This window comes from Eumetopias jubatus, unplaced genomic scaffold, assembly GCF_037043125.1.
Source record: "Eumetopias jubatus isolate StellerSeaLion01/CBP00866 unplaced genomic scaffold, mEumJub1_p1.0 scaffold_11, whole genome shotgun sequence".
In the NCBI taxonomy this organism is placed as follows: Eukaryota; Metazoa; Chordata; class Mammalia; order Carnivora; family Otariidae; genus Eumetopias; species Eumetopias jubatus.
In genome coordinates, this window is record NW_028274817.1 from 82,963,834 (window position 1) to 83,065,720 (window position 101,887).

Below are 101,887 nucleotides of genomic sequence, written 5' to 3' on the forward strand. Positions count from 1 at the left end.
TTGTCTGTAGTAACAGCTTTTCCTTGAAGTCTGTTTTGTCTGATATTAATATAACCACTCTGGTTCTCTATTTTTACTGTTTGCATAGTATATAATTTTCTATCCATTTACTTTCAACGAATTTGTGTCTTTGAATCTAAATGTGTCTCTTGACAGCATAAGTTGGATCATGTTTTTTTTTTTAATTCATTCTGCCAGTCTCTGCATTTTAATTGCTTTTTGGACTCCATTTACACTTAGTATTATTATTAATAAATAGGATATATGCATGCTATTCTTCTGTATATGTCTTATGTCTTTTTTTATTTCTCTGTTCCTTCATTAATCCTGTATTTTATGTTAAATGGATATTTTTTAGTGTACCATATTAATTCATGTGCTTTTTTTCTTTTAGTATGCTTTTGAATTATTTTACTAGTGTTTTCAGTGTTGATTACAATTAGCATCTTAATTTAAAACAATGTTATTCAGATTAATATTAATTTAATTTCAATAGTATATAAAATATTTTCTCCAATACCTCTCTGTTTCCTACCCTCTACTTTGGGTTACTTATTTCAAACAAATTACATATTTATGCATTACAGACCCATTGACACAGTTTTATAATTATTGCTTTATGTGGTTGTGTTTTACATTCATAGAATAAAAATGTTATAAACAAAAATACATTTGCACTGTCTTGTACACTTACCTATGCCATTATCTTTAATGTTCCCCTTTATTTCTTCATGTGAATTTGAGTTAGTGTCTAGTGTTTTGTTGTTTTTCTTTTTTTTTAATTTCAGCCTGATAGACTCCCTTCAGTATTTTTTGCAGGACATATCTGATAGCAACAAATTCTCAGTTTTTGTTTACCTGAAAGTGTCTTAATTTGTCTTTCATTTATGAAAGATGGTTTTGCTGGATATAGAATTCTTCATTGACAGTCTTTCTTTAACTACTTTAAATATGTCACCCCACTGTCTTCTGGCCTCCATGGTTCTTAATGGGAAGTCAGTGTTAATCTTGAGGCTCTTTCACAAGAGATGAGCCATTTTTCTCTTTCTTTTTAAAGTTTTCCTTTTTTCAAATTAACATATAATGTATTATTTGTTTCAGGGGTACAAGTCTGATTCACCAGTCTTACACAATTCACAGCACTCACCATAGCACATACCCTCCTCAATGTCCATCACCCAACCACCCCATCCCTCCCACTCCCTCCACTCCAGCAACCCTCAGTTTGATTCCTAAGATTAAGAGTCTCTTATGGTTTGTCTCCCTCTCTGGTTTCATCTTGTTTCATTTTTTTCCTCCCTTCCCCTATGATCCTCTGTCTTGTTTCTCAAATTCCTCATATCATATGATACTTGTCTTTCCCTGATTGACTTATTTCACTTAGCATAATACCCTCTAGTTGCATCCACATCATTGCAAATGGCAAGATTTCATTTTTTGATGACTGCATAATATTCCATTGTAGATATATACCACATCATCTTTATCCATTCATCTGTTGATGGACAGCTAGGCTCTTTCCATAGTTTGACTATTGTGGACATTGCTGCTATAAACATTGGGGTGAAGGTGCCCCTTCAGATCATTACATTTGTATTTTTGGGGTAAATACCCAGTAGTGCAATTGCTGGGTCATAGGGTAGCTCTATTTTCAACTTCCTGAGGAACATCCATACTGTTTTCCAGAGTGGCTGCACCAGCTTGCATTCCCACCAACAGTGTAGGAGGGTTCCCCTGTCTCTGCACGCCCGCCAACATCTGTCACTTCCTGACTTGTTAACTTCAGCCATTCTGACTGGTGTGAGGTGGTATCTCATTGAGGTTTTGATTTGTATTTCCCTGATGCCGAGTGATGTTGAGCACTTTTTCATGTGTCTGTTGGCCATTTGGATGTCTTCTTTGGGAAAATATCTGTTCGTGTCTTCTGACCATTTCTTGATTGGATCATTTGTTCTTTGGGTGTTGAGTTTGATAAGTTCTTTGTAGATTTTGGATACTAGCCCTTTATCTGATATGTCATTTGCAAATATCTTCTCCCATTCTGTCGGTTGTCTTTTGATTTTGTTGACTGTTTATTTTGCTGTGCAAAAGCTTTTTATCTTGATGAAGTCCCAGTAGTTCATTTTTGCCCTTGCTTTCCTTGCCTTTGTTGATGTTTCTAGGAAGAAGTTGCTGCGGCTGAGGTTGAAGAGGTTGCTGCCTGTGTTCTCCTCAAGGACTTTGATGGACTCCTGTCTCACATTTAGGTCTTTCAACCATTTTGAGTCTATTTTTGTGTGTGGTGTAAGGAAATGGTCCAGTTTCATTCTTCTGCATGTGGCTGTCCAATATTCCCAACACCATTTGTTGAAGAGACTGTCTTTTTTCTAATGGACAATCTTTCCTGCTTTGTCGAAGATTAGTTGACCATAGAGTTGAGGGTCCATTTCTGGTCTCTCTATTCTGTTCCATTGATCTATGTGTCAGTTTTTGTGCCAGTACCAAACTGTCTTGATGATGACAGCTTTGTAATAGAGCTTGAAGTCCGGAATTGTGATGCCACCAGCTTTGCTTTTCTTTTTCAACATTCCTCTGGCTATTTGGGGTCTTCTCTGGTTCCATACAAATTTTAGGATTATTTTTTCCAATTCTTTGAAAAAAAATGGATGGTATTTTGATAGAGATTGCATTAAATGTTTAGATTGCTCTAGGTAGTGTTGACATCTTCACAATATTTGTTCTTCCAATCTATGAGCATGGAACGTTTTTCCATTTCTTTGTGTCTTCCTCAATTTCTTTCATGTGTATTTTATAGTTTTCTGAGTACAGATTCTTAGCTTCTTTGGTTAGATTTATTCCTAGGTATCTTGTGGTTTTGGGTGCAATTGTAAATGGAATTGACTCCTTAATTTCTCTTTCTTCTGTCTTGTTGTTGGTGTATAGGAATGCCACTGATTTCTGTGCATTGATTTTATATCCAGCCACTTTACTGAATTCCTGTATGAATTCTAGCAGTTTTGGGGTGGAGTCTTTTGGGTTTTCCACATAAAGTATCATATCATCTGCAAACAGTGAGAGTTTGACTTCTTCTTTGCTGATTCAGTTGCCTTTTATATTTTTAGTTGTCTGATTGCTGTGGCTAGGACTTCTAATACTATGTTGAATAGCAGTGGTGACAGTGGACATCCCTGCTGTGTTCCTGACCTTAGGGGGAGAGCTCTCAGTTTTTCCCCATTGAGACTGATATTCGCTGTAGGTTTTTCATAGATGGCTTTTATGAAATTGAGGTTGTGCCCTCTATCCCTATACTCTGAAGAGTTTTGATCAAGAAAGGATGCTGTACTTTGTCAAATGCTTTTTCTGCATCTATTGACAGGATCATATGGTTCTTGTTCTTTTATTAATGTATTGCATCACATTGATTAATTTGCGGATGTTGAACCAACCCCACAGCCCAGGGATAAATCCCACTTGGTTGTGGTGAATAATCCTTTTAATGTACTGTAGGATCCTGTTGGCTAGTATTTTGGTGAGAATTTTTGCATCCATGTTCATAAAGGGTATTGGTCTGTAATTCTCCTTTTTGATGGGGTCTTTTTCTGGTTTGGGGATCAAGGTAATGGTGGCCTCATAAAATGAGTTTGGAAGTTTTCCTTCCATTTCTATTTTTTGGAACAATTTCAGAAGAATAGGTATTAATTCTTCTTTAAATGTTTGGTAGAATTCCCCTGGGAAGCCATCTGGCCCTGGGCTCTTTTTTGTTGGGAGATTTTTGATTACTGATTCTATTTCCTTACTGGTTATGGGTCTTTTCAGGTTTTTTATTTCTTCCAGGTTCAGTTTTGGTAGTTATAAATCTCTAGGAATGCATCCATTTCTTCCAGATTATCTAATTTGCTGGCATATAGTTGCTCATAATATGTTCTTATAATTGTTTGTATTTCTTTGGTGTTGGTTGTGATCTCTCCTCTTTCATTCATGATTTTATTTATTTGGGCCATTTCTCTTTTCTTTTTGTCTGGCCAGGGGGTATCAATCTTTTTAATTCATTCAAAGAACCAGCTCTTAGGTTCATTGATCTGTTCTACTGTTCTTTTGGTTTCTATTTCATTGATTTCCGCTCTGATCTTTATTATCTCTCTTCTCCTGATGGGTTTAGGCTTTATTTACTCTTCTTTCTCAAGTTCCTTTAGGTGTAGGGTTAGGTTGTGTATTTGAGACCTTTCTTGTTTCTTGAGAAAGGCTTGTATTGTTATATACTTTCCTCTTAGGATCGCCTTTGCTGCATCCCAAAGATTTTGGACAGTTGTGTTTTCATTTTCATTTGTTTCCATGAATTTTTTAATCTGGTTTACCCATTCATTCTTTAGTAGGATGCTCTTTAGCATCCATGTATTTGAGTTCTTTCGGACTTTCCTCTTGTGATTGAGTTCTAGTTTCAAAGCATTGTGTCTGAAAATATGCAGGGAATGATCCCAGTCTTTTGGTACTGCTTGAGACCTGATTTGTGACCTAGGATGTGATCTATTCTGGAGAATGTTCCATGGGTACTAGAGAAGAATGTGTATTCTGTTGCTTTGGGATGGAATGTTCTGAATAGATCTGTGAAGTCCGTCTGGTCCACTGTGTCCTTTAAAGCCTTTATTTCCTTGTTGATCTTTTGCTTAGACGATCTGTCCATTTCAGTGAGGGGGGTGTTAACGTCCCCTACTATTATTGTATTGTTGTTGATGTGTTTCTTTGCTTTTGTTATTAATTAGCTTATATAATTGGCTGCTCCCATGTTAGGGGCATAGATATTTACAATTGTTAGATCTTCTTGTTGGATAGACCCTTTAAATATGATGCATTGTCCTTCCTCATCTCTTATTATAGTTTTAGGTTTAAAACCTAATTTGTCTAATATAAGATTGCCACCTCAGATTTCTTTTTATTTCCATTAGCATGGCAAATTGTTTTGCACCCCATCACTTTAAATTTGGATGTGTCTTTGCATCTAAAATGAGTCTCTTGCAGACAACATATCAATGGGTCTTTTTTTTTTTTTATCCAATGATACTCTGTGTCTTTTGATTTTGGCATTTAGCCCATTTATATTCAGGGTAACTATTGAAAGATATGAATTTAGTACCATTGTATTGCCTGTAAGGTGACTGTTACTGTATATTGTCTCTGTTCCTTTCTGGTCTATGTTACTTTGAGGCTCTTTCTTTGCTTAGAGGTACCCTTTCAATATTTCTTGTAGGGCTGGTTTGGTGTTCACAAATTCTTTTAGTTTCTCTTTGTCCTGGAAGCTTTTTATCTCTCCATTTTTTTTAAAGATTTTATTTATTTATTTGAGAGAGAGAACATGTGAGAGAGAGCACAGGCAGGGGAAACAGCAGGCAGAGGGAGAAGCAGGCTTCCCGCTGAGTAGGGAGTCCGATGCAGGGCTCAATCCCAGGATCCTGGGATCATGGCCTGACCCGAAGGCAGATGCCTAATGACTGAGCCACACAGCTACCTCTCTCCTTATATTTTCAATGACAGCCTAATTGGATATAGTATTCTTGGCTGCATATTTTTCTCATTTAGTGCTCTGAATATATCATTTCAGTCCTTTCTGGCCTGCCAGGTCTCTGTGAATAGGTCTGCTGCCAATCTAATGTTTCTATGGTTGTAGGTTACAGACTGCTTGTCCTGATCTGTTTTCAGGATTTCCTCTTTGTTTCTGAGACTTCTGAGTGTTACTGTTAGATATCGGGGTATTGACCTATTTTTATTGATTTTGAGGGGGGTTCCTAGTGCCTCCTGGATTTTGATGCCTGTTTCCTTCCCCAAATTAGGGAAGTTCTCTGCTATAATTTGCTCCCATATACCTTCTGCCCCTCTCTCTCTTTCTTCTTCTTCTGGGATACCAATTATTCTAATATTGTTTCATCTTATGGTATCACTTACCTCTCAATTTCTTCCCTTGTGGTCCAGTAGTTGTTTATCTCTCTTTTTCTCAGCTTCTTTATTGTCTGTCATTTAGGCTTCTTTATCACTAATTCTCTCTTCTGCCTTATTTATCCTAGCAGTTAGGGCCTCCATTTTTTATTGCATCTCATTAAAAGCCTTTTTGATTTCGACTTAGTTAGATTATAGTTCTTTTATTTCTCCAGAAGGGGATTCTCTAGTATCTTCAATGCTTTTTTCAAGCCCAGCTAGTATCTTTATAATCGTCATTCTGAACTCTGGTTCTGATATCTTACTAATGTCTGTGCTGATTAGGTCCCTGGCAGTCGGTACTGCCTCTTTTTCTTTTTTTTAGAGGTGAGTTTTTCCATCTTGTCATTTTGGCCAGAGAAGAATAGATGAATGAGAGAACCAATGCTAAAAGGGTAACAACGACCCCAGAAAAATATACACTAAACAACTCAGAAGAGACCTGAAACTGGGGAGAAAAGAAAAGAAAAGAATATGCTTAGTCTGGTGAATAGAACAGAGCCACACATGACATTTTGTGCATATTTTGGTCTGTTAGAAGAAATTGCCTCCCCAAATTTTATTTATTTATTTATTTTTTAAAGATTTTATTATGTTATGTTAGTTACCATACAATACATCATTAGTTTTTGCTGTAGTGATCCATAATCCATTGTTTTCCTATAACACCCAGTGCTCCATGCAGTACATGCCCTCCTTAATACCCATCACCGGGCTAACCAATCCCCCCTCCCCCCTCCCTTCTAAATCAAAGAACAACTTATATATATATACACAAAATTAAGGGTAAATACGATGAAGGGATGGAATATGACTGTAAAGATGAAAATTAATAAAGATTTTTAAAAAGGAATTGATAAGAAGTTGGTTGAAAAAAGAATGAAAAAAACTGAAAAAAGGACAGAATGTGATTAGGCGGGAGACTAGGACAAAGTCATACACTAGTTTTAGGGTATATTTTGGTCTGTTAGATGAAAATGTATCCCAAAAATTTAAAGATATATATATATATATATATATATATATATATATATATGTAATAAGGTTAAATACAATGAAGTGATAGAATGTAAAAATGAAAATTAAAAAAGATTTTAAAAAAGGAATTGATAAGATGTTGGTTGAAAAAGGAAAGAAGAAAAAGTCAACTGAAAAAAATAGAAAAAGAAAAAATAAAGAAAGTTTTAAAAATTAACTTCAAAAGACTAAAGCATCATGGGAAAAAAGCCATGAATTCTATGTGCTGTATTCCCCTAGCACTGGCGTTTTGTGGTTCTCATTGATCGGTAAACTTGGTGTTGCCTGGATGTTCTTGCTGATGTTCTGGGGGAGGGGCCTGTTGCAGTGATTCTCAAATGTCTTTGCCCCAGGCAAGTTGCACCAAACTTGCCAGCGGGCCAGGCTATGTAATCTGGTCTAGTTTGCTCTATGTGGGTTTTGTTACCTGAAGGCTTTCCACACAGCTTTAGGGGATGAGAATGAAAATGGCAGCCTCCCATTCTCCACCCCAGAGGAGCCAAGAACTCGGGGCCCCACTCCTCAGTGAGCCCCCAGAGAAAAGCAGTCAATCACTCCTGTCTCCCTGGTCTCCGGCCGCACTCTGTGCTCACCGGCCTGTGACTGAGTGCTTCTATCTCTGGCACAGGACCCCGTTTGGTGTCTCCAAACCCAGCAGATTCCTGTCGTGCACTCCTGTGCCGCTCCTCCCGGGGGAGGAAGGGGGAGTCTCCCTGGATCTACCGCTTGTTGGGTCCCTGCTGGAAGAGCAGTGGCCTGACTGTTCCTTGGATCACAGTTTATGTCAACCCCGAGCTGAGAGCCCACTCCTCGGCTCCATCTTTTTGGCAGCTTCCCTGCTCTGATACCTGGGAGCTCTGCCACACTCAGGCCCCCCCTCTTGGTCTTTCTGTGACCCCGAGGGTCCTGAGACCAAATTGTCCCAGCGAGGGTTCCATCCCCCCCCTTAGCCACTGGATCGACATCCCTCAGTGGAGCAGACTTCTAAAAGTTCTGATTTTGTGCTTCTCGGCTCTGTCACTTGCCGGTAGCTGGCTGACGGAGGATCCCTCCCCCTGCGGTCTAGCTTTCCGTATATTGCCTCGGATTCACTTCTCCGCACATCTTACCTTCCAGAAAGTGGTTGCTTTTCTGTTCATAGAATCGCTGCTCTTCTTTTCTTTGATCTCCTGTTGAATTTGTAGGTGTTCTGAATGGTTTGATAACTATCTAGCTGAATTCCTGGGACCAGATGAAATTTAAGTCTCCTACTCCTCCACCATCTTGCTCCAACCCTTTTTTCAAGTTTTTCTCATTGTCTTTGGCATTCTGCAGTTTGACAATGATTTGGCTAGATTTGCATCTCTTTGTCTTTATCCTATTTTGATTTGATTGAGCTTTGTAGGCGTACAAATTAATGTTTTGCATAAAATTTGGGGAGTTTTTGGTAATTATTTCTTTAAATATTCTTTCTTCCTTATTCTTTCTCTTCCCTTTCTTGGACTTCCATTATGTATGTGTTGGTATACTTGATGATGTCCCACAAGTTCCTGAGGCTCTGTTTATTATTCTTTTTTTAAAGAAGATTTATTTATTTTTTTGAGAAAGAGAGATAGAGAGTGCAAGTTCAAGTGTGGAGGGACATAGGGAGAGGGAGAAGGAGAGAAGCAGACTTCCTACTGAGCCTGGAGCCTGACATAGGGCACAATCTCACAACTCTGAGATCATGACCTGAGCCAAAATCAAGAGTTGGATGCTTAACTGACTGAGCCACCCAGGCACCCCTGTTTATTATTCTTAATTTTTTTCTTTTCCTGATGGCTCACAATTGACCTCTCTTCAAATTTGCTGATTCTTTTTTCTGCCAGCTAAAATCTGGTATTGAGCCTTCCAGTGAATTTTTTGTTTAATTTATTGTACTTTTCACCACCAGCATTTATATTTATTTGAACCTTTTAAAATTATTTTTTGTCTCTCTATTATTATTCACTATTTTGGTGAGACATAGTTATCATACTTTCTTTGAATTTTTCAACCATATGTTCTTTGAACATATTAATAATAAATGATTCAAAGTTTTTGTCTAATTCATTGAAAATATACAGTGTACAAAAAAAATAAAGTCTTTATGTACTAAATTCAACATCTGGTCCCCCTCAGGGAGATTTTCAGTTGTTTTCCTCCCTGTGTATATGGTGTATGTTTTGTTTCTTTACCTTTCATATAATTTTTTGTTGAACACTGGATGCTATTTTTTTTAAAGATTTATTTATTTATTTGAAAGAGAGAGAAAGGGCACAGTGGGGGAGGGGCAGAGGGAGAGAGAACCCTTAACCAGACTCCCACTGAGTGCAGCGCCGGCAGGGCCGGAGGCGGGGCTCAATCCCAGGACCCTGAGATCATGACCTGAACCAAAATCAAGAGATTAACTGATTGAGCAATCCAGGTGCCCTGAAGACTCAACACTTTAGAGAACATATTGTAACAGCTCTGGTGTCAGACCCCTGCTTTTCAGTTTTTAAAAAATGTTTATTTTTATCTTTCTGCTGTTTATTTGTTTAGCGAATTTCCTGAGCTGCAAAGAGAGAGGATATGGGAATAGCCTCAAGTTAAAACACCACAGTTCCTACTATCTTACTGAGGTTCAGTAATTTCTTTGGATGATTGTTTGTTCTGAGGGGTTGGCTAATTTCTAGAGTTCTAAAATTATTGATTTTTGGGCGCCTGGGTGGCTCAGTTGGTTAAAATTATTGATTTTAGCTATTTTTGCAGGAATTTGTTTTTGTGGAAGGATGGGTTCGTTGTGCTCCTTACTTAACCATGAAGGATGTTGCTCTACCATCAATACATCTTTTAAAAAATTAAAATATAATGGAATAGAACAGTATTTGTGCATTGCCTGTAGTAAAGTTAGGTATTGTTTTATGAAGTTTTTAATTCTAAATGTGTATATTTAATGCTCTGCAATGTAAAATGTACTTTTTACTGTAGGTCCTAATTTTTAAAAAGCCAGTATAAAATGTATATTATATAAACCTAAGCATGCATCAGAATCACTTGGAGGGATAGTTATAATACATGTTTCTGAACTCCATTTCATTGTTTCTGATTCAGTAGGTTGGGGGGGGTGAGAATTTGCATTTGTAAATCAAGGTCCCATATGATACTGATGCTGCTGCTCTGAGAACCACACTTTGAGAACCACTGCATAAGACCAATTGTTTTCAGTCTTGGTTGAAAATTAGAATTACCGGCACACCTGGGTGGCTCAGTTGGTTAAGCATCTGCCTTCAGCTCAGGTCATGATCCTGGAGTCCCAAGATCGAGTCCCGCATTGGGCTCCCTGCTCAGCAGGGAGTCTGCTTCTCCCTCTGACCCTTCCCCCTCTTATGCTCTCTCTCTCTCTCATTCTCTCTCTTTCAAATAGATAAATAAAAATTTTTTAAAAAGGGGGGGCAAAATACTACAAAATATTAAAAGAAAATTAGTATTACCTATGAAAGTTTTAAAATATGAGGATGTCTAATCCCTACCCCAGACTAATTGATTCTGATCTCTAGAAGTGAGGCACAACATTTCTGATGTACATAAGGAGTTGATCTCTGTACTAGATTGTGACTTTTTTTTAGGGCAGGACTGAGTCTTTTGTCTTCTGTCCTTGGTTTGACCTTATATAGGTATTTAATATATGTTGAATGAATTGTCATAAAATGGTTCTAGGTTTTTCTAACAGTGGAGAACAGATTACTCTTAGATGAGACAAGGTTTTAAAGATAAAAAGGGGCAGACAGGCCTAGTGCTTTTCCAAATGAAGAATGCTGGTTCTACCCCTTCCTATATCTCACATACAAAGAGGGGCTTCAGGATTGTGCAGGACTTCTATCTATAAGAAATTATTACCCAGTGCAGGAGGAGTAAAGGAAACTTAAGTTGGTGATATCTTTTCAACACAGGCATGAAGAAGAGCCCATCCTGGATTTTCCTGCCATGGAACTTTAGAGAAGGGCTGATTTTTTCCATGCCTTGTTTTTATCTACCTCAGCATTTCCTATTCTTCAGTTTCCTTCTTCTGAAAGGAGTGCTGGTAATGGCAAAGGCTGCAGAGCTCCTAAAACCAGACACCAGGTAAGCAAATTTTCCCTCTGCCTTTCCTCATATTCAGCCTTGGAACCTGAATTTGCCCTCAACTATTTTCTGTAGCCTGTTTTTCCTATAGAGGCCCCATGGCACAGTTCTGTCTCTCAGGTACGTAGTCTCATCCTGTTACATAGTCACTATTTATGTGTTATTCTCTAGATGCCTGCCTAACGGTGATGTTACTATGTTAGTCAAGTACATTCACTGTTTTTAGCTCTAACATATCCTCATGACATAGCTGGGAAGACGAACACTACAAAGAAAGCCTGACAGAGCAGTATGCTTTTCCCACTATATAGCCTCTACTTTTTTTTTTAAATTTAATTTTATTATGTTATTCACCATACACTACATGATTAGTTTTTGAGTTGGTGATCCATGATTCATTGTTTTCGTATAACACCCAGTGCTCCATGCAGTACATGGCCTCCTTAATACCCATCACCAGGCTAACCCATACCCCCACTCCCATTTGTACGCCTTCTTTGGAGAAGTGTCTGTTCATAACTCCTGCCCATTTTTTGACTTGATTATTTGTCTTTTGGGTGTTGAGTTTGAGAAGTTCTTTATAAATCTTGGATACCAGCCCTTTATCTGTAGTGTCATTTGTAAATATCTTCTCCCATTCTGGGGGTTGCCACTTTGTTTTGTTGACTGTTTCCTTTGCTGTGCAGAAGCTTTTTATCTTGATGAAGTCCCCAAAGTTCATTTTTGCTTTCGTTTCACTAGCCTTTGGAGATGTCTCTTGAAAGAAGTTGCTGTGGCGATGTCAAAGAGGTTATTGCCTATGTTCTCCTCTAGGATTTTGATGGATTCCTGTCTCACATTGAGGTCTTTCATCCATTTTGAGTTTATTTTTGTGTATGGTGTTAGAGAATGGTCGAGTTTCATTCTTCTGCATGTGGCTGTCCAATTTTCCCAGCACCATTTATTGAAGAGACTGTCTTTTTTCCATTGCATGTTTTTTCCTGCTTTGTCGAAGATTATTTGACCATAGAGTTGAGGGTCCATATCTGGGCTCTCTATTCTGTTCCATTGGTCTATATGTCTGTTTTTTGTGCCAGTACCCTGCTGTCTTGGTGATCACTGCTTTGTAATATAGCTTGATATCGGGCAACGTGATGCCCCCAACTTTGTTTTTCTTTTTCAACATTTCCTTGGCAATTCGGGGTCTTTTCTGACTCCATACAAATTTTAGGATTGTTTTTCTCCAGTGCTTTGAAAAATGTCATTGGAATTTTGATCGGGATGGCATTGAAGGTATAGATTGCTCTGGGTAGCATAGACATTTTAACAATGTTTATTCTTCTGATCCATGAGCATGAAATGTTTTTCCATCTTTTTGTGTCTTCTTCAATTTCTTTCATGAGTGCTCTGTAGTTCCTAGAGTATAGATCCTTTACCTCTTTGGTTTGGTTTATTCCGAGATATATTAACATTTTTTGGTGCTATTGTAATGGAATCATTTCTCTAATTTCTCTTTCTACAGTTGCATTGTTAGTGTATAAGAAAGCAACTGATTTCTGTGCATTGATTTTGTATCCTGCCCCATTATGGAATTGCTGTATGAGTTCTAGTAATTTGGGAGAGGAGTCTTTTGGGTTTTCCACATAAAGTGTCATGTCATCTGTGAAAAGAGAGAGTTTGACTTCTTTGCCAATTTGAATACGTTTTATTTCTTTTTGTTGTCTGATTGCTGTTGCTAGGACTTCTAGTACTATGTTGAACAAGAGTGGCAAGAGTGGGCATCCTTGACGTGTTCCTGATCTTAAGGGAAAGCCTCTCAGGTTTTCCCCATTGAGGATGATATTCGCTGTGGGTTTTCCATGGATGGATTTTATGAACTTGAGGAATGTTCCCTCTATCCCTATACTCTGAAGAGTTTTAATCAGGAAAGGATGTTGTATTTTGTCAAATGCTTTTCCTGCATCAATTGAGAGGACTATATGGCTCTTCTCTCTCCTCTTATTAATGTGTTCTACCACATTGATGGATTTGCAAATGTTGAACCACCTTGCATCCCAGGGATAAATCCCACTTGGTCGTGGTGGATGATCCTTTTAATGTATTGTTGGATCCTATTATCTAGGATTTTGTTGAGGATTTTGGAATCCATATTCATCAGAGGTATCAGTCTGAAATTCTCCTTTTTGATGGGGTCCTTGCCTGGTTTGGGGATCAAGGTAATGCTGGCCTCATAGAATGAGTCTGGAAGCTTCCCTTCTGTTTCTAGTTTTTGAAACAGCTTCAGGAGAATAGGTATTATTTCTTCTTTGAATGTTTTGTAGAATTCCCCAGGGACTCCCTCAGGCCCTGGACTCTTGTTTTTTGGGAGGTTATTGATCACTGCTTCAGTCTTGTTACTGGTTATTGGCCTATTCAGGTTGTCAATTTCTTCCTGTTTCAGTCTTGGGAGTTTATAGGCTTCCAGGAAGGCATCCATTTCATCCAGGTTGCTCAGTTTATTGACATATGGTTGTTGATGATAATTTCTAATAATTGTTTCTATTTCCTTGGTGTTAGTCGTGATCTCTCCCCTTTCATTCATAATTTTATTAATTTGGTCCTTTCTCTTTTCTTTTGGATAAGCTTGGCCAGTGGTTTATCGATCTTATTAATTCTTTCAAAGAACCAACTTCTAGTTTTGTTGATCTGATCTACTGTGTTTCTAGTTTCTAATTCATTTATCTCTGCTCTAATCTTAATTATTTCTCTTCTAATGCGTGGCTTAAGTATCATTGGTTGCTTTTTCTCTAGTTCTTTAAGGTGTAGAGTTGGTGAATTCGGGATTTTTCTCTTTTTTTGTGAGGCATGGATGGCTATGTATTTCCCCCTTAGGACTGCCTTTGCAATATCCCATAGGTGTTGGACCGATGTGTTTTCGTTCTCATTGGTTTCCATGAATTGTTTAAGTTCTTCTTTGGTTTCCTGGTTGACCCAAACATTCTTGAGCAAAGTGGTCTTTAGCTTCCAAGTGTTTGAATTTCTACCAAATTTTTTGTTGTGATTGAATTCCAGTTTTAAAGCATTATGGTCTGAGAATATGCAAGGAATAGTCTCAGTCTTTTGGTATCGGTTGAGACCTGATTTGTGACCCAGTATGTGGTCTATTCTGGAGAAAGTTCCATGTGCGCTTGAGATGAATGAGTATTCTGTTGTTTTAGGGTGGAATGCTCTGTATATATCTATGAGGTCCATCTGGTCCAGTGTGTCATTCAAAGCTCTTGTTTCTTTGTTGATTTTCTGCTTAGATGATCTGTCTATTGCTGAGAGTGGAGTATTGAGGTCTCCTACAATTAACATATTGTTATCAATATGACTCTTTATTTTGGTTAACAGTTGGCTTATGTAGATGGCTGCTCCCATGTTAGGGGCATAGATATTTACAATTGTTAGATCTTCTTGTTGGATAGACCCTTTAAGAATGAAATAGTGTCCTTCTGTGTCTCTAACTTCACTCTTTAGTTTAAAATCTAATTTGTCTGATATAAGAATTGCTACCCCAGCTTTCTTTTGAGGTCCGCTGGCATGGAAGATGGATCTCCATCCCTTCACTTTCAATCTGGATGTATCTTTAGGTTCAAAATGAGTCTCTTATAGACAGCATATGGATGGGTCCTGTCTTTTTACCCAATCTGCAACCCTGTGCCATTTTATGGGAGCATTTAGGCCGTTCACGTTGAGAGTGATTATTGAAAGATATGAATTTATTGTCATCATGTTACCTGTGAAGATCTTGTTTTTATAGATTGTCCCTGTAAATTTCTCTTGTATATCACTCTTGGGGTCTTTCTCCTTTTATAGAACCCCCCTTAATATTTCTTGCAGGGCCAGCTTAGTGGTCACATATTCTTTCAGTTTCTGCCGGTCGTGGAAGCTCTGCATCTCTCCATCCATTCTAAATGACAGCCTTGCCAGATAAAGTACTCTTGGCTGCATGTTCTTCTCGTTTAGTTCCCTGAATATATCTTGCAAGGCCTTTCTGGCTTTCCAGGTCTCTGTGGATAGGTCTGACGTTATTCTGATGTTTCTCCCTCTTTACATAAGGAATCTATTCCCCCTAACTGCCCTTAAGATGGTTTCCTTGGTTCTAAGGTTTGCAAGTTTTACTATTATATGCTGGGGTGTTGGTCTGTTTTTCATGATCTTGGGAGGGATCGTCTCTGCCTCTAGGACGCGAATGTTTGTTTCATTCCCCTGATTAGGGAAGTTCTCAGCTACGATTTGCTCAAATATATCTTCTAGTCCTCTCTCTCTCTCTCCACCCCTTCCGGGATTCCAATAATTCTGACATTGGAATGTTTCATGGTGTCACGTATTTCTCTAATTCTATTTTCATGGATTCTGAGTTGTTTTTCCCTGGCCTCCTCTTTTCCCTTTTTATCTATTAAATTGTCTTCCAGGTCATTAGTTCATTCTTCTGCCTCACTTACCCTAGCTGTTAGATTATCTAGGTTAGATTGGATCTCATAGATAGCATTTTTAAGTTCTGCCAATTCAGCTTTCCTTTCTGCCCTTAGAGACTCTATGTTGCCATTAATTGATTTCTCCATTCTAGCCATTGTCTTCACAATTGCTAGCCTGAATTCCATCTCCAACATCTTGGTTATATCTGAATCCATTTGTAAATCTGCGGCATAAGTCATAATCTCTGCACTTTTCCTATTTTGGGGGGGTTCCTCCTCCTAGTCATTATGTTGAGGGGTGGTTGAAGGAATGTATAGAGTCCAAATTATTGACCACAACCCAAGCAAGATGCACCTGTTTTCTAGGGACCTCAGGATTGTTGGCCTCTTGTTTTCCCAGCCTGCCTTCTGGGGGAGGGGCCTGCTGCACTGTTACTCAGGCAACCATGTTTGGGCAGAGTTGCCCTGCCCCCTGTGGCAGGGGATGGGCTCAGTGAAAACCGGTTTTTTGGGGTTTTGTTCTCTGGTGGCTTTCCCTGGTGGCTTTCCGCATCTCTTCTGAGAGTCAGAGCAGAAGAGACCATTTCCAACCCTCTGCCTCAGAGCAGAGATATCGTAGTCTGTTCTTCAGTGAGCTCTCCAGGCCACACCTTCTCTGTTTCTGTCTGTGCTGCTATAAACTGCAGCGTCCTTGGTTGTGGGCCCCTTTGCAACCCTCCCAGTCCTCCTCCCCAGGTTGGGGCATGTCTCTGCCCTTTGTGCTTCTGAAACCACCAGCCGCCCCCAGTTCGCTCGCGTGGTCCCGCCACTCCAGTTTCCCTCGGGCGGGGGGGTTGCCCTAAAGTCCTTTCCCGCCGCTACCGGTCTGCAAGTCTGCGCCCCGTTCCCAGTGCGGGAGGTTCTCACTCACCGGCGGTGTAGGATCCCCATGGCCAGGCTCCCTCCCGCTGCCGTTTATCCTCCGATATCTGACCGTAGTAGAATCATGGCTCCCTGCTTTGTACCTTGAAACCAACCACCTGTGATATTCTGTTTGTAGAGATCCAGATCTATCTTCTCACATCTCAGGCTGATTTTGTGGGTGTTCAGAGTGGTCTGGTAGATGTCCAGCTCAATTCGGGGGACCAGTTGGAATAGGATCCACTACTCCTCCACCATCTTTGCCCCTCCCTATGTAGTCTCTTCTTATAGACTTTTCCCTTTGTGAATGAGGCACATTAAGAGACTGTAACCCCTTTCCTGCCCATGCACTGCTCATTAATACAGAAAATTTGTCTTTCATTATGTAATCAAGCAATGGGGTTGTCCCTATTGTTTTAGGACAGGGTGAAGCTCTGCATCTGCATCTCAGGGAGGAGGAAAGGAGTCAACTTGACTCCTCCCAGAGGACTCTTGGGGACGTGATGCTGGAGAATTATGAAAACATAGTGTCACTTGATAAAACTTCCCTGTGTTGTATTTTAAGATTTGGGATAGTCTTCCTTTTTCCATATTTTATTTCTTTTCCCTTACCTATCTTTCGTTATTAATTCACTCATTCAATACATATTGAGTGCCTACCATATGCAAAACACTGTTTCAGAGATATTAATCACTCTATCTGAAATAGCATCCCCATAATTCTCTGCTTCCTTACCCAGGTTCATTTTTTCTTCATCGGGTATTGCTGCTCTACATTTGTTTGTTCATTCGTTATTGTCTGTCTCCCATACTAAAATAAGTACCATGAAGGTAGAGGCTGTCTAACCGATGTGTCCCAGATACATAGAATAATACTTGGGACACAGTAGATCCTCAAAAAAATGTTGACTGAATTCTGAGATAAAAGGCCTTGTCCTTGCTGTTGATATATTTGTCCTCAGGAAGCTCATAGTCTATAGGGGAGACAGAGGCAACAATCACTGAAATAGTTGTACTTTCCTTAGTACACTAGGCTCTCTCATACCAGCTGTCTTGCTCCTTTCTACCCGTCCTTCAAGGTTTAACATTTTATGTCTGCCTCCTTTCCATACATTCAACTAACGTTTCCTGACTGCCTGCACTCTTCCAGGCACTGTCATATTTGCTAGGGGACTGGAGAATGCTAAAAAGAATAAAAACATTCTGATCTCTGCCCCACAGGAGCTTAGTTTAGAGAGGAATATAGACAAGGATAGTATTATGTGATTTTTATGTGATATATACTGTGATAAAGGGAAGTACACAGTCCTGTGAAAGCCACTGCATGAATCTCATCCTATGGAATAGCAGGGAGACTACCTGGACAATGAATGTTTGAGCTAACTTTTAAAGGGATGGATTCATTAATTCAAGCTTATCTATTAAATAATGATTGAACACTTACAGTGTGCCAAACACAATTCTAGGTACTGAAAATGCAGTATTAAAACATATACAAATCTTATCCTCCCAAAGCATATTTTCTAGTGAAAGATGAAATGGAATTAGCAAGATCAGGGAAGAAAATTAGTTCCAGCAGAAGGAACAACGTGATTAAACATCTGAAAGCTGACAAAAACAAGGTTTGTTCAAGAAGCTTCAAGTATCAAGTAGTTTAGTGTGGCTGGAATAGTGAGGAGAGATCCAGAGTGGTGAGAGTTAGTGCTTTAGAGGGCACTAGAGACAGATCATGCATGGTCATCTGTGCTTTCTAAAGAGTCTTTATCCCAAGTGTAAGGGAAGGTCAGTAAGTGTTTTAAGTAGAAAAAATGACATTTTTATGTAGGAAGGCTTCCCTAACCATATCTCTTCTTTTGTCTGCAATCTGAGTTAGATCTTCTCTTTGGTTCTCAATGCCTCCCTGTGATCACCCCATCATAGCATCATAAGCATTAAATATAACTTTTTACTATAATGTATATACAGGAAAAAATATGAAAGATAATATATATGGTCTAATGGATAATTATAAAATAAATATCAAAATAACCACCATCTAGTCAAGGATATAATATTGCCAGTATCTCAGGAGTCCCTAATGTGCTTCTTGCTTGTCAAAATCCTCTGAGTTCCCTCCAAAGGTAATGATTATCCAAAAAGGGAGAATTGATCCTTTTATCATATGATAATTTTTGACTTAAACTCAATTTTGTCTGATATTAGTATAGCTACTCCTATTCTCTTCTAATTATCATTTGAAAGGAGTATCTTTTTCCACCTCTTCACTTTCAGCCTGTGTATATCCTTAAATCTAGAGTGAGTGTCTTAGAAAATCGGGAAATGACAGTTAAGTCAGAGTTAGCCACAAATATTGGGCAGTTATAATAAGCAAGCTTAAAAGGAAGTTAGGCTGAGTTAATAAGAAGGACTAGAACATCTTATGATGCTATGTGTGGTAAGCTGAATAATGGCCTCCCAAAGATAGCTACATCCTAACTCTGGAACCTGTGACTGTTACCTTATATGGCAAAAGAGACTGAAGATTTGATTCAGTTAAGGTTCTAAAGATGGGGAGATTATCCTAGATTATCCAGGTGGGATTGATGTAATCACAAAGATTCTTAAAAGATACAGGCAGGAGATCAGAGTGAGTAGTTGGAAATGTGACAACAGAAGCAAACTGTTGGGGTAATATAAGGAAGAACCCACAGCCAGGATATGCAGGCAACCTCTGGAAGGTGGAAAAGGCAAGGAGATGGATTTTCTCCCCTGAAAGCCTCCAGAAAGAATCAATCCTGCCCACACTTTGATTTATTCCAGTGAGACTGATTTTAGTTCTTCTAACCTCCAGACTGTAAGAGAATAACTTTGTGTTGTTTTAAGCTCCTAAAAAAATAAAGTGAGTCTCTTATAGACAACACAAAGTTGGATCTTTTTTCTTTATCCATCCAGCTAATACATGTTTTGATTGGTTAGTTTAATCCATTTACTTTTAAAGTAATTATTGATAGGTAAGAACTTAGTGCCATTTTATTGTTTTCTGTTTTGTGGTTCTTTTATTCTTCTCTTCATCTCTTGCTGTCTTCCTTTGTAATTTGATTATTTTTTTTAAAGTGGTATACTTTGATTCTTTTCATCTTTTTATATCTACTATAGGTCTTTTTTTTTGAGGTTACCAAGAGACTTACATAAAACTTTTTATAGTTATAACAGCATATCTTAAGGTGATAACTTCAATTGCATGCAAAAATTCTATGCTTTTACTCCCTCCCCACACCTTGTTATTGATGTCAGAATTTACTTCTTAAATTTTGTATCCATCAATAAATTTTTGTGGTTATAGTCATTTGTTATATTTTTGTCTTTAAACTTTTGTTCTAGGGTTAAAAAGTGATTTATATACCACAATTACAATATTAAATTATTCTGTACTTGTCTTTATATTAACCTTTATCAGTGAGATTTATACTTTTATATGATTTCATGTTGCTCTTTAGGGTCCTTTTGATTAAACTTGAAGAATTTCGTTTAGTACTCTTGTAAGGCCAGAGTGAAAAGGTAACACACTGAAGAGGAGAAAATATTTGCAAAGCATATATCTGCTAAGAGTTAATATTTAGAATATATAAAGAATTCCTATAACTCAACAATAACAAAAAATCCAAACAAACAAGTTAAAAAATGGGCAAAGCACTTGTATAGACATTTCTCCAAAGAAGATATACAGATGGCCAATTAGTACAGGAATAATGGTCAATATCACTAATCATACTAAATGTAAATCAAAACCACAATGAGATAGAATGTCATAAAGAGTAAGGTGGCTATTAACAAATAAATAAATAAAAACAAAAGAAAAACAAAATAAATTTTGTTGAGGATGTGGAGAGATTAGAGCCCTGTGTTGTGCCATTGAGAATGCACAACTGTGCAGCTGCTATGGAAAACACTATGATAGTTGCTCGAAAAAATTAGAATTACCTTATGATACAGCAATTCCAGTAGTGAATGCAGGGACTTGAACAGATATTTGAACACCAATGTTCATAGCAGCTTTATACACAATAGCCAAAAGGTGGAAACAACTCAAATGTACATAAACAGATATATGGATAAACATACTGTGATGTAGTTATACAAAAAGAAATGAAATCTGAAAAATGCTACAACATGATGAGCCTTGAAGACATTACGGTAGGTGAAAGAAGCCAGATACAAAAGGACACATATTATAGGATTTCACTTATTCATGAGGTATCTAGAGTAGTCATACTCAAAAAGACAGAGTGGTGGTTGCCAGGGCCAAATGCAGGAAAGGAGGGTTTTGTTTTGTTTTGTTTTTAACAGATACACAGTTTCAGTTTCAGATGATAAAACAGTTCTGGAAATGGATGGTGGTGATGGATGCACAGCATTGGAAATGTATTTAATGCCACTGAACTGTATACTAGAAGTGGTTTAAATGATTATATATCGATAGATCTATATCTAATCTATGTAATATTTCACATGACCGACATGTCTAATCACAGCTCCTTCTCCGGAGGCAATAATGTTTTCCTTAGTCTTTTTAACCATTCCCAGTATTCCATAGTGTGCTTATACCATGTTTTATTTTAAAATTCCTTAATGATAATTTTTTTATTCTTTATTTAAATTCAATTTAATTAACATATACTATATTATTAGTTTCAGGGGTAGAATATAGTGATTCATCATTTGCATATCACACCCAGTGCTCATTACATCAAGTTCCCTCTTAATGCCCATCACCCAATTATCCCTTCTCCCTGCCACCTCCCCTCTAGCAACCCTGTCTGTTTCCTAGAGTTCAGCATCTCTTATGGTTTGCCTCCCTATTTTCATCTTATTTTATTTTTCCTTCCCTTCCCCTGTGTTCATCTGTTTTGTTTCTTAAATTCCACTAGAGTCAAATCATATGGCATTTGTCATTCTCTGACTGAATTACTTCACTTAGCATAATACCTTCTAGTTAAATCCACATCATTGCAAATGGCAAGATTTCATCGTTTTTGATGGCTGAGTAATATTCCATTGTATATATATATACACCACCTATTCTTTATCCACTCATCTGTCAATGGACATCTGGGCTCTTTCCATATTTTGGCTATTGTGGACATTGCTGCTATAAACATTGGGGTGCATGTGCCCCTTCAAATCACTGTGTGTGTATCCTTTGGATAAATACCTAGTAATCCAATTGCTGGATGGTAGGGCAGCTCTATTTTTAACTTTTTGAGGAACCTCCATGCTGTTTTCCAGAGCTACTACACCAGTTTGCAATCCCACCAACAGTGTAAGAGGGTTCCTCTTTCTCCACATCCTCGCCAACATGTTGTTTCCTGAGTTTTTAATTTTAGCCATTCTGACCAGTGTGAGGTGGTAACTCATTGTGCTTTTGATTTGTATCTCCCTGATGATGAGTGATATTGAGCATTTTTTCATGTGTTTGTTAGCCATTTTTTGTCTTCTTTGGAGAAATGCCTGTTCATGTCTTCTGCCCATTTCTTAACTGGATTATTTATTTTTTGGGTGTTGAGTTTGATAAGTTCTTTATAGATCTTGGATACTAGCCCTTTATCTGATATGTCATTTGAAAATATCTTCTCCCATTCTGTAGGTTGTCTTTTAGTTTTGTTGACTGTTGCCTTTGCTGTGCAGAAGCTTTTAATTTTGATGAAGTCCTAATAGTTCATTTTTGCTAGCAAGAAGTATCTAGCAAGAAGTTGCTCTGGCCAAGATCAAAGAGGTTGCTGCCTGTGTTCTCCTCTAGGATTTTGATGGACTCCTGTCTCACATTTAGGTCTTTCACCATTTTCAGTTTAACTTTGTGTATGGTATAAGAAAATGGTCCAATTCCGTTCTTCTGCATGTGACTGTTCAATTTTCCCAACACCATTTGTTGAAGAGACCATCCTTTTTCCATTGGGTATTCTTTCCTGCTTTGTGGAAGATTAGTTGACTATAGAGTTGAGGTTCCATTTCCAGGTTCTCTATTCTGTTCCATTGATCTATGTGTCTGATTTTGTGCTGGTACCATACTGTCTTGATGATTACAGCTTTGTAATAGAGCTTGAAGTCCGGAATTGTGATACCTCCAGCTTTGGTTTCCTTTTTCAACATTCCTCTGGGTATTTGGAGTCTTTTCTGGTTCCATACAAATTTTAGGATTATTTGTTCCATCTCTGTGAAAAATGTTCATAGTATTTTGATAGGGATTGCATTAAATGTGTAGATTGCTCTGGGTAGCTAAACATTTTAACAATATTTATTCTTCCAATCCATGAGCATGGAATGTTTTTCCATTTCTTTGTGTCTCCCTCAATTCCTTTCGTAAATGTTCTGTGGTTTTCAGAGTGTAGATCTTTTACCTCTTTGGCTAGGTTTATTCCTAGGTATCTTATTGTTTTGGGTGCAGTTGTAAATGGGGTCGATTTCTTAATTTCTCTTTCTTTCTCATTGTTAGTGTAGAAATGCAACTGATTTCTGTGCATTGATTTTATATCCTGCCATGTTGTTGAATTCCTGTATGAGTTCTGGCAATTTTGGGGTGGAGTCTTTTAGGTTTTCCACATAAAGTATCATGTCATGTGCAAAGAGTGAGAGTTTGACTTTTTTTTGCCAATTTGAATGCCTTTTATTTCTTTTTGTTGTCTGATTGCTGAGGCTAGGACTTCTGTTGAAGTCCTGCACTGTTGAACAGCAGTGGTGATAGTGGACATCCCTGCTGTGTTCCTGACCTTAGGGGAAAAGCTCTCAGTTTTTCCCCATTGAGAATGATATTTGCTGTGGGCTTTTCTTTTCTTATTTTTTTAAATTTTTTTATTGTTATGTTAATCACCATATATTACATCATTAGTTTTTGATGTAGTGTTCCATGATTCATTGTTTGTGCATAAGACCCAGTGCTCCATGCAGAATGTGCCCTCTTTAATACCCATCACCAGGCTAACCCATCCCCCTACCCTCCTCCCCTCTAGAACCCTCAGTTTGTTTTTCAGAGTCCATCGTCTCTCATGGTTCGTCTCCCCCGCTGACTTACTCCCCTTCATTCTTCCCCTCCTGCTATCTTCTTCTTTTTCTTTTTCTTAACATATGTTGCATTCTTTGTTTCAGAAGTACAGATCTGTGATTCAACAGTCTTGCACAATTAACAGCGCTCACCATAGCACATACCCTACCCAATGTCTATTACCCAGCCACCCCATCCCTCCCACCCCCCACCACTCCAGCAACACTCAGTTTGTTTCCTGAGATTAAGAATTCCTCATATCAGTGAGGTCATATGATACATGTCTTTCTCTGATTGACTTATTTCATTCAGCATAACACCCTCCAGTTCCATCCACGTCGTTGCAAATGGCAAGATCTCATTCCTTTTGATGGCTGCATAATATTCCATTGTGTATATATACCAGATCTTCTTTATCCATTCATCTGTCGATGGACATCTTGGCTCTTTCCACAGTTTGGCTATTGTGGACATTGCTGCTATAAACATTGGGGTGCACGTACCCCTTCGGATCCCTACATTTGTATCTTTGTGGTAAATACCCAGTAGTGCAATTGCTGGATCGTATGGTAGCTCTATTTTCAACTTTTTGAGGAACCTCCATACTGTTTTCCAGAGGGGTTGCATCAGCTTGCATTCCCACCAACAGTGTAGGAGGGTTCCCCTTTCTCCACATCCCCGCCAACATCTATTGTTTCCTGACTTGTTAATTTTAGCCATTCTGACTGGTGTGAGGTTGTATCTCATTGAGGTTTTGATTTGGATTTCCCTGATGCCGAGTGATGTTGAGCACTTTTTCATGTGTCTGTTGGCCATTTGGATGTCTTCTTTGGAAAAATGTCTGGTTCATGTCTTCTGCCCATTTGTTGATTGGATTATTTGTTCTTTGGGTGTTGAGTTTGATAAGTTCTTTATAGATTTTGGATACTAGCCCTTTATCTGATATGTCATTTGCAAATATTTTCTCCCATTCTGTCAGTTGTCTTTTTGGTTTTGTGGACTGTTTCTTTTGCTGTGCAAAAGCTTTTTATCTTGATGAAATCCCAATAGTTCATTTTTGCCCTTGCTTCCCTTGCCTTTGGCGATGTTTCTAGGAAGAAGTTGCTGCGGCTGAGGTCGAAGAGGTTGCTACCTGTGTTCTCCTTTAGGATTTTGATGGACTCCTGTCTCACGTTTAGGTCTTTCAACCATTTGGAGTCTATTTTTGTGTGTGGTGTAAGGAAATGGTCCAGTTTCATTCTTCTGCATGTGGCTGTCCAATTTTCCCAACACCATTTGTTGAAGAGACTGTCTTTTTTCCATTGGACATTCTTTCCTGCTTTGTCAAAGATGAGTTGACCATAGAGTTGAGGGTCCATTTCTGGGCTCTCGATTCTGTTCCATTGAACTATGTGTCTGTTTTTGTGCCAGTACCATAATGTTTTGATGATGACAGCTTTGTAATAGAGCTGGAAGTCCGGAATTGTGATGCCGCCAGCTTTGCTTTTCTTTTTCAAGATTCCTCTGGCTATTCGGGGTCTCTTCTGGTTCTATACAAATTTCAGGATTATTTCTTCCATTTCTTTGAAAAAAGTGGATGGTATTTTGATGGGGATTGCACTGAATGTGTAGATTGCCCTAGGTAGCATTGACATCTTCACTATGTTGGTTCTCACAATCCATGAGCATGGAACGTTTTTCCATTTCTTTCTGTCTTCTTCAATTTCTTTCATGAGTATTTTATAGTTTTCTGAGTACAGATCCTTTGCCTCTTTGGTTAAATTTATTCCTAGGTATCTTAATGGTTTTGGGTGCAATTGTAAATGGGATCGACTCCTTGATTTGTCTCTCTTCTGTCTTGTTGTTGGTGTATAGGAATGCCACTGATTTCTGTGCATTGATTTTATGTCCTGCCACTTTACTGAATTCCTGTATGAGTTCTAGCAGTTTTGGGGTGGAGTCTTTTGGGTTTTCCACATACAGTATCATATCATCTGCAAAGAGTGAGAGTTTGACTTCCTCTTTGCCGATTTGGATGCCTTTGATTTCTTTTGTTGTCTGATTGCTGTGGCTAGGACTTCTAATACTATGTTGAATAGCAGTGGTGATAGTGGACATCCCTGCCGCATTCCTGACCTTAGAGGAAAAGCTCTCAGCTTTTCCCCATTGAGAATGATATTGGCTGTAGGTTTTTCATAGATGGCTTTTGTGATATTGAGGTATGTACCCTCTATCCCTATACTCTGAAGAGTTTTGATCAAGAAAGGATGCTGTACTTTGTCAAATGCTTTTTCTGCATCTATTGAGAGGATCATATGATTCTTGTTCTTTCTTTTGTTAATGTATCATGTTGATTGATTTGCAGATGTTGAACCATCCTTGAAGCCCAGGAATAAATCCCACTTGGTCGTGGTGAATAATCCTTTTAATGTACTTTTGGATCCTATTAGCTAGTATTTTGGTGAGAATTTTTGCATCCATGTTCATCAAGAATATTGGTCTGTAATTCTCCTTTTTGATGGGGTCTTTGGTTTTGGGATCAAGGAAATGGTGGCCTCATAAAAGGAGTTTGGAAGTTTTCCTTCCATTTCTATTTTTTGGAACAGTTTCAGGAGAATAGGTATTAATTCTTCTTTAAATGTCTGATAGAATTCCCCTGGGAAGCCATCTGGCCCTGGGCTTTTGTTTGTTGGGAGATTTTTTGATGACTGCTTCAATTTCCTTAGTGGCTACAGGTCTGTTCAGGTTTTCTATTTCTTCCTGGTTCGATTTTGGTAGTTGATACATCTCTAGGAATGCTCCCATTTCTTCCAGGCTATCTAATTTGCTGGCATAGAGTTGCTCATAATATGTTCTTATAATTGTTTGTATTTCCTTGGTGTTGGTTGTGATCTCTCCTCTTTCATTCATGATTTTGTGGATTTGGGTCATTTCTCTTTTCTTTTTGATAAGTCTGGCCAGGGGTTTATCAATCTTGTTAATTCTTTCAAAGAACCACCTCCTAGTTTCGTGGATCTGTTCTACTGTTCTTTTGGTTTCTAGTTTATTGATTTCTGCTCTGATCTTTGTTATTTCTCTTCTGCTGGGTTTAGGCTTTATTTGCTGTTCTTTCTCCAGCTCCTTTAGGTGTAGGGTTAGGTTGTGGATTGGAGACCTTTCTTGTTTCTTGAGAAAGGCTTGTATTGCTATACACTTTCCTCTCAGGACTGCCTTGGCTGTATCCCAAAGATTTTGAACAGTTGTGTTTTCATTTTCATTGGTTTCCATGAATTTTTTAAATTCTTCTTTAATTTCCTGGTTGACCCATTCATTCTTTAGTAGGATGCTCTTTAGCCTCCATGTATTTGAGTTCTTTCCGACTTTCCTCTTATGACTGAGTTCTAGTTTCAAAGCATTGTGGTCTGAAAATATGCAGGGAATAATCCCAATCTTTTGGTACCGGTTGAGACCTGATTTGTGACCTAGGATGTGATCAATTCTAGAGAATGTTCCATGGGCACTAGAGAAGAATGCGTATTCCGTTGCTTTGGGATGGAATGTTCTGAATATGTCTGTGAAGTCCATTTGGTCCAGTGTGTCATTTAAAGTCTTTATGTCCTTGTTGATCTTTTGCTTAGATGATCTGTCCATTTCAGTCAGGGGGGTGTTAACGTCCCCCACTATTATTGTATTGTTGTCAATGTGTTCCTTCGCTATTGTTATTAATTGCCTTATATAATTGGCTGCTCCCATGTTAGGGGCATAGATATTTACAATTGTTAGATCTTCTTGTTGGATAGACCCTTTAAGTAGGATATAGTGTCCTTCCTCATCCCTTATTACAGTCTTTGGTTTAAAATCTAATTTGTCTGATATAAGGATTGACACCCCAGCTTTCTTTTGGTGTCCATTAGCATGGTAAATGGTTTTCCACCCCCTCACTTTCAATCTGGGGGTGTCTTTGAGTCTAAAATGAGTCTCTTGCAGACAGCATATTGATGGGTCTTGTTTTTTAATCCAATCTGATAGCCTGTGTCTTTTGATTGGGGCATTTAGCCCATTTACATTCAGGGTAACTATTGAAAGGTATGAATTTAGTGCCATTGTATGGCCTGTAAGGTGACTGTTACTGTATATTGTCTGTGTTCCTTTATGGTCTATGCTGCTTTTAGGCTCTCTCTTTGCTTAGAGGACCCCTTTCAATATTTCTTGTAGGGCTGGTTTCGTGTTTGTAAATTCCTTTAGTTTTTGTTTGTCCTGGAAGCTTTTTATCTCTCCTTCTATTTTCAATGACAGCCTAGCTGGATATAGTATTCTTGGCTGCATATTTTTCTCGTTTAGTGCTCTGAAGATCTCATGCCAGTCCTTTCTGGCCTGCCAGGTCTCTGTGGATAGGTGTGTTGCCAATCTAATATTTCTACCATTGTAGGTTACATATCTCTTCTCCCGAGCTGCTTTCAGGATTTTCTCTTTGTCTCTGAGACTCGTAAGTTTTACTATTCGATGTCGGGGTGTTGACCTATTAGTATTGATTTTGAGAGGGGTTCTCTGTGCCTCCTGCATTTTGATGCCTGTTTCCTTCCTCACATTGGGGAAGTTCTCTGGTATTATTTGCTCCAATATACCTTCTGCCCCTCTCTCTCTTTCTTCTTCTTCTGGGATCCCAATTATTCCAATGTTGTTTCGTCTTATCATATCACTTATCTCTCGAATTCTGCCCTCGTGATCCTGTAGTTGTTTCTCTCTCTTTTTCTCAGCCTCTTTATTTTCCATCATTTGGTCTTCTGTATTGCTGATTCTCTCTTCTGCCTCATTTATCCTAGCAGTTAGTGCCCCCATTTTTGATTGCCCCTCATTAATAGCCTTTTTGATTTCGACTTGGTTAGATTTTAGTTCTTTTATTTCTCCAGAAAGGGTTTCTCTAATAACTTCCACGCTTTTTTCAAGCCCAGCTAGTATCTTTAAAGTCATGTTTCTGAACTCTAGGTCCGACATCGTACTAATGTCGGTATTGAGTAGGTCCCTGGCTGACGGTACTACCTCTTGTTCTTTTTGCTGAGGTGATTTTTTTCGTCTTGTCATTTTGTCCAGAGGAGAATAGATGAATGAGAGAACAAAATGCTAACGGGTTAACAACGTCCCCAGCAAATATACTGTATACAAATCAGAAAAGACCTAAAACCAGGGGAAAAGAAAGGGAAAGAAAAAAAAAGAAAGAGAAGAAAAAAGAAAAAAAGATAAAAACAAAAACAGAACAATACAAAAAGAGCAGAGTATGATCAACTATGATCAGGCTAGTGCATAGATCAGTGCCACACACTAGATTTTGGGCGTATTTTCGTCTGTTAGAAAAAAGTGCCTCCTAAAATTTTAAAGGAAGAAAGACATATATGTACAAAATAAGGGTTGATACAATGAAGGGATGGAAGATGACTGTAAAGATGAAAATTATAAAAGATTTTATAAAAGGAATTGATAAGGTAAGGTGTTTGAAAAAAGAAAGAAGAAGATTTAAAAAAAAAGAGAGAAAAGGGAGAGAATGTGATCAGGCAGGAGACTAGAACAAAGCCATACACTAGTGATTTAGGGTATATTTTGATCTGTTAGAAGAAACTGTATCTCAAAATTTTAAAGAGAGAACAACTTATATATATATATATATATATATGCCAAAAATAAGGGTAACTACTATGAAGGGATAAAGTATGACTCTAAAAATGAAAAATAAAAAATGTTTTTTTTCAAAAAGGGATTGATAAGATGTTGGTTGAAAGAGGGAAAAAGAAAAATTAAAAAAAACAGTTAAAAAATTAACTTTGATCAAGTAATGAATCATGGTAAAAAAAAGCCATGAATTCTATGTGCAGTATTCCCCTAGCGCTGGAGTTCTCCCATTCTCCTTGATCGGTAAACTTGGTCTTGGCTTGCTGGCTGTTTGTGCTGATCTTCTGGGGGAGGGGCCTGTTGCCGTGGTTTCCAAATGTCTTTGCCGGAGGCGGAATTGCCCAGCCCTTGTCAGTCCGGGCTAAGCAAGCTGCTGGGGTTTGCTCTCAGGAGCTTTTGCTCCCTGCAAGCTCTTGGTACAGCTTTGGAGGACCAGGGCGAAAATGGTGGCCTCCCAATCTCCCCCCGGAGGAACTGAGAACTCGGGGCCCTGCTCCTCAGTGCACCCCCAGAGAAAAGCAGTCACTCCCGTCTCCCCGGTCTCCGGCCGCACTCTGTGCTCACCTGGCCTGTGACCGAGCATTTGTACCTCTGGCACCCGACCCCGTGTGGAGTCTCCAAACCCAGCAGATCCCTGCGGTGCGCTCCCGCGCCGCTGCTCCCCGGGGAGAAAGGGGAGTCTCCCCGGATCTGCTGCTTGTTGGGTCCCTGCTGGAGGAGCAGTGGCCCGACTGGGCCGCGGATCACAGTTTATGGCAACCCCGAGCTGAGACCCCGGGCCTCGGCTCCGTCTTTGCAGCCGGCTTCTCCGCTCCGATACCTGGGAGCTCTGCTGCACTCAGGCAACCCCGGTCTTTCCGTGACCCCGAGGGTCCTGAGACCACACTGTCCCACGAAGTTTCCATCCCCCGCTTAGCCACTGGAGCGACGTCCCTCAGTGGAGCCGGCTTCTAAAAGTTCTGATTTTTTGCTCCGCGGCTCTATCACTTGCCAGAAGCGGCCGACGGAGGCCCCCTCCCCCACCGTCTATCCTCCCGAATATCGCTTCGGATTCACTTCTCCGCACGTCCTACCTTCCAGTAAGTGGTTGCTTCTTTGTTCAGAGAGTTGTTGTTACTCTCCTCTTCAATCTCCTGTTGAGTTCGTAGGTGTTCAGAATGGTTTGATCCCTATTCAGCTGAATTCCTGAGACCAGACGAAATCTAGGTCTCCTACTCCTCCACCATCTTGCCTGGCTTCCGTCTTCTGTGGGCTTTTCATAGATGGCTTTTGTGATATTGAAGTATGTTCCCTCTGTCCCTGCACTGTGGAGAGTTTTAATCAGGAAAGGATGCTGTATTTTGTCAAATGCTTTTTCTGCATCACTTGAGAGGATTATATGGTTCTTGTTCTTTTATTAATGTGGTGTATCACGTTGATTGATTTGCAAATGTTGAACCACCCTTGCAGCCCAGGAATAAATCCCACTTGGTCGTGGTGATTAATCCTTTTAATGTACTGTTGGATCCTATTAGCTAGTATCTTGGTGAGAATTTTGGCATCCATGGTTCATCAGAGATATTGGTTTGTAATTCTCCTTTTTGGTGGGGTTTTTGTCTGGTTTTGGGATCAAGGTAATGCTGGCCTCATAGAACAAGTTTGGAAAATTTCCTTCCCTTTCTATTTTTTGAAATAGCTTTCAGAAGAATAGGTATTAGTTCTTTAAATGTTTGGTAGAATTCCCCTGGGAAGCCATCCGGCCCTGGACTCTTGTTTGTTGGGATATTTTTTTATTACTTCTGCAATTTCCTTGCTGATTATGAGTCTGTTCAGGTTTTCTATTTCTTCCTGTTTCAGGTTTGGTAGGTTATAAGTTTCTAGGAATGCATCCATTTCTTCCAGATGATCTAATTTGTTGGCATGTAGTTGCTCATAATATGTTTTTAAAATTGTTTGTATTTCCTCGGTGTTGGTTGTGATCTCTCCTCTTTCATTCATGATTTTATTAATTTGGGTCCTTTCTCTTTCTTTTGGATAAGTCTGGCTAGGGTTTATCGATCTTATTAATTCTTTCAGAGAACCAGCTTCTAGGTTTGTTGGTATGTTCTACTGTTCTTTTGTTTTCTATGTCATTGATTTCTGCTCTAATCTTTATTATTTCTCTTCTCCTGCTTGGTTTAGGCTTTATTGATGTTCTTTCTTCAGGTCTTTTAGGTGTAAGGTTAGCTTGTGTATTTGAGACTTTTCTAATTTTTGAGAAAGGCTTGTATTGCTATGTACTTTCCTCTTAGGACCACCTTTGCTGCATCCCAAAGGTTTTGAACAGTTGTGTTTTCATTTTCATTTGTTTCCATGAATTTTAAAAGTCCTTCTTTAACTTCCTGGTTGACTCATTCATTCTTTAGTAGGATGCTCTTTTTTGCTTGAGTTCCTTCCAAATTTCCTCTTGTGATTGAGTTCAAGTTTCAAAGCATTGTGGTCTGAAGATAGGCAGGGAGTAATCTCAATTTTTTGGTACTGTTTGAGACTGATTTGTGACCCAGTATATGATCTATTCTACAGAATGTTCCATGTGCATTGGAGAAGAATGTGTATCCTGTTATTTACTATGGAATGCCTTGTATATTTGTCTATGAAGTCCATCTGATCCAGTGTGTCATTCAAAGCGCTTGTTTCCTTGTTGATCTTCTGCTTAGATGATCTCTCCATTGCTGTGAGTGGGGTGTTGAAGTCCCCTACTATAATTGTATTATTATCAATGTGTTTCTTTAATTTGGTTATTAATTGGTTTATTAATTAATTGGCTACTCCCAAGTTAGGAGCATAAATATCTACAATTGTTGGGTCTTCTTGTTGGATAGACCCTTTAAGTATGATATAGTGTCCTTCCTTATCTTTTTTACAGTCTTTGCTTTAAAATCTAATTTGTCTGATATAAGGATTGCTTTCCATGTAACTTAATATATTAAATAAGCCTAGTTATTCAAAAAGACTTCATTTAGGATTTGAATTTCCAGGACTTTTGTTTTTAAGAAAGCCTCAGAATATTTTAAAGCATATGGCTACATAAGATCATTGATTATTCTAAAACCTAATATTTAATTATCTGTTTAACCAAGGTTTCCATAAGAGATTTTACAGAAAGTTGTATAGTTGTTAGCAAATCTTAACTACTTTCAAATTGAGAAGATTTAGTTTTCTTAAGTAATGAAAGACCTGAAAAAAAATATAGAAAACTTGTTTATAATTTCTCATCAAGAGCAGATCAATAATCCAAGAAAGCCTTTTTTTTTAACAGAAAGAAAGCCAAATTTTTAATTTTATATCCGTGTAATTTTAAGGCTCAATTATTTCAATCTTATTCCTGAGTACACATAAAATCCTTTTGCAAAGATTTCCCCTCACAGACCTTCTACAACTTTCTTTTGCATTTAAATTTTGTGCTAATTTTTCCCTCTCTACCTAACCAGTCTCCTTTCAGGATAGCTTATTTCCTTTTCTGTCATCAAAAATGTACTCTCATTCCTTATAGTTTTCTTACATATCTCCTACATTCCTACATACAGAGTTACTTTCTTTATCATTTTCCAGACATCTCAATCATACTTACCAGAATTTTAATTCTTAGAAACCTTAGTCCCCTCTAAAAACTAACATGTAAGAAATTGTGAATTATTACACCAGAATTCTTTAGATTGGCAAATTTGTGAATATATTTCAAAATGTCTAGAAATGTCTTTTTTTAATAGTACAGTCTTTCAGTAAGGCACAAATCATGTTCACCAAGAAACCCAAATATCTTTAGTTTCTCTGCAACAAGAAGCCAAAAGCAGACAAGGCTATGTTCAGTAATTGATGCTTAAGTATTTTAGCCTATTTGGAAAAGACTTAGATATCCACTGAATTTAACCTAATTTATCGTTTAACATCGCAGAACTTCAAAGTTTTAGGTTAACAGTGATTTTTTAAAGCCATTGAAAGGTTTATCTATAAACGTTTTTATTTATTTAACTTACTTGTTCCTAACAAATTTTCATGAAAACTTAATGAGACAAAATCAACCATCAAGTCCCTTCTGCTGACAGGTTGCAACAATGATAAAATGAATTTAACTAATAAATTCGGGTAGAACAAAAGTTGGTTATCTGTATTATATTTGAAGTTGATAACACTAAAGAGAAGTTGATTTTAATCAAATCAACAATTTAAACACTATTAAATTAGCTTTAATATCAACTATGTTGTACCTGTATCCACTAAAAAAAATCAACCTGTTCCCCACTGGTCCATTTTATTTGGGGCTCCCGTGGGGAGGTCTGAAGAGAGTGGTTGAAGTCCAGGGGCGCCCTTGGGCTCCTTCATGTTGACTTGGGAGGTGCTTCAGTTTGACTTCATAAGGAGGGGGCCCGAAAGCTTGGGTGCCTTTTGCTCCTTGATAGTGAAGGTCAGGGCAACAGGATCCGATGGCGCTAGAGGCACCAAAAGTGATACATGAGCTGGCTGTGTGAGCAGCTCAGGTGGTGGTGCAGGAATAGGGGGAGGCAGAGGCAAAGGCAGCAGGGGTGCCCCCCTGGCAAGGTTGGAGGCAGATTTAGAATTATGGACTCACAATTTTTCAAATCTCCGTCTCCTGTCTGGTTGGCTTTCCGCGCCCCCTGGAAGAGGCAGGGGAGCAGGCAGTGGGTTGGGCCTCAGTTCTGGTGCTTGTGCATGGGGAGCGGGGATGGTTTTAGGACTTCTAGTGTCTGCCTGCCTGCCTCCTCCTCTTCCTCATTGTTCTGACCACTGGGAAGGGGACCCAGTGCCTTAAATTTTGTTCGTCTTCATCTCTTGGGGCCCTCAAGCAGTCCCTTACTGTGATGCATCTTTAGTATGGAGTAACATAGAAGTCTGAATGTAGGGAAGGTTATCTCAGATCATGGGAACTTGAAAAACACTTGGACTAGCTTTTATCCTCTTGAGTCTTAGAACGCCCAGTTTTTACAAGCACTTGCCTTTAAACCGATTAAATAGAGCTCTTTTACAAATTAATTTTAGCAATGCCATCTGGAGGTAGAGAAAATATCTCATGTTTATAACACGGATGGACACACACACACGGTCAGGATGCAAACAAAATTGAGTCTATGTTTCATTAATATTTGTGGAGAGGACGTTGAAGACCCAATTTCCAAATATCCCCCCTCTACTGACACAAATCTAATTGTAAGACAGCATTATAATTCATGGATCCATTAATTGGTGGTTGTCCATTTCCAGTTAGAACACGGCCGGTTTTGGGCAAAGATACCAAAAGCTGCAGCAACAAACAAACTAGAGGAAGCCCGAGTAGCTCTGTGATCGTAGGTTCCTCGCCAAAAGCCAGGGCCTTCACTGACTGAACCAAATGGCTTGCTAGTTTCTGGCTACTTAGTCTTGTAGCTGGCTTTCTCTAATTGTGTGCCCGAGAAATGAATTCGGACATGTCAGAAGAACCCATTTGGGCCATCTGAGACTCAGGCTATCCTGAAATTTTCCCATCTCAGTAGGCACTTGCAAGTCTAGGCTCCGATGTACTCTGCACACAGCCTCGCAGGGTTTCCTGTGGGTGGTTGTTGGTGTTCCAGGGGTTGTTCCATCCTTTGAAGCGCATGGGGGACCTGAAAACCTGAAAACTGATTCGGTTTCAGTTTTATTTTTAGAGTAAGGCTTGAATAAGATCCTAGGATGTAAATTTTGGTGGATCGAGAGGGTGCTGCTTGTGAGTGTCCCTGCCAAATGGCCGTGATAAAGTCTCTTATGTGTCTTGGTTTCTCCCAGTGGGGTCTCAGAGCACCGAGGGGGCTCGGAGCACTCGCAGGGATGATCAGTGCTTATGTGTGCGTCCCGGGAGGAGCCAGTTGTTAATTACCTCATGAGATGGGAAATTCCTCTGGGACCGCTACAGGGCTTGAGGAATAGTGGTCACACACTTCCGCTAGCCTTTCAGTCACCTGAGAGCCGTTTGGCCAGAAGGAGCGAGGGTCCCTTCTCTTTGGAGCTGAGCGATTCAGCCTCTCATAATTCTAGCCAGGAAATTTATTCAAGCCTTATATTAATAACTTCAACTAGTATAATGCCAAATTAAAACAACCGTCCCATCAACTGCCCCCTCTAGGTTATTCCCACTGGTGACCTTTAACGTCTTGAATACGAGTCAGGACTGTCAACTTAAACGGAGGAGGTCCCGATAGCAGGAGAACTCACCAGATGCACCTGTGAGGTGCTGAGAAGTCAGACGGGCCCAAAGCGCCCACGCTGGTATGGAGGGCTGAGTTTCTGAGGATCCCCCGGTGTTCTCAGGCAAGTTGCTCTGCTATCCTGTGGACTATACCAAGAACTGTCAACAAAAAATGAACAAACCTTGTAGAATTTCTTTGAAAAGCGATAGAGGAAGAGAATTTTGTTGTTGTTGTTGTTGTTGTTGTTGTTTTGGAGACCAAGTTGAGGACAGCTGCCTGGGATATACAGTCTCCACAAAGAAGATCTTTTATCTGTGGTTTGAAATGTTTCTTTTAGGTTATTTGTAAATGAAGCCGATGTACGGTGTGTGCTGGGGGCAGAAATAGAGCCCGTGCTTTGAAGTCATTCCGACCTCGTAAAAGTTAAAGTATACCTCTCCTGGGGGCCCAGGAGCAGGGCCCACAAGCATTAAAAGTTGAAAATTTCCTTTATCGCTATAATGGGTTACTTTCTATTGTATCTTTGATCCTTTGGCCTTTACCATAGGAGTCTCTGGAGCCTATGTAAATATTTTATTTTAGAAGGGAGCCAGGCTGTTTGGGTGTAGCAGCTTCTGACCTCCACTCTGAGGCTCTAGTTCCTATGAAAATATAATTCTCAGCGCCTTTGTGGTGCTACTTTTGTCTGCTTGGTTTATCTGGTGCCCCTGGGGCCCCCTTGCTGGTGGTACCTGAGAGGCAGAAAAGCTGAAGTCTCTGTTTTATTCTTAAGTTTTGTCTCATGTTCTTTCTCTGTGATGAGAGCTCATCCAGCCCTATCATATGACATTTTGTTGTCATGTCACTTTAGGCCTCTCTTGGCTGTGACAGTTTCTCAGACTTCCCTTGGTTTGGATGACCTTGACAATTGAGAGGATTACAGGTAAGATATTGGCGTAGACTATCCTTCAGTTGGGGTTTGTCTGATGTTTCCCTCATGATTAAACTGGTGTTGTGAGTTACGGCAGAAAACCACAGAATGCCATTTTTATCAAGTCAAATCAAGAGTACATAATATGAACGTTAAGTTATGATCGGTGAAGCAGGCCGTAATCTCCTGGTTGTAGTCGTGTTTCTTGGGTTTCTCCAAGCGTAAAATTATTCTTTTTACCCCTTTCCACACTCTGAGCTCTGGAAGTCATTAGGAACAGATCACTCTTAACTGATGGAGAGGTATGCATACTTTCCATGAGGGGAGAGTATATGTAAAAATTGTTTGGAATTCGTCAGCATGGAACATCTATTTATGCTCCTATCTATCTGTCTGTCTATCTATCTATCTATCATCTATCTCATCATGTTCTCCTGGATTTCTAAATAATATTTGGATGAGAAGCCAATATTTTCTTTCTTTCTTCTTCTTTTTTTCTTAAATTGTTCCAGTTTTGGCCTTTGGGAGCACTGTCAGTTGGCGCCCAGGTCCCTTTGGTTTACTCCCATTGTATGGGATTTGCTCTTTTAACAATTCCTGCTTTCAGGCTCATCTTGCACATTTCCATGTTGCATGTATTCCAGCCTCATCTTGCCTATGTCCACTTCTAATCCTAGAAGCGGCCAATTCTCCAAGGAACACTGTTTCCTTTTGTTAGGAGAAGGTATTAGAAACCAGTATCTGTGTACCAGGTGTCCACGTTGCTGTTTGGATGAAGTGGCTGCTAGGCCCTCTCAGCTGACAAAACAAAGAAATATATGTGTGCATATTAACTCATATGTATGTGCACACTTCTATACAAATGTCTATACGTAAGCATCCATCTCGATATTAACCCTAATATGAATACATGCTGATGCCTCCAACTCTAATTTGTTATTGCGTGGATCATTTTCGCCTCTGTCCCTCATTATCTGCAAACTCCCACTCTAGTAGGGAGAAATCTGGCCCCCATTATCCACCATCCATTCAATGAATTGTCCGGTTCCGGTACACATGCATAATGGTATCAGTTTTCTTACGCTGTACATCCATAGGCAACAAATTTCTCCACTAGAGTGCATTGCATGTGTAATTTTTTTCTTTTTAGCATTATAGACTTCCTTCATTTCCAAAGGTACTTAGGTCAGCCCCGTTTCCCTCCCTGTCTTAGTGTAGTTTTTCTATACGTGATTGTGGTGAGATTCCCTAATTACATTCTGCATTTCGTCCTGATATCCCCTGACATCCTTAATAATATGTGTCGATTGTGCATACATGAAGTCTCAGTTTTTGTGCAGTAAATTACTGTGGATAATGACAAACGCATAGTGTCAAGTAAGCACCATTACATTATCGCACGGCGCTAAAATAGCACCTGTCCTTTACCTATTCAAGGTATTTACCTATTTACCACTTCACTCTCTCTACTTTTGCCTTTTCCGCAATTTTTTTTTAGTAATTGGATCACACAGAGAATACACACACACACGTGTGTATGTGTGTGTATATATATGTGTGTGTGTGTATCTATATCTATATCTATATAGATTTGGATATATATATAGCCATTCCGGACTGGCTTCTTAAACTTAGCAATAGGAATTTAGGATTCATCCATATCTCTCCGTGGCTTGAAAGATCATTCCTTTCTTTTGTCAAATAGTATTCCATGGTATGGATGCACCAAGGTCATTTATTCATCCATCTGTTGATGCACATCTTGGTTGCTCCCTGTTTTGCAATTATGAATAAAGGTGCTATAGACATTGGTGTGTAGGACTGTGTGCGGACTGACGATGTTGGACTTTGCTGCCGCCCCGTGATCCTGGAAAACAATGAAGGTTAAGAGATCTCCCCCGTCTGTGTTCTAGGAAAGTGCTTACCGCGAGGAGTCTTCCTTCGCCATATGACTCAGGTGAGATTCACAGGCGCCCCCTTGTTTGCTGTGACAAAACCAGACACGGTACCTCCGAACTCCCATTCCTCAGCTCATAAATGATCGGCTGAACTACTTGCGTTTACTGAACACCTGGAGCAAAATACTTGTTAATCAGACTCTGCTTAAGGTTCTGTCCTTTCCCTGGGTTCCTGAACTTTGACCCCCCAGCAGTCGGAGCCAGCGCACAGCCCTTCTGAGAGTAGGCTGGCTTCAGGGTGAAGCATTCCTTGATTCGCTGCCTGTTCACACCACCCTTTCATTCCATTCCTCCACCCTGGGTTCTCTGTGTCCTCTCTATAAAGGAAAGAGCCTTTCGGCCTAACTCTTGGGATGCTTGCTGATCTTATGGTCAGAGTATTCTCTCTGTTATAAGAGTGCCTCTCCCCACCCCTTTTCCTTACCACCATCCCTTGAAGAGTGTTCTCCTTACTAATTCTGGATTTGTACTTTATTTGACTGGAGATAAGTTTCCATTTATATTTTCCAATTCTGAAAATATCTTGCCTTTTTTTATTAATTATGTCATCTGACACCAATTAAAGCAACAAATATGTGACTACTATATAAAATAAGACCCCAGGATTAACACTTTGTTGCATGCACAGTTATCTCGCAGAATATGTGTTTGGAGGGCCAGGGACAGGAGTTTATATTTGCTTTTGCTTTCCTTAAAAAAAGAACCCCACAGCAGTGCAAGTAGGGTCAGGAAGGGAAGGGAGGAAAGGATTCTTTAGGACAAAATGTCCAAGGCTCACTAATCACAATCAAATCAACGGATAGTGGGTTTAGGGGGGAAAAAAGATGAAGGGGATGCTGCTCAGGCCCATTTGTCATCAGTCGCAAAAAGACTTCCTTTGCAAAAGCCCCAAATGGTGACGTATGAAGGTCAGGCTAACTTACACAAGCGGTCATAACGTGTGTCCCTCAAGCTTTTGACCATGTTTGCCACTTCAATATACGTACAGGAGTTGGGCTCCTCTTCTCATTCCTGTCCTTTCAGATCTCCACCGTGTGGTCAAACTGTATGGGCTCTCCCTATCTTCTGCCACATTTGGCCTCCAACATTCGAACAGCGTTTTCACCACCTCCAGATGCTGCTTCTGCTTGCCTGGCTGGCCTTAGCTGTCGGCCTTTGCTTTACACGTTCTGGGGCTCTGTTTTTTTTATTTTATTTTTTTTACTTGGTAACATCTTTTTTTATTATGTTATGTTAATCACCATACACTACATCATGTAGTGTTCCATGATTCATTGTTTGCGTATAACACCCAGTGCTCCATGCAGAACGTGCCCTCTTTAATACCCATCACCAGGCTAACCCCTCCCCTCCAGAACCCTCAGTTTGTTTTTCAGAGTCCATCGTCTCTCACGGTTTGTCTCCCCCTCCGATTTCCCCCCCTTCATTCTTCCCCTCCTGCTATCTTCTTCTTCTTCTTCTTCCTTTTTTTTAAACATATAATGTATTATTTGTTTCAGAGGTATGGATCCGTGATTCAACAGTCTTGCACACTCTGGTTTTTTTAAGTTTCTAAAAATATTTATTTATTTATTTCAGAGAGAGAGAGCAGGAGCCAGCCAGCAGGGGGAGGGGCAGAGAGAGAGGGAACAGGGGAGAAGCAGACTCCCCATTGAGTGGTGCTCCTTTATATTTTAAATTAAAGATGGTATGTATTTGAGAGAGAGCAGAGAGAGAGAGAGAGAGAGAGAGAGAGGGAGAGAGAGAGAGGAAGAGCACAGGCAGGGAGGAGGGGCAGAGGGCAAGGGAGAAGCAGACTCCCCGCTGAGCAGGGAGCCTGATGCGGGGCTGGATCCCAGGATCCTGGGATCATGACCTGAGCTGAAATCAAGCGTCTGGAGCTTAACTAACTGAGCCACCCAGGCGCCCCTCTCAGGTTCTGTTTTTAGCTGCATAGAAGTTTATAATTGCTGTAACTTCCCTATGACTGACCTTTCTTCATTATAAAACATTTTCCTTTATTTGTGGTATTATTTTTTTGTTTAAAAGTCCTTTTTCCTGGGGCGCCTGGGTGGCTGAGTCCCTTAAGCTTCTGCCTTCGGCTCGGATCATGATCCCAGGGCTCTGGGATCGAGCCCCACATTGGGCTTGTCTGCTCAGCGGGGAGCCTGCTTCTCCCTCTCCCTCTGCCTGTGCTCCCCCTGCTTGTGCTCTCTCTCTCTCTCTTTCTCTGTCAAATAAATAGATAAAATCTATTAAAAGAAAAAAGTCTTTTTTCCTGGTATTAGCATAGCCACCATAGCTTTTTAGGATTGCTGCTTGCATGATATAGGTTTTTTCCATCCTTTTTCTTTTAACCTGTTTGTACCATCAAATCTAAACTGTCTCTTGTAGATAGCATATGGCTGGATCTCTCTTTTTTTTAATCCAATCTGACAATCTCTGAGGCTTGCTTGGATTGTTTAGTCCACTCACATCTGATGTTATTATTGATGTGGACGAACGTCTGCATTTTGCCTTTGGTTTCCTGTATGTCTCAAGACCTTTTTGTTTCTTTATTCCTGCTTTAATATTGCTGCTTAATTCCTGTTTCTTTATTCCTGCTTGGTTTTTCCTTAAGCAAATATTTTCTAGTGTTATTTCCTTATTTTTAAAGTTATTTATCAGTGCTCTCTTTAGGCCATACCATAGCGTTTTAACTTATCAGAATCTACTCCAGGTTTATATTAATTCCTGGGATATATTGAAATGTTACTTTTATGAAGCTCTATTCCCTCCTTCACCTTTTCGTGATATTATTGTTGCACATATTTAATACATGCTTGTTACAAACCCAACCATTTATTGTTATAGTAATTTATATAGGCAATGTATGAATGTATGTCTACTAAAAGAAGTTGAGAACAGAGAGCAAGTACATATTTACAGTTATTAAACCCTGTGTAGTTCTGTTCATTTCTTCCTGTGGGTTTGAACTACCATCTCATGTCATTTCTTTACAAATACAGCTCTGCTCCCACTGACCTCCTTTGTGCTGTTATTGTCAAATGTATCACATTTCTGATATTAGATGCCCAGCCAGCCGATTATATACATATTGACTTATAAAACCGCTTTTTTATATTTTTTTAATTAAAATATTTTTTAAGGATTTTATTTATTTATTTGCGAGAGAGAGAGAGAGAGAGAGAGCACGCATGATTGGCGAGAGGGAGAAGCAGTCTCCCTGCTGAGCAGGGAGCCCTACACAGGGCTGGATCCCAGGAGTCCAGGATCATGACCTGGGCTGAACACAGACACTTAACCCGCTGAGCCACCCCGGCGCCCCTAAAACCGCTTTTTAAAACAGAGAGGGAAACATGTGCATTTATACTTTGTTTAAAAAGTACATAATTACCTTTAACAGTGTTTTTTGTTTTTTTAAAATGGGTATTTAAATTTACATCTAGGTTTGCTTCCTTTTGGCCTGAAGAAATTCTTTTCCTATTCCTTACAAATAGGTCTCCAGCAGTTGAATTCTCTCAGCTTTTGTTTATCTGGGAGTTGTTATTTTGCTGTTGTTTTTGACAGGTAGTTTTGCAGGATAGAAGACTTTTAGTTGACTTTTTTTTTTTCTCTCCCGTTCAGCACTTTGAATATATCACCCCCCTGTTTCTGGACTCCATTTTAATTTTTTTTCCTAATAAGACATCTGCTGTTAATCTTAATGGGTTTACCGTGTAAGTGATCATTTCCCTTGCTGCTCTCAAGGTTTTCTCTTTGACTTTGGCCCTCAGCATTGTTACTATGATGTGTCAGGGCATGGATCTCTTCATATGTATAGTACGTGGAATTCTCTGACCTTCCTGCCTGTGTAGATTAACATTTTTAGAAAATTTTCGTCATTATTTCTTTTTTTTTGTTTTTTGGCCTGATGAACTGGAACCCCACTCTGCCTGTAGGATAATTACATTTGCACAGAGCTTTACGGATGTCGAAGCACTTCCGTATGCATGACTTGATCCTCACAAATACCCTCTTAGCTTATTTTTTAGTTATCACTTATTTTTTATTTTTTATTTTATTATGTTATGTTAATCACCATACATTACACCATTAGTTTTTGATATAGTGTTCCATGATTCATTGTTTGCCTATAACACCCAGTGCTCCATGCAGTACGTGCCCTCTTTAATACCCATCACTGGGCTAACCCATCCCCCCACCCCCTCCCCTCTAGAACCCTCAGTTTTTTCTCAGAGTCCATAGTCTCTCATGGTTCATCTCCCCTTCCGATTCCCTCCCCTTCATTATTCCCTTCCTACTATCTTCTTTTTTTTTTTAATGTATAATGTATTATTTGTTTCAGAGGTACTAGGTCTGTGATTCATTTTTTTCTACTCCTTTTTTTGGCCTCTTTTGGTAATCTTATTACTTGTAGGTTGCTGCCTTTAAAGGTATCTCACATTTTTGGGCACTCTGTTCCTTTTACTTCATTCTTTTTTCCTCTCTGTTCTTAGCATTGTGTAATCTCTGTTTTCCATTTTGTGTTTTCTTCTGCCAACTCCCATCTATAATTGAGCCCCTGTAGTAAACCTTTCGTTTGGTCAATGTCATTTTTAACTCCAAATTATCCACTGGGTTCTTTTTATAACTTGTATCTCTTTAATGGCTGGTCTCTGTTTCATGAGAAATGTCATGGTAGCTTCTTTTACTTCTTGAAGCATGATTTCCTTTAATTCTCAGAACATATTAATATTGGCAGATTTGAAGACTTTTTTCTATTAAATCCAGCATACCTGCCCTTTCGCAGGCAGTTTCTATTGCTTGTCTTAGTTTCTGTAAATGAGTCACACGTTCCTGCTTCTCTGAGTAGCCCCATTTTTTTTTTTTAATTGGGCAGTTAGGTAGTATATTGTAGCACTCTGGATTCAGGTCGAGTTTCCACCCCCCCCCCCCCACTTCCCAGGGGTTTGACTTTGTTGTTATTTGCTTATTTAATTGTCTAGTGATGTGGCTATTTTAGTTAAGTCTGTTTACCCCAAAGTATGAAGCCTTCGTTGTTACTCCCCAGTCAGTGCAGACTTGGGTGTACACACAGTCACTCGCAATGACGGGAGTTTTCGCAGGGCTCTCTTTGTCTCCTCCTCTGATCTCTCTGCTAAGCTGTCTACCTCATTTGTTGTGACACTCACCTGTTAGGCTCCACTAATTGCCAATTTATTTTTTAATTGTTTTCAACAATGCCCTGGTGGCATAAATTGTGCCACACTCTGATCTGATTCACTTCAGGTGGGAATATCCTTTAGCTGCCTCTGAGTTGTTTTCTTTTAAGATTTTATTTATTTGAGAGGGAGAGAGAGAATGAGAGATAGAGAGCACGAGAGGGAAGAGGGTCAGAGGGAGAAGCAGACTCCCTGCTGAGCAGGGAGCCCGATATGGGACTTGATCCTGGGATTCCAGGGTCATGTCATAACCTGAGCCGAAGGCAGTCGCTTAACCAACTGAGCCACCCAGGCGCCTCCGAGAGGCCTCTTCTTAGCTGCCTCTATCCCTGGTTGTCTCTGGTGAAATAGTTGGCCTATGGTTTTGTTCCTTGTTCTTCATTTGGAGGAGCCGTTATTTTCAAGAACTCTCTTAGGCTTCAATTTTCCCACACTCTGTTTCAAATAAACAGAGAGCTTGGGGGGAGAGCTTAGGAGCTCTCTTTCTTCTGGGCTGCTTCTCCTCCTTGGGAAAGATTTTTGAGCCACTCTTCTGGCCTCTGGGTGAGGCAGTAGCGGGTGGGGGGGGGTCTTCTAGGCTTACTGCTTATATTTGGAACCTCTGTCCTGTGGTCAGACTGGGGCAAGGGCAACCAGGACTGCAGTATTCTCAGCCTGCTGTGGCTGGTGTAACCTCTCAATCGTCTGAGTGGGGACTGATTGGAGAAAGAAAGCCCCTGACCTCTCGGCCTCACTCATTAAGAATTTAACCTCTTCAGTTTGGAATGGGAGGATGGCAAATACTGGTGGCCTGCCCTTACTGGTGAGCTATGGGTAACTAATAGTTGGGAGCTGAGGGGAGAGGGAGCCCCGCCTTCCTGGCGATACCTATCTGGAGGGGTCTAACATCAAACTGAGCTGGAGAGGTAGGAGGGCGGGAACAGATCATGGTTCGAATGCCAGGCTCTCACTGTTTTTACCTAGGTTAGTAGATTTTGGTTTTTTGAGGAAGTGTTTCCTTATTTGCCGTATGTTCTTAGGACAATTTGCAGAGACATTTAATAGTTGTTTTTAAGATAGTTCTTACCTTTCGCTTGTTTCTCTGGCGAGTGTGTCTGTGAAGTTTCTTAAGCTGTCATCTTCTAGGTGGAACTCTGTTTCCTATTACCTTTGATCATGGTTTCTTTTATCATACAGATAGTCCAGCCTGAATAGTTTTACATGTTCCACATTTTGTATTGTTTGAAGAAGGCCTTTCCTACCCAGTATTATAAAAACAACCTGAATTTTCCTTCTAACGCCCTTAAGGTTTTCTTTTTCATGGTAAGCACATTTAATCAATTGGGATGTTTTTGTCTGTGCGTGAATGTTTTGTTACAAGATAGATAGATAGATAGATAGATAGATAGATTTGTTTTTTCTTTTAGAGAGGGAGGGTGGGGTGGGGTGGGGTGGGGCAGGGAGAGAGAATCTTAAGCAGGCTCCACACCCAGCGTGGAACCCGACATGGGGCTTGATCTCACAACCCTGTTATCATGACCTGAGCTGAAATCTAGAGTTGGACGCTTAACCAACTGATAGAAATATAAAGAACGTTTATATTTTTCCCAATGGATAGCCACAGATGTCTCAATTGCAGCCTGTCTCCATGGACTTGAAATGGCAGCCTTATTATGAATTAAATTCTCATATACGCATGGAAGATTCGGTTACATTGACCTATTGGTCTATTTCTGCATCAGTATCCCCCTGTTTTAATGACTGTGCCATCCATTTTCTAAATTGAGACTTACTCTTGTCAGGTTTTGGCATCAGGGTTATGCTAAACTAGGAAAATAATTTAGGTGGCCTTCACATTTTTTAGTGCAATGAGACAATTTATATAATGTGGTAATTATCTGTATAATAATCAGCTGTACTATAGTTAGCTGGTAATATCTAGTATAGTTTCTTTTTAGGAGTCTTTGTTTTCTTTACTAATTTCAGTCTATTGATTACTGCTGTATTCGGGTTTCTTTTCCTTAGGCCAATTGCAATAATTATGTTACTAGAATTTACTGGTATCAATTTGTACAAACGTTCTTAAAATTTTTTAAGGAACTGCAAAATCTCCCTTCTAATTCCTGATAGTGGTTCAGTTATATCTCTGCTCTTATTTTTCATCACGTTTGCCAGACGTGTTTCTATTTGGTTGTCTTTTCAAGGAACCAGATACTGGTTGAATAGATTGCTATTTTATTTTTATTAATTTCTGCTTTATGTGTCTTAATGCCCTCTGTAGTTATTTTGTTGGTATCCGTCGAGCTTCCTAATTGGAATGTTTTCACGTATATTCAGTCTTTCTTTGGAGTGAATGTGTTTCAGGCTGCAAAGTTTACTCTGAGTCGTCTTGGTATTAACTTGCACAGGATTTGTTGGTTGTGTTTTACTATGGTTTATGTACTTTTATATTTAAAAAAATTTGAGTATAATCGAGACACAGATATTACATTAGTTTCAGGTGTACAACATAGCGACTCAACAAGTTTAAACCTCATGTTGTGCTCGCCACACGTGTAGCTCCCACCTGTCACCATACAACGCTATTGCGATATCATTGACGAGATTCCCAATGCTGTATCTTTTATTCCCGTGACTTATGCATTCCATAACTGGAAGCCTGTGGTGTATTTTTAGTGTGTAACTGCTGCTTTGGATTTCTCCTGACCTGAGAATTTTCTTGGAAAGGCATTTGCATCTGTTCAGGTAGATAGCCCTTCTTCTTGCAATTAAATCTATCTTTTGTTGTTGGTTTTTTATTGTACTGTAATGTATGGAATGCCTGCTTTTTGACATCCATTAAGATTTATGGTCTGATACATATTTAGTTTGTATTTTCTTCTCTATTTGAATAAGAAGCATATTAATTTTCTTATTCAAATTTCCTGCATTTGAATTTTGTTTCTGCCTGACCTGTCACTTTCTGAGACCTCTGTTAAAGGTTCCACTGGGAGAGTGGATCGAATTCATCTCTCAGCTGACTAAATTTTATGTGCAGATGCATGTCGATTGATTGATTTTTTTTTTTTTAATCTGACAGTTGGAAGTATTTGGCTTCGGGAAATGGGAGAAATGTATTCAGTGGTAGCGTGAGAGAGGTAATTTTCCAAATTCCTTTTATGATTCTACTTCTGACAGCTTGTATTGAATGTAATACGATACACATATACCTATGAAAACATACTAGCAGATTGCTACCCCTGATAAGTAGGGCTGGGGGATGACCTTTGCTTCCTTTTATATAAAAGCACTCTATTTGAATTCTTTTAAAACAATGCATGTTTATAAGAATAACATAATAATATATATGATAATAATGTAATATAATGTAATAATAAAAATAATATTTAAAAAGTAATGGAAAAGAGAAGCAATTCCTGAATGATGTGAGGAACTCCACAGATGATTTGCCAGAGGGAAAAAAATATCAAACTTGCGAACATTATAAAACAATCATTTAAAGTCTCTAGCAACTGTTCAAAGAGTATATAGCAAGTGGAGAAACATTAGTTCATGCAAATGTACTAAATCTCGGTAAGAACCATGAGAGACTGTGGCATTTGAGCCACACATTGTCTCTTCACCTCCTCCCCCTGGCTCAGTATGATGGAAGCTCTACTCTGGGTAGCTACAGCTCAGAAGGTGGAGCTCCTTCTCCTGCCCACCCCCTCCCGTGCCCCGCCCCCCAACTCCAGAGCTACCGCTTCTCTGAGGGAGAGGCCGGCTGCCAGAATTTCTTCTCCTCATTCTCAGCGCTACGTTTCAGAAATTCTATTCCAGGCAAGCGCGGGTGAGAGATCTGCTGCCCCCTTACCCCACCTGGCCCGATTCATAGGACAAAGATAGACTCCAGGTGTGACAGGCTGAGACTACGGGGCCCTAATCACCCTTGCCCCAGCTCGCTTATAAGACAATTGCCACACCAGGAAAGTAAAGCTGACAAGATCGAGAGCTACTAGACTGGCCCAGAGTGTTGTTTGTACAGCAGGGGTATCACTCTGAGGGAAGAGAGCCACCGTCCCCACTACTAGTTCTGGAGCAGCAGGCAGGGCTGCCCAAGGGGAAAGGCAGGCTGTAACTCCAGAGACCTCCGTAGCTCTCTCTAAGGGAGACTGTCCTGAAGGGAACTGAGTTTATTTGGAAAAGCATGGGAAAGTGCAGGCCTAAGGGTACTGTTGATAAGAATGGAGATCTTGGTAGTGAGCTTTTTAAGAGGGGGCTGGTAGCTCTGAATGTAACAAGCCAAACGGTAGGGCATTTGGAATTTTGACAGAGCGAAGGAGGGAAAGAGATACCTAAGAAGAGTCTTCCTAGAGTTGGAGCAGGCATCAAAGAGTGACCTGAAAGATTACCCCTGCAAAGGGTCCCAAAGTTAAGAGGAACTGACTGTGGATCCGTTCATTGCCCAGGGAGGGCATTGTCAATAAAAGGAAAGCAATCAGCTGGAAATTAATGGAGGCTAAGAGCTGGAATTGAGACCAGTCGAGGCAGTCTATCCAGAAGCTTAATGAAACTATCAGGAAAAGAGACTGTGAAAAGCCTCCTGGCCCAAACCACAGTTACCCATGAGGGAGAAGGGGAGTCAGGGAGACTGTGTGCCTGCCCAAGGTCGTGCCCTTTCAGTGGTGACATCGGAAGCTGCACGTTGCAGGGAAATAGACTTCACTAATCTGGTCCAGCCACATCACTACACAAATAAATGGGCAAAACAGCAGGTCCAGAGCAACTACTATATTGTAGCAACACCAGAGCTGCTACAATATAGTACCCAAATCCCCCAGTTTTCAACAAAAATTGTAAGACCCAGAAAGAAATAGGGAAGTGTGACCTATGCACTGGGCAAAAGACAAATCAGGCAACAAAAACTGCTTGTGGGAGGACCCAGAAATGGATCTAGCAGAAAGGGACCTCAAAGCACGTATAACAAATTTGGCCCAATAACTAAGGGAAACTATGCTGAAAGGAATAAAGGAAGGCGTGATGACAATGTCGCCAAATAGAGACTATCCAGAAAGATAAATGATAAAATGAAACCAAATGGGGGAACTTCTGGATTTGAAAAGGATAATGACTGAAATGAAAAAGTCGCCAGAGGGCCTCAAGAGTAAATTTGTTTTGGCAGAAGTAAGAAAGTGAACTTGAAGAGAGATTGGTAGAGATCAGGCAATCCTAAAATCAGAGAAAAACAAGTATAAAGAAAAATTAATAGAGCCTTAGGGAAATGCGCATTCAACATTACATGTCCATCAAACATATGAACATACATGCAATGGGGTATACTAGAAGAGAGTAGACCAATAAAGGAGCATAAAAAATATTCAAAGAACGCGTGGCTGAAAATTGCCTAAATTTGGTGAAAACTAACATGGGCATCTAAGAAGGTAAATGTATTCAATAAGGGATTCATACCCAGATTATGTACCACATCAGAGTAACGTTTTTGAAAACCAAACACAAACTCTTGAAAGCAGCAAGACAAAAATTGCAGGTCCTACACAGGACCTGCAATAAGATTAGCCGATTAGCAGAATATTCCTCATCAGAAATAGTGGAGGGCAGAAGGCGTTGTGCTGATATATTCAAAGTGCTGAAAGGAAAAACCAATCTTGAACCAAGAAACATACATATATATTTTATATATACACAAATATATATATTTATAAAGAGAGAGAGAGCGAGGGCTACTTTTTGCGAATGAAGCTTAAGTATATTCCAGATAAATAAAAATTGAGAGAATTTGTTGCTAGCCGAGCCACCTTACAAAAAATGCTAAAGGAAGTCCTTCAGGTGGAAAGCAAGTGACGCTAGAGAGTAACTTGAATTTGCGTGACGAGAAGTGTCGGTAAAGGTAATGGCGTAGGCAATAATAAATGATAGTATAAATTAAATATATCTTCCTGCTCTGTAAAGACTTTTAAAAAGAATTGCATGAAAGAATCTATATAAAATTTTATTTGTAGGCTAATAGCATACAGATATGTAATTGACAATAAAAACACGAAGGAGGCGGGTGAGAGCAAAGCTATATGGGAGTAAGATAATAACACCAGATGTTAACCTGAATCCAGAGGAGCGAGCAAAGAGAACCAGAAATGGAAAATAAAACAAACTCTATAAACATAGACTCACGCTCCTTCTCTCAGCTTTTAAAAAGTACATTTATTTAAGTTTATTGAAATATATTTGACATATAACATGATGTAAGTTTACGGTGGACAACATGTGGATTTTATACATTTATATCTAGCCATATGATTGCCATTGTAGTGTTAGTTAATACCTGTAGTGTTAGTTAATACCTGTTGGCTATCATGTCACATAATCTTTTTTTAAAAAATCTTTTTTTTTAAAGTCATAAAATTATATAAGTAATGATTATACATGGGCAGAAAGGCACTCCCAGTGACTGGTCCCTCTGGCTCAGTAGAGTGAGTAGGCACAAACACCCAGCTCTCAGTTTTTCCCTGTTAAGGGCCGGACTGTGTATCTAACATCCTAACTTTCCCGGCTGTACCCTTAAGGTCAAGTCTTCCAGTTAGCCTGCATTAGGCATCTGAAGAGACAAAACTCTGTTAGAACTAATAAATTCAGCAAAGTTTGTAGGATACAGAAATCAATATGCAAAAATCAGTTATGTTTCTATACACTAACAATGAAGTATGAGAGCAAGAATTTAAGAAAACAGTCCCATTTACAATATCACCAAATTATATACAATTATATCCTTCGGAATAAATGTAACCAAGGAGGTGAAAGAGCTGTATGCTGAAAAATATGAAACATTGATGAAAAACTTGAAGAAGACACAAATAAATGGAAAGATGTCTTTGTTTTGCGTGGCCCTGGTGAACTTGTGAATGCCGATAAAGATTCCCAGCCCCCACTCTTGACCTATGAAATAGGATTTCTGCTGATGGGCCCAGAAAAGTGTTTTTAGAAGCTCCACATGAGTCCTAACGCAGCTTGTCCAAGGGCTTGCATTTGAGAACCACTGGACTTTTTTCTCATTTTTGCCAGTCTGTGTGTTGTCTCTGGCTTAGATTATAGCACTTGTAACACTCGATTATATCTGTTTACTACGTTGTATTTCCAGTATTATTCTGACAAGCTTCTTGCCTGGAGACATAGTAGGAACCTAAACGTTCTCACATGGTGTCTGCCTTTCCTTTGGTCTTTCTCGTTGAATATTTTCTCTTCTTCCTATCTTGTTTCTGCTTACCCACTGGGTGGGACTAATCTGGCAGTACTTTGTTCCCAGCCTAACCAACTATATATTTTCTTTCTCCTTACAGGATTTCCCATTTCTAACCCTCAGCTGATCTGCCTGCAAGGAAGAGGGGAAATGCCATGGGTTCCAGATTTAAGGGAAATTCAGGATGAAGAAGACCAAAGCACTTGACCGAGTGAGTGAACAAATTATGAAACAGGACATTTTCCAGGGTAGTTTTTGGTGTGGATCCCTTTTTATTAACCCTGGTGCTTATCTGGGGGACTCCTTTTGGTTTTGTTGTTGTGGTGGTGGTGGTGGTGGTGGTTTTACAAAAGCTGAAGTATTTCTTCAGTTTTGGAAATATTGCTTATATCATAAATGTCTCATCTTCATTTTTTCTCTCCTGTTCTTCTGAACCATCTTAAAATTTCTTGCCTTTATGTTTCTCATTTTATTTTCTTCCTCAGCTGTATGTTGTGAGACCCTTCGGTTCAACATCATGAGCCTCAGCTACTTCCTGACTGCTATCCATTCCATCTATTGAGGTTTCTTTTTCTGCAGAGAGAGAGAGAGAGAAAAAAAAAAGGGAGGCTGGATGACTTAATGGGAGGAGAAAGAGATGAACAAAGGTTATGTGGAGAAGAGCAACTGATGTGTCAAATGCTATCGCCCAGGTTTGGAATGTCAAGGAAAGGCAGAGGAAGGTGGCAGGTGCTGTGTCAAGAAATGGTTTAAAGCTTCAGGGAATATGGTATATCGACTGGGTCTTAGCAATGAGTCGGATTTCCGCAGATGAAGGTGGGAGAGGAAGAGCATGACACATGACAGCAACTGCATAAGCTGTGGCCCTGTGACCAAGCAGTGAGGCATGGGGGCATGAGGTGGCGGAGCCAGGGGGGGATATCTACAGTGTTGACTAGATCTATGACTGGGAGAAGCATTCCGGGCCAAGTCCTAGATCAGGCTAAGTAGGAATGGGGAGGCTGACGCTTCAAAGATGCTGCCAAACTGAAGGGATTTCTGGGAACGTATTACCGAAAATCTCCATTCATCTTACATTCCCTTTCTTTTTCTAGGCCTTTTTGTGTTTGGGCTTACTTCCTTGTGAGGTGGGACATGCCAGCACACTCTGGGATGGAAGTGAGTATTATGTCAATATGACAAACAGCTCAGTGTTCTTTTAATTAAGAGACTTTGTTTTTTAGAATAGTTTTAAATTTACAGAAATATTGAGCAGATAGCATAGAGGATTCTCATAGCCCCCATCACAGTTCCCCCTGTTATTAAGATCTTGCGTTAGTGTGATACATTTGTTATAATTAATAAACCAGTACTAACACATAATTATTAACGAAGTCCGTAGTTTACATTGACATTCAGTCTTTGTGTTGTACATTCAGTGGGTTTTGAAAATGCAAAAAGTCATGTAGCCACCATTGCAGTATCAAACAGAATAGTTTCATCATCCTAAAATTCCTCTGTGCTTCACTTATTCACCCTCCGCTTCCAACTCCCGCTACATTGGACCACTGCTAGCCACTGCTAGTTTTGCCTTTTCCAGAATAGCATATAGGTGGAATCAGGCAGTTGTAGCCTTTTCAGACTGGCTTCCTTTCCTTACCAAAATGCATTAATGCTTCCTTCGTGTCTTTTCATGTCTTGATAGCTCATGACTTTTTATCCCTGAATAATATTCCATTGCATGGAATAGCACACTTCGTTTATCCACTCATCTAGAGAAGGGCATCTTAATCGCTGACCAGTTTTGACAGAAAGCTGCACATTTGTGTGTAGGTTTTTGTGTTGACATAGGTTTTCTTTTTTTTTTTAACTGCTTTGTTGAGGTTATGACTGACATACAGAAAGCTGTGCTACTTAATGCATACAACTTGATGTGTTTGGAGGTAAGTATACACCTCTGAAACCATTATTACAGTCAGTGCCATAAAATCATCCATCACCTTCAAAAATTTCCTCTTGCCCCTGGAACCCAGGTTTGACTCCAAAGGTTGAATTCTTTTTCTTTTTTCTTTTTAAATTTTTATTTAAATTCTAGTTAGTGAACATACACTGTAATATGGTTTCAGGAGTGGAATTCAGTGATTCATCACTTACATACAACACCCAGTGCTCATCACAACAAGTGCCCTCCTTAATCCCCATCACCTATTTCACCCATCCCCCTCCCACCTCCGTTCACCAACCCGCAGTTCTTTTCTCAATCCTTAGGAGTCTCTTATGGCTTGTCCCCACCCGTCCACCTCCTGTTTCCCCCATCCCATATGTTCCTCTGTTTTGTTTCTTAAATTCCACATGTGAGTGAAATCACATGGTATTTGTCTTTCTGTGACTGCCTTATTTTGCTGAGCATAATACACTCTAGCTCCATCCACATCGCTGCAAATGGCAAGATTTTATTGACACAAGTTTTCAATCAGTTTGGCATATACCTAGGAATGTGATTTCTGTATCGTATGATAAAACTGTGTTTAAATTTGTAAGGAAATGCCAAAATGACTTCCAAAGTGGCTGTGCCATTTTGCACGTCTTCCCGCAATGAATGAGGGTTCCTGTTGCTCCGCACCCCTATCAGCATTTTGTACATCAGGTTTGTTTTTGTGTTTTGTTTTGTTTTTTTATTTTAGTCACTCTAGTAGATGTATAGGGGTATGTCATTGTTTTAAATTTCAGTCCCCTTACGACATAGATGATGTTGCCTATTCATATGCTTGTTTGCCTTTTCTGTATCTTCTTTGGTGACGTATATTTTCAGCTCTTTTCCCCATTTTTAAATTGCATTCTTTTTTTCTTAATGTTTAGTTTTGAAAGGCCTTTGTGTATTTGGAAATAAGGTCCTTTGTCACATATGTTTTGTAAGGATGTTTTACCATTCTGTGGCTTGTCTTTATGTTGTCTTAACAGGGTCCTTCACAAAACAGAACTTTTTAATTTTACTAAAGTCCAACTTCTCAAATTTTTATTTCATTGTGTCATACTCAAGTGTCATCACCAAACCCAGGGATTTCTAGATTTTCTCCTGTGCTATCTTTTATAAGTTTTCCAGTTTTGGTTCTACATATAGGTCTATGATCCATACTGGGTTAATTTTTATGAAAGATACAAGGTCTGTGTCTAGATCCTTTTTTTTTCCTTTTCTTTCTTCTTCTTTTTTTTTTTTTTTTTTTTGCCTATGGACATCCAGTTCCTACAGTGCCATTTGTTGAAAGACTGTTCTTTTTCCACTGAATTGTCATTTGACTTTATTTTTTTTAATTTTATTTTATTATATTATGTTAGTCACCATACAATACATCATTAGTTTTTGATGTAGTGATCCAGGATTCATTGTTTTCATATAACACCCAGTGCTCCATGCAGTACGTGCCTTCCTTAATAGCCATCACTGGGCTAACCAATCCCCCCTCCCCCTCCCCTCCAAATCCCTGTTTATTTCTCAGACTCCATAGTCCCTCATGGTTCATCTCTCCCTCTGATTCCGCCCCCCCCACCTTCATTTTTCCCTTCGTTCTCCTAAGGTCCTCCATGCTATACCTTATGTTCCCCAAATAAGTGAAACCAGATGATAATCGACTTTCTCTGCTTGACTTATTTCACTTAGCATAATCTCCTCCAGTCCGAATCCATGTTGATGCAAACGTTGGGTATTCATCTTTCTGATGGCTGAGTAATATTCCACTGTATATGTGGACCACATCTTCTTTATCCATTCATCTGTTGAAGGACACCGGGGCTCTTTCCCCAGTTTGGCTATTGCGGACATTGCTGCTATGAACGTTGGGGTGCATATGGCCCTTCTTTGCACTACATCTGTGTTTTGGGGTGCAAATACCCAGGAGTGCAATTGCTGGGCCATAGGGTAGCTCTATATTTAATTTTTTGAGGCACCTCCACACTGTTTTCCAAAGTGGCTGTACCAACGTGCATTCCCACCAACAGTGTAAGAGGGTCCCCCTTTCTCCACAGCCTCTCCAGCATTTGTTGTTTCTTGCCCTGTCCATTTTTGCCATTCTAACTGGTGTAAGGTGGTATCTCAATGTGGTTTTGATTTGAATTTTCCTGATGGCTAATGATGATGAACATTTTTTCATGTGTCTGGTAGCCATTTGTATGTCTTCTTTGGAGAAGTGTCTGTTCATGTCTTCTGCCCATTTCTTGACTTGATTATTTGCTTTTTGGGTGCTGAGTTTGAGAAGTTCTTTATTGATCTTGGATACCAGCCCTTTATCTGTACTGTCATTTGCAAATATCTTCTCCCATTCTGTGGGGTCCCTCTTTGTTTTGTGTGGGGTTTTTCTTTTTAAGATTTTATTTTTTATTTATTTGACAGAGAGTGACACAGCGAGAGAGGGAACACAAGCAGGGGGAGTGGGAGAGGGAGAAGCAGGCTTCCCGTAGAGCAGGGAGCCCGAGGCGGGGCTCTATCCCAGGACCCTGGGATCATGACCTGAGCCGAAGGCAGACGCTTAACGACTAAGCTACCCACGCGCCCCTGCCTCTCTGTTTTGTTGACTGTTTCCCCTGCTGTGCAGAAGCTTTTGATCTTGATGAAGTCCCAAAAGTTCATTTTTGCTTTGGTTTCACTAACCTTTGGAGATGTATCTTGAGAGAAGTTGCTGTGGCCGATGTCAAAGAGGATACTGCCTATGTTCTCCTCTAGGATTTTGATGGATTTCTGTCTCACATTGAGGTCTTTCATCCATTTTGAGTTTATCTTTGTGTATGGTGTTTGAGAATGGTCGGGTTTCATTCTTGTGCATGTGGCTGTCCGATTTTCCCAGCACCATTTATTGAAGAGACTGTCTTTTTTCCATTGCATGTTTTTTCCTGCTTTGCCGAAGATTATTTGACCGTAGAGTTGAGTTTCCATATCTGGGCTCTCTGTTCTGTTCCATCGGTCTACATGTCTGTTTATTGTGTCAGTACCATGCTGTGTTGGTGATCACTGCTTTGTAATATAGCTTGAAATTGGGCAGCGTGATGCCCCCAACTTTGTTTTTCTTTTTCAACACTTCCTTGGCGATTCGGGGTCTTTTCTGAGTCCATACAAATTTTAGGATTGTTTGTTCCAGTACTTTGAATAATGTCATAGGAGTTTTGATCGGGACGCCATCGAAGGTATAGATTGCTCTGGGTAGCATAGACATTTTAACAATGTTTATTCTTCTGATCCATGAGCGTGGAATGTTTTTCCATCCCTTGGTGTCTTCTTCAATTACTTTCATGAGTGTTCTGTAGTTCCTAGAGTAGAGATCCTTTACCACTTTGGTTAGGTTTATGCCGAGGTGTATCTTATGGTTTTTGGTGCTATTGTAAATGGAATCGTTTCTCTAATTTCTCTTTCTACAGTTGCGTTGTTAGTGTATAAGAAAGCAACTGATTTCTGTGCATTGATTTTGTATCCTGCCTCATTACTGAATTGCTGTATGAGTTCTAGCAATTTGGGGGTGGAGTCTTTTGGGATTTTCCACATAAAGTATCATGTCATTTGCGAAGAGAGAGGGTTTGACTTCTTCTTTGCCAATTTGCATACCTTTTATTTCTTTTTGTTGTCTGATTGCTGTTGCTAGGACTTCTAGTACTATGTTGAACAAAGGTGGCGAGAGACACAGTAGATCAGAGCAACGAAAACTAGAATCCGGTTCTTTGAAAGAATTAATACGTTCGATAACCCACTGGCCAGACGTGACCAAAAGAAAAGAGAAAGGACCCAAATTAATAAAATTATGAATGAAAGGGGAGAGATCACGACTAACACCAAGGAAATAGAGTCAATTATTAGAAACTATTATCAACAACCGTATGCCAATAAACTGAGCAACCTGGATGAAATGGATGCCTTCCTGGGAACCTATAAACTGCCAAGACTGAAACAGGAAGAAATTGACAACCTGAATAGGCCAATAACCAGTAACGAGATTGAAGCAGTGATCAAAAACTTCCCAAAAAAACTAGAGTCCAGGGCCTGATGGAGTCCCTGGGGAATTCTACCGAACATTCAAAGAAGAAATAACACCTATTCTCCTGAAGCTGTTTCAAAAACTAGAAACAGAAGGGAAGCTTCCAGACTCATTCTATGAGGGCAGCATTACCTTAATCCCCAAAGCAGGCAAGGACCCCAGCAAAAAGGAGAATTTCAGACCGATATCTCTGATGAATGTGGATTCCAAACTCCTCAACAGAATCCTAGGTAATAGGATCCAACAATACATTAAAAGGATCATCCACCCCGACCAAGTGGGATTTAGCCCCGGGATGCAAGGGTGGTTCAACATTCGCAAATCCATCAGTGTGATAGAACACATTAATAAGAGGAGAGAGAAGAGCCCTATGATCCTCTCAATTGATGCAGAAAAAGCATTGGACAAAATACAGCATCCTTTCCTGATTAAAACTCTTCAGGGTATAGGGATAGAGGGAACATTCCTCATGTTCATAAAATCCATCTATGAAAAACCCACAGCGAATATCGTCCTCAATGGGGAAAAGCTGAGAGCCTTTCCCTTAAGATCAGGGACACATCAAGGATGCCCACTCTCGCATAAGTATTGTTCGACAGTCATTTGACTTTAAATGGGTGGGTCTGTTTCTAGGCTCTCTTCTGTTCCATTGATCTGTTTATCTCTTCTTTTGCTAAAACCACAATCTTGATTAGTGTGGCTTTATAGGAAATCCTGAAGTCATATAGTATCAGTCCTCGACTTGGTTCTTTTTTACTATTATGTTGCTTATTCTGGATCTTTTGCCTTTCCTTACAAAGTTTATTTTTTTTAAAGATTTATTTATTTATTTGAGACAGAGAGAGAGCGCGAGCGAGTTGGGGGAGGAGCGTAAGGAGAGGGAGAGCAAGAATCTCAAGCCGACTCCCCACTGAGCATGGAGTCCAATGTGGGGCTCGCTCTCATGACCCTGAGATCATGACCTGAGGCGAAATCCGGAGTCGGACGGCTAACCGACCGAGCCACCCAGGTGCCCCTCCCTATAAACTTTAGAATCAGATTTTCAATATCCATAAAATAATTTGCTACAATTTTAATTGGGATTGCATTAAATCTGTAGATCAAGTTGGGAAGAAATGATATCTTAACAATATTGAGTCTTCCAATCCATGAACACGGAAGATCCCTCAATAAAGATTTACTTATTTATTTTTCTCTGTCAGACCTTTGTACTTTTCCCTATATATCCTGTACATATTTTATTAGATAAGTATGTCTTTGGGGGGTGGACTGCTAATGTAAATGGCATTGTGTTTTTAATTCCAATTCCAATTGTTAATTGCTGGTTTATAAGAAAAAAATTGACTTTTGTGTATTACCCTTATATTCTACAACCTTGCTGTAGTTGCTGATCAGTTCCAGGAGTTTATTTATTTTTTTGTCCATTCTTTGGAATTTTCCTTCTTTATTGAAGAAGGGTCGACATACAGTGTTGCATTAGATTCAGGTGTAGAACATAGTGATCTGACAACTCTATATGTTATTCTATGCTTACCACAAGTGATAACACTATTACAATACCAGTGACTATATCCCCTATGCTGTACCTTTCATCCCTGTGACTTATTCACTCCATAACTGGATGCCTGTACCTTCCACTCCCCTGTACCCATTTTGTGCATCCTCCCTGTCTCACCACACAGCAACCATCAGTGTTTTCTCTGTATTTATGGGTATGTTTCTGCTTTTTTGTTTCTTTGTTCATCTGTTTTGTTTTTTAGATTCCACACGTAAGTGAAATAATATCATATTTGTCTTTCTCTGTCTGACTTATTTCACTTAGCATAATACCCTCTAGGTTCATCCATGTGGTCACAGATGGCAAGATCTGATCCTTTTTATGGCTGAGTAACATTCCATCCTGTATGTATTTTCATCTATCTACCTATCTACACCACATCTTCTTTATCCATTTATCAATCTGTGGACATTTAGGTTGCTTCCATAGCTTAGCTATGATAAGTAACACTGCACTACATATAGGGGTGCTTATATCTTTTCAATTTGGTATTTTCGTTTTCGTTGGATAAATACCCAGGAGTAGAATTATTGGATCATATGGCCTCCCTCCCTCCCTCCCTTCCTCCTTCCCTCCCTTTCTCCCTTCCTCACTTCCTCCCTTCCTCCCTTCCTCCCTTACTGCTTTCCTTCCTTCCTGCCTTCCTTCTTTCCTTCATTCCTTCCTTCCTTTCCTTCCTTCCTTCCTTCCTTCCTTCCTTCCTTCCTTCCTTCCTTCCTTCCTTCTTTCTGGTATAGTTGCCATACGATGTTGTATTAGTTTCAGGTGTACAACCTAGTGATTCAACAAGTTTATGCATTATGCTGTGCTCACAACAAGCATACCTATCATCTATTACCGTACAAGGATATTACAATATCATTGACTACATTCCTTATGCTGTGCCTCTTATTCCCATGACTTACTCATTCCATAAATGGACGTCTGTGTCTGCCATACCCCTTTACAAAATTTTGCCCATTTCCACACCTGCCCTCCCCTCTGGCTCTATTTTTAAGTTTTTGTGGAACCTTCATACTGTTTTTCACAGTGGCTGCACCAATTTACATTCCCACCAGCAGTGCATGGGGGTTCCTTTTTCTCCACATCCTCGCCAGCACTTGTTAGCTCTTGTCTTTTGGTTCTAGCCATTCTGACAGTTTTGTGGTTTTGATTTGCGTTTTCCTGATGATTAGTGATATTGAGCATCTTTTCATGTGTCTGTTGGCCATCTGTATGTCTTCTTTGGAAAAATGTTTATTCAGGTCCTCTGCCCATTTTTTAATTGGATTATTTGTGTTTTTTTGCTGTTGAGTTGTAGAAATCCTTTATATATTTGGATATTAACCTGTTATGGCATATACCCTTTGCAAATATCTTCTCCCATTTGGTAGGTTGCCTTTTCCTTTTATTGATGGTTTTCTTTGTTGTGCAAAAGCTCTTAATTTTGATAGAATGCCAATAGTTTATTTTTGCTTTTGTTTCCCCTGCCCGAGGGGACATACTTAGAAAAATGTTGGTAAGGCTGATGTCAAAGAGATTACTGCCTGTGTTTTCTTCTAGGAGTTTTATGGTTTCAGGTCTCACGTTTAGGTCTTCAATCCATTCTGACTTTATTTTTGTGGACAGTGTAAGTGGTCCAGTTTCATTCTTCTGCAAATAGCTGTCTTGTTCTCCCGACACCATTTATTAAAGAAACTATCTTTTCCCCCGTTGTATATCCTTGCCTCCTTTGTCAGAGATTAATGGACCATATAAGTGTGGGTTTATTTCTGGGTTCTCTGTTCTGTTCTCTTGATCTGTGTGTCTCTTTTTGTGCCAGTACCATGCTGTTTTGATTACTACAGCTTTGTAGCACGTCTTGCAATCTAGGGTTGTGATACCTCCAGCTTTGTTCTTCTTTATCAAGATGGCCTTTGCTATTTGGGGTCCTTTGTGGTTCCATACAAGTCTTAGGATTATTTGTTGTCGTTCTGTGAAAAATGCTGTTGGTATTCTGATAGGCATTGCACTGAATCTCTAGATCGCCTGGGTAGTATGGACATTTTAACAATATTAATTCTTCCAGTCCATAAGCATGGTATACATTTCCAATTGTTTGTGTTGTCTTCAATTTCTTTCATCGGTGTTTTTTAGTTTTCAGGCTACTGATCTTTTACACCCTTGGTTGAGTTTATGCCTAGGTATTTTATTTTTTGGTTCGGTTGTAAATGGGATTGTTTGCTTAATTTCTCTTCCTGCTACTTCATTATTAGTGTGTAGAAATGCAACAGACTTCAGTGTATGAATTTTGTATCCTGCGACTTTACTGAATTCATCTATTACTTCTAACAGTTTTTTGGTGACGTCTTTAGAGTTTGCTTAGCATCGTGTCATCTGCAAATAGTGTCAGTTTTCTTCTTCATTACCACTTTGGATGCCTTCTATTTCTTTTTGTTGTCTGATTGCTGTGGCCAGGACTTCCAGTATTATGTTGTGTAAAAGTGGTGAGAGTGGACATCCTTGTCTTGTTCCTGATCTTAGAGGAGAAGCTCTCAGTTTTTCGCCATTGAGTATGATGTTAGCTGTGGGTTTGTCACATACAGCCTTTATCGTGGTGAGGTATGTTCCCTCTAAACCTGCTTTGTTGAGGGTTTTTATCAGAAACAGATTTTGAATTTTGCCAAATGCTTTTTCTGCATCTATTGAGATGATCGTATGATTTCTAGCCTTCATTTTGTTAATGTGGGTGTATCATATTGATTGATTTGTGCATATCGAGCCCCCCCCTTGCATCCCTGGAATAAATCCCCCTTGTTTATGGTAAATTATTATTTAATGTATTGTTGAGAGCAGTTTGTTAATATATGCTTGAGGAATTTGCATCTATGTTCTTCAAGGGTATTGGCCTGTTGTTTGTTTTAGTTTTTGTTTTCCTGGAGTGTCTTTGTCCAGTTTAGTATGAGGGTGGTATTGGCCTTATAGGATGTATTTGAAAGCTGTCCTTCCTCTTCTATTTTTTGGAAGAGTATGAGAAGAATAGGTATCAACTCTTCTTTATCTCTTTGGCAGAATTTACCTGTGAATCCATTTGGTCCTGGACTTTTGGTTGTTGAGAGGTTTTTAATTGTTTTTTTGTTTTTGTTTTTGAGAGTCTTTTGATTACCAATTCAATTTCTCTACTAGTAATTCATCTGTACAGATTTTCTATTTCTTCTTCATTCAGTTTTGGAAGATGATATGTTTCTAGGAATTTATCCATTTGTTTTAGGCTGTCCAATTTGTTGGCATGTAAATTTTCACAGTAGTCTGTTAAAATCCCTTGTATTTCCGTGCTACATCAGTTGTTACTTCTCCTCTTTCATTTTTAAAAATTTTAGTTAAATTTGGGTTAGTTAACATATAGTGTAGTTTTGGGAGTAGAATTAAGTGACTCATCACTTACATATACACCCAGTGCTCATTCCAGCAAGTGCCCTCCTTAATACCCATCACCCATTTAGCCCATCCCCCCACCTACCTCCCCTCCCGCAACCCTTACTTTGTTCTCTTAACTATAGAGTGTCTTATGGTTTGCCTCCATCTCTGCTTCTATCTCTTTTTACTTTGCCTTCCCTTTGCGTATGTTCATCTATTTTGTTTCTTAAATTCCACATATGAGTCAAATCATATGATATTTGTCTTTCTCTGATGGACTTATTTTGCTTAGCATACTACCTTGTAATTCCATCCACGACATTGCAAATGGCAAGATTTCATTCTTTTTGATGTCTGAGTAATATTCGAGTGTGTGTGTGTGTGTATGTGTGTGTGTGTGTGTGTGTGTGTGTGTGTGTATGTACATATCTATATCTATATCATCTATCTATCTATATCTTCTTTATCCATTCATCATGCGATAAACACTTGGGCTTTTCCCATAATTTGGCTATTGTTGATAGTGCTGCTATAAACATTGGGGTGCACGAGCCCCTTCAAATCAGCACTTTTGTATCCCTTGGATAAATACCTTGTAGTGCAATTTGCTGGGTTATAGGGTAGTTCTATTTTTAACTTTTTGAGGAAACTCCATACTGTTTTCCAGAGTGGTTATACCAGTTTGCATTCTCACCAACAGTGCAAGAGGGTTCCCTTTTCTCCACATCCTCGCCAACATCTGTCGTTTCCTGAGTTGTTTATTTTAGCCATTCTGACAGGTGTGAGGTGGAATCTCCTTGTGCTTTTGAGTTGTATTTTCCTGATGATGAGTGATGTTCAGTACTTTTTCACGTGTCTGTTAGCCATTTGCATGTGTTCTTTGGAGAAATGTCTGTTCATGTCTTCTGCCCATTTCTTAAGCGCATTATTTGTTTTTTGGGTGTTGATCTTTATAGATTCTGGATACTAGCCCTTTATCTGATATGGCATTTGAAAATATCTTCTCCCATTCCGCCAGTTGCCTTTTGGTTTTGTTGATTATTTCCTTTGCTGTGCAGAAGCTTTTTGTCCTGAAGGGGTCCCATTAGTTCATTTTTGCTTTTGTTTCCCTTGCCTCCAGAGACGTGTCTAGTAGGAAGTTACTGCGGCTGAGGTCGAGGAGGTTGCTTCCTGTGTTCTCCTCTAGGATTTTGATGGTTTCCTGTCTTACATTTAGGTGTGTCATCCATATTGAATTTATTTTTGTGTGTGGTGTAAGAAAGTGGTCCAGTTTCTTTCTCCAGCATGTCGCTGTCCCGGTTTCCCAACACCATTTGTTGAAGAGACTGTATTCTATTGGATATTCTTTCCTGCTTTGTGGCCGATTAGTTGACCATAGAGTTGTGGGTCCATTTCTGGGTCTCTCTGTTCTGTTCCATTGATCTATGTGTCTGTTTACTTACCTGGGTGTTCTCTTTTTTTCTTGATGAGTTTGGCTAAAGGCCTATCAGTTTTGGTTATCTCTTCAAAGAACCAGCTCTTGGTTTCTTTGATCTTTTTACTGAGTTTGTTTGTTTGTTTGTTTGTTTCTTTTTAGTCTCGATTGCTCCTCTGATCTTATTATTTCCTTTCTTCTCTTCACTTTGGGTTTGTTTGTTCTTCTTTTTCTAGTTCCTTTAGGTGTAAAGTTTGATTGTTTATTTGAGACTTTTCTTGTGTCTTGAGGCCGGCCTGCATCACTCTAAATTTCCCTCTTGGAAATGCGGTCGCCGTGTCCTAGTGATTGTGTTTTCATTTTCATTTGTACCCATGTATTTCTTTCATTTCCTCTTTGATGTCTTTGTTGACCCATTGGTTGTTTAGTAACATGTTGTTTAGCTTCCACATGTTTGTGTTTTTCCCAATACTTTCTTAAAATTGATCTCTAGTTTCATACTGTTGTGGTTGGAAAAGATGCATGATAGAATTTCAATCTTCTTAGATTTATTTGAGACATATTTTGTGGCCTAACGTGTGACCTGTTCTGGAAAATGATGCATGGGCTCTTGAATGTGTATTCTGTCGTTTGTGGATGGCGTGTTCTGTAGATATCTTTTGAGTCCACCTGGCCTGTTGGGTCGTTCAAAGACACTGTTTCCTTATGGATTTTATGCCTGGTTGATCTATCCATTGATGTAAGTAGGGTGTTAAAATCCCCTATTATTGTTGAATTCCTGCCAATTTCTCCCTTCATATCTGTTAATGTTTTTATATCTGTTAATGCTTAGTATGCTCTTTATGTATTTAGGTGCTCCAGTGTTGGGAGTGTAGACACTTAGAATTGTTACATCGTCTTGTTGGATTGTTCCCTTTATCATTATGTAATGCCCTACTTTGTGTCTTGTTATAGTCGTTGTGTCATAGTCTGTTTTGTCTGATGTAAGTGTTGCTACCTTGGCTTTTTTTTTTTTTCACTTCCATTTGTATAGAATATCTTTTCTATCCCTTCACTTTCAGTCTGTATGTGTCTTTAGGTCTGAAGTGAGTCTCTTGTAGGCAGCGTATAGCGGGTCTTGCTTTTTTTTATCCATTCCTCCATCCTCTGTCTTTTGATTGGAGCAATTAGACCATTTGTATTTAAAGTAATTCTTGATAGGTATGTATTTACTGCCGTTTTATTAATTGTTTTCTGGTTTTCATAGCTCTTCCCTGTTCCTTTCTTTTTCTCTTGCTCACTTGCATTTGACTGATGACTTTTTTCAGTGTTCTGCTTGGCTTTCTTTCTCTTTATATTTGGTGTACCTATTATAGGTTTTTGGTGTTTGTTTATCCTGAGGTTCATATGGAACATCCTAAGTATATAGCAGTCTATATTACATTGATGGTCACATGAGTTTGGACACTGTCCTTTTTATTTTTGTAAAGATTTTATTTATTTATTTGACAGAGAGAGAGAGAGAACACAAGTAGGCGGAATGGCAGGCAGAGGGAAAGGGAGAGGCAGGTTCCCCACTGAGCAGAGTGCCCGACACGGGGCTCGATCCCACGACCCTGGGATCATGACGCAAACCCAAGGCAGACGCTTAACTGACTGAGCCACCCAGGTGCCCTAGGTAACTTTCTAAGTGAGTGTTCTACTACCTTTACTGTACGTTTACTTTTACTCATGTAATTTATTCATTTCATAATTTTCTTACTTCTAAGTATGGCCCTTTCTTTTCTCCTTCAAGACCCCCTTCCATATTTCTTCTAAGGCCAATTTAGTGGTGATGAACTCCTTTAACTTTTAATTGCCTAGGAGACTCTTTATAGTTACTTGATTTCTGAATGATAACCTTGCCGGCTAGAGTATTGTTGGTTGTAGGTTTTTTGATTCAGCACTCTGAATATATTATGCCACTTTTCTTTGGACTGCAGAATTTCTGCTAAAAAATCAACTGGGAGCCTTATGGAATTTCCCTTGTCCATTACTAGTTTTTTTCTCTCTTGCTCTTTTTTGGTTTTTGGTTTGGGTGTTTTTTGTTTGTTTGGTTTTGGTTTTGTTTTAGAGAAGAGGGGAGAGAGGGGGGAGGAGAAGGAGGAGAGGGAGAGAGAGAATCTTAAGCAGGCTCCATGCCCAGCCCGGAGCCCAACACGGGGCTCAAGTCTCACAACCCTGAGATCATGACCTGAGCTGAAATCAAGAGTTGGATACTTAACCGACTGAGCCACCCAGGCACCCCTCTCTTGCTGTTTTGAAAATTGTCTCTTCATCTTTAATCCTTGGCATTTTAATTATTATGTTTTTTGGTGTGGACCTCCTTGGGGTCATCTTGTTTGGAACTCTCCGTGCCTCTTGAAGCTGGATGTCTGTTTCCTTCCCCAGGGTAGGGAATTTTTCACCTGTTCTTTCTTCAAATTGGTTTTTTATCCCTTTCTATCTCTCTTCTCCTTCTGGGATTCCTAAAATGCAAATATTTGTTCATTTGATGTTGTCTGAAAGATCCCTTACCTATCCTCATTTTTTTAAGTTCTTTTTTTTCCTTTGCTGTTCAGCTTGGGTGCTTTCCATTCCACTTCCAGACTGCTGATCTGTTCTTCTGCATCCTCTGATCTACTGTTGATTCTCTCTAGTGCATTTTTCATTTTGGTTATTGTCTTTTTCAACCCTGATTGGTTCTTTTTTTAATTTTCTATCTCTTTTTTTAAAAGATTTTATTTATTTATTTGACAGAGAGAGAGTGAGAGAGCACAAGCAGAGGGAGCAGCAGCGGGAGGGGGAGAGCAAGAAGCAGTCTCCCCGCCGAGCAGGGAGCCTGGTGCGGGGCCCCAGCCCAGGACGCTGGGATCATGACCTGAGCCGAAGGTAGACACTTAACCGACTGAGCCACCCAGGCGCCCCGATATATTTTCTGTCTCTTTGTTGAAGGTCTCACTAAGTTCATCCACTCTTCTCTGCAGCCTGGTGAACATCTTTATGGCCATGACTTTGAACTCGTTACCAGGTAGATTGGTTATCTCTGTTTCATTTAGTTCTTTTTCTGAGGTTTTGTTTTGTTCTTTCTTTTGGATCCTGTTCCTTTGTCTCCTCATTTGGCTTGACTTTCTGTGTTTGTTTCTATGAATTAGGTAGAACAGCCACTTCTCCTAACCTTGCAAGAATGGCCTTGTGTACGGTCATCCCCTGTGTAGACTGTGTGTGCCTGGTGACTTTGGCTGGATAGCTGGAGCTGTGGCTGGTGTGGGCTGGGATCCGGGGGCAGTCTGTGCTGGGGCTGTCCTGGTGGGATTGCTCGAGCTGAAATGGGCATGGGCTAGGTGGCCCTGGGGCAGGACAGTTGCAGCTGAAGTGGGAGCAGGTGGTGGTCTGCCGGTGCTCAGCACAGTGGATGCCCTCACTGCATGGCGGGAACTGAGGTGGGGCATGAGCTGGTGTGTCCTGGTGGTGTCACTAGAGCCAAAGCAGACATGAGCCAGGAGGTCCCACAGTGCTCTGTGCCAGGAGTGCCCTAGCAAGTCATCTGGGGCTGAAGTGGTGTGGGCCTGGTGAGTTCTGGGTTGCTTTGCCCCTATGTCAGCCGGAGTTGTAGTGAGTGTTGAGCAGGGGTGTTCCACTGTGCAGTGTGCTGGGGCTGCCTTGATGGGACTTCTTGGGCTTGTATGGGCTTGGGCTTGGGCTAGGGCCTGGGGCTCACTGAGGTGGTAGGCCAGCTATGGTGCCTGGCCCCTGCTCCCATCCAGGCTATCAAGGTGGTGGGGCAATGTAAACCATGGCACTTGCCAGGCCCTGCGACCCAGAGAGAGTTCTAGTAGCTCCCCTGCCATTTGGTGGAGTTCTGAGGCAGGATCCTTTATATTCTAGTTGTTCTTTTAAGCCACAGCTTTTTTCCTGTGCCCCAGGGCAGATGAATCTGCTCACGGTCCCTTGGTACTGTCTCTCCCCACTGTAGTTTGCAGCATCGGGGGTGGGATTCCCTTACTGTGTCTCCAACTCAATGTTCTCTATGTGGTCTCTCTATCTTTTGTTGTGCAGAAGTTGTTCAGTCAGCTCTCTGTTCTTCTTTGGGAGGAATTGCTGTATAAGTAGGTATGGATTTGCTATGTCCATGCAGGAGGTTAAGTTCAGGCTCTTCCTACATTGCCTTCTTGGGGCAGAACCCTTTGGAATTTTCTACATAAGAGAATCATGTCATCTGCAAACAATGACAGTTTTATTTCTTCCTTCCCAATCTGTATACCTTTTATTATTTCTTTTTATTGAGAATTCCTGGGATGGTGGTTATCACCCCCAACCTGGAAGGAGGAACCAATACTATACAAAATCACTCAGAAATCGTACTGTCCCAACACCCCTGGCCAACACCGAGAAGAGGAAAGCCATTCCCTTGAAAATTGGCCAGTCTGTGTTCATCCAGGAAGGGCTGGGAGAACAGACACAGAGGGGACTATGACATGATACCAGGGGCAGGATGGGGGTCTGTTGGACCCCACACTGGCTCCTCAAAAGCCAAGGGAGAAGCAGATTCACTTTTTCTCTGGGGGAGGGGAGTTCTTCATCACTAGGCCCATTTCTTACCCTTGCTAAGGCTGTCAGTTTTCAAAGTGAAAATTTCATCCTGTACATTGAGCACAAGGTTTTCAGCAGTGAGACAGACACAATTCTGTGATGTGGCAGTCGTCTTGGAGATGTTCCGGGCTGCCTGGATCTTGCCCAGTTTGATGTAGCCAGGGTTCTTGCTCAGGGCTTCTCCAAGCATCCTGGTGGCCTTGGCCTCACCTTTAGCCTACACAGTCTTCTGCTGCTGTTCCTGCTTTGCTTTTTCCACCTGAAACTGGGCTCCCTGGGCCTCCTGCTGAGCTACTTGTTTGCCTCCCATAGCAGCTGTGTACTCCCTTGGCTAAAGCTCAGCTCTGTCATGACTGCATCATCCAGGATAAGGCTGAATTCCTTGGCCCTCACTGTCAGCTCCCATGAGATCAACAAGGATATCTGGGCCCGCTGGGTAATCAGCTGCAAGGTGTTGAACTTGGCCACACCTCCCTTGAGCACCTCCTTGACAGTTGATGGCAGTCCTCACTCCTCCTAGTCTAGCCCTGGGCACTGGTACATGCTGGGACGCTGCATGGCATTGGGTTGAGACAGCACTCACAGATGCTTACCATCTGCAGGTCTTTGGTGCCTGTGGGAGAGGAAATTTTTTAGGGTCTGGCCGGAATGTCCTAGGTGATGGGGTACTGGAAATCAGGGGATCCTAAGGTGAAGGCCCTCATCCGATTAGAGAAATTGGCTCTGTGCCCACCTTCTATGGTGAAACAGACTCATGGATGCCGTAGGCCATGGCGCCGGCCCCAAGCAGCAACTTCAGCACCTTGCCCGTGTCCCTCTATGTCTCTCAAGCTCTGGGCCACGTCTGATCCTGAGGCCAGTGACCCCAAAGGTGAGAAGGGGGTGCCGGCCTGCCTCTACCCCACTCCAGTTTAGAGATTGCACCCTTCACATGTGGATCCAGGGCCCAAGGTCCTCATAGGAGAAAGGACACCAGAGGTGCCCCAATCTGTATACCTTTTCTTGTCTTGTGTTGTCTTCTTACATTAGCTAGGACGTTGCTGTTGAGGAGGATTGGTGAGAAGGGACATCCTGTCCTTGTTCCTGACGTTAGTAGAAAAGCATCTAGTTAATCACTAAGAAGTGTGATGTTATATGTACATTTTTTTTTAAAGATTTTATTTGTTTTTATTTGACAGAGGTAGAGAGAGAGAGCACAAGCAGGGGGAGCGGCAGGCAGAGGGAGAGGGAGAAGCAGGCTCCCTGCTCAGGAAGGAGCCCGACGTGAGGCTCCCTCCCAGGACCCTGGGATCATGACCTGAGCCGAAGGCAGCCGCTTAACCGACTGAGCCACCCAGGCGCCCCTATATGTACATTTTTATAGATGCTCTTTATTAAGCTGAGGAATTTCCCCAATATTCCTACTTTGCTGAGAGCTTTTATCTTGAATGGCTTTTGCATTTTTGTCAAATGTTTTTTATGCATTGAACGATATGACCGTATGATCATATACTGATGGGATGGATTACCTTAATTGATTTTTGCATGTTGAATCAGATTTATATACCTGGAATAAATCCCACTTGGCTGTGGTACATAATTCTTTTCATACATCATTGGATTTGGTAAAAATCTGTCAGATACTTTTGCATCTATGTCACGAGATATATCGGTCTGTAATTTTCCATTCTTGTAGTGTCTTTATCTAATTTGATCTTAGGGTAATGCTGGCCTCATAGAAGGAGTTAGGAAGTGTTCCCTCTGTTCCATCTATTGAGTTTTTTAAATTAAGATTTATTTATCTGAGAGAGAGAGAGAGAGAGAGAGAGAGCATGTGTGCACGCGAGAGCCGGGGGTGGGAGTGGTAAGGGGCAGAGGGAGAAGGAGAGAGAGAATTTTAAGCCGACTCCCCGCTGAGCACAGTGCCCGATGTGGGGCTCGGTGTCAGGACCCATGAAATCATGAACCTGAGCCGGAACCGAGAGTCGGATGCTTAACCCACTGAGCCACCTATAGGCACCCCATCTATTGAGTTTTTAATGTGCAGAATCATTCCTTTCATTTTTCAAGATTGCTGAATATTTTATTTTGAAATCATGCTGTCAGATTTCTGCTTTTTTAAAAATTTTATTTTATTGTGTCATGTAAATCACCATACATTACATCATTAGTTTTCGATGTAGTGTTCCATGATGCATTGTTTGCATATAACACCCAGTGCTCCGTTCAGTACGTGCCCCCTTTAATACCCATCATCAGGCTAACCCAACCCCCCCACCCCCCTCTAGAACCCTCAGTTTGTTTCTCAGAGTCCATAGTCTCTCATGGTTCGTCTCCCCCTCCGATTTCCCGCCTTCATTTTTCCCTTCCTGCTATTTTTTTTTAACATATAATGTATTATTTGTTTCAGAGGTACAGGTCTGCGATTCAACAGTCTCACACAATCCACAGCGCTCACCGTAGCACATACCCTCCCCAATGTCTATCACCCAGCCACCCCATCCCTCCCACCCCCCACCACTCCAGCAACACTCTGTTTCCTGAGATTAAGAATTCCTCATATCAGTGAGATCACATGATACATGTCTTTCTCTGATTGACTTATTTCGCTCAGCATAATACCCTCCAGTTCCATCCACATCGTTGCAATTGGCAAGATCTCATTCCTTTTGATGGCTGCGTAATATTCCATTGTATATAGATACACCACATCTTCTTTTATCCATTCATCTGTCGATGGCCATCTTGGCTCTTTCCATAGTTTGGCTATTGTGGACATTGCTGCTGGAAACATCGGGGTGCACATACCCCTTCGGATCCCTACATTTGTATCTTTGGGGTAAATACCCAGTAGTGCAATTGCTGGGTCGTATGGCAGCTCTATTTTCAACTTTTTGAGGAACCTCCGTACTGTTTTCCAGAGTGGCTGCACCATGTCATGTGTCTGCTTTAATTTTTTTATTATTTGTAATATAGCCACATATCCACACACGACAACATAAATGTGGTTATATATACATGCTCCCCTTTTTTAGGGCAGTCTACTACTTTCCTTACTTTGGGCTTGAATTTCCACCTCCTTCGTTTCTCAAAAGAAGCCCCTCATTAACTCATTTTAACAATCTAATGTGTATCCTTCTATATTTTTCTGCATTCTTATAATCCATTACAATAGAAATACACATGTATGCGTATGTAAACAAATACACGTTTTTTTTGTCGCTGCTACCAAAATAGTAGCATATTCATCATGCTTTTCTGTATCTTGTATGTTATATGTAACGATAACCTTGTGTAAATGTCTCCGAGTCAACCTGTATTGTTCTAATTCATTGTTTTAAATGGTTGTATAATATTTGTGGTGTGGGTATATTATAGTTTATTTACCCTTCTTGTTTTGATGAGCCTTTCATTTTGTTTCCAGTATTACTATAAACATCCTCAGACATATGACTTTATATACTTGTGCTTATATTTCTATGGAATAGATATCCAGGAGTTGGGTTACTGAGTACAAGGGGTGTGTGTGTGTGTGTGTGTGTGTGTGTGTGTGTGTGTGTGTGTGTGTAGTTTTAATACACGTTTTTACGAGTTTGGGCTCTTAAGTTCCAAAAGTCTTAAGACTTGAGATTTCCCCCCCAATGTATATGAATAACATTTTCCCTGCATCCTTACCAATAAATAGAATTATAACGCTTAATGTTTAACAATCTCATGTATGCAAACTAAAAATCTCATTATTTCTCTAATTTGCATTTATCTCACTCTCATAGAATTTTAGCTCCCTCTGCCCATATTTATTAATTTATTGGCAATTTAGATTGGCTACTCTGGGAATTCCTGATTCTTATCCTTTTCCCATTTTCTTTAAGTTAGGTTGTCTTTCTTCTAGTCAGTTTGTCAGACTGCTTTCTATATAGTTTGGATATTAAAGCCTCATCATCTTTATTAAAATATATTTCCTGATTTGTAGTTTGTTTGTGTATCAATGATATGTTTTGTCATTCAAAAAATTTTAATTTGTATATGTTAGTCTTTAATTTTTTTGAACCTTCAGAGTTTCCAGTGTAGGTGATTTTCTCTGACTCCTCTATGGTACATCTAGCTTCCTAGCTTTTCTTGCAACATTCATATTGTTTTTCCTATAGTTAACTCTAATTCATCTGGATTCTGTGATGTACTGTAGTGTACGTGCTATAAGATAGCAGTTCAATGTTATTAACAGTCAATTATATGTAAATTTAATTACCACCTTCATTTTAAATTAAATTATATGTACACATACGTAATTATATTGGCATTATAGCATATTGGTATCCACTAAGGCAGGTTCCCCTCACTATTCCTTTTCATAATAACCTTGCCTACTCTTGGTCATTTATTTTTCCAAATAAACTTTAGATTATTTTATGCAATTCCAAAATAAGAAATCCTGTGCATTCTAGTTAATATTGAATTAATTATATTCTAGTTTTATGATATCAATGAAATCTTCTCATCCAAGAACGTAGTTGGTCTTTCTAATTGCTCAGATTTTGTTTTCTGCCTTTCCAAGAGATTTTATGGTTTTCTTCATATAATTCTGCTTTACTTGTCAAGTTTATTTCTGAATATTTTGTGTTGTTTCACTCTAGTAAATGGAATGTTTTCCCAGTTCCTGCTTCCTTCCTCCTTAACTTCTGGTATTTAAGCTCTACTCGGAGCATCTTGTTTTAAATATTGTCAAAGGTTCCCACAAGTGGATTGATTTCGGAGATGGTGAAAAAGGTTAAATCACTCGATGATATGGTCCAGTTCTTACCTGGGGGAAACTAGGTAAGTTTATCCAACTATCTAAACATCCTCTGCTGTATGTCTTTCCTTTGTGTCTCCAGTTCCATTTCGTAATCTTCTGCACCCTGCTGTTTGCCCCAGGAGTTGACTTTGCCCTCTGGCTTCTGGATGAGCCTGTCCAGTGGGAAGCCCTGTCAGGTCAAAGGGTAGGAGAGTGATGTTGTGACATTTATGCCACTGAGCTCCCTCTCTGTAGGCTCATCATTGGCTGGCTACATCCCTCAGATGAAGGTGTCAGCTTCTGGATGGTGTCCCTCTATACTTAGGTCTCTTGAGCTTGGGATATATGTTAAAGTTCTTTCCCCTCACTCCTTCGGGCCTGGAGTTGCAAAATCACCCTGCAGTTACTAGCCTGGGGAGGCTGATTATCCTTTTTGTTTTTCTTATACCCCTGCCCGCACCTCATTAGTTCCTTTATTAAACTCTCCTGAAGTTACCCAATTTGAGTGTTATCTGTTTCCTGCTGTGACCCTGACTGATACATACTTGTAACTCCGTGTATTAGTTCCTCCTTCCTCCTAGGGCAGTCTAACTCTGGAGACTCAGAGTAACTTAGATGCACTAGATGGATAAAAGCTTTTGGGTGAACTTCAATACGTAGTTTGAGATGTCTAAGAGGAAACATACTAAGCAAGATCTGAGATGTTTGTCTAAATCTCCTTTCTAAACCAAGACTGTAAGGCTGTTAAGCTTACCTAGGAAAATTCTGTTGTCTAGACCGTACAGGACACTGCCCAGGCTCCATCATTTCTTTCACCTATGGTATTAACTCCCTTCTCTCTAGCAGACCGGAATGCACTCCCAAGGCTGAGTAGGATTCAGTTTTGCTTCTTTATTCTTGCTGCACTGCAGAAACACAAATAGTCTTGCTTTATTGTCTTCTCTCCCTCTTTTTAAAATTCTCGCAGGTTTCAAATCTTTTACATAGTTTCCCAAGTATTATAGCTATAGTAGGAAATTCTATACAAATTGAAATACAAATTGGTGTGCGTGTTGTGCAAAAAAGTAACAGTTCTCAAACTTTGATATCTATTCCAAGATTTGTTATTACTAGCCATGTGAGTGTGACGTTCTGTTTTTAGTCTCTGATTCCTGATTTATGAAACGGAATCCTCCTTCTTGGCTCACTGTGAAATATATGATAGTAAATGGGGAATTTTAAAACAGCATATCGTGTGTGTGTGTGTGTGTGTGTCTGTGTGCCCGCACACGCACACACGCCCAGTGTGGTGGCAGGGGCGGAATCCTGTTTTTCAGTTTGCTCATCCTGTCCTTTAATATGATGGCAAATGGGCATTTGTTTGAATTTGGTAATCCTTTCTCCAGGATTTCAGACTGGCAATTGATTTATTCTCAATATAGAAAACAGTTGATACTTTTTAATTTTATTTTTATCATTTCAGTTGACAAACCCCAATGGACATAATAGAATCTTCTTTTTAACCAAAAAGTACCTGGGGCGCCTGGGTGGCTCAGTAGGTTAAGCGTCTGCCTTCAGCTCAGGTCATGATCTCAGGGTCCTGGGATCGAGCCCCGCATCAGGCTCCCTCCTCGGCGGTGAGTCTGCTTCTCCCTCTCCCTCTGTGATCCCTCTTGCTCTCACTCTCTCTCAGATAAATAAATAAAAATCTTAAAAGAAAAATAACCAAAAAGTACCTGAAGAGGCTAAACCCAAGTGGATTTTGTTGGCCGGAATTCCATGGGCCCTTCTTCAGGACCCTGCCTTTGAAGAAGTGAGTCGGTTCAGAGATATCCCAGGGAAACTCGGCGTGGGAAAGACTGGCACCCATTCCTTCCAGAGATTACAGTTTCAGAATAATGGCCGATGGACTGAGCCCCACAAGGGAAATGAACTATGAATTGTTTGAATGTGGCAGGAGCTCTGATGTGAGGGCAAACTCGGTGTCATCAGAGGAAAATCCTTATTTGTGATAAAGCCCCATTTTATGACTCATACAATCCTAGTTTTGAGCCCAATGCAGAATGTATAAGACACATGAAAGGTCTGCATACAGAGAAACCCTCTGAATGCAATGAACGTGGTAAACTTTCAGCAGTAGTTCACATCTTATTCGACATCAGAGCTCTCATATGGGGAGAGACCTTATAGTGTAATGAATATGAGAAAGCCTTCAGTCAGAGGTCATCTCTTAATGGGAAATTCATAGTGAGGAAAGCCTTATAAGTGTAATATATGTGGAATAGCATTTATTTGGAGCTCACATCTTATTCAGCATCAGGAAAGTCATAGTAGAGAAATACCATATGAGTGTAATGAATATGGAAAAGCTTTTGGCCAGAGTTCATACCTTATCGAACAAAACAGAATTTATAGTGGTGAAAAACCCTATTTGTGTAGCCCAAGTGGAAAAAGAAAACTAAGGTGGAGATCTGCTCTTAATGACCATTAGAATATCCATAATGGGGAAAAGTCCTATGAACGCAACCACATGTGATGAAGCCTTTGTGCGGCTATCTCACCTTGTTCACCTTCGTCAAATTCACAGTGAAGAGAACTCCTATGAATGCAGTGAGTGTGAAAAGGCCTTCAGTTGGAAATCTCATCTTGTTTGACATCAGAAAAGCCACAATGGAAAAAATTCTGTGACTGGGACAGGGAATAGGTTCCAATCAGAACCCAGGTTCTGTGGGTTAAGCAGTTTTTGGTCTCTAGAAACGTGTTGCTGTGGGCGGAATTAGAAAAATACAGTACTTAAACTAACACTGATCATAAAGAAGAAAAGACTATAAGAGTAATCATTACTTAGTGTTCAAGTGTAGACAAATGGAGATAAAACTTGAGTCTGATTTACAGGTTTATTAGGTTTCAGATAACCCGAAGCTGAGCCAGGCCCACAATAGACTGTAAAATTCTAATATGCTGATTTATAGATTTGTTAACAATTCCAATGCCATTCTGATTATCCCTTAATTTGGAGGCAGCGTGGCCTCCATCACATATCTTTCACTTACCACCACTGAAACCATGGGTATATCTGCTGACTCTCTGAGCATCAGTTTCCTTATCTGTCAAACAGGAATAACAACACCTATCAACCTTGGGAAGGTTAGCGAAGATTCTGTATATGAAAAATTTCTGGTATAATGTGTGGCACATACTACAGGTGCCGTAAATTATTACTAATTATCTAGCTTCTCTGATTTGTGCTTGCCATTCCAGTTCCATTAGAACCAGCACAGCCTGTTTTCTTTATCTTTATTGTGGGAGTGCTTACCTTATAGACCTCTTGTACAGTTGAGAGAGCCTGGGCTTATGCAGTCAGACATACCTGCTGCTTTCTAGCTCCGTGACCTTGGCAAGATACTTAATCTCTCTGAGCTTTACAGTTCTTAACTGTAAAAATGGTGATGGTAATGACTGCCTTGCAGAATCAGAGGGATGATTAGAATTACTACTTAGGGAGTACTTGGCACACAGTAGGCATGTCATAAATCATACCCATCATCATTCTCTACTACAGGTCTTTCTCCTTTAGAATAAATTCTTTACAGCTGTGAAACTGATTCTAGCTCTCACTTAAACTGGTGACTTTCTTATATCTCATTCTCACTCAAGAAAAGAGAACGTATCCTACAAGTAGGCTTTATAGCAAGCTTGTGAAGACTGGGATTCAGGGCTCTGCAATCTGGATTCCACCTTCCTGTATAGAGTATCTCCTATGTGCCAGGCCATTGACATAGATTATCTGCAGCTCTCACAACTCCGCCTCTTGGGCAAATTGAGGACTATTATCTCCATTTGACCAATAAGAATACTGAGGCTCCGAGAGGTTAAATAACTTTCTCAGGCACTTGAAGCCAGCGTTTGAACCCAACTTTGACTGTCACCAAGGGCTATGGTAATTATACCATACTACACTGGTAGCCATTTATTTTATTGAATGCCTGCTGTGCCCCCAGCACTGTGCTAATAAGACACACATGAATCATATTGGATTTTTAGAAATGAGATAATTGAGGCTCACAGAGGGCCATTTCCCCATAGTTACACAGTCGGTATTGTAATAATAAGTGCTATCATTTATTGAGGGCTTATTGCATGCCAGGCACTGTGGTAGATTCTTTACATAAATTATTGTATTTGCTTCCCAGAAGTAAGTTTGTGTAAATTTGTTTGCACTTTAAAAAGGGGACAACTGAGGTTCAGAGAGGGTGAAGTAACTGCCCTAAGATGACACAGTGACTAAGCAACAGAACTGGGATTTGGAGCCACTATTTTCTGTATTTTTTTCTTTCAAGATTTTATTTAGAGTCAAGTTAGTTAACACAGAGTGTAGTATTACTTTCAGGGGTAGAATTTAGTGATCCATCACCTGCATATAACACCCAGTGCTCATTACAACAAGTGCCCATCACCCATTTATTCCGCCCCCCCACCTACCTCCCTTCCGGCAACCCTCAGTTTGTTCCCTGTAGTTGAGTCTCTTATGCTTTGCCTCCCTCTCTGTTTTTATCTTATTTTCCCTTCCCTTCCCCTGTGTTCATCTGTTTTGTTTCTTAAGTTCCACATATGAGTCAAGTCATATGGTATTTGTCTTTCTCTGACTGATGTATTTTGCTTAGCATAATACCCTCTAGTTCCATCCACGTTGTTGCAAATGGCAAGATTTCATCCTTTTTGATGGCTGAATAATATTCCAGTGTGAGAGTGTGTGTGTGTGTGTGTGTGTGTGTGTGTGTGTGTGTGTGTATCTGTGTGTCTGTGTGTCTGTGTGTCTGTGTGTCTGTGTCTGTCTGTGTCTGTGTGCACGCACACGCCCAGTGTGGTGGCAGGGGCAGAATCCTGTTTTTCAGTTTGCTCATCCTGTCCTTTAATATGATGGCAAATGGGCATTTGTTTGAATTTGGTAATCCTTTCTCCAGGATTTCAGACTGGCAATTGATTTATTCTCAATATAGAAAACAGTTGATACTTTTTAATTTTATTTTTATCATTTCAGTTGACAAACCCCAATGGACATAATAGAATCTTCTTTTTAACCAAAAAGTACCTGGGGCGCATCACATCTTCTTCATCCATTCTTCAGTTGATGGACATCCCTGGGCTCTTTCCATATTTTGGCTATTGTTTATAGCAGCACTATCCACATTGGGGTGCCTGTGCCCCTACAAATCACTATTTTTGTACCTTTGGATAAATACCTAGTAGTGAAATTACTGGGTCATAGGGTAGTTCTATTTTTATCTTTTTGAGGAACCTCCATACTGTTTTCCAGAGTGACTGAACCAGTTTGCATTCCCACCAACAGTACAAGAGGGTTTCCCTTTCTCCACATCCTCGCCGACATCTGCCGTTTCCTGAGTTGTTACTTTTAGACATTCTGACAGGTGTGAGGTGGTATCTCATTGAGGTTTTGATTTGTATGACGAGTGATTTTGAGCATTTTTTTCATGTGTCTGTTAGCCTTTTTTTTTTTTTCTCTTCTTTGGAGAAATGTCTGTTCATATCTTCTGCCCATTTCTTAAATGGATTTTTTTTTTTTTTACTTTTTGTGTATTGAGTTTGATAAGATCTTTATAGATCTTGGATAGCAGCCCTTTATCCAGTATGTCATTGGCTAATATCTTCTCCCATTCAGTAGGCCACCTTTTAGTTTTGTTGATTATTTCCTTCGCTGTGCAGAAGCTTTTAATCCTGATGAAACCCCAAGAGTTCATTTTTGTTTTTGTTTCCCCTGCCTCCAGAGACATGTCTAGCAAGAAGTTACTGTCGCCACGGTCAAAGAGGTTGCTGCCTGTGTTCTCCTCAAGGGTTTTGATGGCTTCCTGTCTCACATTGAGGTCTTTCATCCATTTTGAGTTTATTATTGTGTATGGGTGTAAGAAAGTGGTACAGTTTCTTTCTTCAGCGTGTCGCTGTCCAGTTTTCCCAACACCATTTGTTGAAGAGACTGTCTTATTTTTCCATTGGATATTCCTTCCTGCTTTGTGGCAGATTAGTTGACCATAGAGTTGAGGGTCCATTTCTGGGTTCTCTGTTCTGTTCCGTTGATCTGTGTGTCTGTTTCCATGCCAGTACCATACTGTCTTGATGATTACAGCTTTGTAATACAGCTTGAAATCTGGACTTGTGATGCCTCCAGCTTTGGCTTTCTTTTTCAACATTCCTTTGGCTATTCGGGGTCTTTTCTGGCTCCATACAATTTTTATTTATTTATTTATCTTTCTTTAAAGATTTTTATTTATTTATTGAGAGAGAGAGAATGGTAGAGAGAGAGCATGAGGGGGAGGAAGGTCAGAGGGAGAAGCAGACTCCCTGCTGAGCAGGGAGCCCGATGTGGGACTCGATCCAGGGACCCCAGGATCATGACCTGAGCCGAAGGCAGTCGCTTAACCAACTGAGCCACCCAGGCACCCTCCATACAATTTTTAGAATTGATTGTTCTGGCTCTGAAAACTGTTGGTGTTATTCTATTAGGGATTGCATTGAATGTGTAGATTGCTTTGGGTAGTATAGACTTTTACTTTTTAACAATATCTGTTCTTATGATCCATGAGCATGGCATGTTTTTCCATTTCTTTGTGTCTTTTTCAATTTCTTTCATAAGTGTTCTATAGTTCTCAGAGTACAGATTTTTTACCTCGTTGGTTAGGTTTAAACCTAGGTATCTTATGGTTTTTGGTGCAATTGTAAATGGGATCGATTCCTTGATTTCTCTTTGTGCTTCATTGTTGGTGTATAGAAATGCAACTGACTTCTGTGTATTGATTTCATATCCTGTGACTTTGCTGAATTCCTGTATCAGTTCTAGCATGTGTTGGTGGAGGCTTTTTTCTTTCTTCTTCTTCTTTTTTTTTTCTTGAGGAGACTCTTAACTTAAATTCAACTAGCCAACACATAGTACATCATTAGTTTCAGATGTAGTGTTCAAGAATTCATCAGTAGCATATGACACCCAGTGCTCATCGCATCACGTGCCTACATTAGAGTTTCATGTGGTCTGCGAAGACTTACAGTTTGACTTCTTCCTTGCCAATTTGGATGCCTTTCATTTCTTTTTGTTGTCTGATTGCTGAGGCTAGGACTTTCAGTACTATGTTGGACAACAGTGGTGAGAGGTGACATCCCTGTCATGTTCCTGACCTTAGGGGAAATGGTCTCAGTTTGTCCCCATTGAGGATGGTATTAGCTGTGGGTCTTTTTGTATACGGTCTTTACAATATTGAGGTATGTTCTTTCTTTCTTCCTTTCTTTTTTAAGTTTTATTTATTTGTCAGAGAGAGAGCCAGCACAAGCAGGGAAAGCGGCAGGCAGAGGGAGAAACCTGCTCTCTGCTGAGCAGGGAGCCCGATGCGGGACTCGATCCCAGGACCCTGGGATCACGACCTGAGCCGAAGGCAGACGCTTAACTGACTGAGCCACCCAGGCGTCCCGAGGTATGTTCTTTCTATCCGTACTTTGTTGAGGGTTTTTATCAAGAAAGGATGCTGTACTTTGTCAAATGCTTTTCCTGCATCTGTCATGTGGTTCTTATCCTTTCTTTTATTAATGTGGGGTATCAAGTTGACTGATTTGTGGATATTGAAACCACCCCTGCAGCCCAGGATTAGTAGCCACTATTTTCTTTCTTTCTTTTTTTTTTTTTAATTTTATTAGGTTATGTTAGTCACCATACAATACATCATTAGTTTTTTATGTGGTGATCCACGATCCATTGTTTTCATATAACACCCAGTGCTCCATGCAGTACGTGCCCTCCTTAATACCCGTCACCGGGCTAACCAGTCCCCCCTCCCCCGACAAAACCCTGTTTGTTTCTCAGAGTCCATAGTCTCTCATGGTTCATCTCCCTCCGATTGCCCCCCCCTTCATTTTTCCCTTCCTTCTCCTAAGGTCCTCCACGCTATTCCTTATGTTCCACAAATAAGTGAAACCATGTGATAATTGACTTTCTCTGCTGGAGTTATTTCACTTAGCATAATCTCCTCCAGTCCCATCCATGTTGATGTAAAACTGGGACATTCATCCTTTCTGATGGCTGAGTAATATCCCATTGTCTATATGGGCCACATCTTCTTTATCCATTCGTCTGTTGAAGGGCATCTCGGCTCTTTCCAGATTTTGGCTATTGCGGACATTGCTGCTATGAACATTGGGGTGCATATGGCCCTTCTTTGCACTACATCTTTGTCCTTGGGGTCAATACCCAGGAGTGCAATTGCTGGGTCATAGGGTAGCTCTATTTTTTATTTTTTTGAGGCACCTCCACACTGTTTTCCAAAGTGGCTCTACCAACTTGCATTCCCACCAACAGTGTAAGAGGGTTCGCCTTTCTCCACAACCTCTCCAACATGTGTTGTTTCTTGCCCTGTCCATTTTTGCCATTCTAACTGGTGTAAGGTGGTATCTCAATGTGGTTTTGATTTGAATTTTCCTGATGGCTAATGATGATAAATATTTTTTCATGTGTCTGGTAGCCATTTGTATGTCTTCTTCGGAGAAGTGTCTTTTCATATCTTCTGCCCATTTTTTGACTTGATTATTTGTTTTTTGGGTGTTGAGATGGAGAAGTTCTTTTTAGATCTTGGATACCAGCCCTTTATCTGTAGTGTCATTTGCAAATTATCTTCTCCCATTCTGTGGGTTGCCTCTTTGTTTTGTTGACTGTTTCCTTTGCTGTGCAGAAGCTTTTTATCTTGATGAAGTCCCAAAAGTTCATTTTTGCTTTTGTTTCACTAGCTTTTGGAGATGTATCTTGAAAGAAGTTGCTGTGGCCGATATCAAAGAGGTTACTGCCTATGTTCTTCTCTAGGATTTTGATGGATTCCTGTCTCACATTGAGGTCTTTCATCCATTTTGAGTTTATCTTTGTGTATGGGGTTGGAGAGTGGTCCAGTTTCATTCTTCTGCATGTGGCTGTCCAATTTTCCCAGCACCATTTATTGAAGAGACTGTCTTTTTTCCATTGCATGTTTTTTCCTGCTTTGTCGAAGATTATTTGACCATAGAGTTGAGGGTCCATATCTGGGCTCTCTATTCTGTTCCATTGGTCTATCTGTCTGTTTTTGTGCCAGTACCCTGCTGTCTTGGTGATCACTGCTTTGTAATATAGCTTGAAATCGGGCAACGTGAAGCCCCCAGCTTTGTTTTTCTTTTTCAGTATTTCCTTGGCAATTCGGGGTCTTTTCTGATTCCCTACAAATTTTAGGATTGTTTGTTCCAGCACTTTGAAAAATGTCATTGGAATTTTGATTGGGATGGCATTGAAGGTATAGATTACTCTGGGTGGCATAGACATTTTAACAATGTTTATTCTTCCGATCCATGAGCATGGAATATTTTTCCATCTTTGTGTGTCTTCTTCAATTTCTTTCATGACTGTTCTGTAGTTCCTAGAGTATAGATCCTTACCTCTTTGGTTAGGTTTATTCTGATGTATCTTACGGTTTTTGGTGCTATTGTAAATGGAATCATTTCTCTAATTTCTCTTTCTACAGTTGCGTTGTTAGTGTATAAGAAAGCCACTGATTTCTGTGCATTGATTTTGTATCCTGCCCCATTACTGAATTGCTGTATGAGTTCTAGTAATTTGGGGGTAGAGTCTTTTGGGTTTTCCACATAAAGTATCATGTCATCTGTGAAAAGAGAGAGTTCGACTTCTTCTTTGCCAATTTGAATACCTTTTATTTCTTTGTAGCCACTGTTTTCTGAATTGGTGTCAGTGCTATTATCTTATACCAAAGTATCCCTCAACCTTATTTCCCATGGCTTCCCACCAAATTGCCCCTCTTGTGAATACAAGAGTTGTGGCGAACTAGAAGATAGCAGAGGCAAAGGTTGAAGGAAAGACTGAGCACATTACCTGGAATGATGGCCTCCATCGCGTACCTTTCACTTTCCACCTCTAAAACTGTGGATACGTCTGCTGACCTCTCTGAACATCAGTTTCCTGATCTGTCAAACAGGAATAACAACACCTTGTCAACATCGGGAAGATTAGATAAGGTCCTGTACCTGAAAAATTGCTTCTATAACGCATGGCAACATAGTAGATGTTCAAGTAGAACAAAATATGATATCCCAAATTCTCTCATTCCACAACCACAAAATTCACATTACGGGAACATCTAAAAATGGAAGAAATGAATATTAAATCATTTTTTATCATCACAGAACTGGACAAAAGCACTCCTTTGCTCTATAATAGTCCATGACTCCCCTTGCTGTCAGGATGGCCCAGACTTCTTAGCATGAATATAAAGTCCTCTAGGATATACTCCCTTCCTACGATTTCAGCCTTATCTGTCTTCAACCCCTACCCTTCCCAGTCGTTGCGCCCTATGATCCATGAATCCTACGGAATATCCCAGTTGTCTGAAAGCGTCATACTTTCTCTCATTTCTGGGCACTTTAAAAAAATGTTCTTCCCTATACTTTAAATGATTTTCACTGTACTAGTTTCTGTTTATCTTTCCATACAGGTCAGAAGCCATCTGCTCAAGAAGACTTCTGTAAGCCTCCTGATGAGCTGGCTGGGTTAAATGTTCCATCTCTGTGCTTTCCTAGTACTCAAAGTGTTGTATTGCCATCCTAATGCTCTCAATGTTCTCTTGGAATAATCTGTTTACTCAGCTATCTCTTCCATCTGTCTGAGCTCCTTGAGGGGACCAGATTTTGAAATCCACAGTGCCTGGAACACAGTAGTGCTGAATAAATGCTTATCCAGCATTTATTGCCAATGCAAGTAAGACTGTTTGATGAAGTGCAAGTTTTAGACAAAAGCTTTGCTTGTCATAAGGACACTTACCATGAGATCTAGCCTCTTAACAAATTTTAACTGTACGTTATTGGTGACTTTAGGTGCAATGTTGTATGGAAGATCTCTACAGTTTATTCACTTTACTTAACTGAAACTTTACGCCCGTGGATTAATAACTGCCTAATAATTAATAACTGCCTAGTTTCCCCTCCCCCTGAGTCCTTCCCTGTTAATTACCATTCCAATTTGATTTTATGAATTTAACTATCTTAGCTACCTCTTAGAAGCGGGATCACGCAGTACTTGTCTTTTTTTGGTCTGGCTTATTTCACTTAGCATACTATCCTCAGGGTTCATGCATATTGTCACATGTTGCAGAAGTTGCTTCATTTTTAAGGCTGAAAAGTAATCCACTGTACGTATACACCACGTGGCCTACCTTCATGGCCTACCTTTATTCTTTTGCATGTGGACTTCCAGGTTTTCCAACACCATTTGTTGAGGAGACTGTCCTTTTCCCATCGAATGACCTTGGCACCCTTGCTCAAAATCAACTGACCCCACGCACAAAGGTTTACTTCTGACTATTCTATTCCATTGGTCTGTGTGTCTGTCTTTATGCCAGAGCCACCCTCTTTTGATTACTGTACCTTTGCAGTAAGTTTGGATATTAGGAAGTGTGAATCCTCCACCTTTGTTCATTCTTTCCCAAACTGTTGGGGGTCCCTTGAGAGTCCATATGAACTGTAAGATGGATTTTTCTATATCTGCAAAAAAATGTCATTGGTATTCTGACAGGTACTGCATTAAATCTATAGAATGCTTTGGGTACTATTGACATCTTAACAGCATCAAGTCTTCCAATAAATGAACATTGTGTGTCTTTCCATTAATTGATGTCCTTTTAAAATTCCTTTCAGCATTTTCTTGTAGTTTTCTTTTTTTAAGATTTTATTTTTATTTATTTGAGAGAGAGTGAGTGAGCGAGCGAGAGAGCGAGAGAGAGCACGGGCTGGTTGGGGGGGTGGGCGGCGGGGAGAGAGGCAGAGGGAGAAGCAAACTGCCCGCTGAGCAAGGAGCCTGACGGGTGGCTCGACACCAGGACCCCAGGACCCCGGGTCCATGACCTGAGCCGAAGGCAGACGCTTATCCGACTGAGCCACCCAGGCAGGCGCCCCCCAGTTTTTTGTAGTTTTCAGCGTATAAAACTTTCACCTCGTGGGTTCAGTTTATTTGTAAGTATTTTATTCTTTCGATGCTATTGTTGTTGTCAAGTTTAGAGTTTTTGTAAATTCCAGTACTAATCCTTTTTAAGATGTGTGGTTTGAAAATATTTTCTCCAAGGATGTAGGTAGTCATTTCATCTTTTAGCACGTTCTTTCATTTCCAAAGTTGCTTAGGTTAACACTGTTTCCCTCACAACCTTCAGTGAAGTTTTTTTTTTTTTTTTTCCATGCATTTGAAATACGGTCAGAACTTTTTGTCACTTTCTGCATTCCGTTCTGATATTCCTGAAATTCTTTAATGATGTTCTAAAATTTTGGATACATTAAATTTCATCCTGTGTGCTCTAAGTCTCTATGGATTGTGACAACTGCATAGTGTTATGTAAACACCAATCAAACATCACACAGTCTTTGTCTGCTCAGGTTCCTATAACAAAATACCATATACTCGGTGGCTCAAACAACAGATATTTATTTCTCACAGTTCTGGAGGCTTAGAAGGCAAAGATCAGGATACCAGAACACCAGAGTGTTCTGCATGAGTACAGTCTTTCTGGCTTGAAGATGGCCTCCTTCTAGTTGTGTCCTCACTTGACAGAGTGAGAGAGAGCTTTGGGCATTTCCTTTTCTTACAAAGACAGTACTACTCTCATCATCATGGCCATACTCACATCCAAACCTAGTTAATGGCCACGTCCAAATACCATCACATTGGAGGTTAGAATTCACATATGACTTCTGAAGGCCGGGGTCACACAGGTTCAGTCCATAACACACCTCTATAGTACTTTCAAAGCTCCTTTACCTGTTCAAGTTCCCCTCCCACAACTCTTGCCAAGCACTGACCACTTCACTATCTCTAGTTTTGCCTGTTCCACAATTCCTTGTAATTGGATCACACAGAGAATACACACACACACACACACACACACACACACACACACACACACACACACACACACGTAGCCATTTGAGACTGGCTTCTTTCAGTTATCAATAGGAATTTAGGATTCATCCATGTCTGTCAGTGGCTTGAAAGATCATTCCTTTCTTTTGCCAAATAGTATTCCATCGTGTGGATGCACCAAGATCATATTTTTTTGATGTAGTGTTCAATGATTCATTATTTGTGTATAACACCCAGTGCTCATTACAACACGTACCCTCCTTAATACCCTTCACCGGACTACCCCAGCACCAAGATCATTTATTCATCCATCTGTTGATGCACATCTTGGTTGCTCCCTGTTTCGCAATTATGAATAAAGGTGCTATAGACATTGGTGTGTAGGATTGTGTGCGGACTGACAATGTTGAGCTTTGCTGCCACCCTGTGATCCTGGAAAACAATGAAGGTTAAGAGATCTCCCCAGTCTGTGTTCTAGGAAAGTGCTTACTGCAAGGAGTCTTCCTTTGCCATATGACTCAGGTGAGATTCACAGGCGCCCCCTTGTTTGCTGTGACAAAACCAGACACGGTCCCTCCGAACTCCCATTCCTCAGCTCATAAATGATCAGCTGAGCTACTTGTGTTTACTGAACACCTGGAGCAAAATACTTGTTAATCAGACTCTGCTTAAGGTTCTGTCCTTTCCCTGGGTTCCTGAACTTTGACCCCCCAGCAGTCGGAGCCAGCGCACAGCCCTTCTGAGAGTAGGCTGGCTTCAGGGTGAAGCATTCCTTGATTCGCTGCCTGTTCACACCACCCTTTCATTCCATTCCTCCACCCTGGGTTCTCTGTGTCCTCTCTATAAAGGAAAGAGCCTTTCGGCCTAACTCTTGGGATGCTTGCTGATCTTATGGTCAGAGTATTCTCTCTGTTATAAGAGTGCCTCTCCCCATCCCTTTTCCTTACCACCATCCCTTGAAGAGTGTTCTCCTTATTAATTCTGGATTAGTTCTGGAGGCTGATTTTTATTTGACAGGAGATAAGTTTTTAAATCAGTTGGGCAAATACTTAAGGGTTTGATTATTGGCTCCTGTTACTGTAAGACTCTCTTTGACTTTGGTAAGAACCTATCAAACTGTCTTCTTAAGTTGCTGTGCGATTTAGAGCTCCAACCGTAAATGAACGACTGCTCCTCTTGTTCTGCATGCTCACCAGCAGTTGGTTTTGTCAGTTTTCCGGGTATTAGCCGTCTGAGTAATGTGTAGTGTTCTCTCATTATTACCGTAATTTGCATTCCCCACATCCCAAATGATCTTGATCATCTTTTCATATGCTCACTTGCCATTTGGATATTTTAATTGGTGAGGTGTCTGTTCAGATCTTTTGCCCATTTGTCATTGAGTTATTTGTTTATTAGTTGAGTTATATCAGTTCTTTTTTAAAAGATTTTATTTTATTTTATTCTGTTATGTTAGTCACCATACAATCCATCACTAGTTTTTGATGTAGCGATCCACGATTCATTGTTTGTGCATAACACCCAGTGCCCCATGCAGTACGTGCCCTCCTTATTACCCATCACTGGGCTAACCCAACCCCCACCCCCCTCCCCTCTAGAACCCTCAGTTTGTTTCTCAGAGTCCATAGTCTCTCATGGTTCATCTCTCCCTCCGATTTCCCCGCCTTCATTTTCCCCTTCCTTCTCCTAATGTCCTCCATGCTATTCCTTATGTTCCACAAAGAAGTGAAACCATGTGATAATTGACTTTCTCTGCTTGACTTATTTCACTTAGCATAATCTCCTCCAGTCCCATCCATGTTGATGCACAAGTTGGGTATTCATCCTTTCTGATGGCTGAGTAATATTCCATTGTCTATATGGACCACATCTTCTTTATCCGTTCATCTGTTGAAGGGCATCTCAGCTCTTTCCACAGTTTGGCTATTGTGGACATTGCTGCTCTGAACATTGGGTGCATATGGTCCTTCTTTTCACTACATCTGTGTCTTTGGGGTCAATACCCAGGAGTGCAATTGCTGGGTCATAGGGTAGCTCTATTTTTAAATTTTTGAGACACCTCCACACTGTTTTCCAAAGTGGCTGTACCAACTTGCATTCCCACCAACAGTGTAAGAGGGATCCCCTTTCTCCACAGCCTCTCTAACATTTGTTGTTTCTTGCCTTGTCAATTTTTGCCATTCTAACTGGTGGAAGGTGGTATCTTAGTGGGGTTTCGATTTGAATTTCCCTGATGGCTAATGACGATGAACATTTTTTCATGTGTCTGGTAGCCATTTGTATGTCTTCTTTGGAGAAGTGTCTGTTCGTGTCTTCTGCCCATTTTTTTGACTGGATTATTTGTTTTTTGGGTGTCGAGTTTGAGAAGTTCTTTATAGATCTTGGAAATCAGCCCTTTGTCTGTGGTGTCATTTGCAAATATCTTCTCCCATTCTGGGGGTTGCCTCTTTGTTTTGTTGACTGTTTCCTTTGCTGTGCAGAAGGTTTTTATCTTGATGAAGTCCCAAAAGTTCATTTTTTGCTTTTGTTTCGCTAGACTTTGGAGATGTTGGGTACAATTCCCTTTATCAGATATGAGTTGTAGCAAATATTTTTCTTCCAGTCTCTATTTGCCTTTCATTTCTTAACAGCCTCTCTTGCAGAGTGCAAGTTTTTTATTTTTAATAAAGTCCAACTCAGCTTTCTTTTTTTTCTTTTTCATGGATGCTACTTCTGGTGTTCTGTATAAAAGCTCAGCAGCAAACACAAAGTCATGTTGATTTTCTCCTACGTTTCCTCCCAGATGCTTTATATTTTGAACTTTAAATATAGACCCTTGGTCCATTTTGAGTTAATTTGTGTAAAAGTGTCAGGTCTGGGGCTCGGTTAAACTTTCTTGTCCTAGGACTCCAATTTTTTCCAGCACCATTTATTGAAAAGACTATTCTTTCTCCATCAAATGGTGCTTGTATCTTTGTCACGTTCAACTGAGTCGTATTTGTGCAGGTCTGTTACAGGTTTGCTGTTCTGATGCACTGAACTCTGTGTCTGTTCTTTGCCAATACCACACTGTCTTAATTATTACAGCTTTATAATAAGTCTTGAAATCAGATAATATGAGCCCTGGACCTTTGTTCTCCTTTTTCAGAGTTGTGAATTCTTCTTTTTCAGAGTTTTTCAGAATTATCTATTCTAGAGCCTTTGGTTTCCAATATAAGTTTTAGATCAGTATGTCAGTATTGTCACAGAGCTTGCTGCAATTTTGATGGGTATTCTGTTGTTTCTATGGATAAGTCTGGGAAGAATTGAAATTTTAACAAGTGCGAGTTTTCCAGTCCACGTATATGAAATATCTCTCTTTTTAGCTAGATTTTCTTTGATTTCTACATCATTGTTTGTGGTTTTCCACAAACAGATCCTGTATATATTTGTTATATTTATACCTAAGTACTTCATATATAGGGTTGCTATTGTAAAAGGTAGTTTGGGGGTGGGGGATGTTAGTTGGATACTAACCCTTTATCCAATTAAAAACTGTGCAGTAGACATGAACCCACATTTCTTCAAAGAAGACATACAGATGACCAACTGACACATGAAAAGATGCACAACATCACTCATCATCAGGGAAATGCAAATCAAAACCAAAATGAGCTATCACCTGTCAGAATGGCTAAAGCCCAAAACATAAACAACAAGTGTTGGTGAGGATGTAGAGGAAAAAGAACCCTCGTGCACTGTTGGTGGGCATGCAAACTGGGGCAGCCACTGAGGAAGGACAGTATGGAGGGTCCTCAAAAAATTAAAAATAGAACTATCATATGATCCGGTAATTGCACTACTGGGTATTTACCCAAAGAATACAAAAACACTAGGTCGAAGGGATATATGTACCCCTATGTTTATTGCAGCAGTATTTACCATAGCTAAATTATGGAAGCAGCCCAAATGTTCACTGATAGATGAATGGATAAAGATGTGTGTGTGTGTGTGTGTGTCTGTGTGTCTGTGTGTCTGTGCATGTGTATGTGTGTTTTATATAGAACACCAGAAGTAGAATCCCTGTATACACACACACGCGTGTGCGCACACACACACACACAAATATGTATACACACACAATGCAATATTGTTGAGCCCAAATGTTCAATAGACGAATGGATAAAGATGTGGTACACACACACACGCACACACACACACGAATATTATTCAGCCATATAAAAGAATGAAATCTTGCCATTTGCAACGACATGGATGGATCTAGAGAGTATAAGGCTAAGCAAAATAAGACAGTCAGAGAGAGACAAATACCATATGATTTCACTCATATGTGGAATCTAAGAAACAAAAGTGAACGGAAAACAAAAGAGACAAACCAAGAAACAGACTCTTAACTATAGAGAATAAGCAGATGGTTACCAGAAGAAGGGAGGTCAGGTGAAATAGGTGAAAGGGATTAAGAGTACACTTATTTTGATGAGCACTGAGTAATATATGGAATTGTTGAATCACTATCTTGTACCCTGAAACTAATATAACACTGTTTTTTGACTACACTGGAACTAGAAACACAAACAAACAAACAAACAAACAGTAACTGTGAGAGAAGACTCAGAAATGGACATGGTTGAAGACCTGATGCGAGTTAATCACTTTTTTAAAAAAGGTAATTTTAAAAAATATATCAAATTCTGATTGTTCAGTGTTCATATATAGATAGGTAAGCAATTGCCATGTGTATATTGTACCTTCTATTGTGGAGGCTGTACTAAACTCCCTTATTAATGCAGCAGTGTTTTGTAGATGCTTTGGTGTTCTCTACATAAATAACCGTGTCCTCTGCAAATAAAAATTGTTGTATTTCAACATTTCCAATCTGTACACCTTTTAATTCCTCTTTCCTTTCTTATGTAACAAGCTGGGATTCCATTACATGTTGAATAGGAGTGATGACAGCGGACATGTCTGGGGGGTGGGGAGCGTCTGACTGTCTTCCTTCAGCATGACGTTACCTGTAGGTTTTTCATAGATCTTTTTCATCAGGTTGGGAATGTTCCCCTCTATTCCTGGTTTACTGAGAGTTTTTAACATGAAGCCTGTTGAATTATCAATTGCTGTCTGCATCGCTAGATATGACCGTATGATTTTTGTTCTTTAGCCTGTTGATGAGGTGAACTATATCCGTTGATTTTCAAATGTTGAACTGGTCTTGTGTGCCTGAAAGATATCCCGTTTGGTCATGATATACAGTTCTTTTTATGCATTGTTGGATTCAATTTGCTGATATGTTGTTGAGGAATTTTATGACAGTGTTCATGAGAGATCATGGTGTGTAGTTTTCCTTTCTTGCAATGTCTTTGTCTGTCTTGCTATTAGGGGAAATGCAGACCTCAGAGAATGAGTTAGGAAGTGTTCCCCGGCTTCTGTTTTCTGGAAGAGATGGTGGCAAATTGGAATCATTTTTTTCTTTCTTTAAATGTTTGTTTGGAATTCACCAAGGAAAGAGTCTGGGCCCAGGGCATAAATATATAACTGTTCAGGTTATCTATTTTTCTGCGTGAGATTTGGTGGTTAATGTCTTTCAAGGAATCTGGCCATCTCCTCTAATGGATCAAATTTGCAGGCATAGGATTGCCGACGGCATTTCTTTATTATCCCTTTAGTGCCCACGGGATCAGTAGTGATGTCCATTCTTTCCACTCAGATATTGGTAAGTTGTGTCTTCTCTTTTTTTTCTTGGCCAGAAAGAGGTTTGCTTCTTTTATTGGCCTTTGCAAAGAACCAGCTTTTGGTGTCACTGATCTTTGCTACATTTTTCCTGCTTTCGATTTCATGGTTTTCTGCTCTGATTTTTATGATGGATTTCCTTCTGTTTACTTTAGGCTTAAATAGGTCTCTTTTCCTACTTTCTTAAGGTTATTGATTTTAGATCGTTCTTCTTCTCCAGTATGTGAATGTATGCTCTAAATTTCATCTCCCTCTGAAGTATTGCTGTTTCACAATAATTTTAATAAGTTTTATTTCATTTTAATTTAGTTCAAAATGTCCTTAAGTGTTTCTGGAGCCTCCTTCTTTCGTCCATGTGTCGATTAGAAATGTTTTGTTTCATTTCCAAACATAGGCAGCTTATCCATCTACTTTTCTTTTTTTCTTTTTTTAAAGATTTTATTTGTTTATCTGACAGAGAGCTAGAGAGAGAGAGCACAAGTAGGCAGAGCGGCAGGCAGAGGGAGAGGGAGAAGCAGGCTTCCGACTGAGCAGGGAGCCCGATGCGGGACTCGATCCAGGACCCTGGGATCATGACCTGAGCCGAAGGCAGATGCTTAACCGACTGAGCCACCCAGGCGCCCCTCCATCTACTTTTCTGTTGTTGATTTCTAGCTTGATTCCACCGTGGTGTGAGAACCTACTTTGTATGAGTCCTATTCCTTTATATGTGTAAAGGTGTGTTTTCTGTCCCCACATATTGTCTATCTTTGTCAGTGTTCCCCGTGAGCTTGAGAGGCTATGGATTCCGCTCTTGTTGAGTGATGGAGTGTTCTATACAAGTCAAGTAGATTGAGTTGATGGATAATGCTGTTCAGGTTATCTGTATCTTTTCGGTATCTGCTTGTCTGCCCGCTTGATTTACCAATTAGTGACAGAGGGGTGTTGAAATCTCTCACTACCATCAGGGATTTATGTATCTCTCCTTGACCTTTTATCAGGTTTTGCCTCATATATTTTGACACCGTTTAACATTGTTAGTAGGGGCTTATACAATTAGGATTGTTAATGTCCTCTTGGAGAATCGACTCCTTAATCATTATGTGATGCCCCTCTTTATACTTGGCAATTTTCCTTGTTCCGATGTCTGCTTTATCTGAAATTAATGGAGCTCCTGCACCTTGCTTAGGCTCGGTGTTAGCATGGTAAACTTTTCCCTGTCCCTTTACTTTTAAGCTATCTGCGCCTTTGTGTTGAGCGTGAGGTTCTTGTAGGCAACTTATACTTGGTACACTTGGGTCTTCCTTGTGTCCACTCAGAAAATCTCTCTTTAGCGGGTGTACCTAGGCCATTCTCATTTAAAGTCATTATTGATATAATTGGATTGATATTTGCACCTGTTTTCCCCTCTTTTGGTTTATTGCTTATACTGCTTCTCAAACTGTTTCCAGTGGTTGCCCTAGAGTTTACAATATACACTTTTACTAAGCTGAGTCCACCTTCAAAAAACACTGTATGGGTTCACGTGTAGTGCTGCAGGTGCCTCATCACAGAGTATTCCTAATTCCTCCCTCCCATTGCTTGGGATACTTCTGTCTTCCCTTTCATCTATCTGTGTGCTGTGATGACTCAGTACATTGTGCTATCCTGTTTTAGAGAAGAGTCATCTTTCAGATGACACAGGAATAAGAAACATGAAAGATGTTTTTTTTTTTTTTTTACCTCCATTTTACTTCACGAGTCTCTTCCTTTCGTTAGGTAGACCCATGTTTCCAACCCATATTATTTTCCTTCTGCCTGAAGGACGTCTCTTAACATTTCCTGCGAGGCAGATTTCCTGGAGATGAATTTGCTCAACTTTTCTTTGAGAGAATTTTTACTTTTTGTTCATATTTTACTGGAAATAGATTTCTAGGTAGATGGTTTTCCTTTTCAGTCAGCACCTTAAATATTTCATTTCACTCTACTCCTTCTTTGCATGGGTCGTGATGAGAAGTCAGTTGTAATTTTTATTCACATTCCTCAATAGGTAAGATGATTTTCTCTTCTAGTTTGTTCTTTCAACATTTTCTCGTTGTTTTTAATTTTATACAGTTCGAATATAACAACTCTAGGGGTGTGTGTGTGTGTGTGTGTGTGTGTGTGTGTGTGTGTGTACTTAGTGTATATGCTGCTTGGTATTCACTGAGATTCCTGAATCTATGATTTGGTGTCTGTCACTTATTTTGGCAGTTCTTGGCCCTTATGGCTTCCAATTTTCCTTCTTCTCTGTTATCTCTACTTCTTTCCTTTTTTGGAATTTGGATTAATACGTGAAACGTTTTCCAATTTCACATGACAGGAAGTCCAGTTATGGTTTTTTTTTTTTTTTTCTTTTTCTGTTACTATTTCTTAGCATTTCTGTTTGGAAAGTTTTATTGACCTATGACTTATCTTCAAGCTCACCAATTCTTTCCTCCATTGTGCTGAGTCTACTGACAAACCCTCCTTTCTGTTACTGTGTTTTAGTTTTCTAGTATTTCCTTTTAATTCTCGCTCAGAATTTCCATCTCTCTGCTTACATTACCCATCAGCTTTTGCATGTTGCCTATTCTTCCATTAGAGCCCTTAACAAATTAATCATAGTTATGTTAAATCCCCTATTTGACAATTCCAAAATGGGTGTCATATCAGAGGCTGGCTCTGATGCTTGCTTTGTCTCTTCATTCTCTTAATTTTCGTCCCGCTTTGTAATTTTTTTGTTGAAAGCCAGACATGTTTGGGTAATAGGACCTGAGGTAACTAGGCATTTAGTGTGAATATTTATATTAATCTGGCTTGGAATCTGGGCTGTGTGTTATGTTTGCTGTAGCTATAAGTGCCAGAAGCTTCCAGTTCTTCGAGTGTCCTTATTTTGGTCCCCTCTCTTGAATTTGAGCTTCCCAAATCACTCCTGTTCACAGGGAATCTGCGGTTTTGCAGTGCTTTCAGCTATAATCCACAGTTATTTCTCTGGAACCCCATTGATGTGGTAAGGTGTGGGGAGAGGGAGGTAATTCTGTAGCTTCATGGTTAAATCTCTTGTCTTTTAGTGGGGGCCGGGTCTCTGGGCTACAGCCTTCACAGGTGTATCTCTAGTGGCGTTGCCTTCTCCCATGCCCTCTCTCCTTTCCCTGGCTGCAGTATTCTCAAATTAGTTCCTGGAAGGCTTGACCCCTATTGCCTACCCCCATTCCCTCAGGTGGGACAGGAAGTCTAGAGGGGGCCTGTGTGGGAGGAATACCCTTCCTCCACCTAGGGTAAAGCTCTAGCCAATTGTTTTCCCTGGAGAGTAGGCCTCTGTCATGGGGAAGGCTCTGGGGGTTATTTTGACAATGATTACTCTTCCTCTCTCCCAGCCAGAAGAACTAAGGCACCTTTCTCAGAACTTCACCATGAAAATCCATTTCCTGGAGTGAAAGACCATGAACATGTGGCTGCCCCCTAAGACCTCAGGGGATGGAAGGGGGGGCAGGGTGGAGATGTGGTAGGGGAAGCAGATTCTCACTCTCCTGTTAGTCCAGACTCAGCTTCAAGCAATTCAACTTATTTACCATTTGAGTGCTCTTACCAGTTTATGATTACAGAGGATTCTGATGCAGGAAAGCAGATCTCAGTTTCGACGGCCTGAATTCAACACTCTCTCGAGATTTTATGTGGTGGTTTGCCCTGCCACCCCAGCACTCTGATGAGTCAAAAAAAAAAAAAAAATAGGTTGCTTCAGCTTTTGCACTGTTTTCTTGTTTTAAGGAGGGATTGCTGATTTCCACCTTGTTTCATATGTTGGAGCTGAAACCAGAAGTCTCATTTGTGACCATTTTTGAAACCCAGCACAGTCATTATAAACCGATGATTTGCAAATATCACGGTAAGTACCAAGAGAAGCAGATGCAAGTTGAAAGTATTTGTCTGAGTGAGCCAGTAGGAAGTGTGTGGTGTTTGTGGTGGGAAGAGTGTGTGTGTGGAGGGGGTTGTGGAGGGGTTGGATTTAGAATCAAGTGTTTCCTACTTTCATTCAATGCTAGTATCATTTAACCTTTAAAATCTCCCCACACACACACACACGTGTGTGTGTGTGTGTGTGTGTGTGTGTGTGTGTGTGTTTTGAGAAAATTAGGAAATAGGTGATGCATTTTATGTAGAAATAGTCTGCAGAGATTTTATGTAGAAGAATACAAAGCAATTCTAAGCATGATTTCAAGGAGCTTGAATAAACACCCCCAAATACATACAACTCCTGAAACAGTCTCTCTCGGTTGTGGATGTCAGCCGTCACTGTTTGTTAACTATTTGTTTGTGGATGTCAGCTGTCACTAATATGCATGTACTACTTACGATCGTGGCAGGTTTGCACACTAATTGGCTAGGGTAATAATGTGAAAATTGCCCTGTCCTAAGTCTTGGGGAAGCAATGAGAGAGGGGACTAGAATCTCATTTCACGAGTGAAGAAACTAAGGCTAAAAGAGATTAAGTAACTTGCTGAAAAGTCATGCACAAGTAAGGTCTTGGACAGTGTCCCAAGTCTATCTGATATCAGCACCGATGTCCTGTGTGGAATAGTTCTCTGCCTATCCTGGAATGTACATTTTTGAAGAGTTGCAGCTTTATCAGAAAACGGTGTTATTTTTTTCAACTAGGTTTGGGAACCAAACTTACTGAGACAAGTACAAGGAGAGATGAATACCATCATCCAGTTCTTTTCAGAAATCACAGATTCCTAAGCCTTATTAAATTGATTTAGAAGTTAGAAACCAAGATAGAAATCTTCCAAGTTTATTTAATAAAGATAGCCTAAACCCTGATTCCCAGACCCGGAAAAGACGGTACGTGGACGCAAGCCCACAGGTCCACATATACGCACAATGCACAAGCCCACGTGCACACTCCCACATGTGCCCTCAAGCACAGAAATATGGATCTATCTCACTTAGGAGCGTAGATTTAATGTTTTATCCATCAATTTGGAGTATGTAGTGTTTAACGATGTATAGAAAATCTACCACATCCTGGTAGTTTTTCTTGAGAGGATATTGTAATATTGAGAAATATTTTAGTATTTTAATAATCCATTTTATCAATAGGGCCAAGGAGGAGAAAAACATATCATTTGAAATGCTGGGGAAGAAACTCAAGAAATTCAGTCCATCTCTGACAAACAGTCTGTGGTCCTTCTTAGTTCTTGCCTTCAGCTGAAAAAATTGCATTAAAACCCTTTACTACTACCCATCCACCATCCCTTATCTGAAACCCTTGGGACCAGATGTTGCAGATTCATATACCATACTTTCCATAAGAGCCATAAGCAGGGTCTGGAATAGCACTGCTGAATCTAATAAGACAATATTTCCATAGAGAAACACAAATATCCATGCTGAGAAGGATAAATAAAGACTTAAAAACAGCCTCCTGTCAGTTCGGGTCACGTTTTACGTGCATATGAGACAGGAAAAATAACGCTGGTTTTCATAGCTTTTGAGATTTCAGACTTAGAGTAAGGGATTTAGATTCTGAAGTGTGTTTCTGTCAGTTCTTTTTGCATTTTTTTTAAAAAGGATTTATTTACTTGCCAGAGAGAGAGAGAGAGAGAGAGAGAAGGAACACAAGCGGGGGGGGTGGGAGAGGGAGAAGCAGCCTCCCCGTGGAGCAGGGAACCCGATGTGGGACTGGATCCCAGGACCCCGGGATCATGACCTGAGCCGAAGGCAGACGCTTAACGACTGAGCCACCCAGGCACCCCACTTTGCATTTTATATGTGTTTTTCCCCGCTATTTTTGGTAGATTTTCTTTTTATTGGAGTATAACATACAAAGAGGAGAGAGCACTAGTCATAAATGACAGCAATTTGATGACATTTCACAAAGTGAACACATGCATGTAACCACCACCGAGATCAAGACATACGACATAACTGGTGTCCCAGAAGCCTAAACTGTGTCCTTCTCTAATGATTACACCTGACAGTTAACCACTCTTCTGACCTATGTCACCGTAAGGGTTTTTTTGGGCTGTTTTTAAACTCTCTACAAATAGAATTATCAATCATGTGCCTTTTTATGCCTGCCTTCTTTTGCTCAATGTTCTGATATTGAGATCTGCCCATGTTGTTGCACGCAGGGATATATTTGCCTGTTTCATGTCTGTACGGTAGTCTCTACTATGAGTATACCACACTGTGTGTATTCACTCAGCTGTTGATAGATGTTCGGATTGTTTCCAGTTCCTGACTATCACCGATAATGATGCCGTGAACGTTTTTATTCATGTGTTTTGGAGAACATGTTTGCACTTCTGTTTGATTATGTACATGGATTGTGTGGTAGCCAGAATTCCATGATGATGCCCAGTGACCCTTGTCTTGGCACAATCTCCACCCATTGGGTGTGGATGGAACCTGTGGACATGAGGAGATAGCACTCTGATGATGATGTGAAATTATATAGCAAAAAGGATTTTGCAGATGTAATTAAGGCCACAGATCAGCTGACCTTAAGCTAGGGAGATTGTTCGGGGGTGGGCCAGACCTAATCAGGGGAACACTCACAAGGGCCTAGGCCCCCTTCCGAAAGAGAGATTTGAGGCACGAGAGAGCATGTTCAGGGGGCCACATGGTGAGGAGCTGAAGGCAGCCTCTAGGAGAGGAGTGCTGTCCCTGGCTGACAGCCAGCGAGAGAAAGGGGCCTCAGTCCTCCAGCAGCCTGGAACTGAATTCGGCCAACAACACGGATGTGTTTGGAAGGGACTATTCCCGAAAGCCTCCAGAAAGGGGTGCAGCAAGTCCACTGCCCTCTCACCCTGTGAGACCCGGAGCAGGGAAGCCAGTCACACTGGGCACAGACTTCTGACCTGCACAACTGTGAGCTAATAAAATGGGGGTTGTTTTAGGCTGTTAGGAGTGTGGTCATTTATTCCACACCAATAGGAAGCTAATACAGATTTTGGTACCTGAATGTGGGGTGCCGCCACTGCAAACAGCTAAAGATGTAGGCCTGGCTTTGGCACTGGGTAGTGGGCGAGGGCTGGAGGAATTTTGATGTGCACGCTAAAGAAAGCCCAGGTGGCCTGAGAGAAAGCCCTGATTGCCTCAGACAGACTGTTAGTAGAAATCTGAACTTTAAGGACATCGCTGGTGAGGGTTCAGAAGGAAGCAAGGGACACGTTATTGGAAACTGGAGGAAGGGGATCCCTGCTACGTAGTGGCAGAAAGTTTAACAAGATTGTTGCCTGCGGTTACGTGGAAAGAAGAAAATATAAATGACAAACTTGGCTATATGGCTAAGGGAGAAGTTGGAGGTAGCAGAATTTGGATAGTATAATAGGAAAAACCTAGATTGCCTTGAGCAGAGTGTTAGTGCCGATCTGGAATTGAAAAACCAAGGATTATTCTAGGCTTTGAAACTTTATCAAAGAATTCTGGCTGTTGTTCTCCCAGCTGGATTTCCAAACTGCTTTGGGACTCTTAACTCCTTTCTGCCTTCCTACCCCTGCCCCTCTTTTCCAACCAGAGTGTTCTAGCTGTTATCTCGTGCCCATCCCACCGTTGTGTGTTGGGGAAGATAGCTTGTCTGTCACTTTAGTGTCACCAGTCCTCAGCTGGAGAGGGATTGTGCCCCGGGAGTTGTACTGCATGGATTATACCCAGGAAACCTCATCCATGCCTGATTTGGATGACTAGGATGATGAGATTCTGGACTTTGAGCTGTGCAGTTTTGATGAGCTCTTGGACTTGAGCTGTTGCCATAATACCATGAAAAATTTGGAGACTGTGGGATGGAGTGAATGAGTTTTGTATGTGGGACAGACTGGATCACTGGGGGCCAGAGGGCATACTGTGGTAGGCAAAATTCTAAGAGGACCCCAGGTGACCCTCAACCTTGTATAATCCCCTCCCGTTCAGTGTAAGAGGAGCCCATGAATATGGTCAGATATCACTCCTGTGATGATTATGTTACATTACATGGGAGAAGAGATTTCGCAGCTGTATTAAGGTCCCAAGTCAGTATATATAGCTGGTGTTGCATGAAGGAGATCTAATGCCACGGTCAGTGGCCTTTTTTTCTCCTATGTATTTTAAAATTCATTTTCAATATTTTCCTGGTATAGAGTTAATTTTTGTACTTTAGGAAGTGTTCTGGATCCTGGATTGGTATAAGTCAGCAGCAAGGCCTGGTAGGCAGACACGAAAACAGACATTGCATGAAAGGGATTAATATGAAGAATTAGCAGTCTTTTGGGAGTATCATGAGAATGCAAAGGAGAGACATGAAGAAGCTGCAAACAGATGTACTGGAGATGAGTGACCACAGAGGAAACAGGATACCCAAAAATGCCATTTCATTGTGTGTGTGAAGGAGCTTATCTGTATTTAACAATTCCATTAATCTTGGGGTTCAAATTTTTTTTTGTGCGAATATTTTTTTATTTATATGATAGCATATAAAACATTGTTCTGCATCTTGCTTTTTCCTATGAGTTCAGATCGGTCTGTGTAACAATGAACATCAGTTTATTTCACTGAGAAAATAAGAACAGGGGCTCTAGGGACATAGACAAAAACTATTTAGCCACAGCTAGAAGAATTAGCAGGATTAGAAAAGTCTCTCAGAGGAAGTGATTGTGAAGTAGATACTATTATCTCTAATTTACAGAGGAGAGATTATGTAACTTGCTCAAGGTTACCTAGCAAGGTAGGGATGGGGCCAGTTTTCAACCCCCAATTTATCTGGCCCTGGTGCCAATGCAGTTTGCAGTACTTTGAGCTCGTTCTTAGGACAATGTCCTGGTTTTATTCCGTTACCAGCTACAGTTTGCAGGGCTCTGCTTCCTGGAATTTTTTTTTAATCTCCTAAATACAGTATCAGGGTAAGCTACATATTTTGTGAAGTACAGTGAAAAATGAAAATGTGATACCCCTTGTTGACAAATCATTAAGAATATCAAGGTGGCAACAGCGCATCATTAAACCAAGCAGGGGCCTTTGCAACTGCACTAGTCACATGCCATGAAGCCAGCCCTATACAGCATAGTAGTTGATCTGCAACTACTGGAAACCTGAGGGAAAAGCTCAGCCCAGCTGTGAGTAATGCAAGACCCTGAGATGAGTCTTTCACTTCTCCTTCCCAGTTCAGTTTCTGGGAGGAAGACAACAGACACAGGGACACAAGGGGAAGCTACATCTTTCCATGATACTACAGAGGGCACAGAAATTCCCAAGAAGAGACCTGTAATGTTGCTGTTATTTTCTAAATGCTCTGCTCTTGAGTCCATGAGGATTAACCTTCCCTGCACAATAAATTGTAACCTCTTGCTATGATCATTTTCACATGTGCCTTTGAGTTAATTTTGCTGAGCCAGTTTTGCACCTTACAAAGTTTGAGTGGTTAGACTATTTTTACACAATACAAAAAAAACTTTCCTCATAACAAACAGATCAATGTGTTGAAACCAACACCTTTACACTTGGCAGAACAGTAGTACTCTTTGCAGGTGCAGATCATGCAGTTATACCTTGCAAAAGTTTATAACCCTGCAAAGAGCTGTGACAGTCTACAACTATGTGTTTTTCCTTTATATGTGTTCTCTTTTACACAATTTCCTCATCTGTAAAATGGGCACAAAATGAACACCTGCTTACTGATGTTCTACAGAGGTCTAACTCATACAACAGTACTTAGCACACATAAGCATAATTTTTACATGTTATCCTATCTGCATGCCATGTAATGCATAAAGGCAACTTGGAGTTGATTAATTTGTATATTGGGACCCACAAAATAGAGCCTGCCCCAGTGGCCTGATATCACAAATCTAAACCTAAGCCTGTGCTTATGGGAAACATCTATCGAGGAATCACAAATCCTCCAACTCAGTTCTAGCTAGCTTACCTTATCCTAGACAATAGGACCTGCTCATCTTTTTTTTTTTTTTTTTTTTTTTTTTTTAAGTAAGTGGGCTCTATGGAGCCCAACACAGGGCTTGAACTCAGGGTCCTGAGATAGACCTGAGTAAGCTGAGATCAAGAGCCAGATGCTTGGGGCACCTGGGTGGCTCAGTTGGCTAAACGCTGCCTTCGGCTCAGGTTATGATCCCAGGGTCCTAGGATCGAGTCCCGCAAGGTGCTCCCTGCTCAGCAGGGACCCTGCTTCTCCCTCTCCCATTCCCCCTACTTGTGCGTTCTCTCTCCATCTCTGTCAAATAAAATATTTAAAACAAAGTCGGATGCTTAACTGACTAAGCCACCCAGGTGCCCTGGACCTACTAATCTTACGGGGAAACCCCTTACCTCCTAGCCAATCATGCTGTTTTTATAATGCCTGTTCTAACACTATAAAACCTGCTTTAGCTCAAAAACCCTCAGGATGAGTGTTCTATTGCTTATGAGGTACTGTACTCCCCCAACCTATGGATTGTTTTCCCTTGAATAAAGGACATCAAACTCATTACTAAATTTAGTTTTGTTATTTGACAGTCGTGTTAATACTAGCCTTTTTATTTCCATGACTTTCTAAATAAACTAAATTACATGTGTAACTAGCATTGTATTTCTAATGAACAGCACTCATGACAAGTTTGAAATGCGTTAGACACCTCAAGTGAAGTCAACAGTTGGATATATGTGGCTGGTGTACAAAGATGGTAACAGATACACAAATTTGGGATTCACAAGCTTAAGGTGATATTTGAAGACATGAGACTATATAGGATCCCCTGCAAAGTGAAATGTGTACAAAAAAAAAAAAAGACACCAAAACTTATCTTCTGGGACAGACCCTGTGGGAAATATGGGAAAGGAGGGAGAGAGGGTTCCTTTTGTTATTTTGGTTTATATGTATTTTTTACTCCATTCCTTTTAATGTGGTATCCTACCATGCTTCCAAAACAACATTTTAAAGGAGCTGAGTCCCATCACAGTAGTCATAGGGTCAAGGTGGAAAACAGAATATAGAAGATAAGACCACATCATGTTACTCAGAGAACCAGATATACACCCGGTTCATAGGGTGGTGTATGTCCATCTAGTTCTTGCGCCTACACACACACGTTCAACTTCAAAGACCTGCTCACAAACTAGGTAACATTTTTTATAATAGAATTATTCATTAACACAATGTTCACCCAACATTG

The 101,887-nt window shown here is 40.2% G+C and overlaps 2 long non-coding RNA genes and 1 pseudogene across 3 annotated transcripts; 2 read left to right on the forward strand and 1 right to left on the reverse strand.

Moving 5' to 3' along the window:
• The first annotated feature begins 31,638 nt into the window (after nucleotides 1-31,638).
• Nucleotides 31,639-51,191, forward strand: LOC114203656 (uncharacterized). 2 transcript variants are annotated; one of them, XR_015769519.1, is made up of 3 exons: nucleotides 31,639-31,714; nucleotides 50,563-50,673; nucleotides 50,948-51,191. It is a non-coding gene; the product is annotated as an uncharacterized LOC114203656 (long non-coding RNA). The 2 variants fall into 2 exon arrangements; XR_003608022.2 differs by lacking the exon at nucleotides 31,639-31,714 and adding an exon at nucleotides 46,315-46,368.
• Nucleotides 51,192-51,212: 21 nt separating this feature from the next.
• Nucleotides 51,213-94,609, forward strand: LOC148163106 (uncharacterized). The gene is made up of 3 exons (XR_015769520.1): nucleotides 51,213-51,620; nucleotides 79,430-79,605; nucleotides 94,515-94,609. It is a non-coding gene; the product is annotated as an uncharacterized LOC148163106 (long non-coding RNA).
• LOC114203497 (prohibitin-2 pseudogene) lies at nucleotides 67,388-74,772 on the reverse strand (annotated as a pseudogene).
• Nucleotides 94,610-101,887: the final 7,278 nt, after the last annotated feature.